At 36.7% G+C, this 144179-nt stretch overlaps 2 protein-coding genes across 8 annotated transcripts; both read left to right on the top strand.

Moving 5' to 3' along the window:
* The first annotated feature begins 15238 nt into the window (after positions 1–15238).
* On the top strand, positions 15239–18192 carry HMX2 (H6 family homeobox 2). Its single transcript, XM_001367609.4, has 2 exons — positions 15239–15849; positions 17024–18192. Exons 1-2 carry the CDS (start codon positions 15567–15569, stop codon positions 17572–17574), a joined length of 834 nt encoding a protein of 277 aa, XP_001367646.1. The 5' UTR covers positions 15239–15566; the 3' UTR covers positions 17575–18192.
* Positions 18193–24718: 6526 nt separating this feature from the next.
* On the top strand, positions 24719–111272 carry BUB3 (BUB3 mitotic checkpoint protein). 7 transcript variants are annotated; one of them, XM_056802851.1, is made up of 8 exons: positions 24719–24917; positions 25504–25698; positions 26567–26636; positions 28442–28593; positions 30802–30960; positions 32631–32808; positions 33090–33306; positions 62918–65646. In XM_056802851.1, exons 2-8 carry the CDS (start codon positions 25504–25506, stop codon positions 62946–62948), a joined length of 1002 nt encoding a protein of 333 aa, XP_056658829.1. In that variant the 5' UTR covers positions 24719–24917; the 3' UTR covers positions 62949–65646. The 7 variants fall into 7 exon arrangements, with proteins under 7 accessions (XP_056658829.1, XP_056658817.1, XP_056658839.1 ...); XM_056802839.1 differs by lacking the exon at positions 62918–65646 and adding an exon at positions 106988–111272 and having other exon boundaries at positions 24761–24917; XM_056802861.1 differs by lacking the exon at positions 62918–65646 and adding an exon at positions 35439–35767 and having other exon boundaries at positions 24761–24917.
* Positions 111273–144179: the final 32907 nt, after the last annotated feature.

The following is a 144179-nucleotide window of genomic DNA, read 5'->3' as shown; positions in this document are numbered from 1 at the left end:
AGAGGTTTTCCCCTCCCTAGGGATTGAATTGCTCCATCAGCCAGAGACTGCAGAGAGACTTGGTCTATAAAATAGAATGGATAAATAAGCAACTCTACTCTAGGCTGACCGATTGGGCTTCAGTCATAGTTTTCCTCCAGCCTTCTTTGCAACACAGCCCTGGGGAAAGGGGAGGGAGAAGCTCACAGGAATTCGGTGGCTTGATTTACCTTCAGGAATGAGACACAGACTGGGGTGCATGTACACAAACACACACACACACACACACACACACACACACACACACACACACACACACAAGAATTCGTTCCAGGGCTGCTGTCCAGTGTTTTCATTTCAAGTGACTACACTTAAAGGGGTTTCCTCTGAACAGTGCCTTTAAAAAAAAATCATGATTCATTGTATTTATTTTCCTTTCCTTTTTCTTTTTATCTTTTTGATTCCCTCCCTCAGACTGAAAGAGAGAAGTGCAATACTTTGGTCAAGGCTGAAGCTACTGACAACCCCAACCCAAGCATGCTCAGTGTCTCCCTAGGCTACCTCCACCAGCCCTGCAGCAGCTTGGACAGTATTGTCTGGCTTTGCTTCAGGAGAGAGGGATGTCTACTAGAGCCTTGAGATTCCCACTTTGCTGTGCTTTGAAAGCATTCTGGCCAATTCTAGAGGAAATGATCCTAATTTTCTTGTAAAAATCTGTGCTTGGGTCTCAAGTAAGAAAGCAGAAAGAATTCACAACTCATTCATATGGTTAGAATATATACTGAGGGAAAACTGGATAATGAATGGGAATTATTAGGAGCTGTCTAGGTACCCAACATTTCATTTACATGAACTGTCTGAGTGTGCAAAGAGTTCCAGGAAGGGCAGGGTCAAAGCTCTTTTTTGAGAGCTGATGTATATTGGGGCAATAGAGACAGAGGCAAAGAATGAGAGACAAAGATAGATTCTTCTTTAATCTCTTACTTTTTTGATTTGGTCCATGGCCTTAGCCCAGCAGAATTTATTCTTTTCTGGCTGAGATGTTAAGCCTTGTTGTTGTTGTTTTTTGATGGGAAACTGCCCCTAAAGAACTCAGTGAATGTGTGGCAAAATTTTGAATTGGTCTGCAGTGAAGACAGATCTCCCTTTATTCCCCTCTGGTTTTGAATAAAAATGAGGACATTGTGTTTGTAAATGAAAAACAAACAGAAAATTGGGGTCAAAATATGTTGTCCTTTGTGTCACCTGCAAACAGAGCGATGCCTTTGACTGTTGGCAATACTAACTGTGAGACGGGTCAATAACAGCTCATTAAAAATGATGTTGCAACAGCAAACATGTCCTTAGACTTTACAGCAAGAGCGATGTTATCAAATGCCAAGAAAATCCTTCTTTATTTGTGTTTAGATTCTAGAAAACGGTTCTTGACTTACCCAGTTTTTACAAAGTCGAGAAATAACTAGTTCCATACAAGCACAACTTGTCCTCTGCATAAATTCCTTTAGGCCTTTATTTCTTCCCTCCAGCCCATTCCTACCCCCATTCTTGGCTGATAGAAAATCCCTAACCCTGATAGTTGGGATCCTGAAGACATATACTTCTGGTGCCCCTAAGTTTTAGGTATGTGTCTATCTGCCTGCTTGCTTCAGGTTCAAATAAAATAGGGCCCAGTGCTAACACTTGTTTCCATTACCTTGAGGGGGAACTGATGTTACATGAAAACATGCAACACAGTGAATTGTCAAAACTGGACTCCACACAGAATTGGCAAAGAGCACTGTCCTTGCCAGGAGCCCAGATTAATCAGAAAATCCAATTACTCTTTCCAGGAGTTGTCCATACAAGTGTCAATAGGGCTCAATTCTAGCATCTGCAACTCTCTATCTGACAGCAATATAGGCCTCACCATTTCCTTTGCCTTTCTAGTCTTCTTGTCTTCTACTTAGACCATGATAAACCTATTGGGATTCAAACAGGGAGCACTGCTTCTGTGATGCTGGGGAATACATATGTTGTGTGTTTAGCCACATGCTGGGAAGGTATGAGGTAGGGAGGGAGAGATTGTGAAGTATGTAATTTTTCCTTAAATTCAGCTGTCATTCCACTCAATTTTCTGCACTCTCTCACCCAGATATTTAAAATAGAGCCCCCAGACTCAAAACCCAGATTCTGTTGACTTAGACTTTATAGATTCCCCGGAAGGATTCCATGAACTTGGGTTAAATGCTCTACTTTCTAAAAGCCTAAAATAAAAATGAAGCCAGTTAAGCCTCTTTTCCTGACTTCTCAATTCAATCTAAATGACATTAGTTTCTAGGGTAAATCCTTCAAGCAATACTGCATTTTCCCTTTCCTGATCTTCTTTCCCCCAACAAACACACAATCTTTACAGAAGTGCCTCTGCATAGTGGGTTCTACCTTTTTTTCCTGCTTTCTTCCTCCCCCCAAGTGAAGACTGCTGTAATTAGTCCTTAGGAGAAAAGGATATGTACTCCTCCAGCAACTCAGGTCCTAAGCCTAGAAACTGGAGGTGAAAGGAGCCAGAAACATGGAGGAAATTGAAAATGAATTTCTCAGACTTGGTTGGCATCTTGGTGCCTGCCTAATGTGGTAACTTCCTGATTGAGTGGCAGGGTTTCTGCCAGTCAGACACTAAGTTGATTCGTTCAGATCCTAAAACTGCTGGCAACTGCCTAACCAGTTGTTTTTATCGAGGCCACTGTGGTTTCCAAATCTGTGCAATTGTTTGCACAGAAAGAGATACATCCTTTTCCCAGGCCCACTGTTTGGAGCTTGGCTGAACCAAACTGGCTGAGGTGTTTCTATTAGCAACACAGATGTATTTCTTTTATTTGGTAGTAAATAGAGGGGGCCTGTGTACAGCAAACATCAGGGAGAAAGATATAAACTTCCCCCCCTCCTGCCACCAGGGTTTCATTAAGGAGACTTGGACAACCTCCTCCTGAGAGTTCAGTTGCGATTAAACTGCACAGCCGACCTCCAGGCAGACCTCAGAGCACACCTATCTGTTTGGGTCCTCTAGACAACTTTAGGCTTTTATTGGAGAAATTGAGGTTGGTAATTCTTTTTTTCCCCTTTTTTTTCATGCAATAAAATGAATGGGACTTTATGGGACCGAGGGGTCTGGCAAGTGCCCTTCCCGGGTTGAAATTGGGCATTCGCTGAAGATAGGAATTGTAAACAGCTGGGGAACCGCTGATAGAGCAGATGAGGGGATGCTGGGATGGAATTGGGGAGAGAGAAGCACCTCCTGTTGGAGAGAATCAGAGTAAGCTTTCCCATACTTAACTCAGCTTTAACTACACTGAGAGAATGAGGTTTGCCAGCCTCGGAACCAGCGACCAGTGTTGGTAATCATCGCTTTAGCCTATCGACTTCCTCTGCGGAGCAAACTGAATGAGAAGCCCATTAAGCGCATTAACAGATTGGTACAGCATTATGCTCCAGTTCATATTGATCGTCTAGCGTCTGTAAAATATTGTTTCAAATGAATCTATTGTTCCCGGGCTCTGTCGTCGGTGCTGATGACCTTGGTATGTTCTCCAACAGTCCGACGAGCCAGTCCCACCTCCCATCTGATTAACTACTTTGTATAACCTCTCTGAGGCTCAAGGAGCATAAAGGAAAGGGAGGGAGCCAGTTCACAGTTCACTGACCAAGCATTCCTATTCATCTTTCTGGACCTCAGTTTACTCATCAGTAAAATTATCGGATTGGACTAGATGTTCTTTAAGGTCCATTCCAGCTTTGAGATTCTAGGATGCTAGTTTTTAAGTGTTTCCAGCAAACCCACTGAAAAATGCTAGAAGTGACCACCATAGTACTGCAGCAAGCACTTTGTGTGTAAATAGAATATATATTCCGCAATATTCTTATTTGTTCTCTGATTTATCCATATTGTGGTAATTATGGGAAAAGGTAGAAGATTGGATTATCTGGACCTGGTAGATATGGCTAATACGATCTCTCTCCAAAACTCCATATGCCTACCAAAGGAGACTGGTGGCTTTTGGAAATCTATAGGGTGCTGTTATTTTTCTAGGTCTCCTACACACTTAGAAACTTTTCATTCCATGCTTTTTTTCCAGTCTTCACCCTGAAATCTCACACAATATCCCTCATACAGTATGGGCCTTTTAGATCTCTGAACTCTCCTATGAATTTGGAAAAAAAGGATAATTTTGATACCCTCGGAAAGTTCCAACTATTAACGATTAGGTTTGTAGAGGGAAATAGCCTTCCAATAGTTGGTTGGTTGGGTCAGCGGTTCTGTAGCCCTGTCGCTGTAAATGCACAGCAAGAGCAGCGGGGCTCGCTGGACATATTCCCAAGTGCGTCTCCCTCCACCCATACACGTTCACAAAACAAGCTTGTGATGCAGTACTGTCGACTTACAGTTTCAAATTTGGCTGGAAAAATTGAATGAGCAGCATCCTACCTCGCCATCCCTGACCCACCCCCAGCCCCCACATTGGCTAATTCAGATGTTTAGAGACCAAGTAGCTCCTTACTAAAGTCCCTTCACAAAGAACTTCATGTCAAATTTCCTGACAAAAGACAGAAACCAAGCACTCTCCAGAGCGTCAGAGAAAACGGTGCCGCCTGCTGTGGCAGTCCAAGGTGGGTGGGATGGAAGAAGGGTGGTGGCGGTGGCCAGAAGCCAAAGAGACAGTTAATTTGGGATATTTCAGTCTGCTTTCTTGTGAGCACCGGTTTGCTTAGGGGAACCTGGTCAACATTTTCACTTTTTTAGATTATCACTAGTCCCCCAATACGTATCCCAAATCTTCTTTCTAAAAGGTTCCCCTCAGCCCACGAGGTATCCAGAGAGTTGTGGAGGGGAAGACGAGAGGGTTCAGATGCTTCGTTGAGGGGGATGGGGAAGAGGGAGAGGAAAAGAAAAGGGAAGGAAGGGAAGGGAAAGGAAGGGACGAGAAAAGAAGACGAGAGAAGAAAGGGACTGGGGACGGAAGGAGGGAGAGATAATATGAGATAATGTATGGTGAGAGAGAGAGAGAGAGAGAGAGAGAGAGAGAAAGCAATCGCTGAGCAAGATGCGAATTCACAACCGCGCTCTCGCCAAGGTTGGGTCACCTGGTCTGCCTCACCAGTGTGCTCATATCTTAAAGAAATATAAAGAATCTTTGGCTCGTCTGAGCAGTCCTCACCCCGGTGATGGAGTGGAAGCATCAGATTTTCATCAAAGTTCTATTAAGTGAAACATAGGTTGCAGGCACCCTTTGATTGAAACAGTTTAAATTTTAATTGTGTTTTTAATTTGACATATAGTTGCAGAAAGGAATGACACTGCGACGCCAAGGGGCGGTCGATTTCCTTAATTTCTCCCAGAGGAATTGATGAGTCTATCAGGCCACTAGATTGGAAACACATTAAAGCTCTCTGGTTAGGCTGTTAATTGGAACTTGATGGATGGGGGGGGGGGGGGGGGGGGACCGGGGCGAGGCTATGCTGATCCAATCTTCATGACTTTCTGTTTTCCAATAAATTACACAATTCATTTTCCAGCCACAGATTACATAAATTGTACCCCTCTAGGGCTCTCTTTTTCAAATAGGGAGCCCTTTTCCCCAAAAGCCTATTGCGAGATGTCATTTGCACCAAAAAACGAACAGCAGAGGCCCTTGAATGAAAATCGAAACATAATCAACGTTTATACTTAGAAAATTTATTGAGATCATTTTCTCTGGTATTTCCTTATTTTAAAGTTTGGACGCGCCATATATCATAATCCACACTCGGGAAGGGGTGGGGGGGGGCACTGTGTTTAATATTTATCGAAGCTTGATTCCAAGATCAAACTTGTTTATGACTTCATCTGTCATTTCAGAGGGGAGCCTTCTTCCAGCATTACAGCCGCTCAACAAGCCTATTTCCCAACTGCTGCAGAAGCAGGGGAGATCAATTTTTATTAGCCTTCTCGGAAAGCTTGCTCTGGGCCACTTTACTGTTGAGCAACGGAATGATCTCCAGGTCTAAACTTTAAGCGCTCATTCTGTCTTGGAAAGTTTATCTTTCTTAGGTCTCCGCTCCCTCCCCCATTTCCCGTAGGGTGAAAGAAGGAAGGATGGAGGCCAAGGGGCAGGGCCTTGAGTGTTCATTTTCCGTGGGACACTCATCCGATGTCTTCTCGCTTGCTTTATTGCTAAGAAGATATAACAAAGCTTCTGATAAGCTTTGGACTCCAAGCTCCTCTTACCTCTACTCTCGCTACCAGTGCAGCTGTAGGATTTATGCTAATGATGGGGGCAGGAGGCTGGGGATAGGGAGATCCTGGATTTGTTCGCCACCGCACCACCCCCACCCCCAGACAAAACCGAGAATCCCAGAGCACTAGGCAAGATAATTCCCTTGGGTGGTCCCCAGTTCAGGCTGCAAGTGAATCTCCATCCTAGCTTGCCACCCATACCTCTGCGCCACGAGGTCCTTCAGGGAACCAAAGAGAAAGCCTGGATGTTTATTGATTGACTCATTTCCTTATTTATTTCTTTTTAGCTTATCCTGCTCCTGACAGATGTGGTCATTTAACACGTTTCGCCTGAAATGGGTGTATAAAATCTGCCCATTTAGCTATGACAGGGCAGATTTCACGCCCTGTCTGCGCTGACTGTAAATTCTACTCCCTCTCGGCTTCGGTCAGGAGTCCCAATATATCACCCTTTCCCGGCGGGTGCTCCCAGGTGTCAGCAGCTGCTGGCCTCCGATTCTGCAGGCAGGCAGGCGGCTGAGCAAGCCCCGGGAAGCTGGGGCCTTGGGCAGCCTCTCTCATGGTCCACGCAGGGAGAGTTGGGAAAGGTCTTTAGCCCATGATCCCAGCATTCTGTTAACAGCTCTGTTCCAAGGCATCGAGAATGTGCATCTGTGCGTCTCTCTCTCTCTCTCTCTCTCTCTCTCTCTCTCTCTCTCTCTCTCTCTCTCTCTCTCTCTCTCTCTCTCTCAAGTGATGTATTATAGGTGCATTTCCTGCGTGTATGTTTGCATGGATATGTAAGCCAAAAATGAAATTTGAAATGATTTTATATTTTGTTTACCTACCTCGGGATGGGAAGGGAGGAGAGCTTTCAGGTGTCTTAGACTTTTGATTCTCTCATTCAAGGAAGAAAGGATCCTATAAATTTCTCATAAGCAGTCCAAAAAAGAAACCAAACCCGGAAATAATCCTTGATTTGCCCAATAACAGCACCTTGACTATTGGAAATACTGGAGTTGTTGGGCTGATCTCTGAGTCAGCTAAGAGGGTAGTTGGAGTGGAAGAAGGGAAAAAAGAGAGAGAGAGGATTTCCTTTCTCCCAAAAAAGAGCAAAAAAGGTAGAGAAGAAGGAAAATGCTTTGTCTCATATAGCAAAAACAAAATCCTTCAAGAAACGATCCTAAGATTTTATTATTTCTTCCCAATGCAGAATAAATCCAATTGGGTGAGAGAAAGGGAAAACTGGATGGGGTAGGAGTGAGGGATTAGCTGGATAAATTAGAAGGTCTGATAAATTAATGAAGATTCAGAACATCTTCAAGAATTCAATGGAAATTTTCCATATCTTTAGGTCCTTGTGCTAGAGAAAGGCAGTTAGGAGTTTCACAGGAAACTATCTAGTTCCTTACAAGATTCAGAGGGGTACCTAGTTCCCCTGTCATATTAAACCCTGTCCAGTTGTTGGGCCTGGAAACTCTTAATCCTCAGCTTCTACAGTCAGCCTTTCTATATGTTGCTTGTCATTTATCACCTACTGTTTTCTCCACCCATCTTTCTTGACTATTTTGATCAATATAAAGTCTGTCATCTTTCTTTCTTCTTCTCTCCACCATCATTTCCCATATTATCACTCCTTACTTTCCCTTTTCCTCTTTCTTATTTTCCTACTATTCTTTTCTCCCCTTCTACCTTTCCACCTTCTTTTTTAAATATTTTTTCCTGCCCTTCCTACGTTCTTCTCATTTTCTCTTGCCCCTTTTTCTTTTCTTCTTTCTTTACTATATCCTTTCCTTCCCCTCCTTTATTTCCTTTCCTTTTCCTACCTCTCTCATTTCTTTTCCTACCATATGCCCTCCCTTCCTCCCTTCCTTCATTTGTTCCTTCCTTCTTTCTTCCCTCTGAACCTTTTTTGATTTTCTTATGTTGTACTTTCTTGTCTAAAAATAACATGTGCTATTTTATTCTATCTATCTATCTATCTATCTATCTATCTATCTATCTATCTATCTATCTATCATCTATCTATCTATCTATCTATCTATATCCAATTTAATGCAGTGTAGCTGACTGGGGTGATCTATTATTCAATGTGATCACAATTGAGGGATTTTAAAAATATCCATAATGTAAAATTAAGTCTTAGGTTGTCTGATTTGGTGACAGAAAGAGGGAGCCAGTCATTCTGCAGGCTGCTTCTCACCTTTACTTAGGTGAGATGCCTTTTCCATTAGGATATGGGGAGATTTAATGAACTCTAAGAAAAGAGACAATATAATAAGAGAATTTGAGAGAGGAGAGGCAAAGAGGGAGGAAAGGAAAAGGAAAGAAAAAGAGAAGAAAACAATTAGAAGAAAAGACAAGAGAAAACAGAATTAGAAGAGAAAAGGAAGGGAGAGGAGAGAAGAGGAGAAGAGAGAAGATGAGCTAATGGGTGAGAACTTAGGTTGGGAGTCTGGCTGTGGAGGCCCTGAGCCTAAGCCCAGCCCGAATGAAGGACGATTTCCTAAATTGTATTTCAGTGTGGGGTCTTTCTGGGTTAATGAGCTGACATCATGATTAAAGCTGACCATTTGTAATGTGTCTTGACCTTGCCGAAAAGCCTTGAAAAGGTTAATGTGGTAAAACAGGACAGCACCTGCCCCTCACTGGTCAAAGTCTGGCCTGCATAGAATCCCAAACCCTCACCCCCTTCCTCTCCTACTTCTCTTCCCCAACTCCTAATCAATTAGTCCATTAACGAGTCTATCAAGGAGTTAAGTAGTTAAAGATTATGCCTCTGGTCTGGGCAGCCATCGTCATTTCATTCTGGTAATTATATTATAAGTACTTTATTCAATATCCCAGGCATAACATGGTGGATGGAGTTAATGAAAATGTCATTTTAAAACGTCTTGACATTTGTCTATATTGATTTGTATTTTTCTCCCCACCCTTGATTTGATTTGGGGGAGTAGGGAGAGTTGTTGATGGGGGAGAATCACATTTTTATAAAAAAGAAATGACAGAAGCTAGTTGATTTTCTAGTTGTTTTACTAAGTGGTCAGATTCTTGAAAAACTCTCTTCTTGCTCATGGAGGGAATGCATATGGTATTCTGATGGCTTCTCCTATTGTTATCTTTAAAAAGTAATCCCCTCCATGAACCTCAATTTCCCCTCTGTAAAATGAGGATGTTGAACTGGATGATTAATATTCTAAGACCATGGCTCCTTTGGTTGAATTGGGCAGCTAGTTTACTGGGCACAGCAGGAAAAAAGGTTCCTGGGATCTTGGGGCACATCCAGAATCTCTCTGGAACTCCCACTTCTCTATTTTCCTGAAAATTCTTGCAAAATTGCAATACCCTGTTAGACCTATTAGTGGTTACTAAATTGATGCAAATGTAGCTTGGAACTGAGCCTTGGGTATCACAGAGGTGAAGTGAATTCACAATAGAACACAGCCTTGTAAAACTCCTCATTTTATAAAGGGGAAAAACCGTGACCAAAAGAAGGGAAGTCAGAGTCAGGACAAGTTATGTGTGTTTCAGGGGGAAAATCTGAAGTTTATAATCCTTGTGTTTATCTTGGTATTGAGCCTTCACAGTTACACATTCAATTTATATACATTCATAAGATTTAGAGCTGGAAAGGACTTTAGAGATTATCTAATTCAACCCCCTCATTTTACCCAAATGACAACAGAGACCTGGAAACAGAAAACCAGGGCCCAAAGACTCCCAGGATGTAAATAGGGGGGGGGGATGAGATAAAAATCCAAAATTTCTGTCTCCAAATCCAAAGTACATTCCCAACACATTGTACCTACTCTTCCCAATTCCAACAAGGGGAGAATTTTCTGACATTAAATGTAGGAATTCTTTCTAAAGCATAATACTGAAATAAACCATCTGATCTTTTAGTCCTCAATGTTGTACTTTAGACAAATAGCTACTGTTTACTCTAACAGAATAGTTATTTGCCCAATGTGACCCAGTCAGTCTGTTGTGATTTTCAGGTTAGTGATATTCTCTGTGTCTGTCTCATTCTCCCCTTCCTCGCCCCCATCCTCAGGTTTGGACCATCTATTAGTTTCTTTTCTTTTTCTCTTCCTGGAAAGAATTCCTAGTAGCCTCACCCAAATAAATCCACATTTCTGCTTTGTGACCTGCCTTGTTCTCTTTCAAGTAAGTTGGGGAAGTGTATTATTTTTTTAAGAGAGGGCAAGAAAGAGACATTGTAGCCTGGGATCCATGGGAAACTCCCAGAAGTGTTCAGCTTGACCCTAGAAATACATAAGCTTTTGGTATCTTAGTGATCATAATGGCAGAAAAGATCTGAGGAGGATATGTGACATTATAAGGATAATAATGATGGAGACATAGTGATGGAATTGATTTCTGAGTTTGAATCTTGCTTCAGCCATTCACTATACATTCCTAATACTGTTGAGGGCACCGAGATGGTCAACAAGCATTTATTAAAGACCTATTCTGTGCAGGTACAGTGTTAAGTACTGAGGGTACCGAGAAAGGCAAAAATAGTCCCTTCCTTCAAATAGCTCACTTTCTAATGATGGTAGACAACAAATAAATAGAGATATACATTTGTGGTTGTTGTTGTTCAGTTGTATATGACTCTTTGTGACCCCATTTGGAGTTTTCTTGGCAAAGATACAGGAATCGTTTGCCATTTCTTTTTCCTGCTCATTTTACAAATGAGGAACTGAGCAAATTGGGTAAAGTGACTTGCCCCAGGTCTCATAGCTAGTAAATGTCTGAGGCTGGATTTGAACACATCTTCCTGACTCTAGGCCTGGTACTCTATCCATTAGGCTACATATCTTCTTCCCTAGCACACTCTCTCTCTCTCTCTCTCTCTCTCTCTCTCTCTCTCTCTCTCTCTCTCTCTCTCTCTCTCTCGTGTATATATATATATATATACATATATGTATATGCTAATGCATTTTCTCTGAGATTATTTCTCTTTATAAATATTATATATATATATATATATATACACATAGAGAGAGAAGGAGAGAGAGAATTAATTTTGGAGAAAAGGCACTAGTGTTGAAGGGGATGATGGGTAAAGGTTTCTTGCAGAAGGTAGGATTTAGGTGAGACTTGGAGAAATCCTGGAGGGAGATGAGGAAAGGAAAAATGCCAAGCATGGGGAACAGTGAGTGAATAAGGTCTTCCTCTATGACTTACTTTCACTCACTCCACATACCTAGTTCATCACCCAATCTTCTCATTTCTATCTTTACAAGGTCTCTCAAATGCATCTCTTCACTCCCCTAACTACAACCTTAGTTCAAGCCTTCATCAGTTCTTTAACTCATTGTGCCAAGAGCCTTTTAATTGCTTTCCCTTTCTCAACTCTCTCCTTACTCCAATCTGTCCTCCATTCAGCTTTGAAGGTGATTTTTCTGAAGTATACAGTTTGATTATGTCCTACTCCACCCCACTCCCAGTGAGTCCTAATGGCTCCCTATTACCTTCAGAATCAACTGTTCTCTTCTTTGTCATTGTTTGGCATTTAAAGCTTTTCAGAACTAGATTCCTCACTACTTTCCCAGTCTTCATACACTATATTCTCCTCCATATACTCCATATACTCTACATTTGAGCAACACTGGCCTATTTGCATTTCCTCACCTAAGACACCCTATCTTTTGTTTTGGTACTTTACCTCCTTTTAGTTTCCCAGGTTTGTTTCAGGTCTCAGCTCAAACCTCTGTTCTTCATCTCCTCCCCCATGACCCCATTGCCATTTTCTCTCAGATAATCTTAAATCTATATGTTTCTTCTATCTATCTAGTTATTTCCCTATGAGAAGTCAGGGACTATTTTTTCCTTTTGTTTTATCTTTTTTTGCTAAGCACAATGCTCACTATATAGTAAACACTTAACAAATGCTTGTTGACAATCTGCCTGGAGCTTTTCTCCTCTTCGAAATGAAGGGTTTGATTTCATGATCACTAAGGTTCTTTGAAACTCTAATTGTACCATACTATGACCTGGGTTCAAATCCTGCCTCTGATGAACACTGGCTATGTGACCCTGGGCAAGGTACTTAACATTTTAGTATCCCAGGCAACTTTCCAAGACTAGAAATTATATATTAGGTGCAGAATTGTATTGGTAGAGGGAATTCCTCACCAGGAACTTATCAGTGAAAATCAATGAAATCACTGGTGTATGTCAAAAAAAATGGCCACGACTCATTTCTATAGAGCTTTACAGTTTTAAAAACTAAATTATGTGACAGAAGTTATACAATTCTGTTATTCTATTTCAGTGTTGTAAGGATAGTGCTTTTTTTTGGAAAAGTCAAAATGCTACATAACTATGATGAAGACTCAATTTATTGAAGTGGAGAGGGCAGCCAGGTGGCTCAGTGGATTGAGAGCCAGGCCTAGAGAGGAGGTTCAAATATAGCCTCAGAACTGCCTAGCTGTATGACCCTGAGCAAGTATTGATTCTAAGATGAAAGGTAAGGGTTTTTTTAAATTAAAATAAATTTATCGATGTGGAAACTGAGGCTCAACTAGGCTTAAGGCTTCCCTGTGCTAGTTGCCAAGCTAGCATGTCACAGAATTGATACTTGTACTAAAGTCACAATCTTAGACTTGTTCCAAAGTATACTCCAGTGACAAGGTCTTTCAGCATATATAACAGCATTTCTAGCACCCCCAGAGCAATTCATGTTTTCCCTCATGTTTTTAATCATTACTTTGTCATAGATTCAATACTAAGTATTGATTCCAAGGCAGAAGTCTGGTAAGGTCTAGGCAATTGGAGTTAAGTGACTTGCCCAGGGTCACTCAGCTAAGAAGTGTTTAAGGACTAATTTGAAACCAGGTCCTCCTGATTCCAGGCTTAATGCTCTAGATACTGAACCACCTAACTGCCCCTCCATGCTTTACCACTTAACACTTCTCTCAGAAACCAAACTGCAAGAACTTTTAAACTGTTTTTCCTTGAACTGTCTTCTCCAAACTCAGGCTGAAGGATTGATATTTGAGAAGAAAGGATAGGAATGAGGTGACTCAAAGGGGGTCCAATGAGGGATATCTTTACGTCTTGATGTATGCCATCTCTCCTTCCCTCATCTATGTCAGCTGAATTGCTTTCAGAATATCCAGACTGCTGTGGGATGGGAGTGGGGAGGCAGGACTAGCCTACAGGGTTGTGAGTTCCCTTGACTTCTCCTCCTTCCCCAGAGAATTGTTTTCTTCTATTCAGAGTCCTGGTCTAGGATTTTTGGCACCAGAGAAGACAATCCCTTTTGCCTTCTAAGCCTCTCTCTGGAAACTGGGAGATTTCTCTGGTCAAGATGGGATAGGTATATTTACCCAAGGATTAGAAATGGACAACTAGGAGCAGGGAGGTGAGTGCATAACTGGAGGAAATCTTCTCTCTCCAGCCAAAGTCAGGTTTTCCAGATGAACTTTCCTAGAACTCTATTTTTCTCTCCCACTTTAAATCAAGAAAGGAGAAGAGTTTGTTTCCTGGCAGACCTTACAGGCTCTTGCACTCCCCATGGTTCTGAAAAGGGCATGCCTGTAAAGGCTGGAGATATCAAAGGCATTTAATGAAATAAAAGACGTTTAATTAATAGCCAACAGAGCCTGGGGCACCCTCTGCAGAGGTGATGTCTGGAGGAATGGGGTGGGGTGGGGGCTCCCAACCTACTCAAACCCAGACTGAGCAAAGGAGCAAACTCTGTTGAGTATTAGCTCCCCTAAAGCAAATTATTTTTAAACACTGCACCTTGCATATAGTAGGTGCTTAATAAATTACTGTTGAATTGAATTAAAATAATTTCCATTTTCCTTTTAGGTAGAAAGCAAACTTTATCCTAAAAAGACTTATTTTCAAGTTGTGAAATGTTAGAGGAGGTGGATTTTTTAACCCCCCTCTCCCCATTCAAAGATGAAAAGAAGGGACGGTCAAAATTGTCTAGATCAGGGTTTCACCTTGTTTTGTTCATGAACCCTGTTGTTAAATGCGATTAAGTCTATGAATTCTTTTTTAGAATTTTACATGTATAAAATAAAATAATAGAATAAGGCAAGAAACTAACTATATTGGCATACAACTATCAAAATAGCAATACAATAAATTCACAGGACCCTGATTAAGAATCTCTTATCTAGTTAACACCTTTATCGTTTACACATTAGGTAACGACGCCCTAAAGAGGTTCAGAGACACAACCAAAGTCATAGAGCCAGTTAGTAACAAAACCATAACTAAAACTAGGATTGCAAGCTTCCTACTATATCACATCGCCTTATTATTAGAAATTGAAAATCTTGGGATTCCTTGAGGAGACGCGGTTTAAGTCTATGACTGATCTACTCTGAACACTCTGCAATCTCCTGTTCACCGGTTTCCTCCCTTTCTTTTCTTGGAACCCCTAGCTCAGTAGTTGTGCCAACTAGAGGAACACGAAATGACCTTTTAAAGTCCGTTGACTTTCAAGTTTGGACAAGGGTAGAAGGTGGGGCAGAGAAAAGGTATAAGAACTCCTCAGAAATCCATATATATGGCCGGATACTGGGAACTGGTTTCCGAAAAGCAAGGGGGGGGGGGGAGCTAGAAGATTATGATGCAAGAATTAGTTCACATCCTCCTTTGCCCTCCCTGCCCCGGTGTCTGATGCTGCCATAGTTCAGAACTATCTAAGTTGGCTCTCCGAGAATCCAGTCCCACCAGAGTCCGATGATTCGAAAAAGAGGAACAAGGCGGCGCTCAGGACCAAGCAGAAGAGTTTAGCATCCTCTCGGTTCCTATTAGCAACAAGGTTTGGAAACCCAGCTCTTCTGCCACTGAAAGCAAAGGACCAATTTCTCTGACTCCCCCGATTCGTTGCAAAGATTCTCCCCCATTTCTTTCTCTGTCCAGGTCTCTAGAATTGAAAGCTGGCAAGGGAAAGAGGTGGGGGTACCCAGGGGTCTAAAATATTTTGAAATTTTCCGGGGCTTGCTAGTAGCGCTGTGATTGGTCACGATAGATGTAACCTTCATGCAAATGAAGCCGCGACGCCACCCAGCTGCCTGGAAATCAATAGAGACTGGAGAGAAGGGACATTCGGACTGGGGCAAGCCCAGGGAAAACGTTCGCCAGCAAAGAAACGCAAACAACCACGTTTCTCCCTCCCCGTCCCCCTCCCCGTTTCCTACCCCCATCCAGTACAGAAAGAGACAACGTTAACCTGCTCCCCCGCCCCTACCCCTTCCCCTCTTCCCCCTCCCTTCCCTTTCTCCCTTCCCTCCCTCCCTCCCTTTCTCCCTCCTTCCCTCTAACACCTTCCACCTAGACCATCTCTAAAGGGACTTCTTGATTTCCTCCTATTTCTTATGAACCCAGGATGGGTAGCAAAGAAGACCCTGGCAAATGTTGTCCAGCCACCGCCCCCATCTCCAGCTTCACCATCCAGTCCATTCTGGGCAGCGGGCCCTCTGAGGAGCCCAGGGAGATCGGGGCCAAGGGCGCCGCGGGCTGGGCGAACAGGAAAAGGAATCTGTCGGTATCCTCCGAGGAAGAGGAGGCGGATGACGGCTGGAAACATTCTGGCTGTTACTGCCCGGACTCGCATGGCCCGAAGGAGTCGGGACACAAGCACCATCAGCCCCTCACTCTAACTTGTCTCAGTAAGTAACACTCTGACACTCGCTCTCTTCTGCACAGCAGGAAAGGAAGCTGAGCAGTGGGCGGCTAAGAGAGAGGGGCAGACAAGATCTCTTTCTTTTTCTCTTGGGCTGGGGTTGGCCCTTCTCAGCCAGAGTTGGAGGACTAGGAATTGGTCTCGACAGCCTTTCCCAGTTTTTTTTTTAATCCCTAGCGCTCTCCACCTGTCCTGGGCTAACTGCTCCTACAACCCAAGAGAAGGCTAGAAAAGGAGACGAAAGTGAACCTGCTGTTGAGGAGTGAATTATGACATTTCTGGGAGGTTACTTCTAAAGTTGGGGGAGGGAGGGGAAAGGGGAAGGAAGGTCAGGGTGGTAGGACTGATGAGAGGTAGAGGAATACCTCCTAGAAACAGTTTTCTTTCCTTAATTTTTTCCGTTTGGACAATGAACATTTTTCCTCCTATGTTCTGGGCAGTCACAGACAAAGACGACGAATTCTTTATAGAGAAAGGAGTTTTGTCTATCCTTCCCCTGGCTCTTCCTAGCGATGAGTAATTTAAGGTGATTGACAAGGGTGTGTTTCAAAGATTGGTTTTTACAACGTGTGTATAAGTAAGGTGGGGGTGGTGATGGGGAAGTTCGTGAGGAGGCGTTCGTTTTTAGCGTGGCTTCTGAACAAACGTTTTGTGAAAAGCTAATCTGGGCAGAGTCACAACTCCAGTTTTCCTAGAGGAGAAATCATATAATTATTATTATTACTATCGTTATAAATAAATTCCATCAGCCTCCCATCTGCCTTGATTTTGAAGTTTAACTGCTACAAGTCATTTAACAAAGACCAGAATTGTGAGAAGGAATGACTTGGGATCATGAGCCACTGAAAGGAATTTTTTTTTTCTTTGAATTTTCTTGGGTATCATATTAAAACCTGTCTTCACTATGTGGCTATTAAAAACAAACAAACAAACAAACAAACAAACAAACAAACTAATGAATTCCCCCTGTTCTGGACCTCGTGTGTTGGGTAGAAGTGAGCTCTAGAGAAGGAGGCGATGCGACGAGGTGTGAGAAACCCTAGGTAGTCTTCAAAAACCGTAGGCCCATTTTCAAGTAATTCCTTGTGCTCCTTGAAGGTCTTTATGGATTTATTGCCCCCCAAATCTTCACAACTGTCATTGTTATTATTGTATTAAAGGTAACCCAAAGACCAGCGGAGGAGCTGGCTCAGTGAGTTCTGACCGGACGCCTTTCCTCTCTCAACCCCAACAAGACTTTAAGGAAGAGAAAGAGAAACACTTTCATCCCGGGTCACCTTCGCCTGGAGCGGAGCGGCCGCGGGATACCGGAGATCGGCAGGCTGGATCCGCCAAGAAGAAGACCCGCACGGTCTTCTCCCGAAGTCAAGTGTACCAGCTTGAGTCTACATTCGATATGAAGCGCTACCTGAGCAGTTCAGAACGGGCTTGCCTAGCTTCCAGCCTGCAGCTCACCGAAACGCAGGTGAAGACTTGGTTCCAGAATCGGCGGAACAAATGGAAGAGGCAGCTCTCTGCAGAACTGGAGGCAGCTAACATGGCCCATGCCTCTGCCCAAACTCTGGTGGGGATGCCACTGGTGTTTAGAGACAATTCCCTCCTGCGGGTCCCTGTGCCCCGATCGATAGCCTTCCCGGCCCCTTTGTACTATCCGGGGAGCAATCTGTCAGCCTTACCTCTCTATAATTTGTACAACAAGATTGACTACTGACCAAACTGAACTCCAACGGACCTGAACTACCCCTTGTAGATATCAAACCTTTCTCCAACCCTTTTCCTTTGCTGTTGAAACGGACCTCTGAAACTGACGAATTTCCCCATTTGTATAGTAATGAAGGCACTGTGCTTCTCTAAATATTAAGAAATACACCATGTGTATTAATTATTTCTTATTTATGAATTTCCCCCTTATTTTTGCTTGATTATGATGGGGTATTCAAGGTGCTTCTTATGCTGGATCGCCTGCTTTCTACCCATTTTTTTTTTTAATATTAAGGTTTTCTTTGGGAGGGAAGGAAGAAACTTCCCTAGTCTGGGCAAAAAAAAAAAATGTTCAGATCTGCTTCGGCAGGTTAAAAGAAAGTTGGAAGAGAAAAATCATTAAAGATTTTATATACATATATCTATAGTCTATATAAAAACATTCATATAGATATATAGATATAGATAACGTCTCCAAGCAGGACACTTGTTGGCTTTGGCCTATTGTATAGCTTCTTTTTCTATTTCCTCTCATCCAGGGATGAGTAGGTACGAAAAAGGATTTCAGATCTGTAAATATTTTTTAAAAAAGAAGGCAAAGACAAATAAAACATTTCAAATACCGTTTGCTAACTTTGACTGGTTTGAATCTACATGTCAACCTTCCTCTATGTTGTGAAGTTCTGCTGCCTTTCACCTCAGGTCCCCCAACTCTTCCCCCCAACTAAGAGTAATCCCTTACCATGAGGAGAAGCATTATTTTAATGGCATGTGTTGGAGGTGGTTGCAGAGGAGTTAGCTATTTGTATAAACATAGGTGGAAGAGAATGCAAGAGTGGAGGTGCGTTAAAAGTAACAAAGCCCATCATTTTACAATCGAATCTACCCGTCAGAAAAATGAAGGAAGATAGGGATTTCTAGTCTGAAAGAAGCCAGGTCTTGAGCCGCAGGGGGAGCCAGGATGCAAAGGATTGGGCTACTGGACTTGTAACGTCTGCTTTGGGACTTTGAAATAGTGAAATCTCATTTGAATAATAATTTAAAAAGAAAGCTAATTATTTCTAGCTGAGTTGCCAATTTAATTTCCCAAAATGGTTTTGTTTTGTTTTGTTTTGTTTTCTGTTATAAATTGAAAAGAAGCAGTTTCCGTTAATGTTCATGTGTTTCCCTTTGCGGAGAAGCAGCTTGATAAGACTAAGTTTAGTTTTCCCTTTGCCCAGATGATCTCTTTTCTCCTCCTTATCTTTCTGCTGCCCACCGCTACATCACTGCTCCCTTTTTCTTCACACACCGCACTTTGATCACGTAGCTTTTGAGGATGAGCGTAGGAGACCCTCAAACCTTAGATGCTTCAGCCTTACTTCTCTAAATCTGGAAAGAGCTGCAGCAAATACATCATTGAATGGCTTAGAGTCCCGAGGACTGGATCGGGTAATAGACAAGGAGCGGAGAGGTGGCTTTTTTTTTTTTTAATAGTTTGCATTGTGTGCTGTTTAATGCCAAGATAATATGCAAAGCTCTCGGCAGTTCGGGTTTAATAGAATTGTGACATGTGAATTGCAGTTGTGATTGATTTTAGCGCCCAAGCAGCAGCCTGGTCTCTTCCTCCAGAGCTGGGGACACCTGCAATCTCCGCCTGGGCAGTCGCGGGGGGGAAGAAGTCGTTGAAACAAAAAGTAAATACTTCAGTGAATGTTATTCAAACCACAGACACTGTCGTGTTTTATCACAGCCACCTGTTCCCTGCTCAGCTCTGAAATCTTCAATGGAAAAGCAGATGGAGGTGGGGTGGGGATGGGAAATTCTTGAAAATGAGCCTCAGCAAACACTATGTATATTTATGCTGGTTTCTTGCTGCCGAGTGGGTGTAGGTTTTAAGCAATATTCGGCTGGATCATGGGAGAAATAGGCTAATATGATTTGCAGTGGGTGAAAATATGCTCTTTTGCACAGAAAATACAGGTGGACTATCAGGTCTTTTGGGGCTGAGTCAAATTAGATTTATCTTCCTGATAAATTTGGAACAACTTTATGGGATGCTAATATTAAACTGTACTATTAGTAAACCTTTTAGTTTTCCCATGTTCTTTAAAAAAAAAAACTTTTCTTTTTTCCTCCCTTTTAAAATTTAGAATATTTTCCATGGCTACATGATTCATGATTCCTCCCCCTCCTTTCTTCCCCGTCCCCCCCCCCCCCCCCCAGCTGACAAGTAGTTCCACTGGGTTATACACCTATCATTGTTCAAAACCTATTTCCATGTTATTCATATTTGCGGTGGAGTGATCTTTTAACACCAAAACCCTAATCATATCCCCTTCGAACTACGAGATCAATAATTTGTTTTTCTTCTGCATTTCTGTTTCCACAGTTCTTTCTCTGGGTATGGTTAGTGTTGTTGTTGTTTTTTTCCCTCATAAATTCCTCTGGATTGTCCTGGATCATTGCATTGCTGCTAGTAGACAAGTCTATTGCATTCGATTGTGCCACAGTGTATCAGTCTCTGTGTGCAATGTTCTCCTGGTTCTGATCCTCACCATCTTTCCAATTCCCCCCATGATCTTTTCTAATATGAGCTCAATAGCTTCTGACACTCTTCTTCTTAATTCAAAGTTTATTTTCCTCTATCAGATTAAAGCAAAAGAGACCTTAACAGTTCATGTAGTAGCAAAACTCCATATTTTAAGTGTTAATTAATGAAAAGGGAGTTTTAAGTAAAGTGTTCAAAAATGAGATTGTACAACAATCACATATACTAATTTAGGTAGTTAACTGGAAAATGTAAATAGGGTTCTTGCACTATAACATTCAAAACTCTAGCTACATTAGGCTTTTCCTTCCTGATTTCTATGGGCCATCAACAATTCAAGATCCAAGAAAATAATGGATTTAAGTTTTCCAACTCAAGACACTCCATCTTATATATAAGCAACTAAACTCATCAGGCTTTACTCACTGAAGTTTAAAAAGAAAGTTTCTGAATATTCCATTTTGTAACAACCAGATAAGTTATAAAAGTAAGCACCCAAATGGTTATTAGTTGCAATTTAATGATGCATAGTATAGCCACCTGATATTTTAGGGTTTTGAGAATGAAGACAAGACAACTACTACTTGCATCAGTTTAAAAGGACATCTGCACAAAAAGTAACTAATAGCTGTAAGGGACTCCTTTAATTTTTAAATCTTGAACCTACCTACTAACCATGAAACTGGAAACCCAAGATAATCCAGCTGTGTAACACTTTATTGGGACAGCTCTGGGAACACCTAAATGTTAAAAATTTAGGTAGTTAAGTATCTTCAGTCAATCATCAATTAGCATAAAACCTTACTTTAAATAAGTTGATGGGCATTTTTCTTCAAACTTCATTATTTTTATGTACTATTTAAGCCATCTGCTTATCAGAATATTTAATAGTCAAAATAATCATAATTCTTTTAGTTCTAAGTTTTATTCAGTTTAAAGGATTTTTAGAGAACTAACATTCTTAAAACTAAAGTAAAATTCAGTTGAACCCCACACTCAGAAATAACTGAATACGTGTTAATGAAAATTTTCAGTTGCAACTGAAAAAAATTATTATAATGTCATTTATCCAGAATTGCAAAACAATGATAAAGTCAAATAAAGAAAAATAGGATAGGACAAAACACAAGGAAACAGAATGATGTAACCTGAGCCAATGTGGAGGAAGAGGATTGGAATTTTTTATCCTCTAATATATTTGGGGTCAAGTAAAGTTGAGAATCACTCTCTTCCTGGCTTTGATGTTAATAATAATGATAGTAATATTAATAAGAGTAATGATAGTTAACATTTATTGAACTTTGAATTAAAAAAAAAACTCACTGTAGTGCATTATTTCATTTTGATCCTCACAACAGTACTGGGAGATGGGCACCTCACTATTATAATGAATAGAAAGGTCTTTAAAAAAATATGTTTATAGCATGAATAGGGGGAAAAAGTAAGAATACCCAATACTCAGTGTTTGAATGTAATGTAAACAACAATATGTTTTATTGAATACCCCCTTTCATCTTTGACCTTACATCTTTCCTACTCCAACAGATGTTTCTTCCATCAAGTCTCTTAGCTTCTCTGAGTTTCAGCTGAAACACTTACAATTAATGGGTTGTCCTAGTTGATTTCTAAATATTATCTCCATATGTAGTCCTATCATTTTCATATTAATTTTCACACTTAAGGATTTTTCAGGGGTTAGGAACCAAAGAGATCTGGGGTGAATTTTCTCTTTTGTAGTCCTGTGTCTCTAGAGATTAATTTGCTTCATTGAACCTCAATTTCCTCATCTATAAAATGAAATAATTAAACTAGATGATATCTAAGGTTTCATTTATGATTCTGATCAATGAAAATAATCTATCCATCTCCCCAAATGCCTTCCCAATGAAAGAAAAATGGGGAAACCAAGAATGAGTTAGTGGGTGAAATAAATATGTTTGTGGAGAGAAACTTAAAGAGATACAGGAATATAAAGAGACAGAGGAAAGTTAGAGAGAGATAGAAGAGCAGAGAGAAGGGGAAAGGGAGATGGGGGAGACGGAAAAGAAAAAGGAGGAATTGAGGGAGAAAGCAAGAGGAGAGAAAATGAAAAAGGAAGAGGAATTGCTTAAGTCTGAATCTGGAGCTATATGTTCAGGATAAAATCCAGTGGGATCAAACCAACTCATTCAAACAATCAATCAACAAACATTTATTAAATGCTTACTATGCTATTATTGTTCATTCTTCATTTGTGAAGGGGATCAATGACACCATGGAGTGATACTTGACTTGTAGGTGAATTGGATGTAAGACAGAGTTGCACAAAGTCATCAGCCTCATTCTTTTTTTCCAGAGCTGTTGAAGTCCTATGGCAAGAAAAAATACAGGAGGATTGATAATGACCCAGGATGCAGTGGATGTCCTAGGCATCTTCAATGTTTGACCAAGCTCCAAGAACTCTAGTGTGCCTATTTCTACTGCTTTCACTGCTGTTGGAGAGGATTTTATTGGGGTATGGTCCCTGTGTATGCTACAGCTTCTTAGAACTACAAGTGAGAGTGAAAGGTGGACAGATGAAAGATATCCACACCAAAAGTGGATAAACAGCTCTGAAAAGGGCCTGGCAAACCTTTGTACCAAAGTACCCCCTGAACACTCCTTAAACTCAGGCACTGGGAAATCAAAAGAAAAAATGAAACAGTTCTTGAACTCAGCAAGCTGACATTCTATCATTAAGATAATGTGTACATACCTAAGTACACAAACACAATATATTATGTAATTTTGGGCAAAGTGGGCTCTAGCAGCTAGGGAAATCAGGAAAGGTTTCATGTAGAAGATAGTACTTGGACTATGTTTTGAAAGGAGACAGGGATCCTAAAAAGAAGTGATGAGGAAGAAGTGCATTTCAGTAAGGGAGACAGCCAGGGCAAAAGAAAGAAAACTCTAGAAGAGTGATATGTGAGAGAAATAGTAAGGCAGTTAGTGGGGATGGATTGTAAACTGTGGGAAGGGGAGTAATATATAATAAAGCATGGAAGATTTGGGGGTGGATAAATTATTAAAGTTTACATTTCATCCTACAAACAGTAGGAAATAGTGTAACTGAGTAGGAAAGTAGCAGGATCAGATCTGTAGTTTAGAAATAATCCCTTTGGCAGCTGTGTCAAGGATAGATTGGAGAGGGGAGTGATTTGGGGAAGCAAAACAAAACTGAAGTTGATCACCACTGTTCAGGGGAGAGATGAGGAGGGTTTGAACTACCATGATGATGCTGTGAGTAGAGAGAAGGGGACAGATGTGAGAAATGTTACTGACAGAAATGGCAAAATTAGGCAATTGATTAGATAATGTGGAGTGAGTGTGAGGGGTCAAGATGGTGGTGCATTCAAAAGAGACTGAGAACCTTGGAAGAGGATGCTGTTTGGTGGAAAAGATCCATGATATATTTTTGACATGTTTGAGATGCCTGTAGGACAATTTGACTATCCTATAGTGTCAACTGTGTTTTTGAAACCTCCAAATTTGCCCCTATCCTTTCAGAACTTGCCTTGGGAGAAGTCCCAGACTGACCTATCTCCAAACTGAGCAATAGACCTTAAAGTACCTAATGATTCCATTTTAGATAAGATCTGTATGCTTTTAAGTCTTAGGAGTTTCTCCCATAGTAATCAGAGACTCTTCCCCCCCTCCCCGTAGTCTAGCTCCTAGTTGGAAACATCTTTGTGTATCCATTGCAAAGCATTAGCCCCTTCCTGGTAGTCAAACCCTGAGTTCATCATTTCCTTTATCTAATTTAGAACTAACCAATCACTCCCCTTCCTTTGTTCCCCCAAAGATACATAAGACCCCCAAGTGCCGTTAGTCTTTGAAGAAATTATCATTCTCCCAGAGACACTGTTCCCAGAGTCCCAGAGCTTTGGCTCTGTGTGGTTTTAAAAGCTTGACTCTAAGTGGTAGCGGAATATTACCAACTTGTCTCTTATCCTGAGTAAAGATTTGGTTTTTCTCATCATTTTACTGGTTCTGTGCTTTTCTAAGTTGACAATAGGCAGATGAAGATGTGTGGGAAAAGCTCAAGGGAAAGCCTGGGTCAGGATATATAAATCTAGGAAGAGGAATTTAAATTAATACGGATTAACGAGGTTACTTGGAACTGTGTTGGAGAGTTTAGAAAGGGAAGAAAGCTTCATACAGGGCCTTGCAGGAGTGGGGTGTTTACCCACAGTTAACGAGTATAATATGACTGACAAAACAGCACAAGGAATCCATGCCATGAGTAGAGGATGAACCAAGAGAAATGTTACTAATATATGGAGGAGAGAGAGAATCAAGGAAATGGCATTGAGGTAGAATTAAGAAGGTAGGTGTAGTTTTCTGGATATTAGCAAAGGAAAAGGGAAAGCTACAGCAATTTCCACACTTTCTCTTTTAGCTCCTTAGACAAAAGAAGTTCCCTTTTCCACTCAAAGCCAAGCTTTCTCACTATGTAACACGCCCAGGGCTGGAGCGCGTGCGTTTGGGCTACAACGCAGCCTGTTGAATTATGGGAATTGTAGTTTCAATATCATAGAAGGCAGTGGTTGGGAGCCCGCTTCCTCAATTCTTGTGACTATAAAACCACGGGACTCGAGGATATTGTATTTCCTCTTGACCCGGAACAGGATGTTGTTGGCCCAGTCCATGAAACCACCTCTTGGACCAATTGGCGGCTTGGAACTAGGCGTTGGCATTTGAAACCGCCCAATCAGATGGGTGTTCTGGGATCTGTTCCTTAAAGAGAGCACTGAGGGAGAAGGCGGCAAGGAGCAACGGACAGTAGTCTGCGAGCGGACTACAAGGTAATCCGGGGAAGGGAGAAGGTGCTACGCGTCGCCGAGGGGCTGCGATTAGGGTTTGTTTTTTTTTTTTTGAGACTCGGGGCTTGAAGCTGGCCGAACCAAGGGGAACCGCTTGGTTTCCCACCGTTTTCCGCCTCTGTGAGTGAACCAGGAGACGAGAAGACTAGGGCGAGAGCCTGGGATAGGATGTTGTGGGATGAGGCGGGAGGGGCGCGAGCTAGGTGCTAGCCGGAGAGTTTGGGACGGCTCCTGTGGGTTTGGGTGAGGGGCAGCACTAGGGACGCGCGCGCGTTTGTGTATGTGTGTTTGTATATGTGCACGCGCGCGTATTGTAGAGTAGGAGGGGTGCGTGTGTGTGCGCGCGTGTAAAGCTGGAGAGTGTGGAGGCGCTCCTGAATTAAGCCTTGCGCAGGCGCTGTAGCCCCGCCGACTGAAGTCTCCGCTCCACCCCCCAACCATTACTCTCCCGGTCCCCCAACCCCTATTTCCTTTCCTTCGGGTTCGTAGTGGGCTCCGAACCCTCACCCCGCCCCACCCTCCCCATTGGCTGGGACTCCACTTGACCTTCCAGTATCTGTTTCTGCAGATGACTGGGTCCAATGAATTCAAGTTGAACCAACCTCCTGAAGATGGCATCTCCTCGGTGAAATTCAGCCCAAACACATCCCAGTTCCTGCTGGTCTCATCCTGGGACACCTCCGTCCGGCTCTATGATGTCCCTGCCAACACCATGCGCCTCAAATACCAACACACTGGCGCAGTCCTCGACTGTGCTTTCTATGTAGGTCTCTAGATAAAGAAATAGTTTTAGGGTACAACTTCTAACCTCCCTATCACGGTGAAAATATTTTGGGTGTCTTTGGAGTAGTTGACTTAATTTCAGAGGTGTCTTTGTAGACTTGGGAGGGATTGACCACCTTTATCCCGATATATATTACTGTTTAAGAGTCACCTAATGCCTTTGGATTCTTGTAAAAGGCATAGGGAGGCAATCAGAAAAACAAACAAAACAGACTTGGCTTTGTTTTTAGAACAAGTTTTTTTTTGTTTGTTTGTTTTTTTGGTCATGAACTCCTTTGACAGCCCCAAAGGTATACTTAAAAAACTTTTTTTGTAACACATGAAGTAAAATACTTAGGCTTATAAATGAAATAAATTATATTAAATCACAGTTATCAAAATATTTTAAAAGTTTATAGAACTTACAATAAGAAACTTTTATTTGTTTTTAACAAATGAAGTAAAATACATAGGATTATAAACAAAATCAATTACAGCATTATAATTATATCAAACCGATTATATAAATCATCTAAAAATATACAATTATCAAAATACTTTTAAAAAACCCAAACCAGGTTTAGAGATCCCACAATAAGAAACCTTGGTTGAAAGTAATACTTAGAAAGTATTTGTCTATTGTGTTCTCAGATATTTGTAAATAAAACTACCTTGTTTTATAGTTGTCCATATGACTTTTCCATTTGTTTGCTTTGCTACCTTCTAAAATATAGTAAATTGGACAAACTTTAGCTTATCAACATGGTTGGTCCTAAAGTATGTAGGTCTTATAGACCTTAAGGTTTATAGATCTTAAAACTTGTTGGAAGTATTATACATTTCAAACTTGACCAAAAACATTTTTTCAGGATCCGACACATGCTTGGAGTGGGGGATTGGATCATCAGTTGAAAATGCATGATTTGAATACTGATCAAGGTAAGCACGCAAAATTTCTCATTTTGTAAGCTTTTTAGGATGCAGATGTTTCTTTATCATAGCAAGCTAGCATTTTAAGCTAGCATTCTAAATAACATGTAATTGTAAGAATTAGAATAGCTATAATTAAAATTATTATTTTTCAAAAGTACAAATGTCTTATAAATTATTGACTCTCTTCTGCTTTTCTTTAATAATAAAATTCAAGGGTCATCCTCAGTGTTAAGTGACTTGCTGCCAGGTATTTATTTGACTTTGACTCTGTAGTTAAATGGGTTCAAACCATTTTTATTGCCTTTCATCCTGTTAGAATTTTGAAGGACTTTGCTAATTCAACTTTCTTTTCATTAATTCCAACTAAAGAAAAAAAGATTTGAGATTCTTGAAATTAAAATATTACTTTCTTTCCCTATTCATGATACTTAGAGCTTTATAGAAGGCTAACAGAAGTCCAGTTATATTTGAGTCATTGAATGAATAATGCACTAATTTTTATTTTTTAAGTGAATAACAAATAATCTTTTATTCTAGGAAGCTGGGTGGTGCTGTGGACAGAGCTCTGGTCTTGGAGTCAGGATGACCTGTGTTTATATCCTGCTTCAAACTCTAGCAGTTTGAGGAATCACAAAACCTCATCCTCAGTTTCCTCATCTGTAAAATGAGGATAACAATAGCAGCTACCTTTTGGGGTTGTTTTGAAGATCAAATGAGATACTATATGTAAATTGATTTGCAAATCTTAAAAGTATTAGATACAAGCTTCTGTTATTAGAAAAACAATTTGAGGCCTATATTAGGAAATATCCATTCTAAATTTTTGCAGTGTGTTAGTGGCAGAGCTTGGCAAGTGTCCCAAAGCTCTTTCTTTAGTTAGATGCTTCTGAAAGTGCTTTTTGTGGTGGATGTTTATACAAATGTGTACATCTATAAACACACACACACATATACTTAAAATTAGATAGGAAAGAATTTTTGGGTGCTTTAAAGAAGATACTGGGAATAGGTAAAAAAGGCAGAGGAGAATAGACAATATTTTGACAAAGTAAATATGAGTATATGCTTTCTACAAGTCTTTTTTTATAGCATTTCATATATAGTTTTAGATTAAATGTATCCTGCCATATGGCCATATAGACTAATTTAGACAAGTCTAATTTTACACTTGAAAACAAAATTTCAGTCTATGGCAGAATGGAATTTTTTGGGAGTAGGAAAGAAGCTTAAGTTCATTTAGGATCAGGAACTGGGAGCAGCTTTTCTGTTCCCCCAAATTACTCTTGATGTATTTCAAAGCTTGCAAGTGGAAAGTTTAGCTGTTTTGAAAAAGTTATTGATGACCCTTCTAGATATTAAAGAAAAATAAAAATTTCAAAACTAGTAATCACAAACAATTTAGGTGGAAAACAATTTTGAAAAATAAGTATTAGTTTAGTATTTGGGACTCAGCAGTCCAAATTCATTTAACCAACAAATACTTATTGAGGACCGTATTTGGCAGATGTGTCTACTAAAAGATATAAAGATAGCCCTTTCATGGCATTTGTGATCTTCTAGATAGCCTGTACTGCCATGTAGCCTAGCTATATGGCACCAGAAATGCAAGTTAAGTGCTATAGGAGTATAGAGGGAGGGAAGGAAAGAGGGAGTTACTTCTGGACTGGTCTGGGTCGTAGAGATTTCTGTAGAGTGGTTCTTGTACCTGATTTATTGAGGGCTGTAAGAAGAACTCATTTCATTGTTCTTAAGAGGAATCTATTTAGTGGAGGCAATAAAGCTAGATCCCCCCCCCTTTTTTTTTTTTAAAGAAAACCTTGTTGGAACCCATGATGCACCTATTCGTTGTGTTGAATATTGTCCAGAAGTGAATGTTATGGTTACTGGAAGTTGGGATCAAACAGTTAAATTATGGGATCCCAGAACTCCTTGTAATGCAGGAACCTTTTCTCAGCCAGAAAAGGTAGGTATTTTATTTTCATATTATTTAAGTAGGTTGAATTGATATGTATTTATTGAAAATGATTATATTTAGAGGTTTAGTGTGCTATGTCTTTTAAAAATGTAATTGAGCAAAATTTTAAATTAACAGTGGGAATTTTTATCCTTTGTCTTTAATTGTGTGCTTTAAAAAAACTTGACTTAAACATACTTCCCTGTGCTGTTCATACTGCAGCTCAGGACAGAGATGCAACATGCTGCCATTTGAGTAGAAGCCATTTAGCAAAGACTGTCAATTGTCCTAAATTGTGTTCGACATGCCCAAAGCATAAAATGAGATAAAGGAAAATGAGTGATGTTTCATGACCTGAGGTTTCATTTGAGTTGACTGTTAAAAGGGTAAAATGGGCTATTGTTTCAAATTTAGTGAGTGATAAAGGCGTACTACTATTCCTTGTTCTTTTGTAATAGTAAAAGGTATACTTAGGAAACTGAAGTGTGAGACTTCTTTAAAATCAAAACTTTGTGCCTAATTTTAACCCCTTGATCAGGAAGTGAAACCTGATGAAAGAACATAATTGAACATTCTCTTAACATCCTTGTTAGACTATCAGTTGGTAGTTAATTTTAAAGACAGACTGTTTTTTAGCAGTTTAAATGTATTCTTGCATTGAATCTTATTTCCTTAGTGTAAATATACTATTCAGACCATGTTGGGCATCATTATATACTATATTGTATCCAAAGAGCCATTATTTTTGGCACATTGCTGTCGAATCTACTTCTGGCAAGACCTTTGTTCAGAATAAAATAATTGCATTGTTTCTAGTTTTGATTTATAGTTGTATGTAGCATGTTAAGAGCTGTGATAAATTGCTGACAGAATATCATATAATGGACAGCCACACTGAATCAAGCTGCTTATTGGTTCAGCAGGGTTCATTATGTCACTTTTTTTTTAATACTTTCTTTGATAAATGTATATACCTTTTCAGTAGTATGACAGTGGTTTCCCTTGATTTATGATCATTGGGGATAGGAAACACAGTTAGAAACGTATGTGTCACCTGTATAGTAAAGATTTAAGATAAGATTCCTGATGCAATTGTACCATTATAAATTGAGCTCTGACTGGATTCTGGATTCATAAACTTTGATATTTCACAGGACTTATTGGATTTTTCTGTTAACAGTGTTTTCGTTTTAATTCTCTATTGATGATAGTCCATGGTAAATTTTGCTTACCTGGAGAATATAAAAACCTCATAATCCAACTGTTTAATTTTCATTTTTTAAGTCATATAACTGCCTCAACTAATGTGATCAATGTACAAATTTAAGATTCTATTTTAAGGGACCCACTGAATTGTTGAACAAACTTGGATCATGTGGTTAATATGTTGGAGAATTGTTTTACCAAGAAGTTTTAAACATGCAGTATTCAGAAATTTCCATGATTTTTTTGGTTTTTGCTTAAAATTTTAAAGTTCAGTTGTTATATTAAACCTGTATTGGCTTGTGAACTGAATTTTTGGAAAGTACAGCTAAGTGACTTAATTCTGTATTTAGAAAATACTTCATTTTCCCCCCAGAATTGTTTAATTCCATATGATGTTTGACTTTCAAGTAATATTTTATTTGCTTCTAGGAAAGAAAACCCATACAAAACCATCTTACTTAATTTGGGATTGCTTGGGAAATCCAAATTTTTAGCAATTGGTGAAAGAAAGTTTTAGATCTAAAGAACAGTTCATAGAAAAACTATTAGGATTTCTTTTTTAAAAAGTCAAACTTATAAGCCTGAATTAATAGAACTTTAGTTGGTTTTTTAAAAAAAAACTTTCCTGGGATATTAGCTTATATAGTTTTCTGTATTTTTACATGTAGAATAACATGAAGAACTTTAAAAGAACAGGGTTAGAAGAATTAGTTTTAAATTTAAGTGATTTGGTTTTAGTAAATGATAATTGGCTGACTGAAGCATATTATAGTCCTTTTAGAAGATTACTACAGTGAAGGTGTGTTACTTTATGAGAATTACTTGGCCTTCAGGAGCCAAAAACTGCTGTTCTTATATGTTTCAGAGTTTACTGAAAGTACTTTGTCTCAACCCTTTTAAAATTTGGTTCCTGGTCAACAGATTTTTAATTGATTAAATATGTTTAACTGGGATAAAAATGTCATGTACAAATTAGCAGTCTTTGTATAATTTTTGATCTCCTTTTAAAAGGTTTACACGCTCTCTGTGTCTGGAGACAGATTAATTGTGGGGACAGCTGGCCGCAGAGTGTTGGTATGGGACTTGAGGAATATGGGCTATGTGCAGCAGAGAAGAGAGTCTAGTCTGAAATATCAGACTCGTTGCATACGGGCATTTCCAAACAAGCAGGTACTGATATTTTAAACATCATTAAATATAAATATTGAAAATAAGTGAGTTCCCCTCTGATTTTTAAAATAACATTTTAAAGTAAATATATTGCTTAAAGACTTAAAACTTCAGTATACCTAATAGTCAAATTTTTACAACATTTGCGCTTTAGCTCGGTTATTCAGTTCTATTAGATTTTATGATCCAGAACACAGATTGAAACATGGAATTTTAATTTGTTGGAATTTTGTACTCTTTCTCATTCCATCTTAGAATACAATGCAGTAAAACTGCCTTGAATACTTTTCCTGAACAGTCTTCAGAAGTTTTTGATCAAAAACAAATTTGTTAGATAACGAGATGGACAAAACTCTCCTTTCACTGTTATTTAATTCACGAAGTCTGGAACTTTAAAGAATCTAAAGCTTTAAGACTACATTTATGTCAACCATATCCATAATGCTTTAAGAGGAATTGGTAATGTGATTAACTTTTTTGCAGTTAGATGTGTTCCACTTACTGGTCTAAAAAGAAACTTTCTAAGAAAAGCAAGTATAAACCTTCAGTCTTTGAGTAGATTTTTTTAGCCACTCTTCCATAAGTACTTTTTTGGTGATGGAACCTGGAGTTCATTACTGTTGGAATACATTGTGTTCCTTCAAGTAGTTTTTGCCTTTTAGAAAATACTCATTTTTTCTTTTTGATTTTTTTACATGTTTAATTTACCAAAAATGTGTATTTTGTTATATCTTTAGCCCAGGGTTTTTCTTTGGGAGTTTATCTCCAGTTTTTGAATGGCAATTAATAGGAAAATAGATCCAGTAAATTACTTTTTATGTTAAATTTTTCAGGAACATAATATTTAATTTAGATTGAAAGACAACTATATTTTAAAAGATCATTTCAACATTTCCTTTTTCTTTAATATTTTCACATTTCTTGCTATTACAATTTCTAAAGGAACTAGAGAGAAAATTTTTTGGATAATGGTACCAGCTTTTAAAAGTTTTAAACAAAAAGCTTCAATATGCCATATGTGGAATTTTTCATTGATTGTATACAAAGCAAGATTTCTGATTAAGGAAAAGTGAATGGGAAAGAGGGAAACCAGCATTTATTAACACCTACTATGTGTCATTTAGAAAGCCTACTTTGTGCTCCCACACTGGTTTACAATGATCACTGGGGAAATTTGCTTTACTTCCAAAAATTATTTTCTGTTTGTTGTGGGCATTAATATGTTATCACTACTGAAAGAGAAGATTCTTCCCTTAATTGATACTGGTAATATCAATGTCTTTTCCTCACAAGTGAAGCATTGAGCTAGAAAAAAATTCCTCTGTCAGATTTCATTCTTTTTGTATCAATCTATTTGGCCTTTCCAAGTATCACAAAGAATTAGCACTGATGCACTTAATCAGAACTTAAATTTGCCTGGTAAATCAACACATTTGTTGAACATATACTATATAAAAAGACACTGTGATGATAACTCAGATATGATGTAGAAACCCAAGTTTTCTTTGAACAGAAAGAATTCATAATTTAACTTAAGGAATTAGACTAACTGAATCTCCAGTCTTTCTCTGCATTCCATCAGCCACCTTTTGTTTGTGTTGGAGTCAGAAAATAATGCTAAGTAAACTAACTGATTTATAGATGTATTCTCTTTCTATTCCTATTGGCAGGGTTATGTGTTAAGCTCTATTGAAGGCCGAGTGGCAGTTGAATATTTGGACCCAAGTCCTGAAGTACAGAAGAAGAAATATGCATTCAAATGCCATAGACTGAAGGAAAATAATATAGAGCAAATTTATCCTGTCAATGCCATTTCCTTTCACAACATTCACAATACATTTGCTACAGGTAAATTACTTAGTAAAATGTAGTTTGTTGTACTGCCAATATTATCTTAAAAAATAAATGTTTGTAAAAATGGAAAAGATTGATTATTAAATAATATTGAGTTTTAATATTTAAATTTAATTTCTTTGTTTTTTATATTATTAAAGGCATTTCAAGAAGAGAAAAGCAGTGACAGGAATGATTTCTTTATTAATTAACTTTTATTCAATAACTATATTAATCATATTGGGTTTCTGTAGCTGATAATCAGAAATACTGAATTTATATTGAAATTGCTACAGGTGGATCTGATGGATTTGTTAATATTTGGGATCCATTCAACAAGAAACGATTGTGTCAATTCCATCGGTATCCCACTAGCATAGCATCACTTGCCTTCAGTAATGATGGGACCACACTTGCAATAGCATCATCATATATGTATGAAATGGATGACACCGAACATCCTGAAGATGGTATCTTCATTCGCCAAGTGACAGATGCAGAAACAAAGCCCAAGTGAGTATGCTTCACCTGTATTTGAGCCTTTTCTTGCATTCATCCTAGAATTTATTAATTTTTCCAAATTCATGAATAGCATTGTTGATGCCTGATAGATAGTACAGCTGACTGTAGGGTTGGATTTGATTTTATCTTGTTTTCCCAAGCTTTCAATATCCGTAGGTTGATAGACGTATGATGGATAAAATTGTGCCTAGTTGTTTTGTAGAGAAGAATGTCAAACTCTTATTCTTCTTGAAAAGGCACCATTATTTGAATCTCTGGAGTTATTACTAGCTCATTGCTTCAAAATTAAGTTGAGGAATTCAAGAATAATTTAGTTAAGCAAGTTCTATTTAAGAAACGTAAGAATGTTAAGTGTTAAATCTGTCCTCTAGAGATTATTTCACTATAATATTTACAGAAATTAAATTGGCAAAAAACGATTATTTACCTTTTTGTGTGGAATACTTAATTTCCCTAGTTTTGAAAATCTGATAAAAGATGTCTTGACCCTTACATGTTGACTTCAAGAAAGTCCATATATGTCAGAAGTGAAAAGCTTTTCATTTGGAGACTTTTAACACTTAATTAAATATGTAGTGTTAAGCTTAGATATGTGAAACATAGTTTAGTATGATGATGCATCTTTATATTTCCCACAGCACCCAAAATGGAGGCCTGACATAGTTGCTCCAGAGATTAACTTGTTGAAGTTAATTTTGTAGTTTGATTTCTAGTAATTTTATACACTTAAACTTAGTTTTGTCACCCTCATCAGTTAAAATTTGTGCTAGCAAGTGGCAAAATAAGCACTCTTTATGTTTTATTGGGCATGCTTTAGAAGCAAATAAAATTTTGAGGCTTACTGGATTCCTGTATAATAAAACCCTGGTCTAATTCTTTTGTTGTAGATGTCCATTCTGATTGCATAAAGTTATTTCCCTTTTTCAATTTGTAGGGAATCACATGTATAACAATTTGACTTTATAAATGGCAAAATACTTCATTACCTTAAATAAGGAGGGAATATGTACTTAAAATCACAAAAATTTTAAATGAAAAAAAAAAGCTTTTTCTGTTTACTACCTAAATGTCATGAAATTACTTGCCTACAGTGAAGTTATTTTGAAGAGCATAGTTGGAGTGGCTGTGCTTTTGATTATACTCATGTTTGGATTTTGTACACTACCAAATTTGAATATTGTGGCACTGTTTGAACATAAATGTAAGCATATAAGAAACTTTTTCACAATTTTTTTAATAGACATTAAATAATAAAGGGATAGCCATTCCTGTGCTATTTGTTTTCCTTACTTCGTATAGTTGCTAATTCTGAAGGCTGCTTCACTCTGCCTCATGAAGAGGTTAATCTACAATTAAACAATATTTCCTCTTGGCTCTCCATTATTTTCTGAAGCAGATGGTTCATCATTTCCTGGGCTTTTAAACAAAGCGAGGTTAAGGTTAGACTCTTGGGAATCAGCTAGTTTTCAATCTTATTAGGGTGCAGAAGGAAAACTAATAAGAACCTCATAACATCATTTTGTGACTGTAAACAATTATTTATTAGCAAACAATTGATCCCAGAAGGGCAAATTGTTTGAGTCAGTAATGAGCTGAGAAAAGACAGAGCATATCTGTGTATTTGGAAAATAATTGTAACGTAATTGCAGTACATTTAGGCAGGCATCTATTTGGACCTGTTTCTATCTCTAAGTGAATTTTTGAAAACATTAATGAGTTTTGCATACTATTCTGACATTTATATGATTCTTATGTCCATTTCAGTTGCCTAGCCTCTGGTGATTAAGACTTTTAAAAATTGTAGTGAGAATGAAATTCATTTCATTATGATTTTGTCCAAAAATAAGCACTAATTTTGGCTTATTTCAACTGCCTTCATCTAGTAGCATTTTCATTTATTAAGTTTAGAAGCCAGTTTTGCTTTATTTTTTTTTAATGTGGGCAAAAAATATCTTTTTGAATAGTATTTTGTTTTAATCACAAATCTTGATTCTTGATACATTTTTTTCTTGTAACTTTTTGTTAATAGAGAGAAAGTGTTTTTATTTTACAAGTATTAATTTCAATGGAAAATTAGTATAAGCCTTCAAACCATCTATTGAAATGTATTTTCTTCATTGCAGGTCTCCCTAATCTAATCATCTTGTGGAAGTGTGGCTTCTCTGTGGAAAGTTTTTGTGTACTTCCTACAAAAGATAAACTCTTTTGTCACTGGATTTCTTTCTTTTCCCTTGTCTTAAAAGTATCCTGTACATGTATCATTTAGTGTTTTACAAGAAAAAATTTAGAATCAGGACTCTGTGTTCTTCTTGTAACCTGAAAGAAAAATTTCTATTTGGAAATTTTTAACCCCACCTACCCTCCTTGGCCCCAGCTCAGCTTGAACTGTTTTGTATAACACAAACTTCCACATATTCCCTATTGAATAAATGGATTTCAGAAACTTTTAAAATGTTGCATATTTTAAAATTTGGAAATTAGTGCAATCTACATTATAATGGCTTCCATAAAGCAAAATTGCCCTTTTCAAGAGTATGCTAGGGGTATATTTTTTTCCTTTTAGAGCCACAATTCCATTTTAATTATATTTACTTCTGATTATACATTTGGGACTTAGTCCTTGAAAAAATGATCCCTTCAAGCTCTAATACCATACATGTCTCTTGCAGCTTTATATCCTTATTGTGCAGGTCAGATTTACATTCCATTTGTATAGCAGGACATTGGTGCCAACTGTTTTAGCTTCTCAAACTGGGTTTGAAACTTGTGAAAGTCAGTGACCTTTTTGTTCACTTCTTTAGTATTTCCAGTGTATTAACATATATCCTTATATTGAAGCAAACTACATTTTTGCCTAGAGAGAAGTATATCTAGCCATCAAATTCTAAATCAAAAATCCTGAGGGATGGCAAATGTTATAGAACATTCATGTGTTATTATAGTAGTCTTCTACTATAATTTAAATTTTTTTTGCAACCATTTGATTAAATATAAACCATTTATAGAATCTTAGAGTTGACTTTTAAAATCAGTATTTTTTGTATCTACTTCATTTTGAATTTTCTTCTATTTTTGTTTCCTACAGTGATTAGCACAGTGATTGATGTGTCCTATAGTGTAGGTGCTTGATAAATATTGTTGAATTAAAAGCAAATGGCTCTCCCTTTCCCCTCTAATTCAATAATGTGATACAGTTTGAAATGACTAGATAAGTATATTAACCAAGATATCATCTACTTGATAATTCTTTTTTGGAGAGGCTTATAATACCAATAATATGTTTGATTGGTCTTCATTATTATGGTTACCTTTTGGTTTGGTTAATCCCCCCTCCCCCCCTCCCCCCCCCTCCCCCCAGTATGAGAAGTATGGGTAGGAGGAGGCTGTTTATAGTGACAACGGTAAGTCACAACTTCAGAGTTCATTTCTTGATCTTATTTAAAATAAAAGGATGGAGGTGTTTAACTAGAGGTCAATGAATTATGATATCCTTTTCCTCTAAGATGATGAATAATGCAGATGATGATATAACTGAACAATGTGCAGAATTGTGATCTTTACTGTATTAGTGTTTGATACTTTGTAATATTTCATTATAGGAATACATTGTAAAATTGTGTTGTTGGAATGCTCTATATTTCCATGTAGCAGTTCTGCTTTCAAAAGGTTCTAATCTTGAATCTATCATTCATTAATTTGTGGGAAAGTCATCTGATCTTTCTAGGTGCCAGGTTTTTTTTTTTTTCAAAATGGAGAATTAGACTAACTGATATCTAAGTTTTCTTCCAATTCTAAATATTTGTTTACTTTCTGTGAATTCATTATAATTTAACCATTTTCCCTCTATCAAAGAATTTTGAAACCATGGATCCATCTTTCATTCTTCTCTCTTTCTATTTCCAGTCATCAACTCTTATTAGTTCTTTTAAAACTCCTTTATTTATTCCTATTTACCTAGTCAAAGGGATTATCACTTTATACCTGGGCAATTAGAATAATTTTTCTAATTGGTCATCTTTGCCTTTATCTCTCTATTCTGTGTATCATAACTGGAGGTCATGTGTGTCCCTAGCAATACTAAGAATTCTCTTCCTTTTTTGAAGTGATCAAGTTGATCTTTTGGCTAGAGGCTTTGCTTCTATTCTAAATCTTATTTCTAAGCTCCAATTTAGGAGCTTTGGGTGAGCCTCCTTAACACTCTTGTTTCCCTGAGTTCAGAGATCTATTATAATTTACTGTCTCTTGTTTTGCTACCCACATCATATTTTGGTGTTCAGTTCTGACACTTGTATTACCCCTTCCTCCTCATACTCTAGTTTAGAAGAGTATTTTCACATGGTTAAAGGAGCATTATGTACAAATAACAAGGTTAGGGTTGCTAGGTATTTGAGTATGTCTACAAATATTACCCATATAGACTAGATATATATCTGGAACTTGACAATCTATTTTCTAGCAAAAGTTTCTTAGACTTAACTTTCCCTTATAATTCTCTCTAGGGTCAGAAGGCTATCCTCTGGTCTTTTCTCCTTTTCTGGCCTACTATGATATTAATGGACTCTCAATGCTGATGATAGATATTTCTTATCTTAGTGCTTTGGACTGAATTTATTTGCTTTATTCTAAAACCCTAGGCTTGATGAAGGAGCTTCCTCATACAAAGATAGACACATTTTTGGTATTCCACTCCCACATTCCTGCTTAATCTGTCTTAATTGAATTTTTTTACCTCTCCTATGACCTGCCTCCCCCCCTCCCCCATATCTATGTTCTTTTTAGTTATTACTGTATTCATAATTACATTTAATTATATGCTACATGAGGGTTCATAGGGCACTTGACATAAATTATCTTGTTGGCCTTCACAGCATTCTTGTGAGATAGGTAATTTTGTTATTCTATATATGTACATTACAGATGAGGAAATTGATATCTGAGTTCGAATCCTAGTCCTTCCACTTTCTATCTTTGTCGCCTTGGGCTATAAAGTTATTTATTGGGAAAAATAAATTAAGAATCATCAGAACTTTAGAAGAGGCATTGGTTAGATGAGCTGCCACCACCATTTTCTTTTAAAACTAGCCATCTTTAAAAAGAAACGGGTAGAGTTTGAGGGATGAAGATGCTAGGTATCCTTTGTGTTCAAACCCCCTACATTTTAAATAAATTAATTAAATGGCCTTTTACTTGCTTATATGCCTACTGTCATTTTTCTTAACATTTTTTTTGCTACTTATATATTCATATATTCAGCCTGTTTTGTATATTCATTTTTTCTTCTGTATCTCTTCATATTATAGATCTTGTTACTTGTCTTCATATTCATCATTTATTTCTCTATAATCTGTTTCTAGGTAATGATTTGTTAAGCCTTTCCCAAATTATTGGACACATAGGTTTCTAGTTTTTTGCTATTTTGAATAATAGGTGTTTTTCATTTTATAATATGGGATATATAGTCTGCTTGTCTAAAGATAAGATTTGCATAATTCAGTAGAATTCATTCTGCAAGAATAGAAAAGCTCACTAACAATTCTCAAATGAAATAGTCATATTAAAATCTACCCATGTTGTCATCTTAAAAATAAACTATAGATCTAACTTCATGGTCTTTCTCTCCCTTGACTTTCTCACCTTACCCTTTGAAATATCTTTGAGTAGCTTACCTTTCACTTTGGAAAGTACTGATTTAAGCTATTAGGACTAGTTACTGCAGTTTCCTTTAAAAATTACATCATGCAACATTGCTTTGATCGGTACTTGTGCCAAGAGAAATGAAAGCTACAGAGCTTAGTGGCCACAAGATACCAATTTGCCCATTATGTACAAAGGCTCCTTTTCCTTGATCAGTGGTATGCTTTAACAATGCTGTCATTTTAGAAAGATATCCATAGAACTTGTCCTAGGGTTGTGCACCTTCTTCATTGTGAAGCATTTTGTGTACTGGTGGGAAAAGTTGTGGAGATAACTACCAGATCTTCCATGATTTATAGAGCTATAATTGGGGTGTGGGAGAAATGGCATGACTTAGCTTGTTCATTTAAATTCAAAATTAGAACTCATGCTTTGATAAGAATGTTTGGTACTAAACTTTTTAATGTACATGTACTTGTTTTCATACACATCAAATAAAGTGTTTAATTACATGACTTTTAAATGATCTGGATCAAATAACAATAGAAAATGAAAATTACAATTTGGAAAGGAGACTGCCTTATATGTCTTTCTCTCCTCCTTTTGACCCCAGATACGCTAAGTACTAAGTTTATTTGGCATTGTAGAACCCAAGTTGTGTATGTGAGACAGTTTATTTCCTTTTGATTTTATTTCATTATGTCAAAGAAATATTTTCTCACCTGACGATACTTGATTGTGCTAATTCACAACTTGGTGCAATTTACACAAGTTGGAGGAGCCATAGGATCTACTTACTGGTCTCAAAAGCACCTAAGTTTGCTTTTTCAATATAACAAAGTACCTTTCATCCGCTTTATAGGACTTTGTTATGGCCTATTGGAGTAATATAAAACCTATATACCTAGACTTCTGACCTTGTTATAACATCACTTTATAATTCTTGAAACAACTTGGCTTCTGAAGATTTTCTTACTACTAGCAATGTGTTTTTAAGGAGCTCAGGGATGATTTGTTTTCATTGTTTCATTACTTCTATCTCCTGAGCCAGAGAACCACATTCCTTTTGAATTGTTTGATGATCTAGTCATCATTTCACACTAACATAGTATCCAAGATTAGCATTCTTGTAGAAAATTTCTTGCACAAACTAACCTCAGAGACTCCTGAAGGGAACACTTCATAAATTTTCCTCATTTCAACCAAGTAGATTATAACCCTTCCAGGACTACTCCACAGGAGGGACTGTCTTTCAGTCTACCCAGTATACCAGGGAAATTTCTCCATGTCTCTTAGACACTTTACTGGGCCATCTGCATCTGTCAGAACTTAGTCTTAACTCCATTACTGGCTTTTCTAGATGTACGTCTCTGGCCTTTTGGAAATATTCAGGTGCCCCATGGGTGTGAATCTGTTTGATATTTTGAGGCAGTGTTGTACAGAGGAGAACACTGTATTTGGAACCATAGGATCCAAAGGCTAATAATGGTTCTGTGTAATATGAGGCAAGGTATTTACCTTACCTCCCCAGGCCTTTTATCTTTATCTGTAAAATATTGGACTAAGTGGTTTTTGATGGTTCTTTCAATGTCTAAATCAGAGGAAATATGTATGATTTAAGTACAAAAGAGTTTTTAATGGGTACATTGTATTTCATTTAGTTTGCTGTTTGAATTTTGGCAGATTTATGCTTTTTTCCCCCTTACAAATAGGCAGTAATAGAGATAGCTGAATAGACAGTAAGTTGACACCTGACCCAAGTTCTAAAGGTGACAGAAAAATCAATGTGGTTGGCTAGTTTTTTGATTTTTATTAAATGTAAATCAAATTTTTGTTTACCAGTAGGAATCAAAGGTGCTGTACTTTCTGTTGGCATTTTGACTCATAATTGTCTATCTTTACTGTTATATCTACTAAAAATGGCATGTTAATTTATTAAATACTAAACTTTTAGTCTGCTTGGTTAGTTTTATAAGTGTGCCTCATTAGCACTTATTTCAATGAACAAAGTTATTTGTCAGTTCTGCCTATAGGTGAGGCACTGTCAGAACTGGGAATCCAAAGACAAATGCAAAATTGTCTCTGCCTTTAAGGAGTTTTTATTCTATTTGGTGATTTAGATAATTGAAGAAGGGAGAGAGCATTAATGATCAATGCAATCAGGTGGGAGAGTTTCATGGAAATGGTGGCATCAGAACTTAATATTTTTTTCTCAGTCATTGAGTTGAGGAAAGCATGCTCTAGTTGAATCAATACCTTTCCTTCAAGAGATTGCTTTTGTCAAAGATAAAAAGGCAGTGAGCTTGAATAGCAAGAATAGAGGGGGCATAAAATAGAAGTAGTAGGCAAAAGATGAGAAAGGTAGTAGTTAGTCAAATTGTGACCAGTTTTAGACACTAGAGATAGAGGGTTTTGTATTTTGTCTTAGAGTCAGGGAGCCACAGAAGATTTTTGTATAATTAGTGGAACGAAAGGATCATACCTATGCCTTTGGTAATTATGACCCTTCCTTGAACATAATTTGAATATATAGAACCTTGAAACAGAGTCCATTTAGGGTACTGTAACAATTGAGGATTAATGAGGGCGCCTGGATTAGTGCTGGTTGTATGAAAATTCAATGTACAGGTAGACTCAATAAGACCTGGTAACTTAATATAAATAGCGAGTGTGAGGAAGATGATGACTTGTAAGATAGGTTTTCCTCTTCAGTCACTAGAAGGATTGTGATATTTTTCAACAAAAGGTGAAAAGTTTACAGGGAAGAAATGGGTTTAGAGGGGAATATGGGTTTCCATGTCAAGTTTAAAATGCCATTAAGACATCTAAGTAGAAGTGTCTAGCAGGTAGTAATTTGGAACTAGAAATCGGGAGAGTCACATATTGATCTAGAGCCTAGTACAGAATCTTGGAGGTTACCATGTCGGGAATAGGTAATTTAAAAGAAGAGATTGAACAAAGTAGGAGAACAAAGATAAAAATGTCACAGATTATCGGAAAATCTGAGGTATAAAAAGGTGTGATATTGAAATCACTTTAAAAACTGATATTAATTTAAAGTCGCCAAGGAATTCACTTATGTAATTCCTAAATAAAACACTCAAGTCAGCTGCCAAAATTTTATTATGTTTTAATTACAACAGGGGGAAGAAAGTATTAGAGAGAGAGAAAGTATGTGGGGGTGGGGCAGGCTAAGGCAGGGAAAGAGATCAGTCCTTATCACTCATGTGACCAATTCTGCAGGGCTCCTCCAACCTCAAGCACCAGCCTCGAACTGAAGAACTCCAGAGGCTGTTCTCTACCTCAATTCCTGCGTCTCACATGTGCCAATGGTGGCTCTAGCTTGACCTAGGACCACCCAGAGTTCTGTCCTTTTTTTGCACGTGTCTGTTGAAGGCCATATTCTTAAATAATTAAATCTTGAGTTTGCTGCAGCCCTTCCTAATCTTGTTACACTGAGTAGGGTGAAGAATGTAGTTTCCAAGACCTGATTCTGTTATTCCAAGTATCTCTATTGTTATTGATCAGGAAATAGCTAAATCGGATCTTCTATAGAATGGTCTGAAGAGTGGAGTAGTTTTGAAATTCACAGAAGAGAAGTCAGAGAAGAAAAGCTTGAGAAAAGGCCATTGGATTTAGTAATAGATTTTAGTAAACCTCAGAGACTACTCTCAATATAGTTGTAGGAGTAGAAGTCATATAAGTCATTGAGTAGGTGAGTAAGAAATCAAGGTTGTGAATCTAGATGATTTTACAGAAATTTAGCATTAAGGACTACTCCCCAATGATAGACTGAGAAGATAAGAGGATCAAAAGGTATTTAGGAATTAGAGATGTAGAAACATTTTGGGCAACCAAGAAGGATCTGATAGATATATTGAAGAAGAGAGAAGTAATGATGTGCTGGTCTTTTAGAAGAGCAGGGAAAGGGATTGGATCAAGAGCACATGCAAATGGGTTGGCTTTGGCAAGAAGGGCCACCTTTTCTTCAAATAACAACAAAAGGAGGGAAAGGATATAGTAGTAAAGGAGTTTTGAGATATGGTACAAGAGAATGATAGAAGATTGGCATTCTGAAATAGCAGTTTGAGGACTTTTGCATAGGGAGCCTGAGAAGTTTGGAAAAGCCATCAAAGGGAACATGATAAAGAATAAACAGGGAAAAATTAAAAGATTATTGTGCAGTAGTGACTGCTAAATTAAAATAATTTGCCAAGAATTTGTAGTGAACTTATTCAAGGTGGTTGCATGACCTCTGATATTTAGGTAAGAGGCAAAGTTATTAATTACTTAGGGGTGAAGATTTGGCAAGGTATGAATTGCAATATAAGAGGGTGAGGGATTTGGATTAGAGCAGAATTTATTCATTTAAGTGATCAACTAGGGTCAAGACTGGAGGGAGAAATATTAGGCCAGGTAAGAGCTAATAAACAGGGAGAAGTAGAGGGTATTGGAGGTGATGGTGAGGTTAAAGAACACCAACTGCATGGATAATTGGTCACTGACCAGAAGAGGGTCATTGGAGTGAATGGCCTTGATAATGATGTTTAAATATTGGTTGAAAGAATTGATGTTTATTCTCTAGAAGAAAAAAATTAGGGGGGCAATTCCTTAAAGGGCTGCTGTTCTTTGGAAGAATTAGATTTGTTCTGCTAAGAGAATTAGCAGTTCAAAATTGCAGAGGCAGATTCCAGCCTGTAATGAATAACTTTCAAATGATTAGTACTATCTAAAAGTAAAATAAGCTTCTTGGAAGATTACATTGCTGGAAGTCTCAAGAGAGGACTACATTTCTCCTTTGTTGGGTGTATTGTAGAGCAGTAGTTCTTAACCTTTTTTGTGTCATTGACTCCTGTGGAAGTTTGGTGAAATCTCTGTATCCTTTCTCACAATAATATTTTTAAATGCATAAAATACAACAGATTGGGGGCAGCTGGTGGCTCAGTGGTTTGAGAGCCAGGCATAGAGACAAGAGATCCTAGGTTCAAATATGACCTTAGACGCTTCCTAGCTGTGTGACACTTTAACCCTTATTGCCTAGCCCTTACTGTTCTTCTGCCTTGGAATTAATACACAGTGTTAATTCTAAAATAGGAGATAAGAGTTAAAAAAAAATGAAATCAAATACAGTGGATTATAGTAGAAACTACAATGTAATAGTTATCAATATTTTTTTTCCCCAAAACCTATTTCACAGATCCCAAGTGATAAATTTGTTTTAGGATTCTTGTAAGAGTTAGATCATAATAAGCTTCTGAGATGTCTTCCAACTCTGAGATTACACACATTTTAAGAGTAAAACAGAAAAGGAAGAATGAATACAAGATTATGATCTGAGATTTTAAAAAAAGTTTTACTGATGCATTTTGCTTTTTTATACCAATATCTTCTGCCATGCTCATCTTCCCTTCCCAGCCCTTCCATAAAAAAGAAACAGCAGTCCAAAATCAGCAGATTCAACAACTTTGCATGACTACATGTAACATTCCATTGCTTCTCTACCAAGAACATGTTTCATTATTAGTCTTCAGAAACCAAGATTAATCATTGTATTTATTCTGATTTCTCATGACTTTTAGTGTTGTTCTAGTTTACATTTTCATGTGCATGTTTTTTGATTCTGCTTTCTTTGCTTTGAATTATTTCATGTCTTCCTGTATCCTTCTGAATTTGTCATTTCTTAAAGTACATTAATGTTCCATTACATTTATAAACCCTAGCCTGTTCATTCATCCTACAATTGATAGGGGACTTACTTTGTTCCAGTTTTTCTGCTTATGCAGAAAGTGCTGCTTTGACTGTTTAATATTTGTGTGTGTATGTAGTGAAAAGAGCACAAAACTTAGAGTCCACTTAAAAATCCTGACTAACTTACTTTTCCTATGTGACATTGGGCAGATTATTTCTCTGGGCCTCAGTTTCTTCTTCTGTCAAATGAAAGAATTGGATTGGGTGACCTTTCTGCTTCTTTCTAGCTTTAGATCTATAAAATCTTGTGGCTTCCAGTGATGGAATTATTGGACCAAATGTTCCCATAATAAATAGTAGACTTTTTTCCTCTACTTCTTATTCCAGCAGCATTGATTTTTTCCCCCCTATAGTTTTGGTTGCTTTTCTGAGCCTTATTTGATAATAAATTCTCTAATCATAGTTGCAAAAGGATCTTCTAATATCGTCTAATTGTTTATAGTGTCAACTTTTTATATTTAGGTCACTTAGCCATTGAAATTTACAATGTATGTGTGTATACCAATTTATACATACATCATATGACATACTAAACCAAATGTAATATTTTGTTACAATTCTTTTTCAGTTTTCCCAGCAGTTCTTAAATAGGGGAGTTTTTCTCCCTAGTAGTTTTTCTCCCTAGTAGTATGTTTTGGGGTTTATTTATCACTGGACTATATTATGTAGAGTTTTGTCAAGTCAACAAACATTTTTTTAAGCTCTTAAATGTGCCAAGAATTGTAATAAATGTTGGAGAAAAAACGTGAAAAAACCCAATCCCTCTACATCCCAATTATTTCTCGGTATTACTCCTTCCCTGACTAAGTTCTGCTTTCCCCATCTTGACTCCTTAGTGAAATAATCCAACTCTACATTATTGACTTCTCTCAAGTGTCTTTCCCCTTTATTCTATCAGATCTTACATTCTACCAAGTTTCAGCCTTGAAATACCTGATCTACCATCTTCCTTTCTATTCACATCCTGTTGAATGAAGATGGAGAAAAATCATGAAACTGCTGATTGGGGCCACCATAAATTTAGGTTAAATAATCTCAACTGAACCCTAAGTGGAGCAAAGCAGTCCTTTTATACCTCCCTAATCAGTTCACTATACCATTCATTACATTAGCTTCTCCAAACCTTTTTATTCCTTAAAGCTCCCATCCCTTACATCTTTTCATTTGAGCCCTGCTTGATCTTGTAATTTTGTTACATTTACTTTTCTGTGTGTGTGTGTGTGTGTGTGTTTTGGTGGCTTTTCTCATATTTAACTGAAAAATTAGAGCTATTAACTGAGTTTCTTCTTCTCTCCTCTGCATTTTACATCATGTATTCTGTCAGTTGTATCTGTTTTACATGAAGAAATGACCCTTCTTTCCAAGACAGACCCCTCTGTGTGCCTAAATGATTGCAATCCATGCCTCTTCAGCAGATTGCTCCTTCATCCCCACTTTTTCACTTTTTTTCATTTTCTTTGTACTGATTTGTCTCCCATTTCTCTACTAACCTGTCAGTGTATTCCATCCCCTACCCTCAAAAACCCCTTACTTGACCAGTCCATTCATGCTAGTTACAATCCCATTTTTCTCCCTTTTGTGGTTAAGTTTCTTGAGAAGGTGTTAGCTGAGACTTGAAAGAAGTCAAAAGAATTTGAGGAATACAGGAGATAGAAATGAGAATGGTGAGTATTCCAGGCATAGTAGACAACCAGTGAAAATGCTAAGAGTTGGGAGATGGAGTGTCTTGTGTCAAAAAAGAACAAAAGAAGAGCTCAGTGTCACTTGGTGGCAGGCTTAGTGAAAAAGTGGGAATAAGGTGTAAGAAGATGGAAAAAGTAGGAAGTGGGCAGGATATAAAGGGCTTTGAACACTACATGATTTTATATTTGATCTTGAAGGTAAGGTGATAGTCTAGAATTTATGAGTGGATAGAATGATGACATGATCAGACCTGCATTTTTTTTTTCATTTATCAACTTAATGGTTTTTTTCTTTTCCTATTTTTCTTCCTCTTTTGATTTTTAAGGTTTCTACCTCTGTGTTCATTTTAGTATTATTAATTTAATTTCCTTCCAGATGCATTCTCAATGATTATTTAATTCAATTAATTATTGCTTTTTCTTTATGTTAATGTACAGAGGTAGGGCTTTTTTTTTTGTTGCAAAGTCTACTGTTGGCTGTATCCACAAATATCGATCTTTGTCCTATTTTTCTTTTATAATTTTGTGATTTCTTCTTGTATCCATTCCATTCTTAAAGTTTATTTCCTTTTTGTCATAATTCATTGATCATATTTCTTTTATTGTAATTTAAATTTCTTCTTAAAGGATATATTTTTATTTTTATTTTTTCCTCAAAATTTATTTATTTAAATTAGAATAATTTTCCATGGTTACATGATTTCATGTTTTTTCCCTCTTCCTTCTCCCAGAGCCAACAAGCAATTCCAATAGGTTTTACATGTATCATTGTTCAAAACCTATTTCCATTAATATTTGTAATAGAGAGATCATTTAAAGCCAACATCCCCAATTATATACCCACCAAACCATGTGTAAAAATGGATTTGAACTCTGGAATTCAATCCTCAGAAGCCCTTGCTCCACTTCCCCAGAATACTTTGTAATCTCACTGAATTCTCACGTGGGCCAAGATTGAGAAGGTATTTAACCTGATTGGAAAGGCCCTTTTGTCTCTTTTCTTGCCTGTTTTCCGCTTGCAAACAGACGTGGCTCTTTTCATAATGTAGGTGAGGTCTATTGTCTAGGTCTCCGGCCTAGGTGTGTATTTTCTTATTCTGTATTTTCTTTAATCCTTAACCTTTAATAAACCTCTAAAAATATAATACTCCTTGCAGAGAGAAACTAATTTCTATCTGCCTCAGTTTCCCTACATTTTAATCTTTACACATGTGACTAATCATATGTATTTCTTCTGGGTTTCTACTCCCATAATTCTTTCTCTGGATGTGGATAGTGTTCTTTCTCATAAGTCCCTCAGAAATGTCCTGGATCATTGCATTGCTGCTAGTAGAGAAGTCCATTATGTTCAATTGTGCCACAGTGTATCAATCTCTGTGTAAGGTTCTCCTGGTTTTGCTCTTCACTCTGCATCAGTTCCTGGAGGTCGTTCCAGTTCCCATGGAATTCCTCCACTTTATTATACCTTTCAGCACAATAGTATTCCTTCACTATCAGATACCACAATTTGTTCAGCCATTCCCCAATTGATGGCCACCCCCCCCCCCCCCCATTTTCAAATTTTTTGCCACCACAAAGAGTGAGTTATATATTTTTTTACAAGTCTTTTCCCCTATTATCTCTTTGGGGTACAAACCCAGCAGTAGTATGACTGGATCAAAGGGCAGGCATTCTTTTAAAGCCCTTTGGGCATTCCGAGTTGCCTTCCAGAAAGACTGGATCAATTCACAACTCCACCAGCAATGCATCAGTGTTCCAATTTTGTCATAACCCAGCCAACATGTATTACTTTCCTTCAAAGGATATTTTAATAGTTTCTTATGTATTTGTATATGATCCATTTTTTAAAGGTACTGCAAGATGTTGAAGATATCTGTGCTTCTTAAGATTCCTAATTTGTAGATTCTTTCCTTATATAGATTCATTATTCCTCAATTCTGTTAAGTTTGTCTAAGTCAGGAGGAAGCATATTGAAATCACTGATTTACAACTCAGTTTTTCTTTGAAAATACTAATTTGTGCATGTGTATATAATATTGATGGTTTAGTTAGCTACATACCCTTAAGCATAATAATGGTTTCCCAGCTTGTTTATTAGCTGCATCTATTTTTATTGTTGCCTTGTCTGAAATTATCATCACCATTCCTCTTATTGGATTCAATTAAGGTATGATAGTTCAAACACTCATTTTAACTTTTAATTAATCTTTATGCTTTAATTGGGTTTCCTATATGCAAAAAACAGTTGGAGTTTGCTTTCTTATCAATTTTGCCACTCAAGTGTTATGAGCAAGTTATCTCATTCACATTTATGGTGGTTATGATTATTTGTTTTTCTTGTCTTGAAAATGTTAGATTTTGTTGTTTTTTCACTCTCTTACTCCTTTTTTCTTTGTGCCTGCTCACCTCCATTATAGTGCTGAGTATCTTTGGCAACTATACATTTCCCTGCTTTATGCCTCACTTTGATTTTTTTGTTTATTACTGGAAGATGTGTGTGTGTGTGTATTAAATCTTCCAAGGACTAGTGAATAGTTTTGATATATGAATGAATGGGAGAAACCTTGGTGTAAAATCCTGTATGGTGGTGGTTTGAGCCATTGTTAATCAGTCTCTCTCTCTCTCTTTCTCTCTCTCCCCCCCCCCCACATATATTTATAAGTACATATACACAATATATAATTCTTTAAAATTTAATAATTTTAAGAATATATAATTCTTTATAAATTCTTTAAAAAATAACCAACAAGCAATAGACAAAGTTTAATTGTGAATGGTGAATTAAGGTTTGTCATGCATCAATGGATGGTCAAGTGCTTGTTGTCCTATTAATCTCTTCATCAAGGATGCCGCCTTAGAGATTTTGTGTAGATGGGGAAAATTTGCTTATAGGTTGGTTGCTACTTATGTTCTTTTTGTCACTTCTTTTCATTATTAATAAAGTCTGTGACTGTTTCCCACAGCTTTAGGTAGTATCTTCTCTTTTAGATAATCTGTCAGTTTTTTAATGCCCTCATGATGGTTGGTTCCAACATGGCACTTCTTTGTTTGCATTTGGTACAATCATGTTTCTTTTCCTGTTTTTGTTCTCTTGAGTTACATTTCTACTTCCTTTTAGGACTTACTTAGGACTAGTGTTAGGGCCTCAGTGTGGTAGGGTCATTGTGCATTGTTCCAGTTGATAGCGGTTCCATTGATAGCAGTTAATCTATGGATTTCATTAAACTGCACTTTGCCTTCTGTTCATAACACAGTTTGATTTTGTTTTGTGATTTTTAAAAAATGATATTCACAGTTTTTTGTTTCAACATGTTCTTTTGGAAAGCTTGATAATCTGTCGATCTACATCCTGTTTTCTATGTCACTTGTTTTTGATAATAGATAGCTTATGTGCTTTTTCTATTTTTCTGAATTTTTGTTTGCTATAATATTTCTTCTTGTATCAGTTAATTGAGTTCCATTTCTCTCTTCCTTTTTTTCCCCCTCCAGGATACCCATTGCTTTGCTACGATTTTCTAAATTCTCTTCTATCATGTTTTCTTCTGATTTTTATTAGTAGCTTAAATTTTACTTATCTCTTTTTTTTTTGTTGTTGTTGTTGGTGGTTCTCTTATTAGATCTGCCAATTTACTCTGAGAGTTTCTTTGGTCATTATGTTTTCCTTTCTTCAGGCTAATTGTAATTATTCTAAATGCAGCTTCTTTTGAATCTTTGTCCCTATAGCATTTGTTCATTGTATTAGGGGTGGCACATTGTATAGAACTGGAGTTAGGAAGAACCTGAGTTCAAATCCCCTCCCAAAAACTTCTTGTGTTATCCTTGGTAAGTCACAAGTTTTATTTGCCTCAATTTCCCAATCTGTAAAATGAAGGTAATAATAACACCTACTTTCCAGCATGGTTCTGAGTATTAAATGGAAATATTTAAGTGCTTTGCAAACTATAAAATACTATATAAATGTAATTATTTTTAATTTTTATTTCTTCATTCTTTGCTGCTTTTTTCCTGGTGGAAGCTCAGCTCCTCAATTTCTACCTGTTGAGGTAGATTATGGTTGATTTGCTTTTGAGAGGTGGCTCTTCTAGGTTACAATATAGTTTTGTTTGGTCTTTAGTAGAAACTTAATTCAACCAACTCTGCCATAGTAGCTGTTGAGGCCACCCTCAGCATTTGGATAGGTGTCCAAAATAAAGTGGAGGCTGGAGCACAGGATTGAGTAAGATTGGGATTTAGAAAAAAATTCCTTAACAGACAAAAGATTACCTTAATCATGTTTAGCCTTTTTCTCTTCTGTTGTGAGTGGTAAAAAGGGAGGCAGGGAATGATGTTATTTTAAACCTTTTCTAATTATATAAACAATCTAACAAAAAACCCTATAAACATTAATTTTTAAAATTCTAAGTGTTAGGATATCCCTATAAATGAAAAAGAAGTTAACAGCTAAATGAAAGGATGGGATCAAAGGTTCTTTTGAAGAGATAAAGAAAGAATATCACAGATTTGGACAGATGATTAGATTTGTCCAAAGGTAATGGGCATTTCTCATAAGACCTTTGGTAATCTTGGATTGAAGTACGCCTGATAAAACATTGCCATGAAGATCACTGTATTTTATTCATCAACGTGGGCAACAATATGAAGAGGAATAAAGGTTTTATGAAGAATAATGTAAAATTTTTCACATTAAATCAACTTATTTCAGTACTCAGTGATTTCAATGATAGCTATATGGGGGGGGGGGAGAATAGTGAAATATGCCTTTTAGGAATGAGAAGTAGGAGATGGCAAAGGTTTTTTGGGTATTCAGAAGTTTAAACCATTCTTACTTTTCCAGAGAAGAGATTTGGGATGGGCAGGATGTGAACATTAAATAAAATCATAAAAAGTGAAATTGAGTATATTTTGCCAGACAAGAAATTAGCTATATGGAGCCATTTACTAATCATTTGTCTATATTAGTGATTCTCAAACTTTTTGGTCTCAAAACTCATTTATGCTTTTAAAAATTACTGAGGACTTCTCAGAGAGCTTTTGTTTATGTGATTTGGATCAATATTTATTGTATTATAAATGAAAATGCCATAATATTGTTGTGAAAATAGTTTTTGACTATGTGGACTTGCTGCTGAGAGGGTTTTGGTACCTTAAGGGTGCTTAGACCACATACTGCCATACCTGTGGTCTATATTACTTTGTTAGAGCAAAGATAAAAAGCAATGCCAAAATGGGATAAAAATGAGAGATGTAATCATGTTGCAATTAACACAACTCCAACCTGACCCATTAAAGTAATTTGTTTTTTGACACTTTTAAAAATGGAAAATTGGTAAAGGATCCTATCAGCATAGATGGTCACCATGTTCTAAGGAAATTTAAATTGTGTAAATAAATCAGTGAAAAGGGTCTTGAAATTGCCTGAGCTGGTGAACATGTGATCACTTTTCCAAGCAGAGTAATGTGGTTGTCAAGTGTGGCAACAGCTTGTTTATAAAGTCTATTCAAGGAGAATTGTAGAAGATTAAGGAATAGGAAAAAGAAAATGAGATTATAGTAAGTTTCCTGAAACATCTATTTAGACTAAGTTTTCCCATGAGTTTTGATTATTTACATTTAAAGAGGATACCTAACTGATCAAGAATGGCAAGCAAGGCCTAGAAACAATTAAAAAATGAATAGTATTCAATAAGGACAATATTACCAACTACCTGGTGCAAGATCACCCTAATTTAACAAAAATTGGGGAAAATTGAAAAACATTCTGGCAGAAATTGGGTTTAAAGCAATACCTTATACTGTATGTGACAATAAGTTTCAAATGACCTAAATATGAAGGATCATAAGTTTGAGGTAGGGGAAAATAAATTAGTAGGCTGTTGCCATAGATAGTCCTGGTGGAAGGTGATGAAGCCCTGAAAGTAAGGAGGTAGCTTTGGAGATAGAAGTTGCTGGATGCAAAAAAAAAAAAAGAGTTAAGAAGGTGTAGAAAAGCAAGATTTAACAATTGATTGGTTTTATGGAATAAGAGAGAGAGAGCAAGTAGTCAAGATTAACACCTGAATTTGCAAACCTGGGGAACCAGAAGAATGCTGTTGGCCTTGACAGAAATAGGAAAGTTTGAAAGCAGTAGACTTGGGTTTAAGGTGACTCTTTTTGGGCATCCTGAGTATAAGATGATTCCACAGCATCCAGTTTGAAATGTCTGATAAGCACTTGGTATAGTTGAGAGAGACTGAGGCTAGATTTTTAAATTTGTACATCATCTGAGTAGAGGTAATGATTAAACCCTTGGGATCTGATGAAGTCAGGAAGAGAAGAGGGCCCAAGAGAGAATGAAATGCGAATCAAAAGGATTGATCTTTACCGTCCCATATAGGAAAATTGTATGGATGAAAAACTTCTATTAATATGTATTGGATAGACAACTGCTAGAGCATATGTCTGTTTTTTAACTCTTACCTTTCATCTAATAATTGATATTTTGTATTGATTTTAAGACAGAAGAGTGGTAATGGCTAGCCAATGGGAATTAAATGATGTGCCCAGGATCACACAGCTAGTAAGTGTCTGAGGCCAGATTTCAACCCAGGACCTCCCTTCTCTGGACCTGACTCTCAATCTACTAAGACACTTAGCTGCCCCTGGACTAATCCTTCTGAAGGACAGTGAACTAGGTCTAAAGTTGAATAAAAGAAAAAGAGTAGTTGATTTGGGAAATACCTATTAAAATTGTAATATGCAGACATAATATTTCAATAGGCATATTGATGATTTAACAGAGAAGCTATAAACATCTCCCGATTTAAATTCTGGGTTTTCATGCCAAAATTTTGAAAATTTAAATTTCAAATGCTATTTTCTTAGTAATAGAGAAATTAAATTTGTTTTGCTTGGTATTAGAGGATAGGACTAGGAGCATTTTTATGTTGGAAGTTCTATCTTCAAAATAAGAAAGAACTTCACAACAAGTTTATCCAAAACTGAAATGGGCAGTCTTGATAGGATAGCATGTTCCTGGTCAATAGAGAAGCATTCAGATTCACAGGATTTCACAATTGGAAGTGACCTCAGAGCTATCCAGTCCAGTCTCTGTTCAAATAAGAATCCTTTTAACTTTGTACCAAAGTCCTTACCTCCCTTTTCTTGAAGACCTCTAGAAAAAGTAAACCTACTCTGCCAAACAACACATTGCATCTGACTCTTAATTGTTAAGATGCTTTTTCTTACCCCTTGCCTAAACCTACCTTTGTTTGCTTTTAAATTTCTGTTCTCTGTTACTGTGTGAGACTAAGCAAAAAAAAAAAAATTTAATCCGTTCACATGGTAGCCCTTAACATACTTGCAGACAGGTATCCTGTATTCTCTTCAGGTTAAACATCCCCTTTTCTTTCAACCAATCCTCTTACTGCAAAAGTTAAAGGCCCTTCATTATCCTGGTTGCTGTTACTGTACATACTCCATCCCAAGCCAGTTTTTTTAGCTATAGTCCAAAATACATATGTCAACCTTAAATGACTTATTAACCAGCTCTTTACTTTCCAAGTTTTCCACTCCATTCTGAAACCTTTCAATTGATTTTGCAGCAGAGTTGAAAGCAGAAAACTATGTCCCTAAGGTCTTCATTTTCTTGTTTAAGACTTGGTAATAATAATGCTATCTGGCATCTTTCTGGTAGTATCTGTGCCCACATAAAATTTGAAAAATCTTTGGAGGACTTTGTTGAAGTTTTTGAGGACTTTGTTGCAACTTGGACATATTCATGGAGAAGAAAGCAAACCTCACTAATGTTAACATGTTCAATGTGAGACTGCATAACCACTTTTTGAAGGATACTGAAGAGGTAATTTATGTTTGAGAGACTAAATTGGATATCTTTTCAGGTTCTTTTTCATTTATTTGATTCCTTGATTTTCTTACCTTTTCCTAATTATAAAGGATTCCTAGAGGAGAAATTGTTTAGAGCTAGCTTGACAATTAATTAGTAAGTACAAACTCAAATGTCTTTTGCTTCATTTTTTAATCAATTCTCTTATCAGCACAGAGAATAACTTTTTACTAGGATTTTAAAACTAATTCTGACAAAGATGAAGTATGGAGTATGTTCCTTTGGATATTGGTCATCTTGGAAAAACTTTTAGTTAGTTTATATTCATCTTTAAGGTTCTATTACTATTTAAGATAATTAGCAGTTTTACATTTTATGGGGAACTGGTTCCACAGAAAGATGATTTAGTTGAAACCAGGAAGTAGCCATGCTAGTAGTGTCTGAACCTTGAATATTTTTAAGTAGAATACAGTCCTTGCTTTTATGAGAAGATTAATTTTTTATTAGCTTTCTAGAAATATAAAGGCAAGAGGATTAGAAACTGAAGAAATCATATGAAACAGATCTCCTGACTTATATGAGGACCAACTGAACAAAGGCTATACTGACTTTTCATCAGGAATTGAGATCTAAAAAAGCTCCTTAAGTCATTGCCTTTTACTGAATGTTGAGGCCCTTACAGAAAACACGGAGTCATAGCTGCCTTTTTAATAGAATCATCCATCATTGTTGACTGCTTGTAGGGGGAAAAAAATCACAAGTTGTCCCTCATAAGAGGCTCATAACTATGGTATTAGAAGCCAAGTGGCATCTGTGCCCTGAATGTTACAATAGTGTGCTATTGAGTGGACTTTTTCTCTTGGTCATTGCTTACTGATAATCATGCAGTCTTTATAATATTGGGACATACATAGCTTTTTCTTTTTATCAGTCTCCAAACAATATAGGATAGTTCTTTCATTTTCATTCTTTTCAGATAGAATTCAACAGTAGTGGTGCCAACAAAGCACAGTGAAAGTTTTTTTCTTTAGTGTTCATTTAAAAATGTATGCTGCTGTTCTATTGTGCTGTTTGGCATAAAACAGTCCAGTTGCAATTCTGCAGCAATTATAAAACCAGTCTGTTGCATGCAGACAAGGAACAGCTCTGGTTCTGATGCAGTTTGAGTGTACTGTGAAATAATTGGGCTTTTTAAGCACATGATAAAATAGTGCACTTTACTGTCAGTACATTAAAAAATTAAAATCTGCTCATTTTCAAGTGACTCAGCCCGCCAATTGCTTAGGAAATTGCTCTTAGTCCTAGTATTATCCCACACTTTTGTCCACAGTTTGGCTTGAACTGAATATGCCTCTGGGATTTCAGAGGACTGTGTACATTCAGAATTAGTGTTTGTTTGGTTTTTTTTGCCACATCAATTAAATACATACATATTAATAAGATAATTATAGCAGACTGATGTAATAGGTTTTTTAGGTCTTTGGAAATTTTGAAGAAAGAAAAAATATGTTTGAAGAAATATGATCTTATCCCTGCAACAAAAATCATGCCCAACTTAGTATGACTTAGAATCAGAAAGTTTAGATTTAGTATTGGTCTATTGCTAATTAATGTGGTCTTAGGCAGATCATATAATGTTTCTGGACCTCATTTTATTAATGCTAGAAATGTTAATTTTGGTCTGTTCTTTTCACTTGGGAAAATTGGTAATCAGTGAGACTATAGAAATTTAGTTGATCATACTTCTGAAATGTAATTTGCTTAGTTTTATGTTTTAAAAAGTCATAGCCTAAAAATGTCATTTAATTAGTTTCTCTCACCCCCATTTTATAGATTTTTATAACTGTTCAATAGTTTTAACATAAGGGCTTACTATGTACTGATGAATTAGCATGAATGAATTGTTATTATTTTCAAGTTACTGATAGGAAATGTTTCAGCTTGATCTATGCAAGCCAAAAATAGAATCCACTTTAAGAGGTTATGGGTCCAAGAGTCCTCTATTATCACTGTTGTTTTACTTGGTTTATTTTTGGGAGAGAAAAAAAGGGAGAAATAGGGAACAATTGTTGGATCTTGAGCCAGGGCAATTAAACCTCTCTAAGCTTTAGTTTCATTATGTATAAAACAAAGGAGTTAGGTTAAATGATCTCCAAGGTCTCTTTTAGCCAAAGATTGTATGGTTCTGGTAAAGTATTGCATACAGCTTTGGACAATGTGATCTTTGATTCCCAATAAATTTGGTTTATTGTAAAAGTATTTTATTATGGTAATGCGTTAGTAATTGTTTCTTTTTCAGTATTTCATTAGATTGGGTACTATTGAGCGATGGAAATAGGAAAGGTTCAGATTAATTTTTGTGGTAATATATTTCTGTTAACTCTTTAAAGATTCTTAACTTAAATTGTTATGTGACTTTTAAAAACCCACCTGCCATTTTTTTCCAGAATCTATTTTTTCACCTATAAAAGAGGTGGCAGCGTTGATTCTGTTTGGTTGAAGACTAGAGGATAGAACCATTATTATTCCATCTTTTCATAAACCATGTTATAGAATCAATGTGGTATAGTGAGAAGAATAATTGGATTCGAATCAAGAAAGCTGGGTTTCTGTTTTGTCCATGACTTAGTGGAAAGATTTTAATTTGAAGTTGAATGATGGCCTTAAATCTTGGCTCTATTGCTTAATTTGTAGTCTAACATTGGGCCAGTCACTTAACTTCTTAGCCTCAGTTTCCTAAATTGTAAAATGAGGGGTTAGAGGAATTAATTTTGATTAGTTTCTGGGCCTTTTGAAAGGAAGAACTCTTTCTGCCTTTCTTTATAGCCAAAGAGCACAGTTCCTGGCATATAAGAAGTGCTTTTTTTGACTTGACTTGATTCAAAGATTTTTAGCTTGAAATCTTATAAATTAATCTCCTATTTTGGCTTGTGGGGGTGGGGACACATGAAGTTAGTCACTTACTGGCTATGTGACCGTAGGCAAGGCACTTGACCTCACTGAGTTTCTTCATCTGTAAAATTGCTTGTTTGCACTATATGAGTGATGGTGAATCTTTTAGAGATGGAGAGCCAGGCCCTGCCCTCACCCCCACCCCAGACCAAGTGTTGGGTTTGCCCCCTACCCCGAGGCCACATGCTGTACTCCCCCCCTCCCCCAACCAAGTGCCAGAAGCAGGGGTAGGGCACATGGAGGCCAGCCATTACCCAACACTGGGGAGGGAGAAAGCATTCCCATTGGACTGCTGGACAGAGGGTTAGGGGATGTGGAAAAAATGTCTTCAGGCATAGTGGAGAGGGAATGGGGAGCAGTTTCTGAATCCCTCTATGTTTCAAGTAATGAACTCTGGTAGGGGGTCATGATGCAACTGCATGCCTACAGACTGCTCTTCATGCCATCCTTGGCACCTGTGCCATAGGTTTGCCATCACTACACTATACTATCTCACAGGTTATAGAAATTGTTAAAAGAAACATAAATGTGAATTATTGGTTACTTTGCTGGATATGAATGAGAGATTTTCAACCAGTTAATCTATCAAATATTAATTTATTGGTCATCTAATATGTGTCTGCCTAGCTCTTTGCTGGGGGCTCTGTTTCTAATGAGGACAAGTGAACCTGATTCTTTGTTATGGGCAATGGTTCCTGACTCTGATTCTTTTTTTTTTTTAATTTAAAAATTATTTTGCTTCTTTTTCTTAAATTTGCTTTGAAAATGATTATTTTCCCCTTCAAGATTCAACAAATCAATCTCTACCAATTAAAAATTTATTTTTCTTTATGAGGACAACTGAGTTGCAAAATAATTCTTTAAAGATCAGATTTGAAATCTTTTAGCATATACCTTTTGACCACATTTAAATCATGATCCTAATCACATTATCTGTGATTTGAATTATTTAGTATCTTTTGGGAATTACATTTTTTATTCTTAATTATATGACCAAGATATATATCATGAAATATTTATAATGTAATTATGATTAAAACATATGATTTCCCCAAAGATGTGAATAATAACTTTTAAGTATCTTATACTTAATTAAGAGAAGGTAGAGGATTAGAAGTGAATGCAAAGGGCTATCTTTTTCGGAAGGTTTCATTCTTTAAAGTTTCTTGTGCCAAACTTGATGCTAACAGCAAATCTTTAAGAACAATAGGGTGAGAGGGATACACTTAAAGAATAGGCAGGCAGTCCTCTGCAGTTTCTGTAGATTTCTGCAGTATTTGACTTCTCTGATCATTAGTTTGTCTTCTTTGATCACATATATTCAATCCTTTATTGTGTTTCATGATGGCTTAGAAATTAGGGTCCTTTGTGCATGAAGCTAATCAATCTGATCTGCCTTAGGGCATGTAGTGTTGAGTGGATTTACCTGTAGTGGGAATGGTTTTATGTTGCTTGATCTGCCTGTCCATATTTTTGAAACAAGCTCCTTGAGGGCAAGGGATTGTATAATTTTTGTCTTTGAATCCCTAAGCCTAGCACAATTCCTGGCACATAGCAGCTATACTAAACAAATGCTTTTTGATTAATTGATTAAGTTTATGACCTTTTAGCTTTGGAACAAAGTAAAGTTGACTGGATCCAACTATTAATTTCATATTGTGCCTGAAGCTGGAATATATTATCAGTGCTTGGAGGGCTTGGAAACTTTCTGATTCCAATAGAGAAGTTTGTTGTCATGGAATTTATTCTTATAAGATTCAACTTGGGGCCTGCACAGTTTTTCTGTTACAACTTAATTTCTTTGGGATCTTTATATAAGTTTAATAAAATTTGAAACCCCACTTTCATGCCATTCCATTGTTACCTATCATCTCCTCAGATAACTGCTATTTATTATCTGAGAGAATTGAGGGCTTTATTTTTGATGGTATAAACACAATATGAATATAGTAGGCCATATTTTTGAATTTTCAAGGTACAAGTCTGATCATTTAATTTTTAAAGTGTGCCACTAATCACTAGGAAGGTGGGAAATAATGTGTGAATAATTGGATGCCTGCTTATCCTTATTTTTAGGAAAATAGCTTAAAGTTCAAGTCTGACATAGAAGAAGAGCATTTATGCATGCCACTTTGTACTGTTAAGATCTCCTTCAGTTCTTTGAAGGGTTTTTGTTGATGTGGATATTTCCAGTCCCTCTTCAACTTGTGAATATACCACTTCATAGACTCTGAAAGCCTCAATTGGAAAGATCTTAAGAAATAGTTTAGTGTCCAGTGGTCCTGTTTTCCCTATGTAGCTACATAGTGGCAGAACCAAAACTTTAGCTTGTCTCCTTTCTGTATTATAGGCATTAATGGGAAAATGATAGGTGCCAGATTTGATAATTTCCTGAGTCATGCCTCTTCCCAAAGCTAGCTGAACTTTGGGAAGAGCATGACCCAGATGAAGAAGTAAAGGCAGACAGGTTAAGAGACTGCTCAGGAGTACCCAGCTATTAAGAATTTGAGAAAGGACTTGAATTCAGTTCTTCTTGGATCCAGGATGAGGGCTCTGTGTACTACAGTGCCACCTACTTTCTTTGGATGTAGAACTTCCAGTGTTATTTTCCTTTAAATAAATTGATTTTTTCAGTTGATATCTTTATAATTAGAACTTATGGGCAGCTAAGTGGTATGGTGGATAGAGTGCCAAGCTTAAAATCAGGAAATTCATTTTCCAGAGTTCAAATCTAGCCTCAGATAAATACTGCCTGTGTATGATTGGGAAAATTGCTTAATCATATTTTCCTCAGTTTCCTCATCTGTAAAATGAACTGGAAAAGGAAATGGCTAGCCATTCCTAGTATCTTTGCCAAGAAAACCCCATTTCAGAGTCACAAGTTGGATACAACTGAAATTTTTAAACATCTACTCAGATTGACTCAGTTTGATCTTGAAGCATCTAAAATATGCATTTCAGAAATGCAGAGAGAAAAAATAGGAAAACAGCTCTTTTTTCATCTTTTCCAAATAGCCAGTTAAAGTTCATATTTCCTATCTGTATTTGAGGAACTAAATGGTAAGACTAGATTTTGAATAAAAGGCTTTAATTGTATACTTAGAAGAAAGCTTATTCCCATTATTTTTCTGATGTGACTCTAAATAGGTTAATATCAGTGTATGTGAGCATTTTCTCTATTTCTCCCCTCCCTAAACCTCATGGAGTACCTATTTTTGTGGATATTTATGTGCTTGGGAAACAATTAATAAAAATATGGTTAGTGCTCTCAAGGAGCTTACAATCTAATGAAGGGAGACAACAAAAAGAATCAAGAGAGGGGCCATAGTACTTGGCTCAGAAGCCTTTTGGTTCTATGAAAATGAAACCAGCAAGGGCAGCAGATGCTGAGTGTAGTGATCAGAAAGTCCAATTTCTGAAGGAAGGCATTGGGAGGCAGGTACCCCCCTCCCCCGCCCCTTTGCCCTCTAGTGTGATGAGAGAGTGTCCCAGGGAGATGGTGATAGTCGTCTTGTTTAGCAGAATGGTTGAGATTAGAAATGATAATCTTGACCTGGTTAGGAGCGTCTTGTTCAGTGGAGTTAAAACTGGGCAGAGCTGCAGAGCATGGCAGATCAAATAACTGGATGTTATTTTATGGGTGATGACTCAGGAGGCTCATTTTTCCCAATCCTTTCTCTAAGATTTTACTTGGCAATAACAATCCAGTATTTCAGGGATCTCTGATTTCATTAGTATTGGTCTTTCCCCTATCAATGCAACCCCTCTCTGTTTTAGTAGATAATTATAATGGAGAAAATTTGAATAAAACTGATCAATATATTTTAAAAATGTGACAGTATGTTCATTGTTTTCTATGATAGGAACTCTTTTCCCCTTCCCCTCCTACCTCTGCAGTAGAATGGGGAGGAGTGTGCAGATTCTTGGCTGTAGGTTTAAAAAAAAAGGTGATCATTTTCAAGCTTAGCTTGATCTTTTGTTTTGAATTCTATCACTTGTCCTATTGTTGCTGAATTATTTCAGTCGTATCTGACTTTGTGACTCCATTTGGGGTTTTCTTGGCACAAATATCAGAGTAATTTGTTCTTTCTTTCTTAAATTCATTTTCTAGATGAGGATCTGAGGCAAACAGGGTTCCCTGGCTTACTCAGATTCACACAGCTAGTAAGTGTTTGAGGTTAGATTTGAACTCAGGAAGATGAGATCAGCATCAGTACTCTATCCATGTGCTATCTAGATGCCTTCACTTGTTCTATACTTCAAGTTTTGAGACTGGTAGGTCTTAGCTGGATCATCCCCATGCTATAAAACTATAAAACAACCAAGGTCTTTTCATTGGAGTGTGCAGAATAGAACCATGAAAACTTAAGTTGGTCCCCAATTTTCATTCTATGGAAGTTTCCTGGATTGTTGTTGCAGAATTCTACAGGACCAGGAAATTTATGGTAGGATATTCAGTGGATAGAATACCAGGCCTACAGCCAGGAAGACTTGGGTCCAAATCTGGCTTCATACATTTTTCTTAGTTGTGTGACCCTGGGCAAATCACTTAACCCCACTTGCCTAGTCCTCATTGCTCCTCTGTCTTGTAACCAATACTTGTGTTTATTCTAAAACAGAAGGAAAAGGTTTGGGAAAAAAAATAAACTTGGACCGTAATACCAAGAAACTATTATTCCTCAGACTATACTAGTTAGTTAACTAAGATATTGTGTGTTAACTCAGTAAACTGAGGATATTATACATGTTCAGAGGCAGTAGAGCATAGAATAAAAAGCTGAACATGGAGTTTTAAAGTCCTGGGTTTGAGTCTCCCTACTGTTTACTGGTTGTGTGATTCTTGGGCAAGTTACTTAACCTCTTATTTGTCCCAGGCAACTCAATAATTTGTATGTGTGTATGTAGTTTTTTAATGTTTATAAAATGCTTGACATTTCATTTGATCTTCACAACCTTGGGTGGTGAGTGCTATTATTTTACAAATGAGAATATCAAGGTAGAGGAGGTTAAATGACTTGCCTAGGAACACAGTCAGTAAATGTTTGAGAGATTTGAATTCAGTTCTTCCTGAAGCCAGATCTCGACTTCTATTTACTGTACTACCTAGTTGCCTACAATTCTCATTATGTCTATAAATTGCAGAATACTTTCAATCTTCATTAGTAGAGTTTCTTTACTAGGAGTTTACATGTTAATGAAATCATAGGACTAACTAAAATAAATATAAAAATAGGAGGAAGAGAATAGGCTGGATTGCATCTGGGAAATTATACTGCATTTTCAGTGATTTTAAGCTTTTTCTTTGATGCAAACTCCCATCCTCTTAAAAGCAACATTCTTCCAGGGTTTCTGTATGTCTGGATCTCCAAAAAATAAAAATAAAATTGTAGATAATTCATAAGATAGTAGAGATGTATGCTGGTTACAAATAGGGTATGGTATTGAGTAAACCACATACAAAAAGTAAAATTTCTTGCAGAAAATGTGTTTAGAAAAAGAGATGGTTGTTGGCGAGAACAAAAACTTACCAGTGGTGGGTGGGTGGCTAGGTGACCTACAGAGGTTTAAATTTTATGGACATTTCAGTAAGTTGCAGAATAAATCCCTTCTTTATTGTGGGACTTTAAAATGCCTACGTTGCATTTATCTGTTGTCAACCATCACCATATTTCATTCTTTTAAGTCTTTTCATTGCTTTTAGTTCATTCTTTTTCATCTTACCCCTATAAATAACTGAATGTTTATTTTTCTTCCTTTGTCTTAGGGAAACTGGGTCTCAAAAAGGTTTGGAGTGATTTGCGCAAGGTCTCAGAAGGAAGAAAAGAAGTCACATATGGCCACAAGGACAATAGTTAAGGCTTAGCTTCATGTTCCCTGCTTTTCCTGTTTACCTAACTTGAAACTTTATAACAATATATGTCTGTCAAACACTACTTATAGTACTATAAAAACAGATTTTTAGCATTTGGATTTCTTGTTATTTTTTGGCTTCATTCACTTGTGCTATACCCAGAGTAATGTTTGCCATCTGCATGATAAAAAAGTACAGAAGAGGTAGGGGAGGAGAAGAATTAGTAATAGAACAATTTGTATATGTGGTGCTTTATGTTATAAATCACTTTTTTCACAACAACCTTGTGAAGTAGGTAGTACAAGTATTATCTTCATTTTATAGGCTCATAGAATTGGAAAGGACATTATATTGTTTAGTCCAAACCTTCATTTTACAGATGGGGGAAAAGAATGCCAGATAGATGAAAGGACTTGACAAAAGTCATAGGTACCAGGTTGCTAGGTTCTATTTACTTGCAGCCCTGTAAAGTAGATGTTTTTAGATGAGAATAATGAAGTTTGCAGATATTAAATGCCTTACCCATGGTCACAGAGTTGGCCACTAAGTATTGGAGTCAGCATTCAGACTGAGTGAGATCTTTCCATGCTACCCCTGTGTTGTCTCTCACATATATCTCACATCTCTCACAGATGAATACATCTCTGTCAGGGCTGAAGTTTAAGGGACATGTATTTTACATAGGTTGAACAACTTTGTATTCTGTGTGTGAAAGTATAGAGTAGTCTAAAAATTACAACCTCTACTCTTACTATCTTTTTAAAAGAAATCTCTTCTCATTTTTTGGCAAGACTAGGCAGCAAAATAGTAGAAACAAATATATAAATGCCAAATTAAAAGGAGAAATACGTATGCATGAGCATCTAGGAGTGGAATTAAACCTCTAGTGTCTGATTCTGATTTCACTTACAATATTTTTTTCTATATTGATAATTGTTAGTTTTATTTACCTTCTGACATGCCACAATAAAGGCCAATCTGCAGGTATGTCATAATTTTGTTTTTTGAGTGAACATTAGATGAAACTACCTTTGTGAAAGAACATGGATATAGCATCCCAAGCCTCAGAATCTTTCATCTGTTATCCATCCTCTATAACAGTCTTGAGGAAGTACAATTAAAAAAGGGGTAATTCTTTCTTCAAATCAGTTTCCATTATTATGTGAGATTATGAGTCATTCTAAATCCTGGTATCCAGGAGAGACGGCCTTGCTCTGCAGCTCCTTTCAACAGTTGTTTGTGGCAGTTTCAGCCTCTTTCTGCCTCTCTGAAGCTCTTTATTTTTAAAGCAAGGCAGACGAGGCCTAAAATTATTCCATTAAAGAGGGGCAATTTTTGTAATGGGACTTAGAGTGCTCTGCAGAAGTGCAGGCAAGTTTCTTCAATATCCTGAGCATTATTCGCTCATTTAGTTAAATGATGTTTCTAATTCCCTGGTAATTACATGTAATGAGGCACTTTTTCTCTTCTTGATGAGACTTTAGCTTAATATGAGATGGCGTATTTTTTTCTTGCTTTTTTTTTTATGAGGATAATTACCCCTTCCTAGGAAAAGCAGGGTTTGTTGTGCAGAATATAGCAAATTATTTTATTTCCTGCCATCTTGACTGCCAGTAAATTATAAAATTAAGTTTCAGTGGAACATTAGCACCATTTTGGGAAAGGCTTGAGACTTTTTTTTTTTTAATTCATGTACTGCTGTCCTCTGGGATCATAGGGGCCATTATTCATAGAATAGATGTTTTTCTGCCAATTCCAAGTATTCAGATGTATTAAGGCTGCAACATAGATTTAATTTTCTGGATGGTATCCAGTATAGAATGTTCTTCTAATCTTCTTTGTGCTCAGGTAATTATCATTACAAAGTTAAGTAATATGTTCCCGCTTTTGACCACCCTCCCTACAACACCCTCCCTTCCCTATTTTTATGTCAAATTACTTTTTTTTTTGTGAGTATGTTGTACTTCAGTCACATACAAAGCAAGTATATTTGAATCACATGAAAGTGGTGACACTGACTATTAATAAGCAAGAAATTTAGAGTTAATATAGACACTATTTAACTTTACTCATTAAGCAAAAAAAGTTGTACAGAAAAATGCAGGAACTATCAGCATTATTTAAGGACAATGCCATTTCTAGTTTCCTGCACTCATTTTTGGTTAGAAATTTTAATGGGCTTTTTTAGGGATGGATAGGGAGTTGGCATTTTGTTTTCTAAAAACTATTTCAGTAGAATAATTAAAAGAGCATGCTTCAGGATGGTCATTCTTTATGATCTATCAAAGGATTCATCTTAAAATTTTTAAAAGCATACTATGGTGCTTATTTGTATGTTTTCAGGCTTGTAAAATATTTATCAGTAATATTTCCACCTGCACAATTTAAAAAAAAATAACATTTCTCTTCTCTAGGGGTCATGCAAGTTGTTAAAGAAATAAAACTATACTATGTGTGGGTTGATATACTGGGCTTAGAATCAGAAGACCTGTATTTAAAGCCCTGACATTTATTAGCTGTGTGAATTGGTCAAAGTACTCAAAAGTAACAACTGTGTATAATTCATTTTTCTATTGACTCCAGTGTTCAGCAAAATGCCTACATATAGTTGACATGCAATAAATGTTTGTTGAATGAATAAATGAGCCTGTCTGTGAACTGAGTCATCTTATGAAAGATAATTCTATTTCTCAGTATTAATAACTTTTTACATTCATATATTGGACTTTTTGGGGAAATGCTTTCAAATTAATTGTATCATGTGATTCTCCATCTCTCATATTGATAAGTTCATCTGACAGATATATGGTTCTGAGCTGAATCTGAGGCAAAGGTAATTATTGTTCCAATCCCCCAGTGACCTGTTTTTCAACTTTGACACATACAACAGCAGTCATAGAACCGTACAGATATCCAAAGAATCAATGCCCCTCAAAGGAATTGGAGGAAATTTCCAAGGTCATTTGATTCTCTTATCACCACCTCTTTCTACTGTTGCTCTGAGACTCTAACCATTCTTTAACTTTTTAAAGTGTTTTGATAACTATTTCATTATAATTGGTTTCCGTTGTAATTTTTTTTTATGCATTTAAAAACATTCTTGAGAAGGGAGGATGTTTCATCAGACTGTCAAAGGAATCCATTAATACAAAAAAAGTTACCTCGTGCTTTATATTGATGAACCCGCTACATGATCAAGAATGTTCAGACTTTGGTAATCTCTTTTGACAACTGAAGATATTGATATACAGAAAGAGTAACTGACTATTTTTTCTTTATTTCACTAATCTTAATTTTTTTTCCATTAAGAGCTTAATTATATAAAAACATTTCAATGTACAAAGAATATGAAAGTGTTCTATGTGGAACCCCAGTAGGATATCATTTTATACAACAGTACTTTGCAAGACCCTTTGTTTAAGTTAAAATCGAGTATGATTGCAAATCCCATTATTTAGTAAGTATTTCTTATACAAACATAACTAAGCATGTGACTTATTACAAGGAGAATGTTGGGCAAAGACTGATGTGGGAGCGAATGTTTGGTGCAAAACAATCTAATGACTCAGTCTAACATTTCTCAGAGAATGAGCAGGATTGAGTGAACCAGCTGCTTGGGAAAGTGAGGCAGATTTAGTGTAATTAAAATTTTTATTTTACATATTTTTCTGTCTTTATTTCTTTGATTGCCAATCATGTATACTTCAATTTGAGTATGTTGAGTTTGCATAAAACAAGGCCCTAATGTTTTTAGTGTGTTTTAAATTCAACAAGGTACTAACAACATTGTCCTGTTTTGTGTTCCCTTGTAAACTTTTTATTTTCTGCATACTTAAAAATGTTAGTTTTTTTCTTTATCCCACCTCTTTTTATTATTATCTTCCAAACTCGTACTTCTCTCCCCCTTGTTACAAAGAAGTAGAGGTTAACTGACTTGTCTAAGGTTTACAGGTATCTCAAAAGTCTTAGTACAGTAGTTTTTGGGACACTGTTTTTCTTGATAGAGGCAGAATTTCAACTCGGACTGATTCTCTTGAAAAAAAATTTTTTTTCATTTTAAAAAATTATTGTTCCATGTTTACATGATTCATTTTCTTTCTCTCCTCTCTTCCCTACTCCCTCCCAGAGTTGTTAAGCAATTCCACTGGGTTGTACAAATGTTATCACTTGATACCTTTTTCCATATTATTCAGTTTTGTCATAGAACTGTAACCCCAAATCATATAACCATATAAACAAAGTCATATGTTTTTCTTTTCTATTTCTACTATCCACTCCCATAATTCTTTCTCTCAATGTGGATAGCCTTCTTTCTCATAAGTCCTTCAGGAATGTCCTGGATTATTGTATTGCTACTAGTTGTAAAGACCATTACATTGAATAGTTCCACAGTGGTTCACTTTCCGTGTACAATGTTCTCCTGGTTCTGCTCATTTCACTCTGTATCAGTTTTTGAAGGCCTTTCCAGTTCATATAGAAATCCTTCAGTTCATCACACCTTACAGCCCCATGGTATTCCATCTCCATCAGATAACCTTACAGAATGGCTGGATTAATTCAGAACTCTGCCAGAAATGTAAGCAACAATACATTTATGAAGAGTATAGAAAAGGAGGGAAGACTTAGACGAACTGATTCAATGATTTAAGCAGGACTATAAAAACTATACACTATGAATGCAGTAGCACTCTGCAGTAAGCAATCAAGAGAACATATATTCCCCCTGAAGGAATTAGAGGAAGTTTTCAGGGTACTTTCATTTGATCCTTTCATCACCACCCTCATCATAATGACTTGGGTTGGCCTCAAGGAAGAGAAAAGAAAATGTGATTTCCTATTCTCTTTATAGAGGTAGGAGATAATGGCAGTGGAACATTACATATACTGTCAGACTTGGTTGATGTATTGTTTAGTTTTGCTGAAAGGAATTTTTTCCCCTCATTTATTCTCATTACAACAGCTGACTCTTGGGAGGAAAAAATAAAGATTTTTTTCAATACTGTTTTCAAGTTAAGAATTAGGAAGGCATATTCTAATTTGGTTACATTGGGTGGAAGGATGTGGGATTAATATGTCAATTACACATAAGTGAGAAAACTAACCTACATATTTGATTAGTGGATGGTTATGAGTCTAAATGAAGAGGGAGAGTTTCTACCACTTAAATGTATAGATTATGGAGAATTATGTCACTTTAGTTCCTCTTCTGTAGGTACTTTGTTTCATTTTACTCCCCACAGGGCATTCTGGTTTTCTGGGTAAACAAGGCATTCTTTTCTTAATTCCTGAAAAAAAAATTTTGTTTTTCAATCAATGAAAATTTGCCTTTCCTTCCTTTTATTTCTCCCTCTTCCCAAATGTGAAGGAAAGAAAACCAGAATGTCCATTATAAACATGTATACAGGCAAATAAAAACAAATTCCTGAATTGGCAATTTTGAAAAAAGAAGTTTCACTTTTCACTTACCTCATTGTTAGAAGATGGGTTTCATGTTTCATCATTTGTCCTCTGTAATTGCTGTTGGCCATTATGTTCATCAGCATTCTTAAGTCTTAAAAGTTTTTTTGGCTTTACTATATGGTTATTGCAAATGTTCCTCACCTTGTTCTGTTCACTCTACAACAGTTTTATATAAATCTTTTGAGGTTTCTCTGAAATTATCTTCATTCCTGAAGATTGTTGATGTTAATTTTTACTGTAAAACTGAAGATTGGTTACTGTTTAAGATAAAATCAGAATTGTTAGATCAGTTTAATCAGGTTTCCAGAAGGGGTAATATTACTCCTCAAATGAGCCTCAGAAGTTGGAATTTGGCTTTCACTTAAAAGTTCTATTAATTAAAAATTTTTTTTTTAAATTTAGAATATTTTTCCATGGTTCCATGATTCATGATTCCCTCACCCCCCATTCCTTGCTCTTTCCTTCCCCCTCCTGAAGCTGACAAGCAGTTCCACTGGGTTATACACGTATCATTGTTCAAAACCTATTTCCATGTTATTCATATTTGCAGTAGAGTGATCAAAACTCTAATCATATCCATATTGAACTATGTGATCTGTCATATGTTTTTCTTCTGCATTTTTATTTCCACAGTTCTTTCTCTATATGTGGATAGGGTTCTTTCTCTTAAGTTCCTCTGGATTGTCCTGGGTCATTGCATTGCTACTGGTAGGAGTCTATTACATTCAATTGTGCCATGATGTGTCAGTCTCTGTGTATAATGTTCTCCTGATTCTGCTCCTCTCACTCTGAATCAATTCCTGGAGGTCTTTCTAGTTCATATGGAATTCCTCCAATTCATCATTCCTTTTGGCACAATAGTATTCCATCACCATCAGATACCACAATTTGTTCAGCCATTCCCCATTTTCCAATTTTTTGCCACTACAAAGAGGGAGCTATAAATATTTTTGTACAAGTCTTTTTCCTTATTATCTCTTTGGGATACAAACCCAACAGTGGTATGTCTGGGTCAAAGGATAGGCATTTAAAGTCCTATTCTTACTGTATCATCCAACGTTAGAATGTTTATATTGGTTCCAGAACTCTTTTTTTCTCACACTAACAACAAGAATTAAATTGTTTTACTGTTTGTTTTTTTCACAGTGTCTCAATTTCAGGTAAGAACTGTTTTGGCCTCTGATCCCTCATAGTGATTCCTACCCTTTATTCATATTCATTCTTCCTATCCCTCTCTTTCTCCTCCCTATCTCAAAAAAGGAATAAGCCTGCTAATGAAGAATTTTTTTGTACTTGTTTATTTAGCTACCTACCTAACCAATCAATTAAAGTAAATAACTAGTTGCAATATAAAATATTTTTTGAAGTGACTAATGACAAGAACAATTACTCTTTTTGTTTCAGCTAACCTTTGTCAATAGACATAACTTTCTTCTCTCTTACGACTGGCACACTTGGTTATAATCTTACAGAAACTGCTAAAGTGTTCCCTAGCAGTTCATTTGAAAATTCACCAGATAGAAGAATTGTAATCTACTGTGTTAAGATTGTGGTTTGTGTGATTATAGGGAGGGTCAAATGTGAGAGATGGGGATGAAGAAAAGACTAAAATTTAGCCATTGGAATTGGATATATTGGATCATGAGTAAGACTGATGTGACCTGGGAGAATGGAAGGCTGGGTGATGCCCTCAATAGAAATAGGGACATTTGGAAGAGAGAGAGTTGCTTTTGGGGAAAATATATAGTCTCTTTTGGACACTGAATTTGAGATGTGTATGTAATAAGCAATTTATGTGGAACTGGAATAGAGGAGAGGATGTAAATTGTGAGTTTTCTGCATAGAAATAACACCTTGGGGGCCAATGAGGTCAGTAAGTGAGAGAATGTAGAGAGAAGAAAAGAAGGCCCAGGATACAGTTTTGGTGTTTATTCCCAGTTAGGGGGCATGATATGGAAGTCAGTAAAGGAGACTAGGAAGGAACAGCTGAGACTGGAAAAAAAAAACTTTGAGAGCATTGATGTGATAATAGAGAAAAATGCTGCAGAGGTCAAAAAGGATGAAGATTGAGAAAAGACCAATTGGTACTTGAGGTCATTGATAACTGGAGGTAGCAGTTTATCTGGGTTATGAAGTTTGAAACCAGTTTGCAAGAGTTGAGAGAGAGGGAAAGGAAGTAGAGAGAGTATAGACATCCCCCCAAGGGTTCAACTGTGAAAGGGAGAATATAGGTTGAAAGTTTGTTCTAGGGTTTGAGGAAAGACAAGAAAGTTTGGAATGGTCTCTGTGGAGTGTGAGAGAAATCAATTGGGGAAGAGAAAAAATTTCCTTGTTTTAATAAGAGTCCGTTTTGTTTAGCTAACAAATGTATAGTGAACTTAGAGCTTCGTTGTGACTTTTGCCAGCTTTATTCAGCATTATGTGAGCAGAAGAGGAAATAGTGGGAGTAATCCAGGGTTTGGATTTGTCAAGGCATGAACAATGATGGGTCAGGTGATTTTGAGAGTAGGGCACAGGAGTTGTGGAGGCTTGATTGGGAAGGGGAAAGTAAAGTCAGCAGGAATGATGGCCTGAGAAAGTATGAAAGGATTCGAAGCCAGAATGAGTATGAAGGATAAATTTAGGAGGGATTAGGGGCCAGGAGAAGGGTGGTAGGAGGCCATGATCAGATAAAGCAGTTTAAGAGGTTTGATGATTTAAAAAAAAAAAAGTGGAATGCTTGTGGGTTATGTATAGCTGAAGTGAAATGGAAGAATAGATAATGGGATTTAAGAGAATCAAGAAACTGAGAAGTTAGGTTATTTGTATGAGGGAACCTCAGCATGTATATTGAAGTGCTTTAGTACAAGTATAATTTAAGAACTAAGAGTCATGACCATACCGAAGTGAAGTATCACCATAGTACTTCTGAGATGATCTCATTAATCTATCAGGATACTACAGGACCACTTCAGTGATATCTGTGGTCTTTCAAGAGATTTGCCAAACACCACACAGGAAAAGAAATGAAGACTTTGCATTGTCTACATTTTTACATATAGTTGGATGGGTTGATCATTGTTAGTTCAGCAGTACAATTTTCTTGGACAGCAATAACAATTCATATTTAGTTAGGTCCATTGAATAGGAAGAATAAAATAGGATGGATTATGGTTGTGCTGCATTTTCAGTGATCCCTAGTTAGTATTGAAACAAAAATCTGTTGTTTTTTATTTTGTCTTTTTTCTCTTCAAATTTTTCCATCACTAAAGTCTCTAACCCTGGTAAAACACTTATAACAATATATATAGCCAAGCAAAATAGATCAGTATATTGGTCATATCTGAATGTAACTCTATCTCCAAAACATTAGTCCTCTGGAGTCCCAAATGAAAAGTGAGGTTTTTAATTGTGACTTGAGGGAAGCCAGGAGATGGAGATGGAGATGAAGAAAGAGCATTCCAGGCATGGGGAAGCTACTAAAGCTATCTTTCTAAAGCATGTTACTATCCTATTCAGTGAACTCCAGTGATTTCCTCTTGCCCCCATCATCAGATTTAAAATCCTTTGACTTTTAAAGCCCTTCATAACTTTCCCCCCTTCCTGCATGGACTCTGGAACACTCTGGTCTCCTTGCTGTTGCTCTTAACAACAAACAATACATTTCCTGACCAAACATTTTCACTGACTTGGCACAGTGTCTAGTACATAGTAGGTACTATATAAATGATATTAGTAATTATTACTTTGTCAATAACAGTAACATTATTTTGCTGATGCCATATGCCAATATAAATAATGGAGCGTTACAATCTCTAAAAAATCAAAATTATGGATAACATGGCATAGATGATAACATGGTATACATGTAATAAGTAGACTATTGCCAATAATGATTTTCATGCAATAAATGATGTAAGGAAATGTATAATTAATTGAAAAAAGAGATATGTTCTTTTACCCAGTCATGGATAATACATTGATGGCCCAAATTCTGTACAAATAATTGAAATATTAAAAGATGGGGAAGTAGTTAGGTGGTTCAGTGGATTGAGAACCAGGCCTAGAAGTGGGAAGTCCTGGGTCCAAATCTGACCTCAGATACTTCCTAGTTTGTTCCTGGTGAAATCACAACCTCCATTGCCTGGCTTCTCCCACTCTTCTGTCTTTCAACCAATACACAGTATCAATTCTAAGCCAGAAGGTAAAGATTTAAAAAAAAAAATAAAGGCCTAGAGGAAAGTTCCTAATACAACTGGGAAGATCCTTTATGAAAGATTTATGAATAGATGTGGATAGGAATCATACTTCATGAGGTTTGTGTAAGTTAGTGATTTTACAGATCCATTGAAGAAAGTTTTAAAATAACTATATAAACACAAGGAATAGTATTGAGATGTGAATGACTCAATTTAATAAATGAAAAAAATCATTATTTGTGCCAGTATGGTGCTAAATGAAAAGGATGGAAATATAAGCACAGTAGTCCCTGCCCTCAAGGAGATTACATTCTAATGAGAGAAGATAGCAAACTCCAAGAGGAGAAGAATGCAAGCAATTGGTTCAGAAATGTCTGGAAAGTGATGTAGAGGCCCCATTCAAGTCAAGATACAGCAAAAGCATATTTGTCAGAACTTGGGGTCCCAGGAATAGAGTTCAGATTCTGGCGGGAGGAAGATGAGGATGGCCAGGGTACAGGTGGTATAGTTTGGTTGTGGTTAGAAGAGGAAGTAGAGAAGATATGCAATCTTCAAGCCTAGGAGGAGGATGAAGTCAGATCTAGAAGTCTTATATTCAACTTGCACCTCTGCCACTGACTCAGGATGTGTTAATTGGATGTGACTTCAGAGATCACCTATTTTAGCCCCCTCATTTTCAGATGAAGAGTTGAAACCCAAAGAAGCTATCTTGCTCACACTGGAAGCCAGTTAGTATAGTGGAAGGATTCTATCTGGGTTTGTCCTCAGGAAAGACTTGGTATCCTTCAAATTCTGGTTCTGCCACTTGCTAGCATTATGAATCTCCCAGGGTTCTTTGCATTCTGCCACACTGTGTCAGGACCAGAGATCCTTTTAGAGCAGGGTTGTGAAATGTTTTCAGGGATATAGTATTCACTGATCCAGGGTCTTCATTAAAGCTCCTCTACTTAGCCTTAGCCATGCTTTGCAGGTGGCATCAGCAAGAGGTATACTTGACACTTCGTGGACACATATACCACATAACGGAACAATTTGTGCTTTGTATGTTGTATGGAATACTATTGTGCCATAAGAAATGACAAGCAGAATGATTTCAGAAAAATCTAAAAAGACGTAATGGAAAGATGCAAAATGAAGTGAACAGAGCCAGAAGAATATTGTATACAGAAACAGCAATATTATATGATGGTCAGCTGTGAATGACCAGCTATATTCAGTGATATGATGTGAGACAACTCCAAAGGATTCATAATGAAAAGTGCTATCCATCCATCTCTAGAGAAAGATCTGGAGTCTACTTGTAGATTGAAGCATACTATTTTTTTTTGATGTGTCTTATTTCACAATATGACACATATAGAACTATGTTTTGTATACTATCACATCTATAACCTATTTCATATTTTTTACTGTCATGGGGGGGGGAGGAGAGAATTTGGAACTTGAAATTTTAGAAAACTAAAATAGTTTTCAGAAGTAATTAGGAAAAATGTTGAAAAAATCCCTCCCTTCTTTCTCCTTCCTCTTTCTTTCATTCGTTCTTTCCTCCCTTCTCTCCTCTTTTCCTTTCTCTCATGCCAACCTCCTCTATTGCAGAAGGAAAAAAAAGAAGGAAAAAGTACTGTAAGAAATTCCCATGTTGGCCGTATCCAAAAAATGTATGTCATTATACATCACCTCTTTGTCATAAATTTCTTCCTCATCAATCCTCTAGAATTGTGGGTGGCTCACAATCCCAAAGGATCAGGAGTCCTTCCTGGGTAAGGACCTGGGTAAAGAGTGCAGACCCAAAGAACATAGGCTTTATCTGTCACCAGATCACACCATCTTGGAAACATAAAAAAAAAAAGTTAACCCCCCCACCCCTAAACTAGCTCTGAAAACAGCAGTGTGGAAAAAGTTTGAAGCCTGAGACAGAGCCCCTCTCCCCCTATGCTGAGAGCAACCCAACAGTACAAAGTTCCAAATCATGAAGTAGAGTGGAAAAAATGAACAAAAAAACCCAAAATAACCTGACTATAAAAAAAATTCTCTGATGATAGGAAAGATCAAGACCCAAACTCAGAAGAAGACAATGAAGTCAAAATAGCTACAAACAAAGCATTCAAGAAAAATAAGAATTGGATACAAGCCCAACAAGAATTCCTGAAAAAGCTAAGAATTGTTTTCAGAATAAAATAAGAGTGGTAGAGGAACCATTAGAATTAAGAGAGATGATTATGAAAATAGCTTGTAAGATAAGGGAAAAAGAAAAAAAAAAACCTTAAATAGAATTGGTCCAAGAAAACCCCCCCATAAAAATTCATTAATGAAAATAACTTCTTAAAAATCAGAATTGGACAGATGGTAAAAAGAGAAACAAAAGTTGACTGACAAAAATATTCCTTAAAAAGTAGAATTTGGCAAGTAGAAGCTAATGACTCCCTGAAATATCCAGGAACAATAAACCAATCAAAAGAATGAAAAGAAAATGTGAAATTTTGGAAAATCTGACTTGGGAAATAGATTGAGGAGAGAGAATTTAAGAATTATTGGTTTACTTGAAAGTCATGATCAGAAAAAGAGCCTAGATATTATATGTCAAGAAGTTACCAAGGAAAATTTCCTTAATTTCTTAGAACCAGAAGATGATAGAATTTGAAAGACTACTGATATCTCCTGAAAGAGATCCAAAATGAAAACTCCCAGGAATATTTTAACTGAATTCCAGAGATACTGGGTCAAAGAAAAAATCCTTTAAGCAACTAGAAAGAAACCACTCAAATGCTGTGAAGCACAATCAGGATCATACAAGATATAGCAGCTACCACATCAAAGGAATTGGAGAACTTGGAATATATTCTGAAAGACAAAAGAGCTGCGTTTACAACTAAGAATAACCTATCCAGCAAAACTGAGTATAAGCCTTCAAGGGGGCAAATGGATATTTATTGAAATTGAGGACTTTAAACATTCCTGATGAAAGGACCAGAGCTGAATAGAAAATTTGACTTTCATATACAAGACTTCAGAGAAGTAAAACAAAATTCTGCAAAGACTTATATGAACTAATACAAAGTGAACATAATCTGGAAAACACACAGAGTCACAGTATTAGCTCTTTTCCTAAGGAACCTAATCTGTAGAATATATTGGTATATGAAGAATAGGTACAACTGGAGTTTCTGCTGAGAATCCACTATTCATTTTTTCACCCCAACAGACTTATTAAGTATTTAATGTGCTTAACTAAGCACTGGAGGAGATAAAAAGTTTTATAATTCCTGCCCTCATAGAGCTTAGAGTCTAGTAGATAGTCAATATATGTTGTTATGTGCTAAGAACATTAAAAAGATAATGGAGTAATACATCAATGCAGTTTTTGAACACATTTAATTGCATTCCTCCATTACTAAAAGTAATCATAGAGTAATAAGCTCCAGGGACTTCCAGTTGTCCACAGTATGTCCACAAATATAAATTATGTTAGCTTTTAAAGTCCATCACAATCTTGCCCCAACCTATCTTTTCAGTATTATTATATATTACTTCCACTTCTGCACTCTGAGCCATCAACAAAAAAAGAGAAAAAAACCCACCTTAGATAGAATTGGTCTAACAGAAAAAAACCAAAACATAAAAATACATTGATGGAAATAACCTCTTAAAAATCAGAATTGGACAAATGGAAAAAAGAGCTACAAAAGTTGACTGACAAAAATAATTTCTTAAAAAATAGAATTTGGCAAGTAGAAGCTAATGACTCCACGAGATGCCCTGGAACATATATAGTCAAGCAAAACAAATTTTCATATTGTCCATTCTAAGAAAAAGGGACTCATTCTGTATTTTTGAGTCCTTATTAGAAAATATTTCATCATGCATTCTCTGGAATGATAATTGGACATTTTGCTGATCATATTGTCTAAGTCTTTCAAAATTGTTTTATATTGTATAAATTGTTCTCTTGGTTCTGCTCTGTATTCATAGAAATCTTTCCAGGTTTCTCTGAAGTAATCCTCTTTATCATGTCTTATAGCACAATAATATTCTATCACTTTTATATACCATAACTTCTTCAGCCATTTCTCCACTGATGGAAGGAATTTTCAGTTTCCAATTCTTTACTACCACAAAAAAGGTGCTATAAATATTTTTGTGCATCTTTAGATTTGCTTAGTACTAATCGCTCTCTTAATCTACTTTCCCTCTTATTACCCTGTTTTCCCATTTCCCTATTTGTGAAATGTATTTCTGTATCCAACTTTGTGTTTGTATATGTGTATACTCTTCCCTCTTTTGACCAGTTCAGATAAACATGAGTTTTTAGTTCCCTCTTCTCATCCCTTCTTCATTTGCTTAGACTTCTATTTTTCCGCTCTGATTATGTGAATTCATTTTTCTTTCCTCCCCACCCATTACCCCAAAATATATTATTTTTTGTTCTCCTCCTAGGCTCTCTGTATAATTAGACTTTCTGCAACCCATATTGATCATAGGGTTCAGAAGAGTCACATGGATCATCTATATTAGAATATAAACTGTACCCTTGTTTAGACCATTTTAACTGTTCCTTCATGTTTACCATTTTTATGTTGCTTTTGTACTTCAAAGTTCTTTGCTATTCTGGTCTGTTCATCAGGAATGCTTTAAAGGCCTCTCAGTAAAAATCCATTCTCCTCTTTACCCCCTCAAAAAAAGATTTTACTAATTTTTTCTAATCAAGTCATTCTTGGTTGTAAACCTATATCCTTTGCCTCCATTCTTTTATAGTGGTGCTTGCTAAAGTATGTATGTGAGCCTGACTTTGCTTCCTTGGTACATGAATTCTGTCTTTATGGTTGCTTACATTATTTTTTCTTTAACTTGAAAGCCCTGGATTTTGACTTTAATATTATTGGCACTTCTCATTTTGATGTGTGTGTATGGTTTATTTTTTGTTTTTTTGTATTTTTCTAGGAGGCAATTGGTACATTATATTTCTTTCTTTAAAAAAGTTTATTTAATTTAGAATATTTTTCCATAGTTACATGAATTGTATTCTTTCTTTCCCCTCCTCCCAACCCCCTCCTGTAGCCAGTGAGCAATTCCTCTGGGTTTTACATGTGTCATTGATTAAGAGCTATTTCTATATTATTGATATTTGCACTAGGGTGGTCGTTTAGAGCAGGGGTCCCCAAACTACGGCCCATGGGCCACATGCAGCCCCCTGAGGCCATGTATCCAGTCCCCACCACACTTCTGGAAGGGGCACCTCTTTCATTTGTGGTCAGTGGGAGGAGCACTGTATGTGGCAGCGCCGCAAAGCGCAGCATCGCTCGCTTACAGTATTACTTCCAGTGACATAATCCTTTGCGTGGCGCCTTGTTCTGAGAGTAACTGATTGAGAACGAGGCACCACACAAAGGATTATGTGGCTGCACAATGGAAGATGGCAGCAAGGTGAGTGATGATCTGGGGAAGGGGATTCTGCACTGTGTATACTGTTGCCCGATAATAGTGGTGCAAGTGTGCAAGGTGTGACAGGCCCATCACAGTCCTCGCTGCAGCCTCCACTATCCCAGACAGCGGTATACAGATTTGTTCATAGTTTTTTTTTTATAGTCCGGCCCTCCAATGGTCTGAGGGACAGTGAACCGATCCCCTGTGTCAAAAGTTTGGGGACTCCTGATCTAGAGTCTGTATCTCCAATCATATCCCCATGTGATCAAGCAGTTGTTTTTCTTCTGAATTTCTACTCCCCCAGTTCTTTCTCTGGATGGGGATAACATTTTCTCATAAGTCCCTCAGAATTGTCCTGGATCATTGCATTGCTGCTAGTAGAGAAGTCCATTACATTCGATTGCACCACAGTGTGTCAGTCTCTGTGTACAATGTTCTCCTGGTTCTGCTCCTCTCGCTCTGCATCACTTCCTGGAGGTTGTTCCAGTCTCCATGGAACTCCTCCACTTTATTATTCCTTTGAGCACAATAGTATTCCATCACCAACATATACCACAATTTGCTCAGCCATTCCCAATTGATGGGCATCCCCTCATTTTCCAATTTTTGGCCACCAGAAAGAGCGCAGCTATGAATATTCTTGTACAAGTCTTTTTCCTTATTATCTCTTTGGGGTACAAACCCAGCAGTGCTATGGCTGGATCAAAGGGCAGACAGTCTTTTAGCGCCCTTTGGGCATAGCTCCAAATTGCCTTCCAGAACTCCACCAGCAATGTGTTAGTATCTCAATTTTGCCACAACCCCTCCAATATTTATTATTTTCCTTTACTGTCATATTGGTCAATCTGCTAGGTGTGAGGTAGTACCTCAGAGTTGTTTTAATTTGCATTTCTTTGGTTATGACAGATTTAGAACACTTTTTCACGTGCTTTATTGATAGTTTTGATTTCTTTATCTGAAATTTGCCTAGTCATGTCTCTTGAGCATCTGTCAATTGGGGAATAACTTGATTTTTTTGTACAATTGATTTAGCTCCTCATAAATTTGAATAATTAGAACCTTTGTCAGAGGTTTTTGTTATAAAGAATTCCCTCCAATTTTTTCCTTCCCTTCTAATTTTGGTTGTATTTTTTTTGTTTGTTTGTACAAAACCTTTTTTATTTAATGTAATCGAAATTTTTATTTTATATTTTGTAATATTCTCTATCTCTTGCTTGGTCTTAAAATCTTTCCTTTTCCATAGATCTGAGAGGTAAACTATTCCATGTTCACCTAATTTACTTATTAGTTTTCTTCTTTATATTTGTCATTCACCCATTGTGAATTTATCTTGGTGTAGGGTGTGAGATGTTGATCTAAACCTAATCTCTCCACTGTTTTCCAGTTTTCCCAGCATTTTTGTCAAATAGTGAGTTCTTGTCCCAAAAGCTGGGATCTTTGGGTTTATTGAATACTAGCTTGCTGAGGTCATTTACCTCAAGTCTATTCTACTGATCCTCCCTTCTGTCTCTTAGCCTGTACTATATTGTTTTGATGACCACTGCTTTATAGTACAGTTTAAAATCTGGTACTGCTAGGTCCCCCATCCTTCACATTTTTTTCCTTGAAGTTTTTTCCCCTTAATGTTTTTCTCTTGATTTTTCCCTTGACATTTCCCTTGATATTCTTGATCTTTCGTTCTTTCAAATGAACTTTGTTATGATTTTTTTCTAATTCAATAAAGAAGTTTCTTGGTAGTTTGATAGGTATGGCCCTGAATAAGTAAATTAATTTGGGTAGGATTGTCTTTTTTATTATGTTAGCTCATCCTACCCATGAGCAACTAATGTTGTTTCCAATTGTTTAGATGTAGTTTTAATTGTGTGGAAAGTGTTTTGTAGTTGTGCTTATATAGTTCATGTGTTTTTCTTGGCAAATAGATTCCTAAATATTTTATATTATCTAGGGTGATTTTAAATGGGATTTCTCTTTCTAACTCTTGCTGCTGAGATGTGTTGTATTTTAAAGGAGTATTTGGAAATTAAAATAAAGGCCCTTATCCACTGTCTAAGATAGTATTTTAATGGAGTTTATAAGGATTTTCTGGAGAAGGATCTGAATGTGGGAGAGAGCAGGAGCTTGAATAAACTAGCTCTTACTCTCCTTTCATCTCTCCTGAGAGAGGCTGTTGACAGTTGCTACACAGGTATATTGAGGTTCCCTTGGGAGAAAGGATGGTGGAGAGTTGAAGACAGGTCTTATCTACCAAATAAACCCAAAGGTAACCTCAGATTCCCCCCGCACAGAGAGGAACTGGAGACAAGTCTCAGTGGAGGCTTTGCCTCAGCGAGGGATGGTCTTGGTTGCTCACTGTTGATCTTAATTCAGATACCACCTCAAGTATAAACCAAGGAGCTTGACAAATCTGATTGAGGTTTATAAGCTTTAATGATGAAACCGAAAGGCAAGTTGGGAGATGGAAAATGGGACACAATATCCCTAGTGGTATCCTAATATAATCTTTAACCTAGACAGCTTAATGTAGCAGACCAAGGTTTCTCCATCCTGAACTTCAGCTAAATATTTCAAACTATTTAACATATGTATCTAGCCTAAAGAATCCATAAGTAGATAAATGCAAGAGGGGTGGAGGGGAAAGAGATCTGATCTCTCTCTTCAGTGAGTCCACAGCCCCCTTTCAGGGTTGAGGGATCTCCTCAGCTGAAATGTTGTTGGAGATGTTAAACAGATGATGGCTCAGCAGACAAACTTGAATATTGGCGCAGGATATTCTGTTATGGCTTAAGTAGGCCGTCATATCATTTTCAAAGAGTGATAGCTTGGTCTCTTCATTGCAAATTTTAATACCTTCAATTACTTTTTCTTCTCTAATTGCTACTGCTAGTGTTTCTAGTCCAATGTTAAATAATAGAGGTGATAATGGGCATCCTTGTTTTATTCCTGGTCTTACTGGGAAGGCTTTTACTTTATCCCCATTGCAGATGATGTTTGCTGATTGTTTTAAATATATACTGCTTAATATTTTTGGGAAAGACCTTCTATTCCTATACTTTCTACTGTTTTCAATAGGAATGGGTGTTGTATTTTGTCAAAGGCTTTTTCTGCATCTATTGAGATAATCATGTGATTTCTGTTGGTTTGGTTGTTTATATGGTCAATTATGTGGATAGTTTTCTTAATATTAAACTATCCTGGCATTCCTGGTATAAATCCCATCTGATTAATGATTCTCATGATCACTTGCCAGAGTCTTTTTGCTAGTATTCTGTTTAAGATTTTTTGCATCTATGTTCATTAAGCATATTGGTTCATAGTTTTCTTTCTTTGTTTTTGATCTGCCTGAATTTGGAATCAGTACCATATTTGTTTCATAAAAGGAATTTGGTACAATTCCCCCTTTGTTTATTTTTTCAAATATTTTGTATAATATTGGGATTAGTTGTTCTTTAAATGTTTGATAGAATTCACTTGTTAATCTATCTGGCCCTGGGGATTTTTTCTTAGGGCGTTCTTTGATGACTTGTTCAATTTCTTTTTTCTGATATGGGATTATTTAAGAATTCTATTTCTTCTTCTGTTAACATAGGCAATTTATAGTTTTGTAAATAATCATCCATATCACTTAGATTGCCATATTTATTTCCATATAATTGGGCAAAGTAGTTATTAATAATTACCTTAATTCCATCTCCATTAGCTGTTAGGTCACCCATTTCATCTCTGATATTGTTATTTTGGTTTTCTTCTTTCTTTTTTTTATTAGAATAAGCAATACTTTATCTATTTTATTTGTGTTTTTCAAATAGTTTTATTTATTAATTCAATAGTTCTTTCACTTTCAATTTTATTAATTTCTCCTTTAATTTTTAGGATTTCTAATTTAGTTTTTATCTGGGAATTTTTAATTTGTTCTCTTTCTAGTTTTTTAATCTGTATGCCCAATTCATTGACCACTTCCCTCCCTAATTTGTTAATATATGTACTCAGGGATATAAATTTCCCCCTGAATACTGCTTTTGCTGCATCTCATAGATTTTGACATGATGCCTCATCATTGTTATTCTCTTCAATATTAATTTTCTATGATTTGTTCTTTAACCAACTGATTCTGGACAATTATATTATTTAATTTCCAATTAATTTTTTTTAAAACCTTACCTTCCATCTTGAAATCAATACTATGTATTCCAAGGCAGAAGAGTGGTAACGGCTAGGCAGTGGTGGTCAAGTGACTTGCCCAGGCTTACAACTGGGAAGTATCTGAGGCCAGATTTGAACCTAGGACCTCTCATCTCTAGGCCTGGCTCTCAATCCACTGAGCTACCCAACTGCTCCCCACTAATTAATTTTTTATTTGCCTCTCCATGTACCCTTACTAATTACTATTTTTATTGTATTATGATCTGAAAAGTTTGTATTTATTATTTCTGTTCCTTTGCATTTGTTTGCTATGCTTTTATGCCCTAGTACATAGTCAAACTTTGTGAATGTCCCATGTGCTGCTGATAAGAGGCATATTCCTTTTTGTCCCTATTTTCTAAGATTTTATTCATATCTCTTATTTCTTTCTTATTTGTTTTTTTGGTTTGATTTATCTAGATCTGATAGAGGAAGGTTCAGGTCTCCCACTAGTATAGTTTTACTATCTATTTCCTCCTTAAGATCCAGTAGTTTCTCCTTTAAAAAATTTGAATGCTATACCATTTGGTGCATATATGTTGAGTACTGATATTTCCTCATTGTCTATACTGCCTTTTATCAGGATATAATTACCTTCCCTATCCCTTTTAATCAGATCTATTTTTTCCTTTGGCTTTTTCACATATCATGATTGTGACTCTTGCCTTCTTTTTCTCAGTTGAGGCCCAATAGATTTTGCTCCTGCCTGTTACCTTTACTTTGTGTGTGTTTACCTGCCTCATGTATGTTTCTTGTAGACAACATATGGTACGATTTTGGTTTCTTATCCACTCTGATGTTTTCATACATTTTATGGGTGATTTCATCCTATTCACATTCAGAGTTATGATTACCACCTTTTTATCCTCCATCATTTTGCTTTCCTCTCATAATCCTGCCCTTCCTTTTTTCACTATTTCCTTCTACACCAGTATTTTGCTTTTAATCAGGCCCCCTATTCCTCACCCTTATTTATTTTCCTTCCCACTCCCTCCCTTCTTCCCATTTTATTTTTCTCTAGGGTCTATTGAATTCTTCTCCCCCTCTATTTCCCTCCCTTTTGGTACTCCCTCCACCCCAGGCTTTCCCCTTTCAACTTCCCTGTTGGGTAAGATAGAATTCATACCCCAATGGATCTAGGTGCTCTTCCCTCTCAGAGTTGATTACACTGAGAGTTAACTTTAAATATAACCTATTAGCATTCTCTTCCTCTCCTTCTTATAATAATATTCTTCCCCTACTCCTCCCATGCTCATCTTTTTTAAGTATAATTTATCCTATTTTTCTCATTCCTTCAAGTTTTTCTTGGTGCTTTCTTTTATTTCCACCCTTCTTTTTGTTTTTTTTTACATATCATCTTCAACCACTTAGAACCCCAACCACTACCTATGAATAATTATTCTAAATACTATCATAGTCAACACAGTTTTTGAAAATTATAAATATCGTTTTTCCATATAAACAATTTGACCTTACTGAAGCCCTTAAAAGGAATTTTTCCCCCTCTACCTTTCTTGTTTACCCTTTCATGTTTCTCTTGAATTTTGTATTTGGACATCAAATTTTCCATTTAGTTCTGGTCTTTTCTTTATAAATACTTGGAAATCTTATATTTTTTGTTACATGCCCATATGTTTCCCTGGAAGTCTATAGTCAGTTTTGATGGGTAGGTGATTCTTGGTTGTAGGCCCAATTCTTTTGCCTTTCTGAGTATCATATTCCAAACCTTGTTGTCCTTTAGTGTGGAGACTGCCAGATCCTGTGTAATCCTGATTGGTGCTTCTTGATATCTGAATTGTCTCTTTTTGGCTTCTTGCAATATTTTCTCCTTATCTTGGAAGCCTTTGAATTTGGCAATTACATTCCTGGGGGTTGTCTTTTGAGGATTTTATGTAGAGGGTGATCTATGGACTCTTTCAATGTCTATTCTGCCATCTTGTTCAAGAATATCATGATAGTTTTCTTGGATAATTTCTTGTAGTATGATGTCAAAGTTTCTGTTTATTTCCAGGTTTTTAGGTAGGCCTATGATTCTCAAATTGTCTCTCCTGGAACTGCTTTCCAAGTGAACCATCTCCTCAATGAGGTATTTCATGTTTCCTTCTAATATGTCATTCTTTTGATTTTGCTTTATTAATTCTAACTGTTTTGTGAGATCATTAGTTTTTACTCGCCCAATTCTAGCTTTTAAAGACTGGTTTTCAGCTATGATCTTTTGATTTTCCTTTTTGGTTTGGTCTGTTCTGCTTTTCATGGCTTCTAGTAGGTAATTTATGGTCCTCATTTTGCTTATCTCTTCATTTGATTTCTTGGCTTCTTTTTCCAAGTGGGACATTCTGTCTTTTAAACTGTTATTTTCTTTTTGAATAATTTCCCACATTTCCTGCTAAGTTTATCCTATCTTTCTCACTTCATCTATCATCTCAAATCTGAGCTCCTCTAGAGCTTGTGATCAATTTCCATTTTTTTGGGAAGGTTTTGATGTGTTTGCTTGTTTATCATCCTCTACTGTTTCCTCTGTAGTCTGAGGTTTTTCTCCATTGAAATCATGGAGTGTCAAAGTCCTTTTTTTGGGCGGGGGGGAGTTGCAGATTATGATTTCTGGGGTTGGTGGCCATTTCTGTGCTAGTTCTTTCTTCGCTTCCCAGTCAGAAGTCTGAGTGAGGAGGGCAGGCTCTCTGTGTATTGAGCTACAGTGCTATTTTTGCCTGAGACTATTTTTCAGTCTCTCCTGCATCTGCTTTGCACAGCCCATCTCTGCCCTATCTCTGTGCCCAGTCTATGTGTTCCTCAGCCTCCTGGTGTCCCAAGTCTTGCTGCTCTCTTGGGTAAGTCTGTGGTGTAATCACCCAGCTTCAACAAGAACCTAGCAATTGGCCTGTGCTCTCTCTGACTCTGTCTCTGGCACTGTAGGTGGAGTGGGGAGGGGTGGTCAGCTTGTAGGAGTAATTTTGCCTCCTTATAGCATGGAAATGCTCAAACCTTGCCTATCTTCAAGGCTGTGCTTTTCAGATGACCCCCTTCACTAGCCTGATTTTGCTTTTTGTCCTTTTGAGGCACTTTAATATCAGTAGGTAGTGAGGAGAGGAAGTCCCGTGTGTCTACTCTGTGGCCATTTTAGCCCAGAAGTCCGGTGCATCATATTTCTATTTTGCTTTCTGGTAGTTTTAAAATATTTGCTCGGTTTTATGTTTTTAAAAAAATATATAGAGAAGGCTTTTTTTTTTTTAATCATGCTTTCAGGTAAGCCAATGAGTCTTCAATTATATTTCTTTAAACTGTTTTCCAGGTTGTCTTTACTCTAATATCTCAGATTTTCTTCCATTTTAAAGTCTTTTGACTTTGTTTTAAATATTTCTTATTTTCTTTTGAAGTCATTAGTTTCCATTTAATAAATTCTAATTTTTAGGAAATTTATTACTTGGGCAAAGTTCTGTATTTTTTGTGGGAAGCTTAATTCTCCTTTCTATTTCTTTTATGGCTCTCATTTCTTTCATATAAAATAAAAAAAATTCTTTGAAAACTTGCTTCATCTTTTTCAAGAATTCTAGTTGAATCTGTACCCAAGCTGTGTTTTTCTTTGTGATTTTTCACAAGCTAGACAATGGGGGTCAAGTGATTTGCCCAGGGTCACACAGCTAGGAACTATCTGGGGTCAAATTTGAACCTAGGACTTCTCATCTCTAGACCTGGCTCTCAATCCACTGAGTTACCCAGATGCCCCCAATTTGGGGCAAATTCTGATAACTGTTTTTGCAGTCTGACCCCTCCAAGTTCTTGACCTGAGTTTGACTTTCAGCAATATGTTTGTCATCTTGCCCTGTTTAAAGTACCAGTAGACTGCTGCTGTCAACCACTGTCTGCTAGCTAGATTTCCCTTAGATTCCTGTTTCAATTATTCTTCTATAGTCTTCAGAATAGGTTGGGAACTGGAACTCAGATTCTCTTCTGTTCCTGAGGTTCTGAGTCATTTAGATACATTTTGCTTCTGAACTTATTTCTTTTTTTAGTATACAACCTAGGACCCACAACCATACCTTCCCTTGGAATGGCACAACTAGACATAGGTCTCTTCTTCAGTGACCCAGAACTTATAGTGAATTATAGAGTTGCCAGTTGGTACCTCTTCCTGTATTATAAAAAATTTAGACTCTTCTGGGCTAGAGCTGGACTAACATATCAACATTCCTTTAATTTAAGCTATCATCCAAATAATCAGATCCTGTTGTCAGATACTCTATTCTTTGTTGTCCCTCCACCCCCTGCCAAATTCTATTTTCTCAGTTACATGTAATAATAATTTTTAACATAGGTTTCCCAAAATTATGAGATCCAAATTATTCTCCTCTCTTCCCTCCCCCCTTTCAGATATTGTAGTCAATTTGATCTGGGTTATAAATGTATTATCGTATAAAACATGCTTCTATATTGGTCATTGCTATGAGAAGAGACTTATATAAAACCCAAATCCCAAAATAAAACCCTACATAAATGAATGTGGAAAATGGTATACTTTGACCTGCTTTCTGACTCCATCAGTTTTTTCTGTGGAGGTGGAGAGCATTTTTTGTCATAAGTCCTTCAGAACTATCTCAGTTCATTGTATTGCTGAGAGTAGGTAAGTCTTTCACAGTTGATCACCATACTATATTGCTGTTACTGTGTACAGTGTTCTCCCTGTTCTGTTTATTTCACTCTGCATCAGTTCACTTAGGTGTTTCCAGCTTTTTCTGAAATCATCCTGTTAATCATTTCTTATAGCACAATAATAGACTGTTAGGGGTAAAACTTACGGTTGGACTGAATATACTTTTAGTTGGTCACCAGGGATTTTAAATTCAAAATCCCAATGAAATACTCAAGTCAGAATGTAATTTTATGGTGGTTTATTTACAATAGAGTGAAGATATTAATGAAGAAAGGAGAGGAAAAAGAGAGAGATACCAGGCAGGGGTTCAGAGGTCCCAGCCAAGGAGGGGTGGGGTAGGGGATTAAATCTAGCACGGCTTCCAGCCACGCCTCCTCCAAAATAAGGGACCTCCTCAGAGGCTTGTGCCTCCAGGAAAGCCAAGGAAAGGGGAGTAAGCCTTGTAGTCACCACGTGATAGTCTAAGGGAAGCAGCCTGAGGTCTCATACTTGAGCTCCTCCACAGTCAAGTTCCACCACCAAGTCCCTCTCACAGGAAATGACATGAAATATAAAGGCAGTCCTTTATGTCACTTGCTGTGTTTCACGTGTACCAATGGTGCCTTAAACTTGGCTTTGAATGGCCCAGGGTGTCAGTCATTCATTTCTGATTTGTCATTTTCTAGCACACGTGGGTCATAGACCTTCCTCCCCCACATTTAATCCTTAAGTGGGGGTGTATACATTCCTGGTTGCTAAAATTCTAAAGACTAAGCAGGGTGCAGTAAATTTAAAATTCACTATCCCCCCTGATGATGATTGGGGGACTTGTCTTTCCAAATGATCATTGATCATTTAACATAATCGTCTTGTACCTCTACATGTTCTAACTACAGGTGCATACAAAATTTCACCTTCTAAGAGGAAATGACAATAGTTAGAGATAAGAGGGGAATAGAATAGAGAGAAAGTAAAAACCAATGTTTTGCTGGGTGCATTGACAAAAACCAGTTAAGGGGCAGTCCTCTTTTGGCATAAGAGTCTTCATTCAAAATACATGTCCAGTTCAATCAACCATGCACTAAAGTTCATTCTGGATCTTCTTGATGTAGTGTAGGTTTTTCAGGCATCTTTCTGCAAACAGTTCATTCTCTGGATTCTAGGAGTTAGCAAGCTTCTTTCCTTGAAGATCTTTTCTCAAAAAAAAATTTGAAATCTTGGATTTTTATGAAAATTCAATCCCCCATGAAGATGGTTTTGAGAAATACCCAGTTCAGCTCAGGATGCATGGTTGAGTTATGGGGTGTATGAGTCAATTATCAAAAGGAGAGAAAAACCCCAAAAATGTAAAAAAAAAATGGAAGAAAGTTGAACTTTTGGGAGAAAGAAAAAAAATCTAAATCAGAATAAAAATATCAAAAATCTAAGTATATAAAATTTTGAGTAAACAAGAATAAATTTATAATAGGCCCTTATGTTAATGTCCAATTAAAGTAATTTCTATCCTACAAGTCTGTAGGACAAAATGCAGTTATATTTCACTTAAGCATTTGCAGCCAAGACTACAAGAAGTTGCCATTCTATAAGAGAGAAAAAGGACTTGGTTTTTGTGTGATAGGGAAGTGTCATTCTCTGGTCTCATTTTTCATCATTTTCAGGGAGAGAGGGAGCCAGAATGATAGCCAAACTTCGGTACTTGTCTGTGAATATTTCACAAAGAGTGTGGATATAAGGAGTCCTATGTCTTAACATATGTCAAGTGTCACAACCTCGAGTCTCACACTAGGTTCAAGTCCTTTTGTATTGGCTTAGAAGTTCATCAATCCCTCATGAATTGGTTTGGTCCTTGTTGACCTTGTGCTTCATGGCACTGTATAATAGCACTTTGGTCCCTTCGCCTGGAATCAGACACAGTCACTAATCACAGTCCCATAACATTTATCAATAAATGGCACATTTCCATAGTCTAAAGCTTTTGGGTATGCATTAATATCATAGCAAGTATATATATATTTTAAGTTATGTTACTGTAGAATAAAAAATAATAATGATTGTATGTATCTTAAGTACAAGAAATGAGAAAAGGGAAAAATCAAATATTCTAATCAAAATAAAAGAAAAGCAATAATAAATTAAAATTTAGGAATTCAATGTGATCCCCAAAACAGTACCCACTTCTCTATGGATTATTATCTCCAATGCATGTGATAAGATACAGTCAATCAGTCTTAATAGACAATGCTCTCTTTACATGTGAGCAATGAATCCAAGAGTTCTTCGCTCAAATTTTTATAGATGTTGGAGTGGTTAGCAATATTTGGAATGGCTCTTCTCAGGAAGGCTGAGTTGCTCTAGTGTGCTGGAAGTTTTTTATATGTCTCCTGGGTTCAGGTCATGAAGTGAAAATTCTAGTGGTCCTGCTTGTGCTGCAGCTCTGGATTAATGGAGTGCATGCAGTTTGTGCTGTAATTCCTGGATATAGGAAGCAATAGAAGTATCTCCAACTAATAGTGATGTATATGCAGGGGAGAAGGGCTTAACCTGTATAGGTGGATGTCCAAAAAGCATCTCAAATGGTGAGATGTGTAGATCTCCCCTGAGCCTGCTTCTAAGATAAACTAGGGCCTGAGGGAGAATTTCAGGCCATTTTAAATTTGTCTCAGTGCATAATTTGACAATCATAGTTTTAAGTTCTCTGTTAATTCTTTCAACTTGGCCTGAGCTCTAAGGATGATATGGTACATGAAATTTGGGAGTTATCCCCAAACAAGAATATAACTGAGTTAGAACAGAATCAGTAAAATGACTTCCCCTGTCTCAATCAATATGTACTGACAGACCAAAGCGAGGAATAATCTCTTTTAAAAGCACCTTAGCAACAAAAGCCACTGTTGCTTGGGCTGTAAGAAATGCTTCCAGCCATCTGGTCAGTTGATTTACTATGACTAGACAAAATTTATAATGTCCAGCCTTTGGCATTGTTTTGAAATTATCTGCAGGTACTCAAAAGGTGTGTAAGCCAGAGAATGCTCACCAAAAGCTTTGCCATGAAAGATGTGTTGGTTACAGCCTTTAAAAGAGGCTATAGTAGTTATATCAGGTACTATCCATAGTCTTTTAACAGAGTCCACAATGCCTTGGGTGCCAAAGTGACCATTCTTAAGAACAGATTGGCAAATTTGGTGATAGAAACTTCTATGGAGCAGGGGTTTTCCTTCAGATGACACCCATAATTCATTAATCTGTTTTGCTTAAAATTTTTGTTTCTATTTTTCCACTTCCTTTTCATTATAGGAAAATGATAAATTTAAGTCATCAGTGGTTGTTAATGTTAAAATTAATTCAGACCCTTCTATGGCCACTAGCTTTGCAGTGGTATCTGCCTAGTCATTTCCCCTAAAGATGGGGGGTCAGTGCCACCTGTAAGGGCAGAGCAATGAACTACAGCTAGGGCTTCAGGCAGCTGGAGAACAGAAAGAACTTCATTAATAATTTCTGCATTGGCTATAGATTAGCCATAGCATACCCACTGAATGACAAATGCCAAAAACATATCTAGAATCTGTATAAATTGTTGCCTTTTTATCCTTGGCAATTATACAGATGGTTTCAGGGCTATGAGTTCTGCACCTTGAGCACTAATATTTGAGGGTAGTGAAGCTGACCACTCAGTGGCAAATTCTGTGACTCCAGTATAACATATGCCATCCCTCATAAAAGAAGAACATCAGTAAATAAGACTGGATCTGGGTTGTCAAAGGGAGTGTCCAAGAGATTATCTAGAGGCTTTTCTGCCATGGACACTAGTGTTTCATAACTCTATAACGGTTCTCCTGAAGTTGGTAAATCTGGAAGCAAGGTGGCAGGGTTAAGAGTTGTACAGCATTTTAAAGTGATATTTTCATTGCTTAACAGGGTTATTTCATAACTTATAATTCACTGATCAGAAAATGCTTGTGTTCTATGCCTTAGCAACAATGCTTCTACCTCGTGTGGGCACATAATTGTTAATGGGCATCCCAATACTAGATTAACAATTTTTGTCACTAGTAAAGCTATAGCAACTATGCCGCTAAGACATGGTGGTGCTCCTGAAGCAGCTGGGCTGAATAATAAGCAACTGATAAGGTCCCAACGTTTTAGTTAAAAAACCTGAAGTTACCCCTCTCTGCTCATGTAAATACAAAGTAAATGGCTTATAATCTGGGATGCCTAGAGCTGGGGCAGATAGATCTGATAGAGCTGACAGGTAGTTTGGCTCTAATTTAAGTGGTTCAGGGACTGAATCCCTTGTTAGTGCTATAAGGGGCTTAGTAATTTCCCCATAGCAAGGTATCCATTGTCTACAAATCCCTGTTCCTCCTAAAATTGCTCTCAACTGTTTCTTACTGGTAGGAGTGCTCAATTTTTGAATATTTCCAATTCGCTTGGGAGAAATAGAACGGGCACCAGCAGTCAGAGTGAACTCCAAATATTCTACTTTGGGGAGACACCACTGAACCTTATCCTTTGAGATCTTATGCCCTCTTTTGTGCAGTTCCAAAAGAAGATGTTTACTATCTTCCTGACTTACTTCTGCATCTGTTGAAGCCAAGAGTAGATCATCTACATATTTTATTAATTTACTGTTTTTAAATTTTATGTTATCCATGTCCAGGCTCAATTCCATCACAATCAAATGCCACATTTGATTAGCCATTCCCAAATTGATGGACATTCCCTTAATTTCCAATTTTTTGCTACCACAGAAAGAGCTACTATAAATATTTTTGTACAAGTAGTTCATTTCCTTATTTTTATGATCTCTTTGGTATACAGACCCACTAGTGGTATTATTACAGGATCAAAGGGTATGCACAGTTATAGAATTCTAAATTATCTTCTGAAATAGCTGGATCAGTTAATAACTCCATCCACCATACATTAGTGACCTAGTTTTGCTCATCCCCTCCAACATTTATCACTTTCTTTTACTGTCATATTGGCCAATCTGATAGATATGAAATGGTATCTCAGAATGGTTTCATTTTAAATTTCTTTAAGAGCAATTTAGAACATTTTTCATATGATTGTTGATAGCTTTGATTTGGAGAATGACTTGAATTATAACAAATATGACTTAGTTCTCTATAAACTTGAGAAATGAGATGTTTATCAGAGAAATTTATTATAAATTTTTTTCTCAGTTTGTTGTTTCCTTTCTAATCTTGGCTACATTGGTTTTGTTTGTACAAAAGCTTTTAAATTTAATATAATTAAAATTATTGATTTTGCATCTTATAATGATCTCTATTGCTTAATCATAATTCATAGATCTGCCAGGTAAACTATTCTGTGTTCCTCTAATTTACTTCTGGCAGATAACTAGGTTGGAGTAATGACCTGTCTCTCCTCTAACCTGTGGATAGATCTTCATATTCCATCATTAAGAATGGTTCATTCTTTTTCCTCAGGGAAATGGTTGGTAGAGTTTGTAGGTGTTGAATATCAGGGGGAAAATCTTGACATTTTCTTTTAAAATAAGAGAGTAAACTCACAGTTTGAAGTACTCATTTCTGAGGGTTATAAATAACTTTTTGCATTTTCATTGACACCTAAACACATGGTGATATATCTTGTAAAATAATTAGTTATTTGATTACCTTTGTTTTAGCCTGAAGTAGAAGACAATTGACAAATATAAATACCTTTGCGACTGCAGTAAACTAACTTTATTTATTACAAAATGGAATTTTATTAATATGAATTGACAGTAATTAATTTGCTAATGTTGATATTGCTAATAATTACATGTAATTCATGAAATATTTATGGTCGAGAATACTGTAGAAACAAAGAAAGTTTCTCTAGTTAGCAATTCTCTGAATATCTCATTAAAGACTTTTTAACTGGGTATAATTCTTAGTGTAGAAACCCACTTAAGTATCCTGCTAAGTTCAAACAAAGTTAAATCTAATATATATATATTTTTAAGAATGAAAGTATGGACTGTTTCCTTTTCATAATTCAGTTTAACCTTCTTGTTCATAGTACAAGATTGTAATTAGAGATAAGCAAAACTGAATCCAGCTAATGTGATCAGTGAGATACAGTGTCTCTGAGATTGGAGGCCTGTAGACACAACTCTGTTAAGTTTTATTTTGTTGACTTTTCTTTAAAAAAAAAAAACAAACTCCTTCAGTTGCTGATCAACTACTGATCTAAATAGGAAATAGGCTATATGTTCCTCAATTATATCAATAATGTAAATATTTTTATTTCCTGTAACACCTCAGATCTTTTTCTTGGTCTACTTTAATGTAGTGCTGTGGACTTACCTAGAAAAATAAGTAGATCAGAAAACATGATCCATTCAAGTGATTTTTAAGTACCTACTATGTACATGGCACTGTTTTAATAGCTAGAATAAATACAAATATTTCTCTTGAGTTTGTTTCTAAAAGGAAGACAGAGGGGGCAGCTGGGTTCTCAGTGGATTGAGAGCCAGGCCTAGAGATGGGAGGTCCTAGGTTCAAATCTGGCCTCAGACACTTTCCAGCTGTGTGACCCTGGGCAAGTCACTTATTACCCATTGCCTAGCCCTTACTACTCTTCTGCCTTGGAGCCAATACACAGTATTCCAAGATGGAAGGTAAGTGTTTAAAAAAATAAATCAAAGGAAGACAGAAACAAATAATTATAATATGGAAGAAAATATAGTAAGTGAATGAGTGATAAGGTTTTATGAGAGTTCAAAGGTGTGAGATTCTGAGAGAGACTACTTTCATCCAGGGCAGTAAGAAAAATTTTTTCAATAGAAAAAGTGATCTTTTTAATAAAGACCTTTAGTGCTTCATAATGGTATGGTGGAGAGTCTAGATCTGTGTTGGAAAACCTATGGCATGCATGTCAGAGTGTGTTGGAAGGGACTGCTCCTTTCCCCCTTTCTTGCATGCCTGTGGACATTTTTCACATCACCTGCCCCTCTACCCAGCAGCCCAATGGGAGTACTTTCTCCCTTCCCTGTCTGGAGTAAGGTGGGGGACTCATATTCAGTGTGAGGGTTGCAGTTTGGGCACTTGGTCTCTCACTGGTTCACCATCACTGGCCTAGATTATTGAAAGTTTTGTAGCAGAGTACAAGCTCCAGAACGTTCAATCTAATCCATCAAAACCTTATTAAGTACCTTTTTTTAGCAAGGTACTGTGCTAAGTGCTGCTGGATGTACAAAAAGAAAATCCAATCATTCCTTGTCCTCATGGCTCATTCATTCTACAAGGACTTTAAGCACAGATTTAGCCACGATTTCATATCCAAGAACCAACCTATTTATGATAAAAGATGTTCACCACCAGGAAATTGGCTACCAGGTGATAAATCTGAGTTTTTTAATTTTTGTTTTTTTCTGGTTATAGTAATTTATAAAACCCCTTTTTGAAGAAATGTTTGTGATTTGCATCAGTGGAGGGGTAGCTTTTACTAAAGTCATGGGTCTTTGAAGCTAAAGTAGGTGGAGTCACCAAAAAGTTATGTATTCTTAATTTCAGTCTACCCTCAAATAAGAAATGTGAAAAATTAAAATCATTCATTAAAGTAAATCTAACTCTAAAATATGGTCACAACAAGGCACTTGAGGGCCATTAATATGAGATGTCCCTACATATACTTAAGACTTTGTGCTGCTGTAGGTTATGTACTTTGAGAAAATAATTTGGATTTATAGACTGCTTGTAGTAAAAAACTCAGATCTCTCTCCTATGTAAAGGCTCATCTTTTCAATACAAATGTTTGTCAATGATGCTTTATGATTGTACTCTCAATTTTGTGGGGGAAATGAGTAGTCATATCTCAGGGCTTAAATTTTTATTTTGAACCATATTTTAACCATTAAGTATCTGCAATGTGCAAAGTACTACAGAAGGCAGTGAGGGAACATAGACAAAAATAATCCCTGTTCTCAAATAAATATGTGGTAATTGTAGGAAGGAGAGGGCAATAGTAACTGGGAGGGGATGATGGAGATGAGTCAAGAATGGCTTCATGCAGGAGATTGCATCTGAGCTTAGCCTTGAATAAAATGAGAGATTTTAAGTACTAGAAATGAGAAGGACATGCATTTTAGGCACAGGAGACAGAAATGGCATGTTGAATTCAGGAAACACAGTGGACCATTTTGGCTGGAACATGTGTGAAATACCTGGGAATTAAATGGAAGCCAGATTGTGTAGGGCTTTTAATGCCAGGTTGAGAAATTTGTATTTTATCTTTTAGGTACTAGGGAGATACTGACATTTTTTGAGCAGGGGAGTAACACCAGCAAATATATCTTAGTAATTTGACATATGGGAGGAAGATAATCGGAGAGAGAAGAGACTAAAAGCAAGGAGATAAGTTAGGCTAGTGCAGTGGTCCAGGTAAGAGGTTATTAGACTGAAATAGGATGGTGGTTGGATGAGGATAGAGGATAATTTCAAGAGGTTCTGTAGAAATATAACTGACAAGGTTTAGCACCTGATTGAATATTAAGAATGAGGAAGTGAGAGGTGGAGATTAAGGAAACTGAGCCATCCTGGATGACTCTGAAAATGGTGGTGCTTTAGTTCATGGGGAGAGTAAACGTGGAGGGTTGGGCAGAGATAAAGCTCCATCTTGGACATGTTGAATATGAGATGCCAACAGGATACCTAGAAGATGTCCATTAGGTAGCTGGCAGTGTGGGATTGGAATTCAGGAGGAAGACTGGGACTGGGTTTATACATTTGTGAGTCATTCACAGAGATGAGTTGAAAGAAGGGACAAGCTAAAGGTAAAGTACTTGTCAGTTATTTGTCCTGCCCCTTTTAATCTGCCCCTCTGCAGTCAATACACAGAGAACCTTAATGTAGTTAGTTTTTCATTCAAAGAAGTAGGGAATTGCTAAGGAAACAGCAATTCTAAGAGACCTTGAATCTAACTTTGCTCCTTATTTGTGGTTTCATTCCAACAAATTGCTATCCTTTGGAAAATAAGAATGACCAGTGGTGGATGAAGAGCTATATCCATAAGCACAATTTATTTGCACTATTATCTTTCCTTCTTTGTTAGTCAATTTGTGGACAAAATTACAGTGAAAAGAGGAAGGGGAAATTATACAAATTAATATAATTTATTCTTTCATGATTATAAACACTAGACCTTTCATGCTTCATTTTCTTAATTTTGATTGTATCTTGTCTTACAAAGTGTGTTTGTGTGTGTGTGTATGCATCCCATTGGATAGATTGCCCAAATAGAGATTAAAGATGCCCTACAAGTGTTTATATTTGTTTGACACCATAATGTGATCTGGTAGCTCTAAGTAATAAACCGTTGTCTTCACAGACAAGAGACTTAGGGAGTCATAAATGTGGGAAAGGTATAGGTGTGATCAAAATACTTGCCAAAGAGCCATTATTTTAAATTCTGTAATAACACCTTAAATGTTTATAGCTACCTCTATGTTACATGTGACAGTGTGTCATTTAAAATTGCTTCCCACAAATTTATTTATGTAGTCCTGTGGACTGAGAGAGATCTTTATAGTGGCTTAGCTACAGATGTGACAGGGCAATTCATAGCTCAAATGAGTATATATTCTAAGAAGTATCACGAGAAGGAAAGCATTGGACAAGGCTAGGAACATGATTCTTTACATTAAGCTGAAACAGTAAAAATATGGCAAGTGTTTATTCTTTGGCTAAAATATACCAAAGACAGTGAGAGAATTGTGAACATGAGATTCTAACAATTCTTATTCTTTTGATGAAGGTCTTCTAGACCTTCTGCTCTTGGACTGCTCACAGCGTTTTCTCTTCTATGGTAATTCTGGCTTACATGGAACATCATTCACCTGTCTCTTAGCTCTAGTTTGATATAGGTTAGGGCTCCAATGTGATTATATTTCTCATTACATAATTTCTCTCAATTTTGGTGATTTTTTTGTTTTGTTTTTATGTAAACTATATTTCCCAATGTATCCTCTGCCTCCCCACCTTGACAGCCATCCTCTATAATAAAGAATCAAAAAAAAAGAAAAAAATAGCAAAACTAACTATGCCAAAAGAAAAACCTAATGCTGCATACAGTGTTCTATAAACATAGCCCCTGAACTCTGCAAAGAAACTGAAGCAGGTGCATTTTTCTATCTTTTCTTTGGGACCAAACTCAGTCATTGTAATTTTGTAGTATTTGGTTTTGATTGTTGCCTTTTCTATTTACATTGTTGTAGTCATTGTTTAGACAGCTAGATGGCTCAGTGCATAGAGTACTGGGCCTGGAGTCAGGATAATCTGTGTTCAGATCCATTCTCAGACACCTAATAGATGTGTGATCCTGGGCAAGCCACCTAACCTCTGTTTGCTTTAATCCCCTGGAGAAGGAGGCAAATCACTCCAATACCAAGACTAAGAAACTCTATGGACAGTATGGTTCATGGAGTCACAAAGAGTCAGACACACCAGAAAAGAACAATAAATACGTTATTGTTTTTTAGTTTCTTCAGTCTTTTTATGCTTCTCGGTCTTCACTGGCCACAATTTATTTAGTTATTCCCCAGTCAATGAGCATCTATTTTGTTTCCTTATCTTTGCTACTACAAAAAGTGTTGTTATAAATATTTTGGTGTATTTTGTACTTTTCTTTTTCTTTCTTTCTTTTTTTTTTTGCTGACCTCCTTGTGGTATATACCTAGCTGTAGAATCTCTATCCAGAGGTTTCTTGGTAGTTTACTCAACTGTCTTAACATAATTCCAAATTGCTTTTCAGAATAGTTAGATGAATTCACCATTTTACCATCAATATATTGCTATGCCTATTTTCCCAATCTTTCTAAAGCTTTTCCTTCTAGGAATGAGAGAGGTGAAATTTGAGAGTTGTTTTGGTGTAATTTTATTAGTGATTTGCTGATGTCTTTTATATGGTTAGTAATATGTAATTCTTTTGAGAACTGTTAATATGCTTTGGTTACTTATCTATTGGAGAATGATTTTTGAACTTTATATGTTTCTATTAGTTATATTTGTATCTTGGATGTCCAACTATTATCAGAGATGTTTGATATAAAGATTTTTTTGGCCCTCCTTGAATTTTAAATTCTGGTCTAATTTCAAACTCTGGTCTGCATCTTCAGTGGCCAGTGTGAAAATATGACTTAGGCAAAAGAGAATAGAGAATAAAGTAAAAAAATCTAGTCAGTTTGAAAACGAAAAGTAAGATAACAGGGAAACACATTCCTCGACAAGTACCATCTCCTTTTTCCTTCCCAGACATGAGAAACAAATGCCTACAAGACTCATACTCCAGTGTGGGAAGGGGCTTAACCTTCAGTCTAGTCAGTTGTGCTGCTGCTGATGGAAATTGCTATTGTCTGGTACTTTTGTTGCAATGGCTTGTTTCTCTATTTTCAGCAACTTGTTAGCTACTTGGGATCCAAGGCAAAGCACATGCTGTGCCATATATCCCTTATATCTTTCTATAGAGTCTTGGTCAAGAAAGGAAATATTCTTTCTCTCTTCCATTATACCTAGTATGCTTTCCAGGGGCAGCAAGAAACCTGTGTCATGGCTAGATTTATTTTGGCACTAGATAATGCTATCTCCCTTTATATCATCTTAGGTTCTTGGGGTCTGGGCCACTCAGAAGAACCTCTTTTAAATATCTTCCCAGAAATATCACACCAATCATAATCTACTCCTTGGCCTCCCAGCTTTCTGAGAATTGATGTCCTCTCATTTCCAAATAGGCCCAGTAGCCATTGAAGTCCTCTTCCTACTGTAGATACCTCTACTACACATATTTGAGTTCTGTAGGGATTATATCTCCCTAATAGATTGTTGGTGCTTTCAGAATATGATGATGACTCATTAATTTTTATACCTTTTTGTTCCCCCTCTCTATGCACCTCTATGCCTATCACATTTCTCTTCACATTTAAAATGGATAGGAATACATGATCAGAGTGATAAAAAATAGGATGAAATCAGTGATTAAAGATGGGGTACTTTTTTATATTCAGAACAAATGTGAAGAAGGTACTATCAAAACCTTAGCATGAAGGGGAAAGCTATGGCAAAATTGAAGAAGAGAATACTGAGCTTTAGAACCACTCCCCCAAAATGATATCCTTAGAGAATAAAAAAGCATTACAATTGAGAAGTCTAAATTAACCTAAAAGCTCTCAGCAGGAGAGTCATCTAGATAAAAGGCAAACTGTCTTACAAATAGAACATGGGTCTCTAAACTTATCTCAGGGTTGAAAAAAAATGCTCCAGGTTCTTTAATAGAGCCAAATTTGACCCAATAGCTCCCAAGTATACTCTGACTTCAAGAGTCCCCTGGAGGTAAGTGCAAGGGGGAAGGGCCAATTTTTTAATTTTCAGAAAATTGCTGCTCCTCCAACTGTGAATGGCTGAAAGGCAGGCATAGAGCTAACATGGCCTCAGAGACAGGAAGCCTTCCTGGACAAGGACAACTGTATATCATTGACAAACTGGAACACTGAATAGTTTTATTATTGGGATCTGAACCTGAAATAGCCACAGAAGAGAAGCAGGTTTTTGGACCCACCAGTCTCAAAGAGAGTAGTAAATGCAGAATATGACCTGAGTTCAAAACTCATACTGCTACTTATTAAGTATGTTACTTTAGTCATATCCCACAATCTTTTTGTTTCTCATCTGTAAATTAAAGAAGTTTGATATGATGTTCTCTAAGGTCCTATCCAACTTGACATCTATGTTGATGCTGTGATGAAAAAAAGGTAAAGTTGACAGGAATCAAAATAATCAGTAGATATTTTGTTTAACTTCTAATATTATTAATTTCCTCATTCAAAAACAAATCATAGAATACTAGCCACTAAATAAACCACTCCTACTTATATAGATTTATATAGATTTAAAACTTATAAAGTTATTTCCATACAACAGCCCTATGGGGGAGATTGTACAAGTATAGGATTTTCTTCCTTATAGTTAAGAAAACTGAGACTTGTAGAGATTAAATGTCTTGCCTAGTCACACAACTAGTAATGTATCTAGGTTGGGATAGGAAACCAGAATTTCTGACTGCAAGTCTAACGTTATTTCACAGTACCACATATTAAGAAATTATGTGTAAGGACCCATCTTGGGGATCTGTGGAAATTACAAAGAAAAATACAGTCTTTGCCTTCATGTAGTTTCCAGTTGAGTAAGGAAGAAAAAAAAAACATACAGCTTACCCTGATACAAGATAGAATGTAAAAGAACAATGTGAGATGTAAGAAATGAAATGGGAATTCAGAAGAGGGAGAGACAACCTCTAGGTGGGTCAGGTCAAGGGGAGCCTTCATAACAAAGGGAAGGTCAAAGGATAGAGTGAACTTAGTCCCTTTTCATGTGTAATTTCAAATTGCAATATGGAATGGGCAGATTACTTTACAGCCACATCAGCAGAGCAACATTGACTTCAATAATGATTATTCCTCTCTTTTTAAAAAAATCTTTATTGCACAAAGTGAAGTAAAATCAGACTTTTCCAACCTTCTGAGCTTCCTCTGTAGTTTACCCTTAGAATCTGAGAAGAAATGTGAAGATTGAGGTTGGGGTGGGTGGGAGGAACAATTCAGAGAAAGAAAATAGGGCTATAAATGGTGACTAGGGAAAGGAAGAGTATGATAAGAAGGGTGAATGAAAGGTAGAACTATCAGCTAAGAAAGAAGTCTGGTCTATTAAAAATTCAGAGGCTTAAAGAATGAGAAGTTCAAGGTGTATAAAATCAGATATGTACCCTTGAAACCACCCCTTTAATAATTTTCTTGTGTTTTATCCCCATTTCCTCCAGAACCCTGTTTCTAGGATACTATGTCCATCACTGACCAAAAGGTAGAAGATGCAAGTGGTGGCAACTGTGATGATGAGAAAAGATAGGGTAATTTGGTGTGTATGGGACTGAAAATGTTGAGTAGGGATACAGAGAAGGCTGGAAGAGACTAAAAATGGTAGAAATTTCTCTACATGCCCTAGCAGTCCTTCAGATATGTCCCACAACCAAAAAGTTTGAGCAAGATTTCATGGGGACATAAATTTAGAGTTGGAAGAGACTGTAGAAACTATAGAGTCCAACTCCTTCATTTTTACAGGTAAAAAATTGAGGCATATAAAGGTTAAATGACTTGCCTGGAATCTAGTTAAGCATCTGGAGTGAGATTTGAACCTAGGGCTTTGTGATTCCAAGTCCAGTGCCTAATCCATTATCCCATGCTATTACTCAGGAATAATTTTAAAATAGGGTTAGGCTGATCTCATGACTTTTGTCTGTTTCTGAGTTCTAAGTCCTTGGATATACTAGGTCAAGAAACTCATGAAGAGAGCTCATCACACCATGTGCCTGGCAGATGTTCATTCCATATCCTTAGCAAGTGTTATCCTTGTCTGTTATACTATTAGCAAACTTCCAAGCTTAGCCAAGCTTCTAAGAGATGCTATTGTGGCAGTGACTGAGATAGTGGTGTAGTGAGAGCTAACATACAAAAGCCATATGTCACAGACACCATAGGAGAAAAAGAGCCTATAACAAGGTGAGGACCCTTATACCGTAGATTCAAATAGTGACTGCACTGTTATTCCCTCCTCCCCCATGCTCTTTCAGTGGTAGATGATGCACAAAGAAATCAGAGGAGTACAATTCCAAAAGAGGCTGGAGGCAAACAAAGGGGAGACATTTTCTGTTATTAAGACACAAAATCCTTACATTTAATTAAAACTTACCATGGCAACCACCAAAATACAGGGCAAGGAGGCTACAACTTCTGAGATAAAAAGCTCTCGTGAGGAGGGAGTCTCTACCACTAAGGGGCAATGTCAACTTTCTTTTCTTTTCATACCTTCAATTTTAAAAGAATTATCACTCTACTTCAATTTTTAAAAGGCTTGTCTTTATTGGGGCTTCGTGTCTAAAGTAAATATTAAAGTGCTAAGTTCTTATAGTCATATATTATAAATCAATTCTATATAAGTCTTATTTTTTCATTCTTTCTAGTTATGTTCTATGCCTAGAGATGTATTCCCAATTTCAGGCTAAGATAGTTTAAATAATGCCCTTTTCCAAGTTTTTGATATGAGATTTATCCTTAATTTGTGACTGTAACTGGGTAACTGAATTTTTTATAATGATGCCAATGGGGCCCAATTTGTAGGCTTAGTCTCTATCGTTATTTCTTGGGCACTTACTGTATTAGGATCTCAATCAAATCTTGCCATTGATCCCAAGGAGCACTAGGTAGGAGTATGGATGTGACTCAGGGGAAATTAGATGACATAGTAGATAGAACATTGGACTTGGAGTCAGGACAATTTAAATTTGAATTTTGCTTTATAGCCTTTTAACTGTGTGACTCTAGGCAAATCATTGAACCCCTCTTTGTTTTAGTTTCTCATCTCTAAAATGAGGGAGATATAACTCAGTTGACTCCAAATTCCCCTACAGCTATAAATCTATAGTCTTGTGAAACCTATCCTCATTCAAACCCAAGTCAAAGTATAGGTTTCACTGATGCTCAAATAGTGCCATCTAACAGAACATTCTTATTATTTCAAAGCTAAATCTGGTGAATGGAACCAAATAAAGAAGGCAGTTGAAAAAGGACTTTTATATTGCAAATGATTCATAACTTCATTGGTATAGATACTCCCTTCAGTGGGGTGCCAATCATATCATGGAATAAACCATTTTCGTGAGTTTCTGGGGCAAAAATATTGACTATCAAAAGTCAAATTTCTGTGATGAAGTTTTCCACATTTGGTTCCTAAAGTAGAGACATAATGTTTTGTTGCTGATGCCATACTTGAAATATTTCCACCTTGCTAAGTAAGACCTAGCAGAATTTGAGCTCTAATGATATAACCTCCAATAGTACCTCTATACCACAGTGAAAGCTTTGGAGCAGGACTTTATTTTAATTTATTTAAAACTCCTACCTTCTGTTTTAGAATTGATAGTAAATATTGGTTCCTATGAAGAAGGAGTGAAAAATGCTAGGCAATTGGGGCTAAGTGACTTGCCCAAAGTCACACAGCTAGAAAATATATGAGGCCAAATTTGAACCCAGGTCTCCAGGCCTGACTCTTCATCCACAGAGCCACCTAGGAGTTCTTGGAGCAATACCTTAGGGGAGGAATTGAATATTTTCTTCTCATCCCTTTTTAAGAAATTTTACTTTTTTATTTTGGACTTAAGCTCTAAATAAACAGACATTTCCATGTATATAGGAGAACAATAAAAGAGAATTGTACATGAAATTGCAGATATGTATGATGAAGCTTGCTTTTCTTTAAACATATATAATTTGACCTTTAGCTTTCAAAGCTGTTTTGTTTGTCTTTCTTTTGTTCTCTTTTCTGCATTAAAATGTGCCCCATTTCCTTTTTAAAATTGGTATCAAGTGCTACACCCTACCCCACTTTCATTTTCCTCTGTTGGCAAGTGAAAAAAAAATGAAAAATAGGAGTTGCAACAACTATTCATAGTCAAACAAAATAAGTTCCCACATTGGGTCTAAGAATATATAAATTTATGCCTTATTCTGCATTTTGATCCAGTCATCTAAACTGTCAAGAGATAAATAGCATGTTTTATTAATCCCCTGGGATCCTAGTTGATCAGAGTTCTGGAGTCTTTCAGATTTTTAAAAATAACATCTTATATAAATTGTACATTTGGTTCTACTTTCTTCATTTAGTTCATTGAAGTCTTCCTACCTATCTCTGAAGCCATTCATTTAATCATTTCTTAAGGTACAATAATATTCCATTTCATTCATATACTACAAATTTGTTCAATGCTTTCCAAAAAGATGGGATCTTCTTTGTCTTCAGGCACTGTTACTACAAAAAGAGCTGTTATACATATTGATCTCTTTGGGATATAGGTCTTTTAGCTGGGTCTTGGGGTATTCACAATTTGGTGACTTTTTAGACATAGTTGTCCAGAATGACCGGACCATTTCATTAGTTTACCTGTTTTTCCACAGGCATTCAAGCAATTCTTATTTTCCTTTTATTTGCTATCTTTGCCAATCACATGGATATGAGATGGACCATTAGAGTTGCTTTCAATTGCATTTCTCTGATTATTAGTGATTTAGAGCAGTTTTTCTTATGGATATTGCATGTTTAAAATTTTTCTTTGAAAACTATTTTTATAGGTTTTGATGATTTATCTACTGAGAAATATCTCTTGTTCTTTTTTATATTTAAACTAATTCCTTATAGATCTTTGATAGAAATCTTCATCAGAGAAACTTATTGCAAAAATTCCCTCCTCCCTAAATTTCCTTTTCCCTTCTAATTTTAACTTCTCTGTTCTATTTGTGCAAAAGCATTTTTCTTTTATGTAATCAAAACTGTCCATTTTAAATTCTGTAATCCTCTTTATCTCTTACTTGCTCATGAAGTCTTTTCCTATCCACAAATCCAAAAGGTACATTTGTTTGTAATTTTACCCTATATAGCCAAAATATATATCCACTTGGGGCTTATCTTGGTATACACTTTAAAATGCTGATCTATGCCTAATTTCTGCCAGACTACTTCTAAGTTTCCCAAGCAGTTTTTGCTCAAGAGTGAGTTCTTTCCCCAGTAACTGGGGTTATGAAGTTTATTAAATACTTTTTTTAGTACATTGTGTAACTAGTGTATTTCACTAGTTGTCTCATTTTAAAACCAATACCAAGTCATTTTTGATGATTCCTGCTTTGTAGTATGCAGTAATTTGAAATTTGGTACTGCTAGACCCCTATCTCATTTGAAATTAATTTCTAGAAATTTATTATTTTTTATAAATGCTAAGCAAATCCAGAGATGGCAATGTCAAAGAAGAGTTGTTTGTTATTTTGAGAGATACACATACTTCAGAGACATCATGTCTGATTATATTCTACTGCCCAAACTTGCTGGTTGACCATGCCTAAGTTGCTTAATCTTCCCGTGACTCAGTGTCACCATCTATAAGAAATAGACTTTTCCTTTGGCCTTCATTATGTGATATACACAAATTACCAGTTTCTGTTTGCCCACAAAACTCTATTCTTTTCTCATACTCAGGAGACCTAATAGTATCTCAAATTTCCTACTCCTGATGGCATGCAGTATAGTAAAAAACTGCCATATCAGAGGTGAAAAGTGTTAGCTGTGTCCAAAATACCCATTTGATGTTGATTTAGTAGGCCAGTAATTGTGAGGTAACATCCAGCTGCCTTATTACCCTAAATTAAATGCATATTAAAGACACTTAAAATTAAGTGTTACAGATGCTTCTTGGTTACATATGAGCTGTCACATGGCAAATAGGGTCAGGAGATGTGGGGGCTATTTATCCTTGGATTTTTCTGACAGTAGGCTACATGCACAGTCTTTGCCATAAAAGCCACAGATGTGACCAGCCTCTAGAGCGAGCTGATGCAGGGGACCGGCTAATTCTTCTTTTATGGTAATGAAAGACATTTTTCGATCCTGGGGAGAGATTGAACTTCAGTTCAAAAAGCTGATGCTCTGGTGCAACGATTAAGTAGGGCCTCTTCAGAGGCTGTAAATGAAGAGGGTTATATTTTAAGAGCCTGAGGTCCAAATGCATAATGATTTCTTAGGTCATTTAAACATCATGACTTTCCCTGAGGGTTTTTTTTTTTAATTTAAAAATTTCAAACCTCGCCCTGTCTAGGGCCAAGGTGGGTAAGAAGTCAGAAACTAGACCCAATTCAAAGGGAATTCTGACTCGGACTGTTCCTTCTTCTAAGTCTCTGAAAAGATAATTTAAAAATAAAGACAGCACTAACTCAGAGACATGACATGGCTATGTAATATCCTAGAATTTCAGAACAAAAGAGACCTTATAATACAGGAAATCCATCTTCTCCATTTTACAAAGGAGGAAACTGAGGCTAATAGAAAAGTAGTGATTTTGCCCAAGGTCACACAGCTAGTGGCTATGCCAGAGTGGGAGTTTTATTCCTTCTTGGAAAGTAGGATGTTCTTTCTCCGTGTCTTCCTCTTCCCAAATGCATTGTACCCTCTCAATTTATCTTCTCACTGCCTTTCTGAAGGTAACATCAGAGCTGTTACTGAGCTGTAAGGCCAGGCAGCTACACTGAACAAAGACTGAATATTGGCTACAAAGAGGTTTCTCAACAAAGTGCTAAGATGTTGCAGATAATTGTCTGTAAGTCTACTACATGCCTGGACAGATGGAGGCAGCTGTGCTAGAGGGGAAAGGAAAAGAGTAGGAGTTAGGTGATCTGAATGTTATTTCCAGCCAAGGCAGGAAGCTTCCACTGACCTTCATGGGCCAGGTCCCCAGAGGGCAGTAGGCTAGGACAGAGTAGTAGCCTCCCCTCTGATTTCTAGAAGTACTCTGAGGGTTGGGATTTCAGAATCTGTGTAACTCTGTGCCCCTCCTGTTAAGCTCATCAACAGTCAACCAGTTGACATTGACTTGTTTTTACAAAAGGGAAAACAATATGGTCTGGGTGATTCTGCATTATTTCAGATTGTTTTTTTGGGCAGTGAAGTGATGCAGTACATATAGAGTGCCTGGCCTGGAGTCAGGAAGACTCATTTTCGAGTTCAAATCTGGCCTCAGACACTTACTAGCTGTGTGACTGGGCAAATCATTTAACTATGTTTGCTTCAGTTCCTAATCTAAAATGAATTGGAGAAGGAAATGGCAAACCGAGCCAGTATCTCTGCCAAGAAAATCCCAAATGGAGTTGCAAAGAGTCAGACACACCTGAAATATGGGAACAACGAAATTGACTGAGAATCTCCAGTTACAAAATGTTCCTCTCAATTTGGGGCACACTCTCTTTGTTCACACAAAGTAACTGGGGATTCTAGGCTCAAGCTTGAAATAAAATGTTAGTGAGGTGCATCTGTAGAGATTATGTATAGCCAAGGGGGTATTTCTTTACTCCTTTTTAGTGGAAGTTTTTTCCTCCCTTTTTGCAGAAATTTCCCTTAAGGTAATCTTTGGTGGGTTTTGAGGACCAACGTCTTTCTGAAGTCTGTGATAGCATGCGTTTCTCTTTATGATAAGGGAGTCACAATCCCATCCTCAGGTGATTGATTGTCTTGTCATATCTATCCACAGGCATTTCCTCTCTCATCAGATACTACCATTCTAATGGTCACTGCTATCTTGCTCCAGTGGACTTTGCTACTGACTGGTTGCCAGTGAGACCTCAGATGGCTTTGATGGATCCTTTGAACTCATGTGGTTACCTGGGCTCTTTTATCTCAGCATACTGCCTTCATCTGAGATCAAGAAAGAGTGAACACAAAAGAAACACAAGTTCTCTGTATTCTGGGACACACAGAAGCCAGGTGGGAAATAAGTCAGCTGCTTCTCTTTCATCCAGTTGATCAGGACATGCCTTATCCTCACTTCCCGGAAGGAAAAGAGACCTAGAAATTGTCAACATGTAAATGAAGTTTAAACTTAGCTCTTCCTCAGTTCCTTTCAGTTCTGTAGTCAGTTAGAAAACTTATCATCATGCAGAACTACTCAGTTAGTCATGTTTGACTGGAACAAGACCTCTAAAGTTTCATATGTTGGATTAGAACTAGGCATGGAATATCTGCACATACTTTGCCTACCCTACTAAAAAGGACAAATCTGAGCATACCCTAAGGACCAGGTCCTCAGTGGCTAGTCTCTCTACTAAAAAAAGTATAAATTTGCAGGTAGTCTAATTTCATTGAATAGAAAGGAAAGAGAGATATGGTAAGAGATCTTAACAATGATCAATAAAAATACCCTTCCTGTTATTCACAAGATGTGACCAGTAGAGAACTAATTCTTTTTTTAAATAAAATTTTATTGATATGTTAGTTCTACATTGTCAAAATTAACCCTGTACTCTCCCAGAGAGCCATTCCATATTAAAAAAAAATTTTTTTAAAGAGGAAAAGCATGCAAAGTTGATAAATATATCACTAAAAAAATGTGATAACATGCACCATGTTGTGCATTTGTTGGTCACCTCCTCTGCTCTTTAAAAGGGATTAGGAAAGTATCTTTTCTTTGGAGCCTACCCTGTGTTCTTTGTAATTTTACAGTATTTATTTTCAATTGTTTTGAGGTTCTTTTTCATTTACATTGTATTAACCATAGTGTATATTGTTTTCTTGGCTCTCATTGTTTCACTTTGCATTAGTTTATATACATGTTTCATAATTCTACAGTATAGTAATATTCTCTTATATTCATGAACCATAATTTGTTTACCACCTCTTAGTTGGTGGTTGCTACTTAGTTTTTTTGATATTGTAAAAAAGTGCTGTTATAAACATTTTTGTTTCTATGAGGTCTTTTAAAAATTGTTATTAATAACCTCCTTGGTGATTACTAAGCAGTGAAATCTTTGTGTCGAAGGTATTGACATTTTAGCTACTTTATTTGCATAAATCCAACTTACTTTCCCAAATTATTATACTTATTCATAACTCTACCAACAATGTATTAGTATGTCTCTCTTCCTGCAACCCTTCCCACACCTGATTTTCATTTTTATCATCTTTTACAACTTTCCTGGGCATAAAATGAAAGAGGAGGATTGTTTTGTTTTGTGTTTATTTTATTAGTAGTAATTTGGAGCATTTAAAAATATTTGCTAATAATTTTGAAAATTGTTCATTCATATCCTTTGACCACTTTTCGGGAATGACTTTTGGGCATATATTTCTGTTAGATGTCTATATATCTTGGACACTAAATCCTTATCTGTTAAATTTGATGCAAAGATTATTTTTCTCCCTTCTACCACTTCCAATCTTGGTTTAGATATATTAATTTGTTTCTGTAAAAGCCTTTCAATTTCTGTTTTATCTTTTAAAATGATCTGTTTTATCTTTTGCAATTGCCTCTATCTCTTGTTTGGTTAAAATACATTTCTTGGGTAGACAAGCCAACATAGTTCAGGAAGTAGGAAGAAGTAGTGGTTAAACTCCCCCACCCCTTCCCCACTACTCACTCCAACACATTTGAATAGAAACTATACAATACCAGCTTTCTAGCCCAGGTTCACAAAGTTTGCATGCAGGTGAGTGATGAGGGAAGGAGCCATATAATAGGGGTGGGCTGATATCATATATTTGGCCTCTGAGTCAGGGCAGTGGTACAGAGATGCCCAGAGCTAAACCCAGATACAGCACCATCCCAAGCTAATAGCAAGGGGTAGCCAGCCTCTCATATGGTGGTCAGAACTTCAAATTAGTTCATCCCAGAGCAAATCAAGGAATCCACCTCTACCCAACCCAGCAGTCAGGATGGGCAGTACAGACTCGGCCTTCCTGGTAGACACCCAGAAGAAGCTGATTACTCAGTCCTAGATCAACAATAAAATCAACAGTAAAAGGCCTCCCAAAGGAAGCCTTGTATTCCCAGGAGCACTGACTCAGCCCTAACCTAGACTTCGCATAGATCAGTGCTCAGAGTAGGTCTTGGACTCAATTTCCTTTGCACAGGAAAGCAGTGCAAAGTTGTCTCCCATGGTCATCAGATCACTGTCTCAGTCATACACACACACAAAATCTCCCAGTTTATCTACCAAATTTGGAAGTGACTGGAAGAATGACCTAAATAAAAAACAATAACACAAAAGAACTTATATGAGGCCAGGGTTACCCAGGACACAAATTCAGAAGAGAGTATAACTCCAAAACACCCATGAGCAAAGCCTCAAAGAAAAACAGAACTTACTCAGAAGATCAATTAGATTTCCTAGAAAAAAATAATGCAAGATTTTAAAATAGAAGAAAGAACTAGGGGAAATGACAGCTATGGAGGAGAGACTTGGAAAGGGAATTAACAAGAAATACAAAATCTTACCCAAGTAATACACTTCCTAAAAATTAGACTTGCCCTAAACAGATATTAAGGAATTCATGACAATTTTGTTGTTCAGTCATTTCAGTTGTATCCAACTCTTTGTGACTCCATTTGGAGTTTTCTTGGCAAAGATAGTGAAGTAGTTTACAATTTCCTTCTCCAGCTGATTTTACAGAAGGAAACTGAGGCAAGCAGGGTTAAGTGATTTGACCAGTGTCACCCAGCTAGTAAGTACAGGCTAGATTTGATCTCAGGAAAATAAATCTTCCTGACTCTAGGCTTGGTACTCCCTCCACTGTCCACCTAGTTATCACACAAGACAATAATAAATAAATACTAAAGCAAAGTCAAAAGATTAAAAAAAAGGGAAAATGTAAGATACATTATATCAAAAATAACTGACATGGAAACCATTAAGGAGGAAAAAAAACCCAGTAAAAATCATTGGGCTACCTCAAAACCAATGACCAAAAAGTTAGCCTAGATATAACATTTCTAGAATCATGAAAAAAAAAATGACCCAGATCTCTTAGAACCAGTGATCAAAATAAAAATGGAAAGTACTCACTGATCACCTCTTTTTTTTTTTAAATTTTTAAACTGTTACCTTCTGTTTTGGAGTCCATACTGTGTATTGGCTCCAAGGCAGAAGAGTGGTAAGGGTTAGGCAATGGGGGTTAAGTGACTTGCCCAGGGTCACACAGCTGGGAAGTGTTTGAGACCAGATTTGAACTGATCACCTCTTAAAAGAAACCCAAAATGAAAACTCCAAGGAACATTATAGTTAAAATGCAGAGCTGAGCTTTCAGGTCAAGTTAAAAAAATACTTTAAACTGCCAGAATTCAATCACCACAAAGCCAAAGTTAAGATCACATAAAGTTGAGAAGCTATCATGACGAAGGAGAGAACAGTTATAGGCTAGCAATCAAGAATAACTTCTGCATTTGTATTGAAATAGAGGATTTCTAAGCATTCCTGGTGAAAAGACCAAAACTTAGTAGAAACCATGAAATAAAAATTCAGAAGCAAAGAGAAAAATAGAAAGTTCTAAAGATAAATGATTAATTGGAAATGGTTTTATAATGATAAAGTGTTTGCATTCTACTGGGGAAAGTAGGATAATACAAGTATCCCTAAAAACCATGTTTTCAGCAGAAGTCATAGAGGGAATCAAATAAGTGGGGGACCTGGGAAGGTTTGTTATAATTTGAAAAATTATAGGAATATAAATATAAATTATATTTAAAGGAGAAAGGGAACAAAAAAGTACAGTATAAAAAAATGGAGGAACTAGGGGATTTATCTCACAACAGCTTGAATGTAAATAGAAGTCTATACAAATTAGGAAGAAATAGGAAGAGAGGGTACCATTTGAACATCACTTTGAATAAGTTGAGTGAAGTGAATAGAAAGAGAATAATTTATACTATAACAACATTGTTAAAATGAACAGTTTTTTAAAAACTTAAGAACTCTAATTAGTGTAATGATCAACCATTTTTTCATAGAATGGCCAAGTTAGAATAATACACATATCCTGAAAAAGAGGTGATGAACTAAATGTGCAGAGTGAGATATATTCTTGGACATGACCAAAGTGAGAATGTATTTTGTTTTTGTTGCAAAGGTTTGTTTTTCTTTTTTTCTAGGATGGGGTGGGGGAAGGAAAGAAGTGGTAGAGGTAGATACTTCTTAGTAAAATAAATAAAATTTAATAAAACAAAACTAAAAAATATATCCAATTATTTTTGTAAAGAAGATAAGTTCTTTATAATTCACTAGTATTCTAAGAGGAGGGTTTTTGGGATAACACCAAAAATAATAGCACATATACATAATTTATAATTTACATGGTTACCAAGCATTTCCACATTATTTTATTTGAGCCTTACATTATCTCCCTGAGGTAGGTAGTGCTATTATCATAATTTTCTAGATGAAATTAAGGCTATGTGTGATTTCTCATGGTCATACATCTAATTATAAGCAGCATAAGTACAGATGAAAATAACCTGTGTTCAAATCCTAGTTTTATTGCTTATTGCTTTTGTAACCTTGGGTAAATCATAATGCCATTAGGAAAACTCAGTTTTTTCACCTATAAAACAAAGGAATTGGGCCAAGGGTATTCTTGTAAATGTTTAACAACTTTCTCTCAAAGAAAATTTTTCTTTTAGTTAAAGAGTTTATTTAGGTAAAGGGATTAGTAACCTTTTTCCCCCCCTAACTTTAATTTCAGAATCATTCACCATAGTTGGGCTGCAAAGAATGAATTGTATATAAACAATAAATAAAAAATGAACTGCAGTGTCCAAAGGCTTCAAAACATTAGAGAAGCAATTCTCTAGATTCATAAACAAAAACAAGAAAAGAAAGTAAAAAGTTAAAGAAGTCACACGATATAAGATAGTAGTTCCATATAACTGTCAAGTTTTAACTTTCAGAAATTGATACTCAATTCAGTTTGCCTTATTCTTGGAAGCCATGACATACTTCAAATTTAACATTATTAACATTTTCCCCAACATTTTCTTGAGTCTAGAAATGAACAAAACAATAAATGAACTCTAATTTATAACATTGGCTGATTTGGGGGCTGTAAATCCTCAGGCTATAAATTTAACAATCAGCTCTATGCATTTGAGCTGACTCCACCACAATCCTAGGTTGTACTAGATGAATTTTAAGATCAACTTCCTTCTCTCTTAGGTTGATTTGTCTCTGCATCTCTATTTGTCCTATATGTGTACTTCTCCTCTCAGCTGGACACATTTGGTCTGCTAGCTCCAGTGATATGTTTCAGGGGTGGTGGTGGAAAGATGAACTTTACCACCTGGTTACAGACTCCTGAGTCTGGTTGCTGTATGAATTGCTTATTTTATATAAAGACCAAAAGGGCTTGACTGATTCTCGCAACCAATCACAAGATATTTCCTGTATGGTATCAGTTGCCTCCATCAAATGGCTAAAACCCTACCTGTTAAAGCATTTGTAATAAGATTGTATAAAATCCTTGTATTTTGTGATTATATTCTGAGCCTTCTGTAATTACATTAATCTGAACCTGGAGGGAAATGTCTTCTTTTAGATGAAACTTTGACATTTCTTTGTATTGTTAATATTTGTTTTTTTCTTAATATACATACTTTTTTGTCTTTGTATACCACACTTTGTTCAACTATTCCCTTATTACTAGATATGAGATGGTCTAGTTTTATATTTTTACTGTTATGAAAAATGTTTTTTCCATTCAAAATAAAATTTTAAAAACAACAAAAAAAGATCCCTTCCCCGTCCCACTGCTTCCCTTCTCCATTAGTAACTTTCTTGGGATATAGATGTACTACTGATATCTCTGGGTCAATGGTTTTGTGCCACATTACTTTTCAAAAAGACCAGAAGAATTCACAGTTCTGACAGCAGTATAATAGGGGCCATATCTCTCCATGGCCCTGCCACATAACTGCCAGTTATCAAAGCCAATAAATTTCTTATCTCTAGAAAGTATAATTCATAGAAATCAAATGGATTACCCAATTCATAGTTTTGTAACAAGAGAATTAAAATCAGGACATGATGCAAACATTTCAAGCCATAAGAAAAATTTAAAACTATGTTGATAGTCATGCTTAGCCAGAGTTCTTGGACAGTAAATTTTTTTTTTTTAAATATATTTTATTTGATCATTTCCAAGCATTATTCGTTAAAGACATAGATCATTTTCTTTTCCTCCCCCCCACCCCCCATAGCCGACGCGTAAGTCCACTGGGCATTAGATGTTTTCTTGATTTGAACCCATTGCTTTGTTGTTAGTATTTGCATTAGAGTGTTCATTTAAAGTCTATCCTCTGTCATGCCCCCTCAACCTCTGTATTCAGGCAGTTGCTTTTTCTCGGTGTTTCCACTCCCATAGTTTATCCTTTGCTTATGAATGGTGTTTTTTTTTCTCCTGGATCCCTGAAAGTTGTTCAGGGACATTACACAGCCCCTGATGTAGAAGTTGGACAGTAAATTTAAACAGGCTTTTAGACCAAAAATTATAAAATGCTATTGCCACAAAATTTCCTTGAATCTCTGTAGGAATTAATGGAGGGAAGTAGGACAAGAAAGCCTTAAAGAAAATTCCCAAAAGGAAGTTATTGTCAAACAAACTCATTATTGATATTATGGACATGAAGTTTGACAAGCTCAGTTGCAACTGAGAAGCATGATAGGTAAGTAAATATTCAATATTTGTTGCTTTATGAGAATATATTTTAGGTCAGAATGGAGTTATCTTCCTTTACTTTTGAGCTTTCTAACCTTAGTAGATCATTGGCATTATGTCTTCAAGAAAGAATGTAATTCATTAATACATCCAATAAACATTTGTGGTTAATGTTTGTTAAAATCATAAGCAGAAGAAAAATTACTTATTAAAGACAAAAACTTAGAAAAACATGCACTTTAATCACGGAGAGATGAAAAGGAAAGCCTTGTTTTTACTCTCAAGGAGATTGTAATCTAGTACATGGAGAAAGGCTATGTACACACACAAATATAGTACAAATTAGAATATAAATATATGAGAAAGCATTGATTGTTAAAATCATTTGGGGTGGGGTATAGCTAATAGGCTAGAATTCCAAATATTTTAAATTTAGTTTGCATTCTTTTCACTTGTTGAGGAGGTTGAATTGGTTAATAGAAACCATTCTAAGGAGTGTGTACTCATAGCTCCTATGGAAACTTCCATTGCCTTCAGGGACAGTGTGACTTGGTATTTGGGTATGTTGAGTGTGAATTCCCTAGATTCTTCTGACAAGATAATGACCCAGTGCTGAAATAGGTTAATATAACATGGTAAACCTGAGTGGCTCTTGATCCTACTACCTATTGTGATAGCTACAGGAGCAGGGTGTTATATCAGTTAAAAGAAAAGACAGCTTATTGGATGGCTCTTCTTTCTTTCAACCCTAGGTGACCTCATATAACAATCCAAGCCTTCCAATAAGGGTTGAGGAAGAGCTACTTCACACATCATGGTGACCTTGCCCATGTGGTAGCTAGTACAAGGGGATGCTACTAGGCAAGCTTGCATCTGGGTCCTTGGTTTGCTTTTCCATGTTTGTATTTGTTTTTACCTATTGTTAGGTGAATGCATCTGGAGATTATTATGCCAAGCTTTGAATTTGAATTTATGAGTTTGAACAGTTTAGAGGTTTGGGGTCTATCAAGTGGATCTGATTAGCCTCAAAGGAAGCTTCTTTTTTAGACGTGACAGTCCTCAAGAAGAGAACTGGTACACATTTAACCTGTTTTACCAATTAAATTATTTGGGATTTATTTGCACAGTGCAGAGCTAAGGTGAAATATAAAATGCTTAATTAGCAGCACTGAAAACTGCTTTTGTTTTGATGAAGTCTAAATACCAGCCTGCCATCGTCTTGTAACAGTAATTACAAGTAATAGAATCTTGTTTTAATTCATTGTATCAGTGTAAACTGTGAAGTCTTTTGTGTTTCATATTTCTCCTGTGAGTAGGAATAAAATGCTTATCCCCAAATTGATTCATGAGTATCTTTTTACTTCTGTCCTTTTGGGGAGACAATATCCATGATCTTAAACCTTAGCCTTAAACAATTTGACCCAGTGGTACTGGGGTTGGATTTTAACAAGTCAGGGAATGTGAGAAAAGGGAATCTAGTGCCTCTCTCTTTAGACAGCAGGATCCTCAACTTGGAAACCAGTTGGATTTCATTCCTGGGTCCAGATTAGAGGGGCCCCTTGGCGAGGAAGAGAGTGACATAATATTTGTCCCTCTCTGAGCCCAGTAGCTGTTTCCTCAGTGTTAGATTTGATGCTTTATCAGGATATAACTTGAATGGAGTTATCTTCCTAAACTTATGACCCTCCTTAGCCTCAGTAGCACTCTGGACCCATGTCTTTGGGAAATTATTATAATTCACTAATTCTTTTAACAAACACTTAAGGTTAATAATAAGATCATAATAAAAAGAAAAAAATTACCACCCCCCCAATCCATATACTTTTTTTTAAATAAGAAGAGTTTTCTATTTTCATTTGGTGAGATGCAAAGATAATTAAGACATTGTCTTTAGATGAATGGAATTTATAGTCTTACAAAAAGAGATAAGGCATATGTATAGATAAATATAAGTAGAACAAACACATATGAGAAACATGGAGATTTATGAGATCAGAGGAAGGAAAGAAACATCATTCCATTATCTCATTTGATTCAATAATAAGAATTTGACCTACCAATTCCTAAATCCCCTTTGGGGATTGTAACAGAGAGGCCAGTGCTCCAAATTCTTTGCATTTAGTTTGGATTCTTTTCTCTGAATGCATGATCTGTTGTACTTGACCACAGTGAAGCTCATCTGTCTTCTTTGTATATATTCACCCAGCCTCATGGGATTTCTAAGCAGTTTATCCCCTTTTGATTGGCATTTCTCTACATATAAGAGCTTAGTGTCTAGCACAAACCTCAAGATTTCACTGTGTATTAGCTCCTTCCTATTATTCATCTGGATGTTGAATAAGATCAATCAGGTCAAAGAAGCCCATTGATTAAGCATCTCAATTTGGAGAAATACCCATTCATCCCTATCTTGAACAAATTTTCTTTTTATTGATATTTCATTCTTATATCCTTCTATACTCTGCATTTACTTCTCCCCTCCAATACTAGTATAATAAAGAATAAAATATAGTTACATTTTGTTTTATTTCTGGAGTTTTAATATGCATCAAAGCTATCTGAAGAAGAAGAAATTATTCTGGAGGGAGTTAATTGGTTGGATAGGTAGCAGTGTTGGAAGGTCTAAATTTTCTATATATTATTCAATCTTTTTGCTTTGTTTGCCTATGTAGGAAGCAGAGGTTTACTTAAAAGTAACACCCTTAATTAAAGTGCTCAACCTAGATACAGAAGGTGTTCAATAGATAATAGTTGAAGATAATGCTATATAGTCCTGATCAGTAATTAGCACTGGAAAACCTGTTAGGTTAATAAATCTAACTTGAATGGAGTAAAAAAATAACCCTAACTATTCTAAGGGGGAAGGATATAACACTTAATCTTCTCATCTGTGAAATCTTCCTCGGAAGGAAGGTGAAGTACATTATATGGTGATAAGTAGCAGGTTTGCTCTTTATATAGTATATAAAATTTTCCAAATGGACTGTTGGTTTGACAGGAGGCTTAAAGATAATGAACTGAAGGAAAGAAGGGAAACATTGACACAGCCCAGTTAGATAGAAAATATGCAATTTGCTCCCTGGGATTGCTTTCCCCAGATGAATCACGCTGGCCTGCACTTCAGTTACAAACAGCCTTCAAGTTGGACAATTGCCTGAGACAGAGAGAGAGAGAGAGAGAGAGAGAGAGAGAGAGAGAGAGAGAGAGAGAGAGAGAGAGAGAGAGAGAGAGAGAGAGAGAGAGAGAGAGAGAGAGAGAGAGAGAGAGAAACAGAGAGAGACAGAGACAGAGACACAGAGAGACACAGAGACAGACAGACACACAAACACACAGACAGAGATAGAGACAGAGAGACACAGAGAGAGGAAGAGAAAGAGAGATAGAGTGAGTGAGAGACAGAGAGACAGAGTGGGGAGGGGCAGGGAGGGAGAGAGAGAGAGAGACAGAGACACAGAGAGACACAGAGACAGACAGACACACAAACACATAGACAGAGATAGAGACAACGAGAGAGACAGAGAGACACAGAGAGAGGAAGAGAAAGAGAGATAGAGTGAGTGAGAGACAGAGAGAGACAGAGTGGGGAGGGGCAGGGAGGGAGAGAGAGAGAGAGAGAGAGAGAGAGAGAGAGAGAGAGAGAGAGAGAGAGAGAGAGAGAGAGAGAACACGAACAGCTTTCAATTGTCTGGGATGAGCTTCAAAACAGGCAAATGGTCCTGATGGAACAATTTTAAAACTGCCTGTCTCCTTATCTGATGTCGGCATCATTTTTCCAAGGGGTCAACCAATTCAAATTAAATAGTTTTGCTGCAGACAGTCTGTCTGTCTGTCTTCTCTCTATTCCCACCCCCTCTCCTTTAAGATGTTTGGTGGAAGCAGTATGCTTCTTTTGAGAGGCTGGTCCCCAGAGGACGAATGGGAAGTGAACTGAAAAACTTGATAAGAAAAGCAATTTAAAAATAGAACATTTAAAAATACATACCTACAGATAGAGGCACTATCTCTTAGCAAATGTAAAACAAAAATGTAGTCAGTGGATAGCTCTGTGGGAGGGTGGTCAGTTCTTACATACTGCAAATTACATGACAAACTCTCTTAAAATTCTCAGACTTTTTTGCAAATGATACTCCTGGTAGACCAAAAGTTTAATAGGAAAAATAATGAGCACAAACATATAAAGTGACTTGAACCAAACAAGGCTGCCCCATAGCTGTGTAATTAGGTGGAAGAGAGCATCAAAGATCATATGTTGCTCAAGTTGAGATAGGAAGAGTTCTTAGAGAACTGGTTATCTTATTGTCCCCAATATTTTGTATTCCTTTTTCATTTTTCTAGGGATCTGGTGACAATTTAATGCTAATGACTATGTCCCAGTGGAGATTCTATTCGAGAGCTGGAAGAATTCATGAGAAAAAGGAAGCAGGGGGCAGCTGGGTGGCTCAGTGGATTGAGAGCCAGGCTTAGAGAAGGGAAGTCCTGGGTTTAAATTTGACCTCAGACACTTCCTAGCTGTGTGACCCTGGGCAAGTCACTTGACCCCCCCCCCCCCATTTGCCTAGCTCTTACTGCTCTCTTGCCTTAGAACCAATACATAGTATTGATTCTAAGACAGAAGGTAAGGGTTAAAATAATAAAAAAAAAGGAAGCAAAATGCAAGTGATTAGGCACTTTGAGTTTGGAGAATAGAAATGTCTGACAAAATTAAAAAAAATCCATATGTAGATCAGATTGATTGAGTGACTAAGAGAGTCAGTTAAGAGCCTTTTCTAAGGTTTCACCAGTGTTGTCAGTCTTTTCCCTAGAAACTTCACTTCCTAGGATCCAATGGGGTACTTTAAAATATGACATGACTTTCATATTTTTGAAACAATGTGTTAGCCTGGAGGTAGTGGAATCCCTAAACACCTGATTTTAGAGATAAAAAAGGGGAGTGGGAAATCTAGGTTTTGTGTATTTATTTGAGGTCTTTAATCTGCTTAAGGCCAGAGGAGCAATGGGATATAATAGGGGAAAAAGGAAATGAATAGAAATAATGTATCTTCCTTGCCCAGACCCAGATAGCTGTCAGAATCATTTTGCTAAGGCATGTCTGACTTTGAAAGGCAGTGTAGTGTAGGGGTTAGAGATCTGATCTCAGAGTATAGAAGAACTGGGTTCATATCCTATATTTGACATATCCTGGATATGTGACCCTGAGCACATCTCTTAGTCTGTAAATTGCATTCCTGGAATAATCATGAATCTTCATCTTTGCTTTTTAAGAATCCCCATTTTCTTCAGCATGGATGACACCTCCTTTTTGAAGCTTTCTCTAATTCCTCCCCCTTAAAGTGCTTTCTTTCTCTTCACATTTTCCAGTAGTTCTTTATCTACATTCCTGTTTTGCTTAGGCACATCCCACCTTGTATAATAATTACCTGTGTATGTGTCCCATTCCTCCAATAGAAAGGAAACTCCTTGAAGTTAAAGATTCCATCATTTAAAAAAAAAAAGCAAAGCTTTATATTCCCAGTGCTCAGTAAAGAGTCTTGCCCACAGTAGGTAGTTTTTGTAACTAAAGAGATGTCTTCAAATAAATGTGATTTCCAGTTTTGACTCTTAAATACTCTTGGACTAACCCAGTAGAGCTTCAATTCCCTCCCTCCTCTGTAGAATAGGAATAATGAAATTTGGCATTCTTTGTTTCATAGGGTTATTGTGAGGGTTGGATGAAAAGTAGGGAAAATATTTTCTAAAACTTAAAGTGCTACCTACATGTTAATTATAATGAATAGTTTTGCTTCATGCGATTTTTCCTTATCAGCCTGGCCTGTCTATTAGTCTTATCATGGACACTATCAACTTTAGGCAAATTTATGAAATAGATGGAGATTCACATGGGCATTACCCTTCCTCTCTTTTCTCTATTCTTTTTCCCCATCTGAGAGCTTTTGTACCTCCTTAGAACTGCTTTCTTCTCCTTTTTTTTTGCCATGGACACAGTATTTTAATGTTGATCTTGGCTGCTAAGAACATCTTTTATAGGATCCCTGCCAAGGTTGTATTCCCAGATAAAAGTTATCCTTCCCATCCTTTCTCTCTAGCTCTCCACCAAAAACTCCCATTTCCTAGTTCCAAAGCCCAAGATTTGGTATGGAACTCTTTCCTCACTGGTAGAGATCAATGTTCTCTGTGTAAGGGGAAGGGCAGAATTGGCAAGAATTGAAAACATCATCATCATCTTGTTCTTGTTCTTCTTCTTCCTCCTCTTGCTCCTCTTCCTCCTCCTTCTAGCTTCTCCAATTTTGGGGGGCTCTGAAGCTACTTCAGATGCTCCTAGCTTCCAACTTTGAGATAAAAGATAGATAATACAATTCCACTTCAGGTTACTGAAGAGAAAATAAGGCTGGGAAGAAGCTGACTTAATGTAAGCTAGTAGTCTTGGTCAAGTCCCTTTCCTACACTTGCTATCCTGGAGACTCCACAGGGAATTTCCCTTCAGTGAGATCTGGCACTCTTCTGCTAGATTTAAGTTATCATGTTCCCAGTGGGAGAGGCCCTTTACCTTATTGTTTGGTATATATCCTCTTATGTATACTTTATCTGATTTCTGTTTTGCTATTAAATTGGATAAATGGATTTCTTTGCTACTGGTATTTGGTGGGAAGGAAGTCAAGCTTTGGATATAAAGCCTGGTTCTGTCTTTTCCCATTAATGAACAGCTCGAACCCAAAAACTACATTCCCTAGACTAAAATCATTTAAGGGAACAGATAGATATGATCCCTACTTGGTGCCCTAGTTGCATTCATTTGGATTTCTCCATTCTTTATCAAGTCCCAGTGCCCTGCCTGGTGCTGCCCTTCCTTCCACCCTGCACTGTTTCTTATCTTCCTTTTGTATAATGGCCTTCTTGCATTAGATTGAAATTCCATGAGTTCAAGGACTATTTTTCTTTCAAATTTGTATTCTTAGCATTTAGCACAGTGCCTGCACATAGTAGGCACTAAATAAATAGTTATTGACTGATTGGTCTCAGGGAACATATAGTCAATATTATATATTACTCTGGCTGGTATCTCTACTTTGCCATTTCTGTGCTTCCTCCTTCAGTAACCACTATTCCAAACCCCCAACAGAGATGACAGATTGGGCTTTGAGTTTGAACTTTGAAAATTACTATTACTGTTGCCTCCATTATTACCACCACCACCACCACCACCATCATCACCTGAATTCTAACCTTGGCTTTTCAATTGCTTTGACGTTCAACCTGTGGCAAGTCACATTTCCTCCACCCCACAAACTTCAGAATCTTCAAAGCTCTTTCCAGCTCTTACAATAGATGATTCTACAAATTCATGCCAAGCTTCCGAACTGAGAAGGTAAACAAGAACACAAATATCTAGGAAGAAGACAGGCTACCCTCATCAAGAAAATAGAAAAGAATGGTGTTTTCATTTTTGTATTGCAAGTATGCTTCAATGTAAGAGAGTAATCTATTTTTTTTTAAAGACAAGAAATCTACATGGATCAGTACTTTGGGAAAAAAATATTTCCCCATAAGCTTGACATTCTAAATTGGACAGTACATTTTAGAAATTAAAAACTCTTATTATCTATATATCTGAAATGATCTTGCTACCTTCTGAAAGGTTTCCCAAACCTGTTTTGGTTCAGATTACATATTTGCATTTGCTTTCCTAGTGACCAATGGTTCAAGACATGCTGAGTAGCTTGTCAAAGCAAGACATAGTGTCAGTTTAACCCAATTGTCCAGACCCTGTAGCCACAGCCCAACTGCCTAAGAACAAATGAGGAGATGAGATTGCCAGCTGAAAGTAATGTGCTGCTTCTATTAACCCTAAAACTATTGAACTTGACACAAAATAATGGGTCTTAACACTCATGGATCTTGTGACAAATGGAATGAGTTTAATTTGCTTGAAGTTACACTTCGTGGAAACTTTATTACTCCATCTGTCACATCGTTTAATCTATTTTCTTGGATGTGCTTGGGAAGTATTTCAACTTCTAGCAGAACATCTTAGGTTTTTAAGTCTCTCAAATTTGCTAATTGGCCTGAAAAATCAGGAAATCATTTGGCATTGTGGAAAATATACTCTTGAGATTGGAGTCCCGAGTTCTGTCTTGTGTTATTTTGGGTCAATTTATTTCTCCCTACAGGCCTTAGTTTCTTCATTTGTAAAGTGAATTAGACTGGAAAATCACTAAGGTTATTTCTAACTCAAAATTAATTGTATATAAAAAGAAATGATATGCTTACCTGAATATTTTCTATTAAAATGTTTTTATAAATGTATAAATTAAAGAATATATGATATATGCATATGTTTAGCACAGGCCTTTAAGTATATATAATGTTTTATGTAAATTTAGGTATCAAATCATACCTAATTATTATGTATAATTTTACCACATATAAATATACCTTGACATTATTAATAAATGCATTTTATTGGCTTGTATTCAAATTTATACATAGTTGTTTATATATAAACATATCTGTCTATATGTATATCTGTGCTTATGCATGTATACATACATACTCATAAACATACACTTTCTGCACATAGGCAGAGTAACATAGTTAGAGAGCTTGTCTTGAAGCCAAAAATCTTGAGTTCCATTCTGTTTCTGATACGTCCTGACTGTGTGATCCTGGGCACAAATCGATTAACCTCTCAATTGTCTAGGAAACTTACTAAGACCATAAGTTTCAGAGGAAATGCTGATCTGCATTGGCATAGGGAATTTCCTCAACTGAGAATTTCTTATACTATTGAAATTGCAAGTCAAATTCCCTATAGGTATCCATAAACACACATATACTAAAACCCTCCACCAATGCCTTGTGATATTGTAAAGATGATTTTGTTTTTTTTAAAGTCATATCTGTCTAGTACAGCTCAAACTCCATTAGATCCTACAAAGCTAAAAAAAGACTGAATGATCAATTGTGTGCCTGTCATCTGAGAAGCAGACTCAGAGAAGCTAATTTCTAGAAGGCTTGTAATAAGTTTGATTATTGATTAGGAATTGTTATTGATTAATAAGCAACTGTTATTGATTGGTCAGATTTTATAGTAAGATATAGTTGTAGCTATTAATTGATTTTGTAGCTGAGTTAAGTCAACTCTAATACTTAGGATCAATGGTAGGCTAATCATTTAATGTATAATGAACACATATAAGAAGAAAATCATATTCATCACTTAGAGATAAGAATAGATATCAAATTGGCTGTGTATCAGATGTCAGAATTTCCTGATCTCTGCTGTTCAGAACTCCTCCTTCCCACCATTTTTGGACTTTGTTGTTAGTTTGTTAGCTAATTATCCCTCCCTTCTTATATACCCTTCCTTCCCTTGTTTTGCTCCTTGCCACCCCCTGGATGCCCATTCTCAGTTAGTTTTTTTTTAAACCCTTATCTTCTATCTATGTATTGGTTCTAAGGCAGAAGAGTAGTAAGGCCTAGGCAATGGGGGTCAAGTGACTTGCCCAGGGTCACACAGCTAGGAATATCTGAGGTCAGATTTGAACCTAAGACCTCCCATATCTGGGCCTGGCTTTCAATCTACTGGGTCACCCAGCTGCCCCCTCTCAGTTAGTTTTTGTGGTTCTGATGTAACCTTGTAGCTTTGTTCCTCTTTTTCCTTATGAAACTCATGTTGATGGTCATGATCAGAGTCTCAGACCAAACAGTGTGTATCTGCATACCATTGAATTCATATGATTTGTATGCCTCATAAACTTGGAAGTTTTATTCTCCCAGTCTTTTTCTGCACACTGGTCACTGGGTGATGAATTTGTCTTGATTAAAACAATTCATGAAGATTGTCTTCTAAGGCATGGAGTAGTTGTAGTCTATATCAGCTAAAGGTGTATCTGGGATAAGGAAATCACAGAACTTTTGAATTATTGAGACTGAAGTACACATTCACATATATATATATACATATGTAGATATACATACACACATACATACATACATAGTACTTCACATATTGTTGTTGAGTTGTTTCAGTCATGTCAGACTCTTAATGATCCTATTTGGGATTTTCTTGGCAAAGATCCTAGAATGGTTTGCCTTTTCCTTCTCTGGTTCATTTTACAGTTGAGGAAACTGAAGCAAACAGGGTTAAGTGTCTTGTCCAGAGTTACACAGCTAGAAAGCATCTGAAGCTAGATTTGAACTCAGGTTCTTCTGATTCTAGACCAGGCACTCTACATACTGTGCCACATAGTTGCCCCCTAGGACACATCTGGGACACATCCTTCCACAAAAGACTTCATGAGGGTGAAAACTGGACACAAAGTATAATTTTAGAGAAACTCAAATTTGGAAACACATCAAGAGGCTTGAGTTGTAGTCCCATGCCTGCCTCTAGCTAGACCTTGAACAAATGATTTCACCTTATTTTAATTCCTTCCTTCCCTCCTTCCCTCCTTCCCTTCTTCCCTTCCTCCTTCCCTCCCTCCCTCCCTCCCTCCCTCACTTCCTCCCTTCCTCCCTTCCTTCCTTCCTTCCTTCCTTCCTTCCTTCCTTCCTTCCTTCCTTCCTTCCTTCCTTCCTTCCTTCCTTCCTTCCTTCCTTCCTTCCTTCCTTCATTACCAGCAAGCTTTTATTTGAAAACTACCAGATAATTGAACTTCAAGATCATTATAAATGTCATACGGCAAAACACACACACACACACACACACACACATCCCTAAAACAAAAAAACAAAATAAAACAAAACTACTAGCATCTTAGACTGTATTGAAAGGATCTGGATTCAGACCAGAGAAAGCCTATATGATTTCTAAGATTCTTTCCACCTCTAACATATGGATACCTTTGGGAGGTAATTTTATTGCCCTTTCCTCAGAGTTTTTCATGCTGAGGCTGTATGACCCATTTGTTAAGTATGGTGTAGGGGGGATTCTTGCTTATGTGCATATTGGACTGGATAGCCCTCTGAAGTCTCTTACAACTCTGAGTTTCAGAGATACTGTGAAATATGCTCTTTGGAGTCTAATTTGTGCTTTAGTCTTCTAGAGTGGGCCCTCTGAATATTGCAGGGAGGATTGGTGAATTGTCAGAATTGGAAACCATTTTCTTTCTGGCCTGAGGAAAGATCACCAATGTTCAAATCTTTTCCTGGACTTCCTCATGCACTTATTAATAAATAGCTTCAATCAAGCCCAAGTCATAGAAGAAAATGAAAATAAAAACATTTTAATGTGGGGGCCAGGAGGACTCATCCATTACTTCACAAAGAGTCCATACTTGATAAACTGTTCTCATATTATGAAGAAGAAGAAAGCCATCATCTCCCTTTGGTTTAAATTGCTAGTACTCTCTTTTGGAATCTCTCATCTGAAAATTATAACATGCTCTGATGGATTACTGTCAAGTACCATTCCATCATCTAGAAATGTAGAGGAAAAAGGGCTTTGTTTATGTCTGATGATAAAAGTAAAATATTGTTAGTTTTTGTATCTCCATGAGACATATTTTTATTTTCTCTAAGGGTAGCTTTGGGTGAGCAAAAATGAAATATTTTTATAGCAATGCTAAACATTTGGAGGCTTAGAATTTTTTGAAATTCATTGAGATGAATTTAGTGTTTTAATACATTTCTTTCCCTGGTCTACATGTAACCGATATTTCCCATCAGTTTTTCACTGTGTGGCCAATTAGGCCCATAATGAATCAATTACATCTGAGCCAACGTTTTTATGGGTGCTGGTGTCAGGACTTTGGAGCTATTGAGTCCTTCAGCACTCTCTGCGGTAAATATCGATTGCCTTCTTGTCATTTCACAAAGCAAAAAACTGAAATCAAAGATACATCAAAATGAAGCTAAAGGATGGTTGGGGATGCATTGTGGGAAAAGCAACTGAAGATTCAGAAAACTTACAAATTGTGGTCCCCAGCAATGTGAACTGGTCTCTAGAAAGGAATTCACTCTCTTCCCTGATTCTCTCTTTTTTTTTTTTCTGAAGGAGTCAAATGTTCTGATTCAGGCAACGAAATTGACTTTTACCTCTTTCATATTTTAAACACTGCAACTGAAAACATCTTTATCTATGTTTTATGTAAACAAACAAAATAATAAACAAACAAATAATGCTGCAGTAACTGCTTAGGAAGGGGAAAAAAGCTTTTGGATGCTGTTAGAATTAATCCTTTGGTAAATCCCCCTCCTGCCATTCCCTTTTCCCTTCCCCCTTCCTTGAAAACACATTTGTAACCATTAGTTTGGTGTCATAACTGTGATGAAGTGCATTGGTGCTTTCACCTTGCCGACTGCATGCTACTAGAGCATGGCTGGCCAGCCAGAAGGGAAGTTGAGGCCTTTTTCAGCCCATGGACCATGAATCATGTCAGGCTGGCTAGCAATCCAAGTTCCTTATGGCCCCTTTCTCCTTACACCTCAACACTCCTTCCAACTTAATTTCAGCCTAAGGGATACTTTTAAGAAGATTTTTTAAGCAGGAAAATATCTCTTCAAAAGAATTGTAGTTACATTAGAAACTAATTAGCAACGCTTAGGGCTATAGATCCACTGCCATACTTTACACTGAGGGCAATTCATCTCTCAAACAATGAAATGTCATTATATAATAGGTTAAGAATGCAAACTAAGGAATGCTGGGTGGAATGAAGTAAAATCTTGGGTCTAGAAATGAGGAGCAAAACAATCATGACAAAATATCCCTGACTTCTTCTTGCAGAAATTTTTAATAGCCCATGAAATCTATATATCTTAAATATCATATGTCTTAAAAATCTTCACCTATCTCACACATAAAAATGCATTACTTTATTATAATAGTACACTGCCACCCGTCTACTCCCAGGAATCCCTTATGCCCTGTGCCTGCTTCTAGATAGTTTTAGATGGATCCTCCAAGACTCTGATGAAGAGATTCAATATTGAACCCTACAGTTTGGAATCCAGTATTTCAGTGTTCTTGATGGCATTTCCTAAGTAACAAGACACTTGGGAAAGCTTAATGGAGCATGAGTTAAGAGATATAGACTCTCAGTTCTCTGTATGCTCATTATGCCTACAAACAAGTTACCTAAAATTTTTAAAATTATTTTCCATTTAACCTGTCTCCAATTTCAGAAGTGACTGGGTATAAAGGTAAATATTATTTCTACTTTTTAATCAAACTTTTTTTTATCATTAAAACTCAAGACACAAAGTCCGTATAATAGATATCATGGGTATATATCATGTTATTTGCCAAAAGGGATAGAACTATGGAATGTCAAGGTACCTTAGTAGAAGGGGAAACTGAGGCACATAGAAGGGAAAAGATTACCCAAAGTAACTCATCTAGTGAGTGACAGAGACAGATCTACAACTCCAGTTTTATGATAATAAGTCCAAAGTTCTTTTCACTATACCCATGTGATCAGTTTCTTTAAATGTGACTTCTGTATGTTTCATTTGGGATCATATAAGTTAGAAGCTTCATTTGAAAAAATATAAAGTATTTTAAATTTGTATACTTGCTGAAGACTAATGAAGAAGGGATGAACATTTTTCTTAAGATCACAAGAATGTAAGAAACAGCATAGTAACTCACAACTATAATCTATTCCATTAAATAATTTGTATCTGTGAAAGTGTGGATGTCCTTCATAATTATTCATTTTTTTGGAAAGAAGAATGTCTATTCTAAAAACAAAGCAAGACAAAAACACATGCACAGATTATTTTCTGATACTACAGGGAGAATTTTTGCCTCAGTAGATCTATGAATCACTTAGAGTCCACGAAGAGAAAGGACTCTGATGGGGTTGGTGGTGAAAGGGCATACATGGTAAGTGTATTTCAGTGTACTGAAGGCCCCTTACACACATCAGCAAAATTGTATTTGGAGGTCTACTATTTGGCTAGACTGGAGTCAAGGTTAGTGTCTATGGGGCAATTTTCTCCCAAGTATAATGCTGTCAGTTCAGAAGGCTGCTACCAGGTGGGAAATGGTACCTGGGTTTTATCCAAATAATTGGGTTTCTCATTGGATGGGAGCAAAGATTGGAGAAAGTCTTATATCAAAATAACAAAACATGACAATGAACTAGAGACAGCGGCATGGATAGTGATAGAGTCCATGGAGAGTAACTTCAGTTAGGATGATGTAGTTTTAGCCAAGTCCTCAGAGCAAGCATAGGCATGCATTGATAGGAGTTTCCTCACTGGCAATTCCCTGTATCAGTCACTGCTCAGCACTGGAAATAAATATAAACAAAAAGAAAGTCCTTTCCCTCAAGGAGCTTATATCCTAGTGGGAAAGACAACATATAAAAGGAAGCTGAAAAGAGATATAGGGGATGGAAAAGGGAATTTTCCACTATAATAACTTGTTGTAAAGGTCTGGAGGAATACAGTCTTATGAGAAATGAAGAGATGACTGGCTTGAGTCTCCTCAAATGGAAATTCTGGATGAAGCCATCTAAGAGAGAAGGGCCTCAGGGATGAGGGTGCTCCTGAAGTGTGGATTATAGGGCTGAAATAATCTTCCAGGGTGAAGAATGACTGCAAAAATAAATAAACAAATGAATTGAACCCATTTCTAATTTCTAAGTCTTAGTGTTTCTTTCATCTTTAAGTCCTAAAGAGTGGCTACATGACTTCTAGAAAGGCATTCATTTTAAGCAGAATTCCATTACACATTTTAAAAACAATTTGAATGTCCTAAATAATTAGTTACAATGGAATTTTGCCAGCATAGTATATAGTATATTCTAAATCCTTTGAGACAAAAATTATAGAGTTGAATAGGGCAAGGAGTCAAGAATCTGGGTCCAAAATTGATTGAGCTTCGTGACACTGGGTAACTCAGTATTTCTAACAGTTTCCTCATTGGTAAAATGGGGAAGCTGGACTTGATGGCCTCTTTAGATATAAATCTATGATCCTATGATCATAATCTAGTTTTCCAAAACCACATTGCTCTTCAACTCAGTTTATTATTAATTATTTTTCTATTTTTCAAGGTTGCATGTTGCAAAGAGATGGATAATTCCTATACTGCATAGTTCAACCATCCTGTTTAAGACATATTTCTTCTTGAGAAGTGTGGAGAAAATATTGGCTAAGGAATGTTTTTTGTATTATAGGACCTATTACAGCCTTACTAATATGACTGAGAATTTTCATTTAGAAGTTTGGATCTCAGTTTCCCTAGTTGTAAATTATGGATAATTTTTGTTCCCCTATGAAACTGATAAATAACATGTGTGGCAAACGTAATCTTTGAAAGAAGGATGATATATAGACCTAAAGGGCTAGTATTAGTTATATTCTAACTTATTTTAAAAATAGACAATATTATTTCAATGCACGCTAATTGTAGGAGCTCTATTAATCAAGCACAATTAAAATAGCCTTTCATAGGGTAAAAATAAACCATGGATATGATGTGTCTAGAAATATTTCCTTCTGAATTGTCACAAACTGTAATTGATCCCCATTTTCCATGAGATGCCCAGTTAGCATCGGTGTTTTCACCAGTTATCATCATCATTATCATCATCATCATTATTAGTGTTTTGGGGTGGCAGAATCTGAAGGTAGAATTTGTGAGTCTGAATAAAACCTACCTTAACTGAAGTAACTTACACCCTTGATCCCTTCATCACCAGGGACTTGTCTGGCTGTATAGTCTGTGATGTTACACATCTGTCAGCTAAATCAGAGACCCAAATATAAAACAAAGTACTTGGGAATGTTATGTGGATTTGTGGCACTCCCTGGAGGACTTTAGGTACTTAAACCAATGAATGTATTTCACTGAGACATAAATATAGTATTTTCATCTGTGACAGATATGCCTGTAATCTTACTCCGGTGAGGCTATTGAGCCTAGTTTTTCTCAGAGAAACTCACTGACATTTCTGAAGATAAGAAGTGCCTCAGAGCATAATGCAATGGGCAATGTGTATGAAAATGAAGCTGGCATCTTTGGCAGTCACAATGTTCTGGGCTGGGAAAAATGGATACCATTTTAATCTGAAGCCAATAGTTTCTCATGTTCAAGCAAACACAGGAGGGGAAATAGTTCATATTTAATACTCTAGTGGTTCTAGTGAGTGGAATGGATGGGAAGGCAGAAAAAAATTATAGGATTGCATATTTAGAGCTTGAAAGGACCTTTGAGGTCATTTAGTCCTGCACCCTCATTTTTTAGAAGAGAGAACCAAGATTTAGAGAAGTTAATTGAGTCGTCCAACCTCCCACAGTTGGGTAAAATACAAATCTTGGATTTGAATCCAAGTCCTTTCTCTCTAAATTTATTGCTCTTTGCATTGCATAGGAAAAAGTATCATAGGAATAACTTCTACTTCTGTAAGCCTGGAGTAAAGAAAGGCATTGGGATCCCTGAGCAGAAGTGGGGTTATGTCTGCATGGTAAAGAAGGGCCAATGACTCCTTTCATACATTTATAAATACCTATTTGCATTCTACCTTCCATTAGGGTATTTGCAAGAATGTCCTATCTCCTTTATCATATTATAAACTTTGTGAGGGCAGGTACTAGGTATATTTCTTAGTCTCTCCTAGTGGGCCCAAGAACATGGTAGTCACTCAATAAATTATTCATTGAAATATGCCTTTGCCTGCTATATTCCCATGCTGCATCCAAGACCATCACATTACCTGGCATACTTAACTTTAGACTCTTTCCTCTTCAACCAACCATATAGGGCTGAGAAGGAAGCTTGGTTGCAGGGAAAAAACCCCATGTCAATCAGCCCAATAACCCATTGATCAGAACATCTTATGATTTAAAATTTTAAATGTATTTATATTTTTTCTTTAAATAATTTCCAATTACATATTTTTTTGAATATTTGTTAAAAATATTTTTTGAGTTCCAAATTCTCTCCCCTTTTCCTATTTCTTCTCCACATTTTGAGAAGATAAACAATATGATATTCATATATATGTGAAGTCATGAAAATATATTCTATATTATTCATGTTGCAAAAGAAAATACATACACAAAACAAGAAAAATAAAGCCAAAAAAAGTATGCCTCAGTATATACTTAGAGTTCATCAGTTCTCTCTCTGGAGGTGGATAGCATATTTCATTATGGGCCCTCTGAATTTGTCTTGGATTCTTGGCTTGATCAAAGTATCTAAGTCTTTCACAGTTCATCATTATTACAATATTTTAGAACATCATATGGTTTTAAACCTTAGAGATCTTCTAGAACAACCTCTTTACAAATGAGGTGAAAAAAATGACTTTCTTAAATCCCCACAAGTAATAAGGTCCTGAGGTATGATTTGAACCCGCATTACCTGATACCATATTCAATGATTGGTTGATAGTATTAATAGCTGTCCATTGCTATTGAATTGGCATTTTAAATTGGGGAGCAGTGCTTTATGTTTTAAATCAAATATGGATGAGTTACTGACTTCTGACTTTATCTTTCATAACTGGGTCTAGAATGAGCACCACTTTCCCTGGGTTAAATCTCTGTGGGTTTTAGAGGCACAAAATTTGTTGCTGTTTCTGGTCATCTACTACTATGGATAGCACATACCTGGTTCATTGTGGTGTCTTCCTTCTAACTTCCTTTGATATAGGACAATCCTGAATAGTATGATTCACTTCAACTCTGTGGTCATTTTATTTAGGACAATCAATGAACTGCTCTAATTTTGAGAAGTTTAAGGAATAGAAGTAGAAGAAAAAGAGAGCATGATTTGGTCTTATCTGAAGGGAATTAGTGCTGCAATAATAACCACCACCACCACAACTAGCATTTATTTATATAGTGCTTCTGTTTGTAAAATTCTTATAAACATCATCTCATTTTATCCTTACAACAACCACGAGAGATAGGTGCTAAGATTATTATTATTTTACAGATGAGGAATGTGTCATTTATAACATCAATATCATCAATAATATTTTACAGATAAGGAAACTGAGTCAGACAATGATTAAGTGACTATCCCAGGTTCACACAGTTAGTGAGGTAGGATTTGCTCATTAATTCTTTTTCCTTTTGTATTTTTTATATGGTTATTTAATTATTCCTCTCTTTTGTTCCTCTTAGTCAAGTGGATTTCCACCTTCCTCTTTTCCACTTCAACTAGTCTTACTCATTAGTTTTTTCAGTTTCATTTTTGTACCTTTTTCTAGAGAATTTATTCTCTTCATTATTAATGCTTTCTTTTAGTCAATTTATGACCCTTATTCTCTGGTTCATGATTATTGATTCCCTTTCTATTCTCTGAATTCTTCATGAAATCAAAATGTCAAAGATATCCATTCTAGTTTTTTTCTTTCTCTCTAGGCAGTTCCTGCCACTGTCCTTTATTTATTTATTTATTTTCCTAGGAGACAAAGGTCTTTATTATTTTTTTTATTTAGAATATTTTCTATTGTTACATGACTCATGATTCCCCCACTCCCCCCCTTCTCAAAGCCAACAAGCAGTTCCACTGGGTTATACATGTATCACTCTTCAAAACCCATTTCCATGTTATTCATATTCATATTTGCAGTGGAGTAATTCTTTAAGATCAAAACCCTAATCACATCCCTATCATACTATGTGATTGATTATATATTTTTTGAATGCATTTCTGGTTCCAGAGTTCTTTCTCTGGATGAGGATAGCATTCTTTCTCCCAAGTTCCTCTGGATTGTCCTGGGTCATTGCATTGGTACTGGTAGAAAAGTCCATTATATTCAATTGTGCCATAATGTATCAGCCTCTGTGTACAATGTTCTCCTGGTTCTGCTCCTTTTGCTTTGCATCAATTCCTGGAGTTTTCCAGTTCACATGGAATTCCTCCATTTCTTTATTCCTTTCAGCACAATATTTCATCACCAACATATACCACAATTTATTCAGCCATTCCCCAATCTATGGACACCTCCTAATTTTCAAATTTTTTGCCAACACAAAGAGCGTGGCTATTAATATTTTTGTCAAGCCATTTTCCTTATTATCTCTTTGGGGTACAAACCCAGAAATGGTAAGGCTGGATCAAAGGGCAGACATTCATTTAAAGCCCTTTGTGCATAGTTTCATATTGCTCTCCAGAATGGTTGGACCAATTCACAACTCCACCAGCAGCGTATTAGTGTCCCAATTTTGCCACATCCCCTCCAACATTTGTTGCTTTCCTTTGCTGTTATATTGACCAATTGGCTAGATATGAGGTGGTATCTAAGGGTTGTTTTAATTAGAATTTCTCTAATCAGGAGGGATTTAGAACACATTTTCATTTTTTTATTGATAGTTTTGATTTCATCCTGTGAAAACTGCTTATTCATGTCCCTTGACCATTTGTCAATTGGAGAATGGCTTGATTTTTTGTAAATTTGACTTAGTATCTTATATATTTGGGAAATTAAGCCTTTGTCAGAAAGTTTTGTTATAAAAATGTTCTCCCAGTTTGTTGCTTTCCTTCTAATTTTGGTTGCATTGGATTTGTTCATAAAAAATCTTTTTAATTTGATATAATCAGTCATTCAATTTACATTTTGCAATGTTCTCTATCTCTTGCTTGGTTTTAAATTCCTTCCTTTCCCACAGATCTTACAGGTATACTCTTCTATGTTCACTTAATTTATTTATGATTTTACTCTTTATATTTAAATCATTTACCCATTTTGAATTTATCTTGGTATAGGGTGTAAGATGTTGATCTAAACCTAATTTTCCTCATACTATTTTACAATTTTCCCAGCAGTTTTTGTCAAATTGTGAGTTCTTGTCCCTAAAGCTGGGGTCTTTGGGTTTATCAAACACTAGCTTAATGAGGTCATTTACCCCTAGTGTATTCCATTGATCCATCCTCCTGTCTCTTAACCAGTATCATGTTGTTTTGATGACCACTGCTTTATAGTACAGTTTAAGATCTGGTACTGCTAAGCCCCCATCTTTCACATTTATTTCTCTTGATATTCTTGATCTTTTGTTCTTCCAGATGAACTTTGTTATACTTTTTCTAATTTTATAGAAAGTTACTTGGTAGTTTGATAGGTATGATACTGAATAGATTAATTTGGGTAGGATTGTCATTTTTATTATATTAGCTCTTCCTACCCAGGAACAGTTAATGTTTTCCCAATTGTTTAGATCTAGTTTTAATTATGTGAAAAGTGTTTTGTAGTTGTGTTCATATAATTCCTGTGCCACTGCCTTTTATAGTTGGGTTCCACGTGCAAGTTATTTCTAGAAGTACCAACTCCTTTCCTCCTAAGGTAGGTCTTTTCAAATATGAAAATCTCAGACAACATTCAGCACAAGATCTCCATCTCCCTTTACAGAGCATCTTTCTTCACTCATTCATCAGTGGAACTCTCTCCTCTCACTAAAGTAAGGCCTTCTTTTGCACCGCCATTCAATACTTTTTTCCCTTTCCTCCTCCCCTAATTCCTGCAGGATATTTTCTTTCTAAGAGACCACTAGGGTCATTTTTCCTTCATTACTAGTTCTTGATTTGACTGAGATAAATTATATACTCCACTGTTGGTCCCCCCTCTTTCATTTACCCTCCCATTTTGTAATGTAGACCTCCAAAAATATGATTCTCTTGTAAGCAGGGTATCAAAAAGTTTTGTCTATAATGCCCCAGGACCACCTTTATAATGTTACTTCCACTTGATTTCTGCCTTCACCCCCGTCTTCTTAGAAAAGTTAGAAAATACGTCCATTACTGATTTCCTGGGTGCTATCACCATCTTTGGCTACTACATTTGCTTACCCCTCCTGCAGTTCTATTGTCTGGACTATTCAAGAAGCAAATGATCTTTTCAGATCTGGTTTTCTTTCTAAGAATGTAAAAAATGCCTCTTTATAATTGAATGTTCTTTTTTATTTATAGCTAAGCTCAATTTTGCAAGGTAGGTCACCCTGATCTACATTTTGAACTCTATTTCTCTGCAGAACACATTATTCCATTCCCTCCTGTGTTTTCTTGTGGGTGCAGAGTAGTCTTATATTGAATTTCCTTTTCCTTTGTATTTGAAGGTCTCATAGGTTTGTTGTGAGGAAAGCTTTCCTAAACTATAAAGCACTATTTAAATGTATTATTGATATTAATATTACTTGACTTTATAATTCTATGGGTACTCTAGTTAACACAGGAAAATGCCCATAGTACATGATACTCTGAAACAGAATTTCTTCTTTTTTATTCCACATCTTCCTTTCCCTACTCATATCAGTAAGAAATGTACAGAAATTTCAAAAGATCATAGATTAAGATCTGGAGGTCTTCTAGTCAATACCTTTGCTTTATAGATGAGGAAACAGAGCCCTTATGGGGAAGTGATATGATTTCCCAAAGTTATAACAGTGTGTGTGTACCTGTATGCGTAACAGTGGATGTATGTGGGTTTGTGTTGATTTAGTTGAGTCTTACCCTTTCCCCCTTTTGATAATGGATATGGCTCTATCAGAGGGCTAATTCTGGTTAGAGCTGAGCTGTGTGGGCATGGGACAGAGCAAAACTTGATGGAGTACCTGCTACTCTGTTTGTTTTTCATTCTGTGTCTGAAGCCAAGATCTCTAGACTAGGTAGCCCATGGCTATGGGTTAAGGCAGCATTAACTAGTAATCAGGAGGGTTAGATTTGGGGCTCCACTCTTCTATTAACCAGCTGGATGACATTATTCATAACATACTTTATATTAGTGAGATTTTATTGGAAAAATAAAAATCAGTCAATAATTTTTGATTTGATAATGAGGTCTTTAGGATGTGGAAACATGGTTGGGGAAAACCTAGGACAACCTAGGGTCATCTAAGAAATAGAGTGAGCAAAAGCCTGTAGAAGGAAAAAGCAGGAAGTACGGGTAATTATTTGGGATGGGAGGGATGCAGTGATTCATTCTCACATAATGTTTTAAGATGCAATATGCAGAGAGGAGCTCATTTGATTCCCAACAACACTGTGAAACACATAGCAGAAGTATTACTGTCATCTCTATTCTAGAGCTGATGAAATTGAACCTCAGAGACATAAAGTCAGGGATAGCTTGGGTCATTGTGAACTAGCTCATCACAGCTGACTGTTAAGTTGTCAATGTGAGTATATATAACTTGGAAATTGGCAAAGATTGCAAATCAGGGCTCAATTTCTTGTTTTGCTAATTGCCTAAACTCAAGAAAATGATAGAGAAAATGTTGATAATGCCAACTAATCTTAAAAATATTTCATTGTACATTTTCCCCCAGAATGTTGGTTGTCAAACATTTACCAATGCACCTCTGAATGAAGAGATTTTCTAAGGCCACATGCCTTGCTGCTAGTAGTATTAGGACCTTAACTCAGATCTTTATACTTCATGTTCACTACTCTTTATACTATATCACATTGCCTCTTAGAGCATTGCTCTGGTACAAGTTGTGATTGAGATAACATTGAAAAAAACCCACCAAGCTATTTGCCTTCTGGGACAAATACTTGGGAAATTCTTTACATTGGAAAAAGGATAAAAGGGGTAGGGGATTATGTTGTGACAAAGAATTTCTTCCTAAATCCTTTTTGTCTAACCCAGTATGGGAGAATTTAGCAACTTTTGCTTCATAGGATTGGTACAAAAATGCTTTTTGTTAAGCCAGTCTCTATCTTCAAGAACAAAATTTACCTGCTTGTTTGAGGCCTGATGTAAATTAGATCTGAATAATAAACCATTGGGAAGGGAAGAGCTTTAACTCAACCCATCTTGGTGGTACCAGCAGAGTGAAGATGGACATCCTACAGTTTTGTATGATTTCCAAAAAATTGTTCAATTGCTTTTGAATCAAATGAACCCTGAGACAGGAGATTAAATACCTGCTTTTTTCATGTGTTAAATCAGGCACATTTGCAAATGGGAATTTTAATTCATTTGGAACTTTGAGACAGATAGCTAAATTTTAATGTACCTCTATGTGTGCAGTTGTCAGTATGTGGGGGGTTTGAATCTCAGCAATTAAGTTAATTCTTAGCTTCCTTCTTTCCCAAGGATGATTGGACAAGGTAAGGATTTTATCTTAACTGTTGGAGCCCGTGAGAGCTAATGATAAAGTTCTGATCATCCTGTAGATTTCATTTGTTGATTAGGACTTGAGTTGACTTTATTCTGAAGAAAATGGTGGAGTCCCACCTGCTTCTTATGGTGGGCAATGTTTCAGCCTTTTAGAGGAAAACTATGAAGGAGTATTTCTATCATTACAGTTTTCTTTCCCTTTAAGAATCATCTGTCCTCTTGACATCCTTAAAACTAACAGTTTTGAAGAATCTGTAGGCTGTTCTATGGCAGAAACCACTATAAAAATAAAGCAAAAACAGAGAGAGAGAGAGAGAGAGAGAGAGAGAGAGAGAGAGAGAGAGAGAGAGAGAGAGAGAGAGAGAGAGAGAGAGAGAGAGAGAGAGAGAGAGGGAGAGAGGGAGAGAGAGAGAGAGAGAAATGGCAACTGGACATGTTTCAATGCTGTCTCCTACTGTCCCCCTTTCTCCTTAAAATCTCAAAAAGATGAAAAGCAGTTTAGCCTTTATGGAAAAAATAATGACACTTGAAACCAGCTGACATGCAATACGCAAATCTGGTGATTGCCTAACCCATCATCTACCATATGCTAAACTATTGTTTTTCTCTTCAACTACCCATCCTTCTTTGCCCAAAATGACTTTCTATTAAGTCAACATTTAGGGCCTAATTGGATCTTTGACAGGTGTGATATCTCACTAATTGATCTGTCATTAGGAGCAATCATATACATGCCAACCTAAGTCCTTTAGCACACAGATTCAAGAACCACAGGCAGAGGATAACAGTGAGATGGAGAAAACTATTCAACAGTGCTCAAATTCATTTTGTCTTGAGTTTGATGATGGAAGAATCATAACAAGGCAACATTACCAGATAGGAGATAGAGTGCTAGACCTGGAGTCAGGGTGACCTGAGTTTAAACTCTATGCCAGACTTTCACCAGCTCTGTGACCTTGGGCAAGTCACTTGGCCCCTGTTTGCTTCAGTTTACTCAATTAGAAAAAGAAGGTAAAAATAACACCTACCTATTGCTATGCAGATCAAATGAGATAATGTTTTTACTTAACTTAGAACAGCTTTTGGCACATAGAAGGCATTTAATAATTGCTTGTTTACTTTCTTTACTGTCTACCCTATTGTCAGTAACTGCTTTGCTGGATAGCTTTAGCCAGATATTCCTAAGGCATTTTGAACTCAGCATTTCCTAAGTAGAACTTATTATCTCTACCTTCCTCCTCCTTAAGCTGCCTACAAAGTTCTGTATGTTGAGAACATCATCACTCTTCTGTTATCCCAGGTTTTTGAGTCTGGGTTATCCTTAACTTTCTACTTCCTTTCCCCTCCCACTAGGTTTGCTAAGTATTCTAGCCTCTTTTCTGCCTGGTAGAAGCTCTAGCTTCTTTCAACATTCAGCTCACATGCATATTATTAGGAAAAAACATTTCCTGATCCTTTTACTTGTTAGTGCTCTCTCAATTCTCAAATTATCATCCATGGACTCATGGATTTACAGGTTGTATCTCCTTAATCAGATATTTATTCCTGATGGGGAGACTACCCACGTGTCTTGCTATTTTCATCACGTAACACAGTACTTTGTACAGAGCAGACATTTAATAAAATCCTCATTAGATTAGTTACATGATTTAAAAAATATCAACAAAAGCTGATGGCTTGGAACACAACTTTCTGGAGACATCAGAGCATCATATTGTTGATAACTGCTATTAGTTCACAAATATAGGTTATCATTCTCATCTGCAGGAGATCGGGAACTCCAGAGGTCTCCAGAAATCCATGAGAAAATGTGAAAGATTTATAATTTCATAAATATCTCAATGTACATAGGGCTTAGCAGGCAAATCCCAGGGAGTTAACTGAGACATTGAGGTGAAGTGATGTGTCCAGGGTCACATAGCTAATAAGTGATTGAGGTGGGACTTGAGTCCAAGGTTTCACGACTCTAAGAACTTTAACTAGTTAGTCTTATCTCCTTCAGAAATAATAACCGTTTTATCAGATGAAGAGTCAGTATGGTACAAGAAATAAAGTTGGTTTCTGAGCCAGAGTAATCTAGGTTTAAGACCTGTTTCAGACATACACTGGATATGACCCTGGGCAAGTATTTAATCTAAATCATGATCTAGGACTAGTCCTGCTTAGAGTGCTGGATCTGAAGTTAGAAAGACTCATTTTCCTGAGTTCAAATCTGGTCTCAGACCCTTACTAGCTGTGTGACCCTGGACAAGCCACTTAATCCTGTTTGTCTTAATTTCTCACCTGTAAAATGAGCTGGAGAAGGATGGCAAACCACTCCAGTATTTTTGCCAAGAAAACCCCAAATGGAGTCACGAAGAGTCAGACATGATCAAACAGCAACAACAAAAGCTGATAAAAGATATAACAGCATTGTTATATTTCCTCAATGAGAATTCTTGCCCACCCTTCAGGCTCAGCTCAAATATGACTTCTGTGGATCCTTCAGCAACAACACACAAGGACTTATTAAGGGCCAGGCACTGTGTTAAATGCTTTACACATACTATCACATTTTATCCTTATAGTAATCTTAAAAAGTAGGTGCTATTATTATCATCCCCATTTTACTCTTGTGGAAACTGAGTCAAACAAAGGTGAAGTGATTTGCCCAAGGTCACATAGCTAGTAACTGTCCTTGGTTGGATTTGAATTTAGGTCTTCCAGACTCGTAGGCTTAGAATTCTAAGTGCCTCATACAGAAAAAGTCTCTACCCTCAAGAGGCTCATACTCTTATACAAAGGGCTTATACTGGGAGAAAACAACATGGAAATAAAAAAGGGAAAGAGACAAAGATGGCTTAATAGCGAAAGTCTGGCATGCCACTTGGAGAAAAATGAGGCATGGTTGGCCCTGCCTTTCTGCTTAAAATGAGGATCTGAGAGGAGGAAGGCAGTCAGAGAGGCAATAGGGGTGGAGAGTACTTTTAAGGCATGAATTCCAGAGCTGTAATGAGCTCCAGAGTTCAAAATTTTCTGAGGCATGTTGGAGACAGGTGCTATACAAAGGAGAAAGACTAGAGTTACATCCAATAATAGCTAGTATACATATGGTACTTTAATAGAGTGCTTTATAGAAATCATCTCATTTTGTCCTCACAGGAACTTTGGGAAGCAGATGCATCATTATCTTCATTTTAGAGATAAGGCAGAGTTTAAATGACTTGCTTAAGGCTACACAGATAGTAAATACCTGAAGCAGGATTAGAACTCAGGGTTCCCATGCTTCACCAGCCTGATATAGGGATCCACTAACTACCTGCCTTTAAACAAAGCTTGGATCTATGGTTTCTGTAAGTCCAAAGTCAGTCCCCTTGGGCCACAGTACAAGAGTTAGCTAATGAAGCCATCTGCCATCCCTCTAAAGAAGAGAGAGGAGAGGGCTTTCAAGAGAAAACATCAAGGAGCCTGAAAGCATGCCTGGGGTAGTATGGGCAAAGGGGGGGGGGTGAGACTGAGACTGATACCTACTGCCAGGAATACCCATGTCTGCCCTCTGAACTTCATTTCATATTTGGATCTAAGTTGTTCAAACTAGAATGTGATTGATATTGATAGCTACCAATCCAGGAGCCTTGAAATCAGTAGCACTCAAGGCTTTCTCTTTCCAATGGAGCCTCCTCCAGCCTTTGTTACCATCTACAAGGTCTCCAGTTTATAATCTACCTCTCAAAGAAGCTTCCCCAGCCTTTGTGATCCACACTGGTCTCTCCCAAACTTATTCCCTATCTTGTCTGTACCCTCCAGAGCCTTTCCAATCAATCAACAAGTGAACATGTTTTTCAAGTGCCAGATACTGCCAAGCACTGTACAAGGACAAAAGTGAATGTCTGGGCCCTCACAGAATTTCCAATCTAATGGAGGAGAAAATATGTACATGAATAAATTTTTACAAGATACATACAAAAGAGATACTCTATAAGGTAACTTTAGAGGAAAAGGCATTAGTAATTGAGGTTGGAGGAAGGTACAGCCAGTGAACTGAATCTTGAAAGAAGCTGGAATTCCAAGAGGCAAAAGAGAAGAACATTCCAGGGGGTGGTGGCGACAGTTCTAGGACATGGGGCATTAAGTGAGAAGAATAGCAAGTGGGCCTGGACCTCAGAGCTTCAAGAGAAAGTAAAGTATAAGAAAACAAAAATGATAGAAGTGAACATGTTGTAAAGAGTTTTATGGAGGGGGGAGAGAAAGAGAAGAGGGAAGAGAGGGAGGGAAGGAGAGATAAAGAAAGAGAGAGAGAAGAGAGAAGAGAGGGAGGGAGAGAGAACTTAATATTTTATTCTCTGGAGATTTTTAGGGAGTAGACTTCTCCCCCCCCCATATTTTATTTACCTTACCTGCCCTGGGACTTACTTCTTTATCTCCTATAGCTTCGAAATTTATCAACATTTGTTTAATTAAATGGAGTACAACATTTGTGAACCTCTCCTTCTGGCTTATCTGTTTTGAAGGTCAATCCCTCCAACCACAGGAAACTCTCTGGGTCTTTTCTTTCTCCTTATCTCTCATAGTTTCAATTACAGTTTCTTCATCTGTAAAATGGAGATGATAATGGAACTTATCTCCTAGGATTGTTGTGGGGATCAAACAAAATAATAATTGTAAAGTTTTCAAGGGTTTAGCACAGGCACTGTGCTATATAATAAGTGCTATATAAACTTTAGCTGTTGTTATATTGGGCAGCTAGGTGGTACAGTGCATAGAGCACTGGACTTGTAATAAGGAAGAATCATCAACTTGCTTCATGAGTTCAAATCTGGCCTCAGATACTACTAGCTATGTGATCTTGGGCAAGTCGTTTTTTTTTTTAATTTTTAATTTCAAACATTGTTCCTTGGTTACAAAAATCATTTTATTTCCCTCCCTCCCCTTCCCCACATAGCTGATGTGCAGTTTGACTGGGTATTGCTGGGCAAGTCATTTAACCCTGTTTGCCTCAGGTCAAATGAGTTGGTGGAGGAAATGGCAAACTACTCCAATATCTTTGCCAAGAAAACCCCAAATGGTGTCCCAAAGAGTTGGATATGACTGAACAATAAACAAAAATTATTATACTATTTATAAGTTTAAAAGAGATGTTCAGGAAAGTATATGGGATATTTAGGTATGAGGGTTTGCTGAGACCTTTTCAGGGCTGCTCATCTACCTTTGATATCCACCTGTTGCCCAACACTCATCTGTGGATCCAAGAAGCTGTAGCAAGTACAGCAGCTACACCCCAATAAAACCATCTCGGCAGACAGGCTAGACCAGGTAGAGGGTAGCCAACAGGCTCCAAACCCATCAGTAAATTGGGAGAATACCTATCCTAAGCATGTGAAGACTTCTTCATGGAAGGGGCTGGTGAGAATAATTTGTTCCAATGGCCAGGAAGGCAGAGGAAGCAGGTGCTGTGGAGTCTTAGCACTTGTTTAGAAATTGAAGAAGCCAAGGTTATCTACTGCATTCCAGGCCATTATCAATCATCCTGATTTTTGTCTTACTACTGGACTTTGATAACTGCAAGAGAGAGAGGCTGATGACTTTGTGCAACTCTGCTTCATTTCCAATTCACTCATTGGACAAGTCATTGATCCTCTTTGAAAATGAAATTGCTAATGCTATATACATTTTCTTAGGAATGATCAGCACATTCATACACAATCTATTATAAATGTGCACATGTAAATATATTATATTTAAATTTATCAAATTGACATAATGATATGATTTTGTTATTAATATAGTTAGGGTTAGTTTTCCTAATGATGAAATAACCCTGCATTTCTAAAGACCAGATCCAAACCCGTCATAGTGTATAATCTTTGCTTTATGTTGTTATAGCATCTTTGCTAATAGTTTATTTATAAATTTTGCATCTCTATTCTTTAAGAATATTCATCTATAGTTTTTTGTTTTGACTCTCCCTGGCTTATTTGTCATGATCATATCAGTATCATATAAAGAATATGGTAGGATTCCTTCTTTTGAAATTTCTACAATTTTAAAAGCATATTGGAATTAGTTGTTCTTTGAATGTCTGATAGAATTCACTTGCAAATCTATTTGGTCTTTTTTTCAACCTCTGCAAGTTCATTTATGGCTTATTCAGTTTCTTTCTCTGAAATTGGATTATTTATATTTTTTCTTATTCTCTGAATTTGGACATTTTATATTTAAAAATATTCATTTATTACATTTGAATTGTGGGCTTGGGGACATTTAGTTGGATAAAATAGCTCTAATAATATTCTTTATTTCTTGATTTATTTGAGAACTTAAAAACTTTTTTTACATGATAACTTATAGTAACTTTTTAATAGGGTAACTTTCCTCTCTTTTTAATAAAATCAAATTTCTTTACTTATTAAAAAATCAGCTCTTCATTTTATTGATTAGATCAACGAGTGACTATTCTGTGGTATTGAAGATACAAAGAATGGCAAAAGATAGTCCATGACTTCCAGGGAAGCTCACAATCTAATGGGAGAAATAACACGCAAACAAGTATGCACCAATAAACTACATATAAGGTAAATAGGAGAGAGTCAACAGGTGGAAGGTACTAGAAGTAAGAGAGATCAGGAAAAGCTTCTTACAAAAAGTAGGATTTTATCTGATGCTTGAAGGAAGCCAGGGAATGCAGGAGATAGTGAGGAGGGAGAGGATGAGGGACAGATCTAGTGAAAATGCCTGGAGGCAGGAGAAGGAGGATTTTGTTCCAGGAAAGCCAGGAGGCTAGTATCATTGGACTAAAGAATATCTGGTGGGTATAATGTGTAAGAAGAGCAAAAAGGTGGAAGGTGGGGTTGAGGGCAGAAACTAGTTTTAAAAGGCTTGAATTGTTAAATAGGATAGTGTATCTGGTCCTGGAGGTGATAGGGAGCTACTTGAGTTTACTGAGTAGGGGAATGACATGGTCACATTTGCATCCTGGGAAAATCATTTTGGCAGTTGAATGGAGTATTATGAACTGCAGTGGACAGAGACTTGGGGCAGGCCAACCAATCAGTAACAGTAGAGGTGTGAGGTGATTAGGGCTGGCACTAGGGTAGTGGAAATATCAGAGGAGAAAAGGGGACATATTTGAGAGATATTGAAAAAGTGAATTAGATAGAATTGGCAAAAGATGCTTAAGGGATGTTAACATATATACTGAAGTACCCAAGTATGACCCAGACAGTGGGCACATGGGCAAATGGGCATGGG

The sequence above is a fragment of the Monodelphis domestica genome, chromosome 1, assembly GCF_027887165.1.
Source record: "Monodelphis domestica isolate mMonDom1 chromosome 1, mMonDom1.pri, whole genome shotgun sequence".
Classification (NCBI taxonomy): domain Eukaryota; kingdom Metazoa; phylum Chordata; class Mammalia; order Didelphimorphia; family Didelphidae; genus Monodelphis; species Monodelphis domestica.
This window is presented reverse-complemented; position numbering and strand designations above follow the sequence as displayed.

Bases quoted from the DNA above. Each gene is read 5' to 3' on its own strand.
- HMX2 (XM_001367609.4), top strand. From the start codon at position 15,567: ATGGGTAGCAAAGAAGACCCTGGCAAATGTTGTCCAGCCACCGCCCCC. The intron at 15,850-17,023 runs GTAAGTAACACT...ATTGTATTAAAG, and splicing joins CCTCACTCTAACTTGTCTCA to GTAACCCAAAGACCAGCGGA.
- BUB3 (XM_056802839.1), top strand. From the start codon at position 25,504: ATGACTGGGTCCAATGAATTCAAGTTGAACCAACCTCCTGAAGATGGC. The intron at 26,637-28,441 runs GTAAGCACGCAA...TTTTTTTTAAAG, and splicing joins TGATTTGAATACTGATCAAG to AAAACCTTGTTGGAACCCAT. The intron at 33,307-106,987 runs GTGAGTATGCTT...ATCTATCCACAG, and splicing joins GATGCAGAAACAAAGCCCAA to GCATTTCCTCTCTCATCAGA.